The following is a 144179-nucleotide window of genomic DNA, read 5'->3' as shown; positions in this document are numbered from 1 at the left end:
CAAAGCACCATGGGAAAAAGAAGCTCTACCATGGACTTCCTATCATCTGCCACTTTTTAGCCCTATCAATATAACAGTTCTCCTTTCTTTCTCCCAGGCATGGTGAGCTAAGAAATAATAATAAAATAGAGCAATTGAAATGATGTACTGAAAAATAAAAAGTCACTTAATAAGTTGTTTGTTTCTGGACATTTTCATTTGTGTTTTCAGATGGTGGTTGACCCATGGGTCACTATCAGAAAGTGGAAGCTTAGATAAAGGGGAGAATGCTTGATTCATGATATTAAAAGAAACATACCTGTTCATTCTAGCAAGCTCAGTGAAAAAGCTGGCACGTGAATCTTGGTGCTGTGGTAACTAATTGGGGAGGAGATTGAAAACAACTCCTGGGGGATCTCCAAGTTGAGAGCCAATGGAATTTAGCTATTTGTGTACAAGTGTGTGACCACATGAATGTTACAGGGGTTGTGCTTGGGCTACAGTGACCAAAAGACAAGCAGCCCTTCTTCCTTTATTGGTGGATGGGGATCCACAGAGCAGGCAGCCCTTTTGTGTTGACTTACTGCCTTACTGACCCTCCCAACTCTATACCTGTCATTTCACTCCACTATACCACCACTACACCTGTTGTTTCCAAGGTCTCCCTGGAAAAGCCCTGTGTTAGTGGCTTTGGCTTCTAGCACAGATTACCTTCACATTAGGTTGCTTACTCAATATCTAAAAGTCCCATTTAACATTTAGACCAAACTTTTCTATCACCAAATCTAATTACAGTTACAATGTAAATTCATTACAACTCCCCTAAACCTAAAAGTAACATCGCTATTTTTATGTATCATAGATTCCTAGAGTTGCTACCATAAAGTACCACAAACTGGGAAGCTTCAAAAGAATAGCTGTGATCTTCTCACAGTTTTGGAGGCTAGCAGTCGGAAGTTAAATGTGTCAGTACCATGGTCCCTCTGAATGCTATCTGGAAAAACTCTTATTTGGGGGGAGGGGAGGGTAGGAGGGAATCCAGTAATCAATTCTTGGCTTGCTACAATAGCACTCCAATCCTTGCCTCTACCTTCCCATGGCATTCCGTCCTATATATCTCTGTGTCTTATAATACAGGGAACCAGGACTCTGTGTAAATCCCTCTCTCCTTTCTCTTATAAAAACATGACTCACAGTCCAACAAAAAGAAACCACGGAAACCAGCACGTGAAAAGTTTGGTGAGGGATTTCCAGGGGAGGAAGGTAGGTGAATGCAGAGAGGAAAGGGGGAGAATACTGTCTTATTATTCAATACATATCCTATAAAACTAGGAAAATTGAGGGCAGGGGATTTGGGTTTTGGAGGAATGGGAATAATGACAAAAGGGGTGCTATCAATCTAGATGTATTTATAGACTGACTTATTGAATAATAAGTCCTTTGTACAACTCTTAAAATAACGGAAATACAAATCTTTTTTAAAAATGCCATTCAGTGGATAAATGCAGGGTCCATTTAAGATCCTTAATTAATCACATCTGTGAAAATCTTATTTCCAAAAAAAGCTCACTTTCAGAAGTTCCAGGTGAGCATGCATATTTGAAGATGGCTAAGGGACAGAAGAAGAGACACATCTACCCAACACATGGCTCTTATTCATAGACGAAATACAGCACCAAAGGTGATTACACATCAGCTTTGCTTTCTTCTCATTTTGATTTCTGCTGTCTATGGAGTGCCCACTATGGAAGGCATTTGCTAATCATGATTTCTAGATTTCACCACAGCTTAAAGACACACATCTTTATCCAAATGGAAAGAAACCCATAAATTGAGGTTTGGTCCATTTGATGGATTTTCCAAGCCAAGAATTACTCAAGAAGCACAGAGGCCAGAGCTCAGTGTGGCTATGATGGCTGGCCCTCTTCCTATCTATCATATCACGTCTGCCAAACCCTTTTGTCTCCTTCATGATGTCTCAAACAAATCAACTTTTACTCTAGTTCCTCAAGGTCAAAATATTTTCCCGTTGAACCTTTTGAGATAACTTGTATAGGGTACAGACGCAGGGAAAATAATACCATTGTGAAAATATCCTCTTCCCTAAACCCTGCCAACTTTAACAGAAAGTGGGTTAGGATTGGGGATAGAGCTCAATGGTAAAGAGAAACTTAGCAATGGTGAGACACTGAATTTAATTCCCAGCACTGGAAGAAAAAAAATTGTTTTAATGGTTAAATGGACATTGAAAGGAACCTGGAAGAGAACAAGGTAATACAAATTCTAAGGGGATGCTATGATGTGTCCCAGCTGTTCTTGTGTTAAAAACTTAATCCTCAGGCCTGGGATGTAGCTCAGTGGCAAAGCGCTTGCCTAGCAAGTGCAATGTCCTGGGTTCGATCCCCAGTACCAAAAAAGAAAAGACAAAAAAAAAAAACTTAATCCTCAAATTAATGGATGAGTGACTTTTCTTTGGGAGGTACTAAGGGTTAGATGAGAGCATGAGGCTAAGGCCCTCGTAGAACCCTTAATGAGTTTCTAAAAAGAGGAGAGCCAGCCAGGCTAGCATGCATGGTCTATCGCACCTTTGCAAGTCCTCCACTTGCTGTCAGGTAGTGCAGGTTTTCACCAGAAGCTGAGCAGATACTAAGACTTCCCAGCCTCTCTAGGCCTATGAGCCAAACAAACATGACCCAGACTATTTTTCTGTTGTAGCAATAGACAACCGACAAACACAGGGGCGTAGGGGAAAGCTGCTCAGTCTTCCCTGTATAACTGGAGTCGCTCAGGATCTTATAAAAAATATTCTTGTCCAGATATCCTCCAGAGCTTCTGAATTTGATTGACCCTCGGACTGGGCAATTGAGAGTTGCAAAAATCTCTTCCAAATCCTTCCAATATGCAAACCAGGTTGGAATCCACCTTGTTTCTTGATGCATGAGAATTCTCCTTTGATTTCTTTTTCCTTCAGTGACCTGGGAGAACTATTGCCCATCCATGCCAGCTCGTGCTCAGCAAGTACAGCGGCATGCCCATCAGCCTGATGTCTTTGGACTCAATAGCAGAGGTGCCATAAAGGTGTGGCAGAGTCTGGAGCCCAGCTCTGGGAGTGGTCCAAAACTCCTGCAGCCCTTCCTTGTGAGGCCTTCTTTTTCATGCCTATCCACAGATGTCAATATGCTCCCTTAGCTAGAAGAGCCCAGAATGGAATAGTAGCCATGGTTGTTCCCTTTGGGGATTCTGCTGGAAGCTTACCTTAGCACTTAAACTGTGGCTTAGGCTCCAGTCTTCAGATACTGGATGGCCTGACTCCATTATCAGGGGAACCAATTCCTTTCATGAAATCTCTTCCTGCGTATATACACACCCCATTGGTCCTGTGTCTCTGCAGAGTCCTAATACTCTACTCCAGCTTTCCTCCCCCACCTTGCCTCCGTTCTCTCAGTCTGCCTGCCGCCTGTTCTGCACCCACCCGCGCTCCCTCACCCCATTCCACATCCTTTGCCTGCTGTCCCTATGACTCACAGGCCTATAATAATCCTTCAGCTTCCGCTTGCCAAACTCTCTCCTCTCTTCATTCAAGAGTCTCCCCAAATCCCACATCATCTAATCAAGGAAACAACAGCCTGTCCTCCCTCAGATGAACCCGTTCCATGGAACAGTTCTCACAGAGAATGCTAATGTAGAAGCGTTACTTAGAAAATTAAGTTCTGAGGCTGTTCCAACACATCAGTTAAATGCTTTGCCTTAGGGACAGTTGTGCAAAAGGCTCTTGTCTGTGTCACATAGGTTTGTGTTTGGCCTCTCCTCCCATGTGGCTAGTGATATCACACACCAGTCTTGGGTGTGAGTTTCTGAGTGCCAAAGCCACTGCCATGAATGGCTGTAGATTTCCCAGCCAACCTCATGTCACCATTCTGCTCAGAGGATGTTACTTACCAGGCAAGAAGGTGTGGAAGAGTCAGGGAAAGCTCATCATAAACATATCCTCTTGATCATGGACCACTGTGTCTTCCTCCTAGAAACAAGGTTTATGATTACATAAGCTCAGTGTTAGTGACCAATACTTAGTCACCAGAAGGACCAAATATCATGGCCACAGTGCTTCCCAGTTCAGAGCCCATTAATAGCTGGCGTGGAAAGAGTAGCTATAGCCAAACCATGGCAGTTATTGAAAAAAATCTGCAAAGGCCTCTTCACTGCCCCCACCCCACCACTGTGGATGATACTGGGAGGGAAGACACTACCCTCTTCTTCCTACCCCATATGGAGAAATGCCTTCGTGGTGTTACTGTAGCTACCATTAAGCCATATTCCCAGGGGACTCTGTGGTGCTATACAGTAGGTGGCCTTAAAGCTCCATCAGCAAGTGACTACCCCCCAAAGACTCTAAATGGTTTAAGGAGCGGGTAGAATGCAAAGAAGGAAGCAATCCCAAAGGGTAAGTCCACATTGCTGGGGTTACTAAGATGTCAGGGTGAAAGAATACAAGCTTTACAGGCACTTGAAATTCACTTAGTCCTCACTCCAAGCACTCAGAATCATGGCTGATTCATTCAGCCTTTTAGAGCTTGGTTTCCTCCGATGCAAATTAGAAGTACAATACTTTCTTTCTGCTGGAGTTACTATGAAGATCTATAGTAATAATAATGGATTTAGAACTCTGAGCCCAGTGTTATCAACTCAATAAACATTCATTTCCTTCTGTGCTCTCTTAACTTAAAAGATCTATTAATCCAATGAGGGATTTTATAGGTTATAATTTTCAAGTCTGGTAGATGTAGTGTTAAATCACAGAGCACAAAGCTACCAGTGGTGACACCAGGAGTCAGGACATGTGAATGTAAATAAAACTCATGCACTCTCTGCATGAATTCCCAAAATCAACATGAAGGTCTCAAATCATACCACATCTATTTGGTAAACTGAAGTGTAAAATAGAATTAAAATCAGGGAAGAAAGCAATATCTATCTATGCGATAAAATCAGCAGTCTTGGATTTTAAAACCTTTAAGTCACTCATAAAGCAGGACAATTTTGACAAGAAACAATTTCAGTAGGGTTACCTAAAGTAAAGCTGCAATATTCTCCCTCTTTCCATCCCACGTACAGGGAAAGCTTCCAGACAGTCCTTGCATCGCATAGCAGTAGAGATAAATTCAAATTGCAATTAACAAAGACAGGGATGCCACCTCAACATTTGGAGACGGAGTGCTTAAAGCACATTCACTTAGCTTCAGATCCTTCATCCTGCAGTACGATGATGGCTTGGCAGAATGTTCTTACAATGGTAGCATAAATTTCACAGGGGAGTACTTGAAACACACACACATACACACACATTCTCTCTCTCTCTCTTTCTCTCTCTCTCTGTCTCTCTGTCTCTCTCTCTCTCCCTTCTCATCGTTAACTGTCTTATTTTTTTTCTTTATGTCATATTTGGTTCTAAATTCATAAAGGGGGAAGCTGAGAGCCCTCTGGTGGCTAAGTTGCCTCTTTCCTTTGTGAATTCCTCTGTCTTGTTCCAATGAGCTTCATTTCTTCTCCAATTGTCTCCCTTTACCCTTTCAGTAAAGTGCTGATGAAATATTGTATTTTTAACCTTTTATATGTCTAACCTGCATTGAGAGAAATATTTAATCTATCTTCTGAAGAGATAATACATGGGATATTTTTTAGAAATTTAATTTTTTTTGGTAGGTCGTGGGGCTTGAACTCTGGGCCTGGGCGCTGTCCCTCAGCTCTTCAGCTCAAGGCTAGAGCTCTACCACTTGAGCCATGGTGTCACTTCCAGTTTTCTGAGTGGTTTATGGGAGATAAAAATCTCATGGATTTTCCTGCCCAGGCTGGCTTTGAACCACAATCCTCAGATCTCAGCCTTCTGAGTAGCTAGGGTTACAGGCGTGAGCCACTGGTGCCCAGCTTAGAAATTTAATTTTTGAATATTTATTTTGACAAATATTTGTTGGGCAACTATAACAAGTCCAACACTATATTAGGTACTGTGAGAGACGAAAAGAAAATTTAAATATAATTGTGTACTGCAAGAAAAGAAAACCCTTGAGTTTTTAAAAGACATGTTCTTCTCTATAAGATGTAACCTTTTAATTAAATGTGTAAGTGTTCTTAGCAGAGATATGCTCCCAGGTTCCCAGGCCCCCAGCATCTTCACGCTCTCCTGTCTACTTACCTGTCACCTTCCTTCCATTCCTGTAATTTCTGGACTGATTATTTCAGATTATTACAATGTATATTTTAGTTTTGAGCAGTTGCTGTGGTTTGATTCCTAATACTCATGCATTGGAAGTGTGTTACTGAAAGATGGTGTGAGTCCTTTAAGGGGAAGGCCTAGGGGGTGGTGAATAGGTAATGAGGACCCTGCCTCATGAATGAATTAATGTCATTCTCAAGGGAAATCAGATTCGTTTTCTGGGAGTTATTTAGGTTTCTTGGGTCTGGGTAAGTTACTGTAAGAGTGGGTTGCTAGAAAGCAGATCAGCTCTCCATCTCTCTCCCTCTCTTCCTCCCTCCCTCTCTTCCTCCCTCTCTGTCTCTGTCTGTCTCTGTCTGTCTGTCTGTCTCCCTCTCCCTCTCCCACTCTCTCTCTCTTCCCTACCCTCTCACTCCCCTCATACAATCATAGCTGTTCTTTATATTCACTTGTTTTTCCTTCCATGTGACACAACATAAGGGCCTTAACAAAAGCTGATCAAATTTTGGTGCCACACTCCTCAACCTCCAGATTTATGAGCCAAAATAAACTTTTTATTAAAACATTAATTACCTAGTCTTAGTTATGCTGTTACAGCTACAAAAAAAAAAAAAAACAGACAGTGGTAGTGGGCCATACTTGAGCATAATAGAAAATTCAAAATATAATATATATTTAAAATTTATGTGTGTGTGTGTGTGTGTGTGTGTGTGTGAAGACATATAAAGGAACTCTCTTTTACCTCCCTATGGGTTAAGCCACCCAGTTCTCCTCTACAAAAACAACTACAAGCCCAATCTCTTGCTCCTGCTTCTAAAGATAGTCCATTGGGATATAAGCATAGATAGATTAATTTATAGATAGACATATTATCACAAATGATAAAGTGCTATTGGGTGTCTTACTTTGGTATCTTCAGTATACATTGCTGAAAATTCCAAATCGGGAAGGGTCTGCTTCATTCTTTTTAAAGAAATACATGAAATTCTATTGTGCGTGTATTACCATAATTTATTTAGTATGAAAAGGGATGCTTCATTCTTTTAAAAGAATTGCAATAAATTCTATCATGTGTATATGTATATTGCCATAATTTACTTAATCAGTTGTCTAGATGGAAATTCAGATGGTTTCCAGTCTTTCACTATTGCAAGTTGGCACTGCAATAAGTGACTGCAAACAGACATAATTTTGTGCATGTGCCAGAATATACTTAGAATAAATTCCTAGAAGAGGAATTACTGGATCAAAGGATATGTATAGTTTTACTTTTGATAGTTATTGCCAAATTACTCTTCATAGAGGCTATAGTAATGTCTACTCTCACTGACAAATGAGATTCTCTTTTCCAAAGTCCTCATCAATACAGTGAGTTGTAACTTTCATTTATACTTATCAGTCTTATACATAGAAATGGAATCTCATATAGTTTTGATTTAAAATACTCTTATCTTGAATTATATTAAACATCTTCTAAAGTATATCATTTTAAGTAATAGGCTATAATTTACTTATTATATGTATTTTGGGCAGTGGTAGGAATACAAATCATGGCCCTTTATATAAAATGCAAATTCCAGTGCTGAGCGAAACCCTCAGATCCTATATGAATTTTCTATAAGGAGAATTTTTATATCCTTGGCCCATCTTTCCATTTGGATTTTGATGGTAGCCCCAATTGATCTCCACCTTCCAGTATTCATACCCTTACATGGCTCCTTCCAATATCATACCACCATTAGTCTGAGTGGCCAATAAAACATGGCAGAAATGATCATCTATTATTTTGAAGTTTAGCATGTATGTTCATATTCAACATCTATCTTAGTGGTTGTCTCTGAATGATGGTGCAGGGAGATGACAGCTGCCATGTCAGATACAGAGAGCCACATGATGAGGAGCTGAAACCTCTAGAAAAGAACCAGTGAGAATCAGAGGCCTCCAGCCATGAGTCCCATGAATGATCTTAGCAATGTTCTTCCAGCCTTGGCCAAGAACCAGGATGACTGCAACCCTGATTGACAGCTCCACTGCAGTCTCCTCAGCCATCTTGAGCCAGAACCACTCAGTGAAGCTGCTCCCAGATCCCTAATGCACTGAAACCGGTGTGCTTTTATTCTAAGCCACTACATTTTGTAGTAATCGTCACACATAATTAACAATATTCGTTTCAATAGACTAAGAAAACTAGTCCTTTCTCTAGTGTTGGAGTTTCAAATACCTCATCCTGTTTGTTGAATGTCTTTTGGTCTCCTTTGTGATTTTTTTCTCCTTTTTCTCTTTCTCTGCAGGTACTTATTTCTTCATTTTTGTGAAATGAAACATCAGTTTTGAGGATTGCTTTTATATTATATTATATAGAAATAATTTTAAAATATGAAATTATATATGCTAAATTACTTTATTTCCAATAATATAGGACCAGGTCAACTGGACCAACCATCCTACTAAATTCATATAAAATTTTTTCAATAGATAATATAATTTTTTAATTTCCTTAAAAGCATTAAAGAATGACAAGATAGTAAGGGATTACCAGAAAAAGGTCTAAGAGAGTCCAAAAAGATAAGAAAAATAGCCAAAGCCTTTCTCCCAGAGGACACATGTTTAGAAGTGTGTTGGCTTCCAGAGTACAAAGAACAAAAACTAAGGCTCATTTCCACCTAGATTAGAAGGCTGATGTTACACTTGATCTTACATTAATCTGGAATCCCAAATAGAGAACCTTCAGAAAGTAAAAGCTGACTGTTCCCCAGAAAAAATACAGGGATTTTAAAAAGACAGGCATTTTAAACATTCTGTGAAGAGGAAGAAAATATACAAGCATAGTCTTTCCCTGAGTGCTTCTACCTAGATATCAGCACTCCTGAAAATTTATAAGCAAAATTCAAAACCTCGGGGAAGTCCAAAAACCTTTAAACCATGTACTTAATTTAAATCATTTACAGAGAGCTAATGCTCCTAAATACTGCATAGGGGCAAATTCAACTTGTCGAAAAGAGGGTGCCTTCATCCAAGTGTAAGAATCACCTGAAATTCACCCAAATCACCAACATTCATGTAGGACTAAGCAATTCATGGTTGATGGCAAACAAATCACAAGACAAGAAGTTATAATGACAGAATATGGCAGCACCCGTATTCTACAAACAGTCCCTGAAAGATAGATGTCAGTGTAGGAATAATCAGTCCAAGTAATTATAAAATAACCATGTCTAAAGAAATTAAAGTTGAAAATAACTACAGCAAATGTAAATTTTTTTTAAAGAAGGACCTTGCTGATAGGAAAAAGAATGAGAATGGAGAACTTCTAGAATTAGATAAATGAAAATAGAATAAAAAGACTAATAGATGGGCTTGATAGCAGATTGGATAAAACCAGAGAGAATTAAAATATGGACCAAAAGAAATTCCATTCCAGCTGTAGAACAGAGGAAGAAAGGATGGGAAATGTAAGGTAATAGTTTTGAAATGCATCTATCATATGTAAATCTACAGAAAGTTATGTTTATAAAACAACTTTAGAACTCATTAATGTAATGTATTGATGTTACAAGATATAATATCAGTACATAAAATCAAATGAGTAACAATCTGCTTATTATAAACACCTGGAAATGGAAGCTTCCCCAAGATACCATTTATAATATATATATTATTACACAAACACAAAACACAGAGAACATTTTTACTAAGGTAGAATTTATTTACACTTATTTAAAATGTTCAGATAATACATGTGATGTCTGATGAGTTGTTACAAATGTGTACACCTGTGCGTGTCCTATCCCAAAGACTGTTCATCCAATTAAGATAGAAACCATTTTAATCACGCCAGAAATCTTTGTGTTCCTTCCCAGTTCAACTTCCAACCCCAGGCAACCCCTGTTTAGATTTCTGTTCATCTATTGCAGGATTTCAAATAAATAATAGGAGATATACATGGATTATCTGGCTTTATTCTCTTGGCAGAGGCATGGTGCTTTTGAGAGCATAGTTCTTCATTTTATTGATTTTAAAATGTAGGAATATACTCAAACCTTTCACTCATTTTCTTGTTAGATGTTTTGGTTACTTTCACTCTGAGCTATTATAAAGTTGTTTTGGACTTTCATGTACAAGGTACTTGATAGATTGACATTTGCTTTCCTTGAAGAAATGATTACAGGTGGAACAGCTAGGCAAAAGCATGCTCACCACACTATTAAAGTTCCCTAAATGATTGCCCTAAGGACTTCGGGAATAGGAAACAGATTTGGTTCATTGTCTTATCTTCAATACCTTGTACTCTAAAGTACACAGAGAAAACATTCACTAGGTATTTCTTTAATGTATTTATTTTCTATTTTTTATTAATGAGCCTTGCACTGGCTGGACAAGGACTCTATATGAGTCACATCTCCAGCCTCTTTTGTTTTGGGTATGTTTTGAGATAGCATCTCATATTTATGGCCAGGCCATACTAGTCTTCTATCCCTCCCTCCCCCCTGCTATTTATTGTTCCCATGTAGCTGATCTGACAGGCCCACTTCAATGCCCCTAATCTCTGCCTCTTGAGTAGCTAAGATTAGAGATGTAAGCAAACACATCTGGTTTTTCTACTCGATTTACTGAGGAAAACCCAGAAATGAACCTAAAGACCTATAGCCATCTAATCTTCGATAAGGGAGCTAAAAAAATAGAATGGAAGAAAGACAGCCTTTTCAGTAAATGGTGCTGGCAAAATTGGTTAACTACTTGTAGAAAACTAAAGCTAGATCCTTATATATCACCTTGCACCGGAATCAACTCCAAATGGATCAAAGACCTCGGAGTCAAAGCAGACACTCTGAAAACATTACAGGATGAAATAGGAGAAACTCTAGGTCTCCTTGGCACAGGCCGAAATTTTTTTAATAGAGACCCAGAAACACAACAAATCAAAGAAAGGTTGGACAAATGGGATTGCATGAAACTGCAGAGCTTCTGCATGGCAAAGGACATAGCTAGCAAGATCAATAGAAAGCCCACAGATTGGGAGAAGATCTTCACTAGCCATACAACAGACAAGGGTCTCATATCTAAATTATACCTGGAACTTAAAAAATTAAATCCCCCAACAACAAATCTTCAAAGAAACAACTGCCCAATAAATAAGTAGGCTAAAGACTTAAAGAGAAACTTCTCTGAAGGGGAAAGAAGGATGGCCAATAGACACATGAAGAAATGCTCAACCTCTCTAGACATAAAAGAAATGCAAATCAAAACAACATTGAGATACCACCTCACCCCAGTTAGAATGGCTATAATCAAGAACACTAATAACAACAGATGCTGGAGGGGATGTGGACAGAAGGGAACCTTACTGCATTGTTGGTGGGAGTGTAAACTTGTTCAACCACTTTGGAAAGCAGTATGGAGTTTCCCCTATGACCCAGCAATCCCCAAATGATCACAAGCAAAACCACACTAAAGCTACCAGCACAACTATATTTATTGCAGCATTATTTACCATAGCTAAGATACGGAACCAACCCAGATGCCCCTCAGTAGATGAATGGATCAAGAAAATGTGGTATATAAACCCAATGGAATTCTATGCCTCCATCAGAAAGAATGACATTGCCCCATTTGTTAGGAAATGGAAAGGTTTAGAAAAAATTATATTAAGTGAAGTAAGCCAGGCCCAAAGAAACATAGGTCCCATGGTTTCCCTTATTTGCAATAACGAGTGTATGTCTGAGTCAAGCAGAAATGGTCAGTTAAGTTGATGTTAGTGAAATGAACCACAAGATAAGTATTCAAATGTTTTTTTTTCTTTCATGCAATTGTTTCTAACATATTTATAAGATGATTTCTTTGTTGCTTTGTATGTCTGTCCCCCAAGGTATAACCCCTGCTTTCACTGTATTTGGTGTTGGTATAATTTATGGAGGGGAAGGGAAAAAAACAAATCATTTAAATAGGGATACAGGTGGACCCATTGCAACAATGAGATGTACAAATCCTTATGTTGAAAAACGAAATTTACAACTTTGGTGGGGGTGAAAATTGCGGGGGGGGGGGGGAATGAGAAGGGAAGGGAAGGGGAAACAAAGGAAGAGGTATCAATGCTTGATAAGAAATGTACTCGTTATCTTGCCCATGTAATTGTAACCCCTCTGTATGGTATTTTCATAGTGAAAAAAAAATATTCTTTTTTAAAAAGGACACCAGGCACTAGTGGCTCACACCTAAGATCCTAGTTTGGAGACTGAGGTCAGGAAGACCATGATTCCAAATCAGAAAATTTTACCAGACTTCATCTTCAGGGAAGAAGCAGAGTGTGGCAGCACTTGGCTGCCATTCAAACTACAGTGGGAAACAAAATGTAGGAGGATCACAGTCCAAGCCAAAGCCTGGTCAGAAAAGTGATATTCTATCTCAAAAATAACCAGAACAAAAATGGGCAGTAGGTATGGCTCAGCAGTAGCGTGCTTGAAAAAATATATAAAACCACAACAACAAAATCAACACCGCAAATAATGCATCTTCATTCCAGCTTGTCCTTGGTTATATAGTACTACTTCAAAGATATAATCAACTTATTAAAAATCTTTCTCCTATTTGTAATATATATATATATATATATCCATATATATGGGGAAAAGCTCAAGAAAATAAACTTTAATAGTAATATTAAAGTGATTATTATTATTTATTAAGCCCTAAAAATTTAGCAATTCAAGATTATCACACTCATTCCTTGTACTCTGAGAGGTCACTACAAGGAAACAATATCTTGAATATTATAACCTATCTAGAAGTCAGTGCACCCACAATGGATATGAAGAAGGGATTTAGACTTGCTATTTAAGTATTATTCTTTAAAACAGCTTTCAGATCAAATTTTGCCACATAGTATGAAAATGGTGGTAGTGATATTTCATCACTTATTTATTATAGGGATCAAATGCAATCAGTTAGTTTCATGTATTATTTCCACAGTAAAGCATGATGTTAGGTGCAATCTCATCTTCATCATCACCATCATCATCATCATCGTCAATCATCATATCATTTGACCACCTACCCTGTGGAAGGCTACTATAAACTTATAAAACGATAATAATAATCCTACCATCATGTTCTGAAGATGAAAAGATATATGTATATGTATATATATAAATCCTAACATATATATATATATATATATATATATATACATATATATCCCAACACTGTAGTTAATATTGGATAAATACTCAATATGGAGCTGCCATCGCTCTTGCTCTTCATCCGTTTGAGTCCCTTTGGTGGTTGATGATTTCATTCCTGGCAAACTCCTCACTACCTGGTAGGTAAGGGGACTTCTAATCAGGCTCTCTGAAGTGCTTTCTCTCAGCTTCTTTAAAGCAATTAGAATGTTCATTAGCAAAATTTCCGCAGCATCAACCATATTAGATTCTAGCAATAGATGAAGTAGTTGCAAACATCCTTTTCCTGCTGGACCTTATGACTTTAATTTAAAAGGCATATCTCTGACTTCCCAGTGATGGGAATAAAATTAACCATATGTGTAAATTGACCAATTTTTCTAAAACTAAACTGTCTCACTTTACAGTTCTATTCATTCTTACATAAACTAGGAAGTAGGGTTTAAACTTGATTTAACTACTGCGGATATCTTTTTGAGCCTTGAAAGACTGAAATTATTTGAACTTTTGGCAGAAGCATCACTTCTATAGAATGTTTTAAAGTGCCACAGTCGCACTAAATCACAGACCATGTTCATAAATGCGAACCTAAAGAAAGCATACAGGCACAACTAACTGGGCTTCATTATCAACCAAGTGTCAGGTTGACTCTGCTGCATCCAATGCTACCTGACCCTGATTTCCTGACAACCCTGTGTCTCTGGGGCAAAAGGTTCAAGGACCATATGGATATGTTAGGATTCCACCACCACCACAATGTCCCTTGGCCATTCCCTGCCTGCTCCTGTGTCAATGCTGAGGAATCACCAGGCATGAGGTTCATTCAGGACAGATGGGCTTGGCCCACAGTCGGGCATTGGGAAACACCTCAGACTGGTCTTCTCTAGGTGCCCCACCCTCCGATTGGGGCTGGGGCTGGTAAACTCCGTGGACAGCTTTCCTGCTAATGCTCAGACTCCTCCGTGGCCCCTGTTTACTGCTAAGACAATGCATCATGCCTCTCCTTCCATCATTTGGCAGTGATTTTTCTGCTCAATTCATTCTTTCTGTTCCAAGATTTAGGGTCACCCAAGGTAGCAAAACAGTCATATGTCACTTAACAACAAAGCACAATTAGACAAGTTCTGTGGCTGTGTGAATAGCATAGAGTAGAGCATTACACGCTCCTAGAGGGGGTAGGCTACCACTCAATGTGGCCGTATGATGCCATCGAAGAGACGTGGTAAACAAGACATTGAAGGATACTGCTGATGTCACATGCAGATTGTTTCATAGTACATTTCATGTATTAGCACCATCAAGTTTTATGCGCTGTCCACAGTGGAATAGTCTCGTCTTTCATGTAGCCAATAGCACAATAGGGATGTTTGCACCAGCACCATCAAACACATGAGGAATGCATTGCGCTAGAGTCATGACAGCTGTGACTGGGCATGACAGCTGTGACTGGGCATTGGGCCCTTTTCAGTTCTATTATAATCTGATGGAACTACCACTGCATGCAGCCTTTCATTGAAAGAACTCAGTTCTACAGCACGTGACTACCTAACTTGTTCACCTTCTTAGCTTTTCAAACTAAGGTCATGTGGTCAGTTCTTCTCTATTTAGGAACCTAAAGCAAGTCCCCATGTCATTATGTGAGGAAAGCGATGCAGTAATGCGCCACACAAAACCTAACTCTACTTTTCTGAATGTTCCTCCTTGCTTAGGAAAACACGAATCCTCTGATTGTACTCAACTTCCTGCCTCATGAGAGCTCTTTTCTCAAGAATCTGAGGCAAAAACCTCATTTTCACTGGAAAAGAGAGAAATCATTGTTACTAGCTCTTTTCTTTAAACCCAGAGATCTTCCTGCATAAATGGTCCCTCAACTTCTTTATATGGTAATTAAATTAACCAGTTATCTCCATATTTAGATAACCAAACAGTTATCAAATTTTATGATCATAAAACTTCAACAAAGAAACCTGGGAGCATAGAGGCAGTGACTGAGTGTGGCCAGTTGCCCAAAGTTCAGTCCCTCTTTCCCACTTATAACCCCTGTGATAGCTTTGATGACCAGAGAAAGGTTTTCTTTAAATAGTGCCTTAAATTGAGTTCCATTCTGCTCCATTCAGATGATGCATACACACCTCTGTTCTGCTTCATTGAAAAAAAAAGGTGAGGACCTGGGACATAAAAAAAATGTTTTTGAGACTCCAGCTGATTCCAAAGCATTCTCAAAAACATGCCTTCTCTAGAGATACTACAGCCGTAGATACTTGGGTTTTTTAAGTGATATAAGGCAGAAACAGAGGTTTCTCTATTTGACCTTTGAGCTCAACTAAAAGCAAGTAGTTTAAACAATCCTTTCAGACTCCCAGGAAATGGTTCCTCTGCTGAGTCTCTGAATGTTCTACCTCATCTAATCTGCTAATGACCTTTTCATTTTTGCACACATTCATGATTTCCATTTAGGTATTTATTGAAATAGAAGTCTATTTATTAATCATAATAGAAGCATGCAGAATGATACCAATTATTATAATAGCCTAAGAAAGGCTCAAGAGCATGAACAGGAATATGAAGGAGAGCAAAAGAAGATAAACAATAAAAACAGCCTATTTCACTTATCATATTTGTTGCAGTTTGAAAATCACTTTTATATATCTAATCCATAGTAATCTAAGCTCCTGGTAACAAAGAATAGAGCTATTTCTGGATAATAGCAACAAAAACAAAGGCATTAAAAGGATAGTAGAGAGTTCATAGTATCTAGTGCATGGAAAACATCCGGGAGCTAAGGGAGCCTGGTTCTATGTGGCATATGACATATGACTTGAAAACTATTTCAGCACCTGCTCCCACTGGGCAGATATTATGTTCTGGAGTTCACCTCTTACAGTCCCTGAGACTTAATGTCCTTCCCTCCAGATTCAAAGTTCAGATGGGCACATCTGATTGGACAAGTGTGTGTTCTGAGAGTGGACTGACTGAAAAGAGGGAATATACTTTCCTTACTCCTCTCCTCATAGGGTGACTGTACTAGTTTTATATTGCTACATAGTAAATTATTACACTAAGAAGCTGAAAACATCATAAATTCACTATCTCCCCATTTCTGTGGGTAGAATTCATTTATCACCATCCAAAAAAATTTCCCACAGATGCTTTTGAAAGGCAGGTTACAGAAAGATAAAGGGGAAATGAGGTAATCAAGGTTATAGTTTGATATTATACAAATAAATACTTCGTCTAAGAATATATGAGTAAATAATTATTAGGTCATTAAACCCATGTGTTTCCATGAAAAAGTGTGAAATAGAAAGATCTAGATTTTTTAAATACTATATCCAAATGTGTCTGAACACATACATAGTATGCTATACAATGAGTTTATGTCACATTATCGCTATTGATTAACTTCAGTTAGGATAAGAGAACCCTCATCACAGGGTCCATTTGGCCTGCTCCTGTTTCTGTACTATCTTAAACCTCCTAGCATTCTGAATGACACAAGTTCATTTCAGTATGGCCAAGAAGGCAGCCAGCTCTCCTCTTTTTCCCAGCCTCTCACTCTCCTCTTCCATTGCAGAACAAACATGAGTGACAGCTGTCGAGCTGATGTATTATTTCCTTCAACCACATTCTGAAAAGTTCACAGGGTGCTCTTGGAAGGCCAAGTTCTATCTTAGGCTGTTCCTCATTCCGTGCTTAGTGAGATGCAAATAAACTTAGGTAGAGCAGAAGAATGACTTCAAAGCAGTGAGCTGGATTCCATAGATGTGTGATGAAATTCATCTCCTCTTACATAATCATCACCCAAAGAGAGAGATCCAAACTTTCTTCTCTCTCCCTAGACCCCTGGGTGATTGTGAAGGTAGCCTAAGTAGGGAGGAATGATACATGTTTTTAACTTTACGCTTTCTCTGTGCCTCTCCCCGATCTCTGTAACACAGACTTCTCTTGATAAATATGGGCCATGGCTTAAAAAAAAATTCTTGCCGGGAACCCTGAATGCCTTCAGATACGTTTTCTATCAGCACAGTAGAAAACTAAACTTAACTTTAAATGAGTTCTCTTTCCCATCTACAGAATCCTCAGGCAGCAGACGGTATGGCAGTTGTTAAACAAATGCATGAGCTAATAAATAATGGTCATAGTAGAAAGTAACCTATCCCAGCTACCTTAGAAAGAAGTGTTTTCCTAAGAAAACCAATCCTATTTCTTTCCCTAGGGAAAAAATGTCATTGCCTGCATTCTTAATTACGGCTCTGACTCCAACCATATCTTAGAAATTGACTATGTGAAAGAGTGGCTTAGAACTTTCCACAGGACACTTGGTTCATGAGCCAGGGGCTAAGCTGTTCTCAAAGCTTCAAACTCATGAGTCTACGCTTGGCTTTGTTCAACTGCAGCTGAGGCTGCAATCCCCAACAGGGCTTTGCTAGCCTCTCTCTAAGCTTGCCTCTTCGGTAGGGGGAGATACAGGAAGACTGAAAACTGGAGAATGATAAGCGATAAATCTCTTCTTTTTTTCTTGCCATTGTTGTCAGCATCAACCAGCTCAATTCTTCTCTTTGGCTGTGACAGCAAAGGTAGATTCCACTGTCATTTTTCCATCCTTCATTCCCCCCACAGAAACACCAGCAGGCTGGTGCTCTTTTCTTAGTGTTCAGGGCCCAGATGAATGGGATGCTTCCTCTAAGCTCAAAGACAATAACAATAAGCTAAAGGAGACCCCCTCCTCAGAGGTCTGAGTTTTAGATCTATGGGGATCCTTCTCTAAGCATATAAACCTTAAAACTTTCCATCTCTTTGTTTTCTCCATTCTAACAGAGGTAATTGCTTCCCACAGTTTTTACTTCTGGGGTTGCACAGTATTCTCTAGTTAATTATTATATATAGATTGAATTATCTCTATTAAAAGATGAGATTGTTTGTGTTCTCTTCACAGGACCACAATTTATTCAAAACTTTATACCAGGAATAGTCCCGGGAAACAGACCATTTGGTTACATTAAAGATGAAATTTGGAGATTGATTTGATTGTCTCCTGGGTCTTGAGTGGAGCGCTGGAGCTCCCTGCCTGTAGTGAATAGAATTCTAGTAACCATTGGCATGTGGTGGCATCATAGTTAATTAAATTTGTGCCTGCGGTTGGCTGTGAAATGCTTACTAAAGCAAGAGACTTGGGAGAACCAAGTGGTTACATCATCAGTAATAATGACTACATGGACTGCGCATAAGATAGCTTCTAAATTCCCCACAGCACTTTAGAAGACAAGGTCACTTCTCTAAATTCTCAGCTCCAGTTATGGATACAAAATCAGAAAGCTTTGGGGACTCTCATTTCTTTCTCTTATTTGCAATCTAAAAAGAAGTCGGCAAAGTTAATTATGCAAGCTGCAGAATTAAAATCGGAGTTTTAATTCCCCGATTCTCAAGTTTTGTGAGGGATGGTTAAAAGTATCACCTGGGAAAGACTTGGGATCTCCGAATTGGCATGGAGATCTCTGTTGGGTTCAGATGATGCTCTGAGTTCTAAACCCTTGAGTTACTGGATTTTACCTGGCCAGAAGACACTTCATATTTCCAGAGTCTAGCTTTCTCTTCTTAAATAAACTTTAGTCATGAGTAATTTCCTTGCCATAGGATGCCTGTTCCTTTTGCCAATATACCCCAAGTTAGGAAGAGATCTCAGTGTATTGCCTAAAGCAAGTGCAAAATCAACCCGGTGAGGAATTATGTATACTTCAAAATAATTGCAAGATTATGTAAATTTATAACAGACTACTAAAAGATAGACATGAGACTTTCTTCCAGCTATGCTAAACCAAGGATAATGAAATAGAACAGAGGACTGGATTTCATCAAACTTATTTTTTTTTCAGTCGTGGGGCTTGAACTCTGGGCCTGGGTACTGTCCCTCAGCTCTTCAGCTCAAGGCTAGTGCTCTACCACTTGAGCTACAGCGCCACTTTCAGTTTCTGGTGGTTTATTGGAGATAAGAGTCTCATGGACTTTCCTGCCCGAGCTGGCTTTGAACCGTGATCCTCAGATCTCCACCTCCTCAATAGATAGGATAACAAGCATGAGCCACCAGCGCCCAGCTCATCAGACATTGATATGAGTACACTTAGCAGAGAGTCTGAATATAAAGTTTCATTCCATGCATGTAGACATGGCTTTTATAATGTTGTTGGTTGGTAAATTGACTCTGTCGTAGCTTATGTTAATGCTTGAACTGCGATGATGTAATGTGAGCCTCAAAAGACTTAGGGAAGGAAGTGGTGCTGTAGCTCAAGTGGTAGAGTGCTAGCCTTGAGCTGAAGAGCTGAGGGACAACGCTCCGGCCCAGAGTTCAAGGCCCACAACCGACCCAAAAAAAAGACTTAGGGAAGCAAGAATGTTTGATGCATATTTATTATGTGCTACCCAACACTGTGCCCCAGCACCCCCCATCCCCAAGTGGCCCAAAGCAACTTTCTTCATGGCATGAAAGCTCTGAGAAACTCTTTGGTGGAGGAGGAACCACCATGTCCTTGAATATGTACGTGGTGGCTGCCCTCTTTACTCTGAGGTCACCACACTGAGATATCAGTGGGAAAATAAGATCCTTGAATAATATAAGTAGTGGTAGTGGTGATTTTCAAAGACAAGATGAGAAACGTTTACAGAAAAACACAGTACAAAGAAAACGCCAATTAGTGTTTTAGACTTGCAGTGATCTGTGGTGATCACAATGTCCTTGTGAATGAAACTCTGGGCCAGAGTTTGCCAAATGTTGCAGGCCAAATGGCAAATATAAAGATACTACAAAGGTATTTGATATTAAAAAGATAAAACAAATTCACACAACTTTATTGATGAAATTTAAAATATAATGAGGGAAAATCTGACAATGGATGAATGAATGAGACTGTCCACAAAGAAATGTACTCATTACCTGACTTATGTAACTACTGTGTACATCACCTTTACAATATAAAGTTCTTAAAAAGGAACTAAAAATATAATATAATATTATGAGCTGAGTAAGTTTTTTTTTATAATATATAGCCTATAATGAGGACTCTGGAAGTCAGGGGCATAATATTTCTCTCAACTCAGACTCAAAGTTTGTGTTTTCTAAGTCATTCTATGTTAGCATTTCCAAACCACTTTATTAGCCAAAGATATCTGTTAATTCTGATCTTTAAGAAACTTTATATAGGGGCTGAGAAGGTGGCTCAGTGGTAGAGCACTTGTCTTGCATGCATGAGGCCCTGGGTTCGATTCCTCAGCCCCACATAAGCAAAAAGAAAAAAGCCGAAAGTGGTGCTGTGGCTCAAGTGGTAGAGCACTAGCCTTGAGCTGAAGAGCTGAGGGACAGCGCCCAGGCCCAGAGTTCAGGCCCCACGACCGGACCCAAAAAAAAAAAAAAAGAAACTTTATATATTTAATCTCATCTTTGAAGCTATGTTTTATATAGTTATTGCTGAATATTGACATCTGTTCAGAAACATGTAATTTTGAACATCCCTATTATGTAGAAGTAAATTATAGAATCCTACAAGATTCTTTTTATACTATATTTTTATTTATTGATCATTTTATTTTTTGTACTGGAATTGGGACTTTATCTTAGGGTCTGGCAGGCAATATCCCTTAGGTTATTTTCTATTATTATTTTTGCTCAAGTCTGGTGCCCTTCCACTTGAGCCATAGTTCCACTTTTAGCTTTTTGCTGGTTAGTTGGATACAAGAGTCTCATGGACTGTCCTGCCTAGGCTGACTTTGAACACAACCCATTAGAGCATACTGTGCTCATAATCAGTTTATTGAATTCTTGTTGTTGCATAGGAGTCAAATATTTTAAAAACAAGCAGAATTTTAATAATTGCCTAGCCGTAGTCGTGAAATTTTTTTCTTTTGTCGTTGCCCTTGAACTCAGGGTTTGGGCCTGTCCCTGAGCTCTTTTGCTCAAGGATAGCACTAGTGCTCTACCACTCTGAGTCACAGTGCCCAATTCCAGTTTTTGAGGGGTTAATCACAGATAAGAGTCTCATGGACTTTCCTGCCCAGCTGGATTCAAACTGTGACCCTCAGATCTCACCTTCCTGAGTAGCTAGGATTCTAGGAGTGAGCCACCATTGCCTGGCTTAGCGGTTTTGCTCTTACATAGTCATGTGTGACATGTTCTGAGAAATGTACTCTTGGGCAATTTTGGGGTTGTGCACACACCATACAGCTAACTTACACAAACCTAGAGGGCATTGGTCAATCACTGACGTAGCTTCTTGGTGTAATCAAGAGACTTTGTAAGCACAATCAAACGATTTGGTAAACATGAGATCAGCCAGCATGACACAGCATCATTTATTTTTACAAGTAGGAAGAATACTCTCTAAAATTCTAACAAAAGGTTATTTGGTAACAACATAAACCAGTAACATAGTCATTCATTGTCACAATCAAGTACCCTGTACATGGTTTTTGTGTGCTACACCCAAAACAACTGTCAGCCCAGTATCATCCAACATATCACACCAAATATGAGAGTGCATTTTGCTATGGAGAAGAGAATTTCAAAGACTTTTCTACCCAGACAGGTTTTCAAACCACAATTCTCAGATATCAGCCTCCTGATCAGCAAGGATTCCAGCCATGAGCCACTGCATCCAGCAAAACTTTACTTCTGCTGATTGCTGAGGAATTGCACAAAGCAGCTTGACACTAAATTGCAATTCAAATATCAGTGGTCAAAATAATTGTTGCATGTTAAGTTTCACATATATGTGTCATTTACCTTATAATTTTAGATTAAATTTATCAATAAACACCATTAAGTCTGTAGCAAATGCTAATTTCATGCACTTAAAGGGACTTAAAGTTAATTTCGTGCACTTAAAATGACTTAAAGTTAATTCTTTTCATTCAGAAAAAACAATTGATCTCAGCCCTCAGATCATTGACCACTGTCAAATCATAAAGTCATATGACAGAAAAATACATAACATTTAGAAATATTTCTATTTCAACCAAAATTCATTAAATTGGTAATAGTTAATTCTGCAGTGGAAAGTTCATCTTTGATTCCACTGGTTTAATAGTAGATTCATATATTCTCAAAATATGTACTTACCGATAGTTTCATATATTCTTAGAGTTTGTAGTTAAGGGTATTTATAGTTAACTTAACAAACGTAAGTTCTATAACTCATATTTTCACAAGCTTGGTAATATGTCTAAGCTGTGTGTGTACGTGTGTGTGTGTGTGTGAATGCTATATATATATATATATATATATATATATATATATATATACACATACATACATATATATATATATATATATATATTTCTACCCTCAATTGTAACAAAGCACAGCACATTCTACTTCTGGTTATTGTGAATCTGTATCTTCTCAACGTATTTGAGCATCTGTAAACCTGCTTTTGTTCAGCAATGACTTACATAGACTCTTCTAGAAGGCTGTTTCTTTAGTTATTTCAAACCAGTCAAGCATTTATTCCATGAATAGGCAATTCAGCAGTATCACAAACACATGTCAACTCATTCGGAGCCAAAGAAAATCATTCCGAATCATGTGCCTTGTTTTTTAATTTACTATTGATGTTGCATTCAATGTTCGGAACTATTCAAGCAACTTTTCTTGCTGAAATGCTAATAATCTTAAGTAAGTTTATTTTCTTGGGATACATTTCTTTGGCTGCTTAGATCAAGTATGATTTAATTAACTCACCATCAGTAAATGGCTTTTTTTGCTTGCTGGGCTAACAAATGAGCCACTTAGAGACTATAGTGGCATTACTGAATATACATAATGTGTTTCCATTTTACTTGAGGATAAATAATTGACCTTTCACTGTGCCATAAAGGCACAAATGTAAAATCTACTTTTCCATTACTTCTGATCATTGTATGATTGTATTGACTGGTAATTAAGAAACAATATAGTGATTTTATGGCATTCAAAATATTGTTGAGTAATGCCCTAATTGCATCCCATAATTTGGAGTGCGTCGAGTGTCACTTTATAAATGATCAAAGCACCATATGTGGACTTAGCTGCACACACTCAACTTCCACAGTAGCATGAACACATCTATTGACCACAAATAACCAAATGAGCATAATTATGCTCCAAGAAAACTTTATTTCCAAACATTCATCATATAATTTTTATTTTCCACCATATATTGCTTTTAGTTCTTTTTTTTCTGACATATAAAACACCCATTCAGAGTTCACAGACTATACAAAGTTGGCAGGTCAGAAATGGGCATAAAATGATGCCTCATTCATTTTATACAGTCTTAAAACTGTAAGTTCAGTAAATACTTATATCTCTGAAAAAAAAGTAAAGAAAAGAAATGGGCATAGACTATGTGATGCTCTGCCAATTTCTGATAATAAATAAATTTTATCTGACAAGAAGTTGACCTGAGTCATTAGAAGATAATCATGGCTCTTGACAACTTTCTAGATCCACAGCAGTTCACAGATCCAGGTCCTTCTGACTGAAAGGGGACTATGGTTTCCTTCAATATAGGACATTCTACAATATAGGATGTTCTGTCAACTCCCTCCAACCCTGTCTCAGTAGGACCCTTGCCATTTATTAGGATGATGCACCTTGAGAAACAGCTAATATTTGGATTTCTCAGAGACTAGATGAAATGACAGGCAATAACCAAAGCCCTAGCTAGTGAACTACTAGGTAATGCCAAGAGTCTTTCTAGTACAGCATTTCAAAGGCCCTCATTTCCATTGTCCCCATAAATGATGCAGCCCAGCACAAGGAGGACTTTTCCTGTTCCCACTGCTGCTGACAATATCCAAGGCTGGCTGACTTTGCCCTTCTCCTCACGTCATGGCTCAGGCTGGTCTCTGCATTCTCTTCTCTCTCTTTCCAGCACTGTCCATTTATAGGACAAATGCTAAAATAGCAGCTGAGGTGAGACAGAACACTAGCAGCCAAGAAATAAATGTTGATGCTCTCATGCTTAAAAATAACCGATCTGGAATGACATCATAGGAAAAATCCCAGATAAGACAGCACTCACCCTGATACGAAATCACAAGGGGCATTACTCCTAGATGCACCTTTTCCTTCTGCAGAAAAAAAGTTTAAAAGCAAAATGAATCTCCCGCATCCCCCCCCTCCTCCACTTTTTTATTCTGGTCCTGGGACTTGAACTCAGGGCTGAGAGCTTGCCCCAAGCTTCTTTTTGCTCTAGGCTAGCACTCTACTGCTTGAGCAAAACTCCATTTAAAGATTTTTTTTTGGTAGTTTATTGAAAATAAGAGTCTCATGAACTTCCCTTCCCAGGGTTAGCCTTGAACTGCGATCCTCAACTCTCTACCTACTGAGTAGCCAGAATTACAAGTGTGAGGCCCCTGTGCCCGGCTCTCCTGAATTTCTTTTTTTGGGTCCTGGGGTTTGAACTTAGGGCCTGGACGCTGTCCCTCAGCTCTTCAGCTCAAGGATAGCACCCTACCACTTAAGCCACAGTGCCACTTCCAGTTTTCTGGTGGTTTATTGTAGATAAGAGTCTCACGGACTTTCCTTCCCGGGCTGGCTTTGAACCACGATCCTCAGATCTCAGCCTCCTGAGTAGCTAGGATTACAGGTGTGAGCCACCAGCACCCGGCTTTTTCCTGAATTTCTTAAGCTTCCTTTTCTCCAAAATTATACCAAAGAACATGAATTTTTTTCATTTAGTGACCAAAATTTACCTTTTCCATTTGCAAGAGGATTACATGGAGGTAATAAGTAGTTTAAGTAAGATTGTGTTCTTTTCAACCAACTCTACTTTTGAGAAAAAGCTAAAGGACAACACAGGTTCTGAGTTTAAGCCCCCAAATGCCAATTAATAAATAAATACATAAGTAATACATGATTTTAATTTATATTTATTTTGTTAGTAATATAGTTGAACATATTTCCTTGGCTCTATTTGTTGTCTGTAATTGTTTCCTGTGTGAAATATCAGTTCATGTCTTTGCCCATGAGATTTTTTTGTTGGCTTTTCTAGTTGATTTGACAATTTTTTTCTAGATTTAGCTATTGATCCTTTGTTATTTGTTTATTGAAATATCTTCTACTTTGTGTTTGTCTTCATGTCACAAGGATTTCTAAATAAACTTAATGTATGATTTTAAAAAGAAAAAAAGGAGCTGAGCTCCAATGGCTCATACCTGTAATCCTAGCTACTCAGAAGCCTGAGATCTGAGGATCACAGTTCTAAGCCAGCCCAGGCAGGAAAGTCTGTGAGACTCTTACCTCCAATTAATGACAGAAAAAGCCAGAAGTGGTGCTGTAGTTGCAGTGGTAGAGTGCTAGCCTTGAGTAAAAACTGCTTAGGAATAGTGCCCAGGCCCAGAATTCAGCACCCAGGACTGGCAAAAAAAAAAAGTGGGGGTGAGGGGGATAACAAAGAACAAATCACTACTACAGCTTCTGCCACTTCACCCCTACCCTGACTGCCTGAGTCACTTCTCAGGACTTAGAATCTTGATCCACCTTTCTCCTCCTCTACCTCCCATTTGTGTTTTGGGAACAGATAAGAACAGAAAATCTTCAGAATGCTTGTAAGTGCCTGGTTGCTTACCAGAGTAGTCTGCAACATGGGCTATAGGAGTTTCATCAATTTGGAAGAGGTCAATGGCTTGAGTGATAGCTGAGTGAAGTGCTAAGCAAACTTTGAGTGGAATGATAGTAAAATGCCAGTTAAAAACTTGTCATGGGAAAATCAGTGTCCATAAGGATTCCAACAAGTGCATTGCCGATTTTTAAGTAGGCTGTCTTTGCGGGAGCTACTGTATAAGGTTGTAAGCTACAGGGAAGGATGGCTCGTGTGATGAAGACTAGGCATTTTTTGAAGTTACATGAGATAGTATAGTAATTATTTTAAATGTTTTCTGAAATAACCAAATTTCCCAAAGTGGATTAGATAAAATTCACATGAGATTTCTTCCTAATTCTGTGTATGCTCTTTGACAAAGCAGCTATAATGTGTATTATAAAAGCACAGTATTACCTGAGCACTGGTAGCTCATACCTATGATTCTAACTACTCAAGAGGTTGAGTTCTAAGGATCATGATTTAAAGTTATCCCTGGGAAGGAAAGTCTGTGAGACTCTTATCCACAATAAACCATCCAAAACCAAAACAAAACCAAAAAAAAAAACTGGAAGTGGGGCTGTGGCTTGCATGGTATCAGTGCTAGGTTTAAGCAAAATGCTCAGGGATATTGCCTATGCTCTGAGCTCAAGTTCCAGAACTAGCACAAAAGAAAGAAGGAAAGAAAGAAAGAAAGAAAGAAAGAAAGAAAGAAAGAAAGAAAGAAAGAAAGAAAGAAAGAAAGAAAGAAAGAAAGAAAGAAAGAAAGGAAGGAAGGAAGGAAGGAAGGAAGGAAGGAAGGAAGGAAAGAAGAAAGGAAGGAAGGAAGGATACTATTAAAGATACAGTCTAATAGAAATGGGTCTTTATCTAATTTTATGCTTAATGCTTTCTGCTCCTGTGAATAAATAAATAAAATCACCTGTTTGTATTCACACTGCTAAGTTTTAGAATAAGATGACTTTCTCTTTCCTTAAATATGAGGACAGTTTTATGCTGAGGTTTAGAAATTATGGCATTATTTATGATATTTATACTTAGTTCTAACTTAGTTCTCCACCAAAGCAGATTGCAATCATATATGTACATATTTACTAAAAAATGTATTTTACCTTATATATCACTTCAAATACAACCGACAATGAACTAAACAGAGCTATTTTTATAAAGTAATGAAAACAGCATCATGATTTATTTCTTGGCTTTATAGCATATTAAACACTGAATAAATTACTTTCACCATATCAACATCAATTAAATCTCTTTAGAATATACATTCTGAAATTTATTTTGCAATAGTTTTAGGAATATTTAATATTTACTTAATATTAAATGCAAATTAAATTTTAAAAATCTTTGATGACACTAACTCTTGTACTAACATGTTTACTTGAATTATAAATGAAGTTAGACTATTTTTGTCAGGAAAAATGTCTCATTTTGCTGGAGGCTTGACAAAGGGCATTTGCTTCCTCTATAGAGGAAGACCATTTTTGTAAATTAAATGAGATTTATCTGCAGCTTCAAGGTTTTAATGAAAATTATTTCACAATATATTATAGGATAAAAATTTTTACCAAAATAAAATTAGCAAGTGGTTTATTTTCCCAGCTGGGATAGATATGAACAATCGACTGCTTTGTCTTTTATAAAGTCATCTCATTGCTCATTATACTTGTAGTCTGAGGAACACAAATCTTTTTGTTTTCAAGGAAGAACTCACTCTTGCTCTCTCCAGCTCTTCCTGCAGAGAAAAAAAATGACAGTGCCAGAGCAAGTAATGAAAGGTGGGAATCCATGCATACAACCCTCACTTCCCTGTCCTTGGGTGCGCAGTACTGAGATATACCCAACAGGATACTTAGGAAGTAGGACCGGATAACCAGGAAGTGGGATGGGCTACCCAATCACAAGGAAAACAGGACAACCTGGAAGTGGGAAAGATAACCAGGAAGTGAGGTAGGATACCCAATCAGGAAGTGGAACAGAATACCCAAGACGGGAGATTAGGCTCATGGCCTGCAGGAAGAACCCTCCAGCTAACCCACCTTTTGATTTGTTTTGCTTCCTTTTCTGTCTCACTTTTCTCATTGTCTCAGTTGCACTCTATAGGATCACCTCTCAGATAAACTTTTTGAATCCAAGACTTTATTTTACAACCTTCTTTGGAGGGAAATAAAACTGAAACATCGGCTCATCTTCAATCAGGTGTTTTTAAGTGACAAACAGATGCAATGAAGAGCTAAGTCTTAGTAGAGCTACAAAGCCACCTTCTTCTTCTTCTTTGCTTCTTCTTCTTCTCCTTCTTCTTCTCCTTCTTCTCCTCATCCTTCTTCTTCTTCCTCTTCTTCCTCCTCTTCTTCCTCTTCTCCCTCTCCCTCTCCCTCTTCTTCTTCTTCTTCTTCTTCTTCTTCTTCTTCTTCTTCTTCTTCTTCTTCTTCTTCTTCTTCTTCTTCTTCTTCTTCTTCTTCTTCTTCTTCTTCTTCTTCTTCTTCTTCTTCTTCCTCCTCCTCCTCCTCCTCCTCCTTCTCTTCCTCCTCCTCCTCTTCCTCCTCCCCCTCCTCGTCCTTCTCTTCTTCTTCCTCTTCCTCCTCCTCCTCCTCCTCCTCCCCCCCCCTCCTCCTCCTCCCCCTCCTCCCCCTCCTCCCCCCCCCTCCTCCTCCTCCTCCTCCTCCTCCTCCTCCTTCTTCCTTTTCTTGAAGTAAGCCAGACCCAAATAAATATAGGTCCCATGGTTTCCCTTATTTGCAATAATTAGTATATGTCTAAGGATAATGTTAATAGATGAACAGAAAAGCTCAAAAGCTATGTACATATGACCATATAAGATGATGCTAAGCAAAATAATCCCCAAGATATGGATACAAGAGGTTTTGCTTTGTTGGTGTTGTTTATAATGTGTTATGTAATTTTCTTTAATTTCTTTTGTTTGTTTCTTCCCCCTATTGTATATCCCCTATTGTCACTGTATTTGATTTTGGTACCCTGCATTTTGTATATAAATTTATCTAATTGGGGGAGGGGAAGAGGAATAACAAAATGCTAAAACAAGGACACAGGATGACCCATTGCAACAATGAGATCACAAGACACAATTTTGGGGTGAGGGAGGAGATGGGGAGGTGGTGAAGCAAAGGGATGGTAGTAGAAAAACAAAGGAGAAGGTAACAATGCTCAACAAGAAATGTACTCATTACCTTACTGATGTAACTGTAACCCCTATGTACAGCATCTTTAGAATAAAATAAAATTTAAAAAAATCTCATTGAATAAGGTAGTAGAACTTCTGAGTGTCAAGTAACATTCAATACTTCCATAAATTTTAAGAAGCAATTAATAGAATTTTTAGCAGAGAAAGAATTTTAAATATTTTGATGGCAAATTACTAAGAGATATTTCATAAATAATTCGAATAAAATTCAACTCAATGAATTGATTTAATTAATTCCTTTGTTCTCATTTGTTTCTTACCATGAATAATTTTTTGGCAGTTATTTCTCTTCAATAATGATGAAGACATCTTTAGTTCAAGCATCAAGCCAATCACTAATGAAAGAACAAACTAATAAAGGGGTAAGAGAAGCATTTGAAGTAAAAATTTTCTTGTTTAACAAAGTGTAATGTATTTATTATTTTGTGTATAGTTTTGTTACTCTGATCAATAGTGTAACAGTAACTGCAATCAAACCAGAAAAAAGGTTGTATTTATTTTTTGTTTGTTTGTTTATGTGGTACTGAGAAATCAAACCCAGGGCTTCATGCATGCTAGGCAAGCACTCTACCACTAAACCACATTCCCCACCCCCAGAAAAAAAGTTTTTAACACAATCTCATGCCTTCACTTGTTTATTTATTGGTGGTTGTCCTGAGGCTTTCAGGGAATGGAAATTGTCTCTGAGTTTTTGCTCAAGGCTAAAACTCTACCACTTGAGCCATAGTTCCACTTTAGGATTTTTCTTGGTAGTTTATTAAATATAAGAGTCCTAAAAACTTTCTTGCCCTGGCTGGCTTTGAACTTCTATCTTTAGATCTCAGCCCCCTAAGTTGCTAGGAGTGTAGGCGTGAGCCATCAGCTCCTGGCCCTATGGCCTTATTTTAAGTTTGATTTCTATCTACAGTTTTGCCAAAGAGACATGTAAGTTGCTCAAAAAAAGAGATTTCTTCAAATGAAGATATACTACATTAATATAAAATTGTAAGAATTGGAATAACATTTTAAGAGTTGGAATGAAAAGAAGAAAAAGAAAGATACAAAATTTTCATGGAAGGTATGAGTGCATTTTTACAATGGATTATGATTACTGAATAAAGTTGTTATGGTATTTAGGTTTCTCTGGGTATACTTAAAAAGTGAAACAGCCTTTTTATTTTAAAGCAATTTTTACAAAATGTCAAAATTTTTATCCCTTGGAAATGTTTAAACCTATGAATTAAGCAAACAAATATCAGTATTTAAGTGAGCAGCAAATACATAATTATTCTAAATTATTTTTAGAAGATACACAAGAAATAAAGTTGAAGAGTTTTATGAATTGAATTGTGACCCCCTTCTATCACCCCTACATTTCATGCATATAAAATATTATAAAAGGCTGAAAATCAGGACCTTGGAGTATGTCCTGAAATTCTCATAGTGAAATACTGGAAAATCAATGAAAAAGTAAAGAGTAAAATAGAGGTGATGGATGGGGTCAGAAGGGATAAGGGAAGAAAAATGATAGGGGTAATACTGACCAAGTTGCACTTTACTCAAATTGGCATATCAAATGGTAAATCCTTTGTCATACTACCTAAAGATAATAAAATTATAATTTAAAAATATAAATGGAGCCAACTCAGGTGGCTGAGATTCAAGGATCCTGGTTCAAAACCAGCCTACGCAGGAAAGTTGATGAGTCTCTGATCTTAATTAACCAGCAGAAAACTGGAAGTGGAGCAGAGGCTCAGAATGATAGCGTGTTAACCTTGAGCACAAAAGCTCAGGAACAGACCCATGCCCATGACCAACAAAAGAAAAAAGTATATATATATGCTTTATGTATATGTAATGTTTTTATATAATGTTATGTATATGTTTTCCCCTATATAATTTTATATATTGATATATGACTATATATTTACTTCTTATAATATTACAATATATAATACATGCTATTACTTTATATATATATATATATATATATATATATATTAGATTAACTAGAGCAGCATGAAAAAAACTTACATTACTTACATCATCTTACTCAGGTGACCAAGTGCATCATAGACAATACTGGACATGTTAATAACACGCATCCATGATAAATACTCTACTTCTGTAGTCTTCCTTCCAAAAGCCCATAGCATCAGTGTAACTATCAGAATCAATTCCAGCGGATGGACTGACTATCTGCAAAACATCCAATCTGTAAATCTTCACATCATCAAAACTAAGGGTAGTCTATAAAAAATTATCGTAGCTCAGAGGAGTCTAAGGAAACATGATGTGGTATGCTATCCTCATTGTGATGCTAGAACAAGGTGATCTAGTTACAAACTAAGGATATTGAAGTAAGGCACAGACTTGGATTAGTGGTGATGTAGCAACACTACCTTACCACTTCTAAGAGAAGTATCATACAACATAATACACTCATAGTGGAGAAACTGGGGGTGGAATACATGGAAACTATCTTCTCATTTTGTTTCTCAGATTGTAAAACTCATTTAGTTTGCTTAAAACACAGAAAATAAATACTTGTTATGCTATTACAAAATATTGTTCAATTGTGGTCTTCTTATTGCGAGTGTTGGGTCTTCATCTGAATGTCCTGATGATTCAAATGCTTTTAATATTGTCAGCGACTGCCACTGTATAAACTGCAAGTGAATCCAGGAGACAAGCTATGCATGTATTCTAAGTATCTAGTCAGTTCTATTAGAATAATCAAATTTCACGGTTTTTGTAATATGCGACAGCAAGATAATGCAGTCAGATGATGTCGAACACACGATTACATTAGAATGGATTCAGATTATTTGTCATAGGCATTCATTATATACAAAGTATACAAATGTATTAACTGCAATGCTTTTGCTAAGTCGCCAGTAATTACTTACTGTGTTCTCTCTTTTTTTGTAGTACTGAGATTTGAACTCAGGCCTTCACACATGCTAGAGAGCCAATCTTCCTCCTGAGTCATGCTCCATGCTATTTTTTTAATAGGGCCTCCGTTCTTTCTAGGAGCTGTCTACACTGTAATCCTCCTATTTATACTTTCTACTTTGCTGGGATGATAGGCTGACATCGGGTCTCATAAACATTTTTCCCTAGTTAGTCTTGAATCCCAATCCTCCTGATCTCCTCCTGAGAAGCTAATATTACAAGTATGAGCCATGTCCCCAACCCCTTAATATATTTTAAAGTTACAGAAATAGCTAAATAGAATGTCCTTAGCGAGAAGTTGAACCATCTTTTCTCTTCTTTTATACCTCTAACTGTTCATTCACACCACAGGGTACTTAGACCTTCGTCTTTCTGCTAGGCTCTCCTACCACTGGTCATCTGGACATTCTTTCTTAGTTGTTTAATTCTTGTTTATGCTACCAAGGCTTTAGTTCGTCTAAAGAGGCAGTTCAGTTCCAAATTTAATAACATTTTTTATTTATATTGAAAAGAGCAATATATATAGAAATAGATACAAGTGAGTATATCTATGAATATTGAATGTGTGTGTGTGTGTGTGTGTGTGTGTGTGTGTGTGTGTGTGTGTCTGGATTGACTGCTACTAAAATGAAGTAGTATGAAATATCACAATACCTTCTCTCTGCTAAGGAAACTCTGACATGAGTTAGCTAGGGGATGTTTCTGATTGTTCACATCTGTTATTTTTCTTAGTCACTCAAAGCATGGGGACACATCTGTCATTCAAGGCAAACATGCACTTTTCCAGCCTCTAGTTCAGATCATACACGGCATGGGACCTGCCTATGAAGACTCGGTCTCGTCTCCAGAATCAGCACTCACAGAAAATGAGCAAGATTCATTCTGGACATGAACAGGGGCATCTAACTTCAAGAAGCAGTAAGCACCACTATGCCATGAAAAGCATCTTTAACACAACTAGATATCTTTGTTATTTTAGCATTTAGTGTATGTATTTACTACTCATATAGAGAGAAAGAAGAGAGATGTAGATATATAGCTATCTGGATAGATCAGTATCTACTATATATCTTCTTTATAGTCATGCTGTACCCTTCACAGACATTTTAAGAACTTATCACATTATAGTTTTACATTATTTCTCCCAGCCTTTCTACTCTTTGTCACACATTTTACTTTCAGATATGTAATAAGTCCTATATTATATTCTTTATATTTTAGAGATGTAACAAGTAAAAAATACTAATTATTATCAATGTAAGTGCTATTTCTGGAGATCTTCACTACCCATATTTATTGAGTTTTTCTCTGCTAACACTTTTCTCCTAACTGAAGAACTTCAGTAATTATGTATGCTTTTTTTTCTTTCAACTTTTCTTTTTTTTAATTTTATTTTCTTGTAAAGGTGCTATACAGAGGGGTTACAGTTACATGAGTAAGGTAATGAGACATTTCTTGTCAAGCACTGTTACCCCCTTCCTTTATTTTTCTCCTACTATACCATCCCTTCCCCGACTCCCCCACTCCTCCCCCAGCTCCAAAGTTGTAAAGTTCATTTCCAGCATAGTGTCTCATGAGTATCATTGTTGCAATGGGTCATCCTGTGTCCTGTTTCAGCATTTTGTTACTCTCCTTCCCCTCCTCAAATTAGATAGATAGATGTATATACAAGATGCAAGGTACCAAAATCAAATTCAGTGACAACAGGGATATACCATAGGAGGAACATACAAAAGAAACAAAATAATCACATGATACATTAAAAATAACAACAACAAAGAAAAACCTCTTGTGTCCATATCTTGGAGTTCATTTCATTTAGCATCATCTTATATGGTCATATGTACACAGCTTTTACGCTTTTCTGCTCATCTGATATCTTAGACATATACTAATTATTGCAAATCAGGGAAACCATGGGACCTGTATTTCTTTGGATCTGGTTTACTTCACTTAATATAATTTTTTCCAAGTCTTTCCATTTCCTAATAAATGGGGCAGTGTGATTCTTTCTGATGGAAGCATAGAATTACATTGTGTGTGTGTGTGTGTGTGTGTGTGTGTGTGTGTGTGTGTGTGTGTGTGTGTGTATTTAACACATTTTTTTGATCCATTCATCTACTGAGGAGCATCTGTGTTGGTTCCATATCTTAGCTATGGTGAATAATGCTGCAATAAACATAGTTGTGCTGATAGCTTTGGTGTGGCCTTGTTTGTGATCATTCAGGTAAATGCCCAAAAGTGTGATTGCTGGGTCATAGGGGAGCTCTGTGTGGAGTCTTTTGAGGAACCTTCATACTGCTTCCAAAGTGGTTGAACAAGTTTACACTCCCACCAACAGTGCAGTAGAGTTCCCTTTTGGCCACATCCTCTCCAGCATCTGTTGGCATTAGATTTCTTAATTATAGCTATTCTAACTAAGGTGAGGTAGAATCTCAATGTTATTTTGATTTGCACTTCTTTTATGGTCAGAGAAGTTGAACATTTCTTCATGCGTCTATTGGCCATTCTTATTTTTATTTCAGAAAAGTCTCTCTTTAAGTCTTCAGCCACTTTTTAATCAGGCAGTTGTTTATTTGATGATTTGTTTTTGAGGGATTACATTTTTTATATACTTAGAACTCAAAAAATTTAATTTTAGATATGAGACCCTTGTCTGTTGCATGGCTAGTGAAGATCTTCTCCCAGTCTGTGGGCTTTCCATTGATCTTGCTAGCTATGTCCTTTGCCATGCAGAAGCTCTGCAGTTTAATACAATTCCATTTGTCCAATCTTTCTTTGATTTGTTGTGTTTCTGCGTCTTTATTAAGACCAAGGAGCCCTAGAGTTTCTCCTATTCCTTCCTGTAATGTTTTCAGGGTGTCTCTTTGTACTTTGAGGTCTTTGATCCATTTGGAGTTGATTCTGGTGCAAGGTGATATATATAAGAATCTAACTTTAGTTTTCTACAGGTGTTTAACCAATTTTGCCAGCATCATTTATTGAAGAGGCTGTCTTTCTTCCATTCTATTTTTTTTGCTCCCTTATCAAAGATTGGGGTGCCTATAGGCCTAAGGGTTCGTTTCTGGATCTTCAGTTCTAATCCACTGGTCCTCAGGTCTGTTCTTGTGCCAGCACCATGTATTTTGATTACTATGACTTTGTAGTAGAGTTTGAAGCTTGGTATTGGTATTCCTCCAGCACTGTTCTTTCTGCTAAGGATTGTTTTTGCTATTTGGGGTCTTTTTCTTTCAGCTTTTCTGTATCTATAACCAAATCTTTTTTTCACCTTTTTTTGACAAGCTTTCTTTCATTTGTTTATTTCTGATAGAAAATTTACTAACACTGGCAATCTGTGGCTCATGCTTGTAAACCTAGAAACTTAGGAGGCTGAGATCTGAAGATCTCAGCAGAAAAGATTGTGAGATTCCATCTCCAATTAACTAGCAAAATGATGAAGTGGAGACATGGTTTAGGAACATTAGCCAAACAAGCATTATGTCCTAAGAATAAACTCAGTGGTATCAAAAAGAAATTTTCTGTCATCCCTCTTTGTTCCTTTGTACATGCAGTAATTTTTCTCTGTGCTTCAAATTTTTCTCTTTGCTATGAATTTTGTTTAATTTGGTTATGACATGATTTTGTGTTTCTTTTGCTTGGGTTTGTTGTGCTTCCTTGAAATAATATACAACATTTTCATCACATTTGGGAAATTTTCAGCCATGCTTTATTGAATTTTTTTTCTGAGCAACTTCTTATTGCCTTCAGGGACTGCTTTATGTTGTATGAAATTGCCCCAGAGATCACAATGGCCTTTCATTTTCTTTTCAGTGTTTTATTATCTCTGTGTGTCATTTGGATACTTTCTATTGATATGTATTGAAATTCACTCATCTTTTCTATGTGTGCTCTGCTGTTATTCCCATACAATACTTTTTGGCACTTCTGTTTTCTCCTCTACCAGTTCAATTTGGGTCATTTTTCAAAACATGTTCTATAATTTTACTTAACATGTTAAATCTTTATCCTGGATTTTTCAACAAATATGGTAAAGTAATAATGTCTCTGTCCTGTAATTTTGACATCGTCTCAGCTTTGATTTGATTATCGGTTTGGGCTGGCTGCTTGATTTCTATCCTCAATATTATTATTATTTTCCTTATTATCTTTTATGCCCAATAATTTCAAGCTCATTTTAACTTGTTAGATACTAGATTTTTTTAGAAAAATCATATATACATGTGTGTAAGAGAGAACTTAGTGAGAGAAGATAAATTGCTTTAAAACTAGTCAGTTTTAAGCCGGTACCAGTGGCTCAAGTCTGTAATCCTAGCTGCTCAAGAGGCTGAGATCTGAGGATCACGGTTCAAAACCAGCCTGGGCAGGAAAGTCCATGAGACTCTTATCACCAATGAACCAACAGAAAACTGGAACTAGCACTGTGGCGTAATTGGTAGAGTGCTAGCCTTGAGCTGAAGAGCTCAGAGACAGCACCCAGGCCCAGAGTTCAAACCCCATGACTGACAAAACAACAACAACAACAACAAAAACAAACTTAGTTTAGGGTAAAGACTATTTTAAGCAGCACCAGAACAGCTTTCACTCGAAGGATAATTTCTCCCCAAATGTTTTATTCATTGAACAATTTTTTAGACTGGCTGGATGCAGACACAAGATACTGTGATTGCTAATAATTCTCTCTCTTTCCAATAGTTCTTCTCAAGACTCAGGTAGTTTCTGATGCTTGACTGTTGCTTACACTCAGCTGAATGCTCAAATGGATCTCTCACATGTCTTAATAACCCTCATTATGTAGCTCTCTCCTCTAATTCTGCATTCTGAAAACTCCAGCTTCTACAGTGAATTGCACAGAGATACCAGATTCAGAATTCAGGGTATCTAAAAAGTGTATCTTTCCCTATATTGAAGCCTAGAAACTCCTCCATGGTATCAAGCTGGGGGCATTTAGAAGGCTCACTTCATTTTCTCTGTCTCTTAGGGATAGCCGAACTGCATTGCTTAGTGCGCGATGTCTTGAAATCTGTTCCTTCTTATATTTTTGTCTACTCTTTCAGTTGTTTCAGACAGAAAGGGATATCTGGTTTGTATCACAGTACGTTGGCAGGAAATGTAAGTAGTGTCTGCCAATACTTTCCTTATCAATTCCTTTCAAGTTAAAATTGAGTCCATATCTACTGCTGGCAAATGAGAGTGTGCCATATACATATCTACTTCTTTATCTCACTCAATTTATCTCCAAGTCCTGTCAGCCTTATCACCTTAATACTGTCTGAATTGTAATCATGGAACTGCATAGGAATGCATGTGTTTTCATATATACATGTTTGTATTGTCTATGTCGTGTTTAAGGTGTATGGAATATGTATGGTGATTATATATTACAGATACTTTTTTCAGTTTTTTTAAATTTTTTTATTGAAAAGGTGATGAGCGGGGGGGGGGGGGTGGGGGGTAAGAGTTACATAAATAAGATAATGAGGGAGTTTATAAAATCAAATGCAGGATCCTGATTTATTCACCTGAAGACTTATAGGACTTTTCATTACTAGACTGACAAACCTACGGAAATGGGTGATGAAAGCAATACTGAGAACATTATAATGATCAAGAACAAAGAAGCCAGGCACCAGTGTGTCACATCTGTAATCCTAGCTTCTCAGGAGGCTGAGATCTCAGCATTGCAGTTCACAGCTAGCCTAGGCAGAAAAGTCTATGAAACTCTTATCTCCAATAAACTACTTGGAAAAAGCTGAAAATGGCACTGTGGCTCAAGTAGTACAGTGCTATCTCTGAGCATACATTATATATATACGTATCTAGATATATCTATTATCTCGTATATGTATATATCTATATACACACACACACATAGATGTATATGTATATATGATAAGTTTATTTTTAACTAAGGAAACAGAGTGACCTAACAGCTCACTCCCTTTTCCATCAACCTGAAACAGCTGATGGAAGAGTTTGTGGGCTGAGCAATGAGGTTTTAATTAGGCCGCAACACTCAAATATAGCTTTATTTCCAGTCTTTTATTTCATTGATAATTTCCTCTTAACAGACTTCAAAGAAATAACTCGCCTCAAATTGCCATCATGCATTGCCAAAGAGCTACCAAACATGAAAGGCACGTGCTCCCTGAATATTGGATGAATGAACCAGTGATATTGTGAAAGGTGGATTTTTACTAGAAGAAAGAAACCGCATGTGTCTTTCCTTCACGAATATTGTTTCTCTAATGAAAACATTTGGTGCCATCTGCTGGCCAAACACACACTAGGCGTAAAAGTAAGCATTCTGTAAATGTCTCTTCACAGAGCTTGAATATGAGAATCTCTGAAGCAACTAACTGGGTAAATTTCTAAGATGACAGGGAATTTTAACTCCCTGTAGCATATTGGGGAAAAAAATTATCCTGTGATATCCTATTACTCCACTTAAAGATGATTTGTTTTCCTTAACAGTTGTCTCATATATTTTATGTAGTGGTTGTTGGGTTTGAATTCAGGGCTTCATGCTTGCTAAGGTAGGCATGGTACCACTTCACGCACATCCCTAGCCCTTTCTGCATTGATTATCATAAAAACCAGGTTTTCACTTTATGGTGGGCTAGCTTGGGGCAGCCTGGGCTACAGCCCTCCCACTTTGTCGCTGGGATGAACGGTGCACGCCACTGCATCCAGCCTTGTGCACCTCTGTGCCTAGTGATGAGTTGAGATGGAATCTCCAGAACTTCTGCCGGGTCTGGCCTTGAACCACACAGTACTCTGATCTCGGCCTTCCAAGTAGCCAGGATTGTAGGTTTGAGGCACGGTACCTGACTACAAATATTCTTTCTATATAAGAAAAGTAGATGCAATTTTCCCAGAAAGCTTCTAGGTCCTTCCAACCCTAAGACACAAGGCTTCAAGAAAAGGTGAGGGTGTTCATCAAACTAATGTTCTGCAAACCAGGCACACTAAGCCAGTCGGCGAGCCTTTACTTTGAGAAGTCTCACATTCCACATCCTTGAGTAAAACATAAACAGGCTCCAGTTTGTCTCTCAGACATGTTTATGAACTGGAATTGGACTTCCTAACCTTCCATTCCTGAGTATGGGAAATACAAGAGGAATAATATTTAACATTTAAACAAGTCCATGCTAGGATCCTAATTTTAACAGGCTGATATAATCAACACAAATTATGCTTTAGAGAAATTCACTCCCCTATAAACCAGTTGGCTATGAAAATCTCTGTATACGTACACATATACATATGTGCGTATGGGCAGGAGCAAGAGGCAAAAGCAATTCTCCTGGTAGTGTGTAGGTCTGTGAGTGTTTAGTAAGTCCTGTCTCCCTCATCCTCTAGGGGGAAACCAGTAAGAATGGCACTATTTAGTGCACTGGTCCCCTTGGCTGAGCTCAGAAATGTGCTCCTATCAACCATTGCAGAAACACATCTGCAAAACTTAGAGTGGAATAGTGGGTGGTGTGTGTTGTATTTCATGACTTCAGCACTTGAAGTAAAAGTAAGATTGTAGGGCTCAAAGATTGCTTCCTTGAACACCTCCTCTTTGCAGGCAAATGAACTGAGCCCTCTAGGCATTTAGGTGACATCACCTGGGCCCGTATGAAGTTGGAGCAGAACTAGAGAGAAATGGGAGTTGGGTTCTGCTTTTCCCTCTCTACCTCGCTTCAGGCTTGCTTCAGTTAATGTAAGGTGAGGTAAAACTGCAAAGGTGATGGGAGAGGAAGACAGCATGTCTTCTTGCTTTAAGAAAATTCAGTCCTTTATGTCCAACAAAGAAAATGATGTGGAGAAATAATAACTCAGCTAAGCAGAGAATTTCACCACAGGCAATACTAGCATACAGGCTGCTATGCATCTATTCTGGGCCAGGTTTCACCAAGTTATTTTCAAGTGTTATACAAACCTCAGTCTAGTTGGCCCCCTTTACAGGTAAGAAGAGCAATGCCCTCATGTGGTGATAAAGAAGAGAAATAGGAGACCCTGTTCAAAATCCTGCCATTGTGTTCCTCTGTTTCTTCTTAGCACCCACAGCTTCACCAATGCAAAAGAACAAATTCTTACGAGCTCCAAAGGGATCAAAGGATGGAAAATCACCCTGAGTGCATTCTGCTTCAAGTACTGAGCAGGCGTTATTTCTATGAAGCCAAATTAAGACACTTCACTTCACCAGGCAATGGAGCCTCTGTAGATGTTAAACCCAGTCAGCATTTGCCTTTAAAATGAGAGTTATTGTCTCAGGGCAAAGATAGTTCAAGCATGAGTCATGCAGCCTAGAAAACCTAATTTGTTTTTAGCTGTGTGTGTGTGTGTGTGTGTGTGTGTGTGTGTGTAGGGGGTACTCATCAGCAAAGTATGTCCTGGAGGATGTAGACGACACAAACATACACACATCTGTTCATTACAGCTGGCCTGACAGAATTGTCTGTTTCCAGCTTCCCCCATCCCAACACTCACACAAACACACATCTTTAAGGAATGTGCACTTTGTAGAATCATTGGCAGGAAAGCCACTTGATATCATTCCTTGAATAGTCTGCTGTCATCTCCCCAAACTGTGAGACATGAGGTCAAGAGTGTCTCCTTTAGCTGCACAAACAGAGGCCACCAAAGGATGTCAGCGGAGAAAAAGCTGGTAATCAGAGGAATTCACTTGTGGACCAAATATGGTAGCACCCCTGGCAGGCACTTGGTGCAATGACTCACAAAAACCCAAGTTTTCCATACCACTGCAGTGTTCCAGGGCTGGGTCACTGAACCTACAGCTAATATCTCAATTTCTCCCTCTTCTAAATGGGCCTCAGAGTGACACCCATCATGTGAGCACTTCATAAACAATGCTCCTCATTCTTCCTCCTCCCTCTCGGTGCTGTGGAAAGTCTGGCACATTATAGAATCAAGAACTGTGGTTTATAGGAAGGCTTGAACAGCCGGCGTCCCTGTCTTCAATGTCACACTGCTACTAATGAAGCAACTTTGTAAGCATGAAATTCCATGAGAACCCCTAGCATCAAAGTTTACCCGATCCCTTAAGAATCACTGCTAGCACGTCTTGCTCACAGTTGGCAGAATTGTGTCTTTCTCTCAATGGTAACTGTCTTCTTATAATGGATTCCCTGCCTTCCACCTACTCCCTCACTATACCCCGCTTTGCCATGGTTGCTGTGGTATCTCCAATTCACCATTCTAAAGCAATTCATATCATCAGTTGTTGCCCAACAGCAACATATGAATAGAACCAACATATAGTCCAGGGACCTAGGACCCAGGGACTCTTCTTCACTTTCCTAGTACTATCTTCTTGGGCAGGTCTTATTGGCCTAAGAGTTAGACCATACCTCTTGTCAGTGACTGGGTTAACATTGATCCGCATCTCAGTCTGGCAAATGACAGACAATGAAAGGTTTGTGGCTGTTTTCTGGGAATATTTTCTTCATTCTATCTGAAAACCATGAATCTATGTCTAATCCTGACATGAATATAAACCTATTGCTTTATTCCTGCCTCTGTTTTGGTCCCTAGAGAGTCTGTAACCTCATAGATTGGACTTTTTCTTTTCTTTTTTTCCCTTTTTCGTGGCATTGGGATTCGAACGCATAAATTAGCTCTTCTTAGGCAAGCATTCCACTGCTTGACCTACATTTCTAGTCCTTATTGCTATGGTTATTTTGAGATACAGTCCCACTTTTGGCCTAGACCTTAAATCCCCTATTTATACTTCCCACCATAGCCGAGATGAAAAATTGAGATGCACAATTTTTCCTGTTAAGATGTAATCTTGCAGACTTTTTGCCCAGACTATCCAGGAACCATGATTCTTCCAATAGTCTCCATCGAAGCTTTAATGACAACCATGTGCCACCTTGCCCACTTGAGAGTAAGTCTCATGAACTTTTTGACCCATCTGGCCTCAAACCAAAATCCTTCCAATCTCTGCCTTCCAGGTAGGATTACAGGTGTGAGCCACTGGCACCTGACAGACTTATTCTTATACTCCTTTTCATCCTTCTCCTGACATAAAGTAGGCCTTCAAATAATATTCATTGGATGGATGGATGGATGGATGGATCAGTGATGGTTTAGCTTAGATTGCTTAGTTTAGAATGGTAAATCTTCCTATTGTGCTTTATAACAAAACAAAGGTCAAAGTTCCTAGTATATTGTAAAAGAATATACATTTGAAGGTGATGTTGGGCTGTCTTTTTCAGAACAAGATGACAGGCCAGATGTTAACCTTCTTTCCTAATTAGGAAAGGCTCCTCACTTCTACACATAAAGAAATCCTCTACAGGATATTATGATCCCCATAGAAAAGCAACAACAAACAAGGTTTTAGGACACCAAAAGCCCACAGCCTTCTGAACACTCTGTCTTCTCAGCAGAGGAAACCACACTGTCTGGCTTGATTCACTGAAATCCATGAGATAAGTAGTAGAGGAAGGCATGAACCTGAAGCAGAAAGGAACCTGGTCTCACCAACAGCGTATTACTTGAAGTGAATGTAAGGTAAAAGGTCTTCTACACTTACTCTTACGTCAAAAGTCCTGCCTGTCCCTATAAAGCCCAGAGGACAAATCAGGAGAGTTGCATGTGGACCATTATGGAATCACTTGCAATTAAGAGCAGTAATTTAGCTTCTGTTCCTGTAATTATAACTTCTCCTGTGTGGACAGACAGATCCCTCATTGTGTCTGGAACAATCACAGCATTCCACACATAAAGTAAGCCAAAACAGCACACCCCAGGGCCAGCTCTTTCAACAATCCATCGCTCAACAGCTCCGTGCTCCCGCCAACTCTGGCCAGCTCCGAGGACCCCGTTTCCTGCCATTGTTAGCATGTTGAGCCTGGAATTCCATCCAAATGGATTTGACCCCTTTACTAACAGCAGTACATATTTCCCTGATTAGTATATTCCTGTGTTTAGATGGGAAATGGTAGGACTGGAGGAGGTGAAGGAAAATAATAAGGAAAAACAACTTCGTTGTATTCGTGTGATTATGACAACTTAAAACTCTGGCTTCTGGCATAACTGTGATGTGTGTACTCACTTATGCTTCAATACATAGACTTACACAACATTCTTTATTATATATCTGCAGTTAAAATAGCCAGCTAGGGAACAAGGAATGCATGGCTTGGTTACGATTATTGCTATGGAACTCTGTTAATTCTAAACAAATGCATGGCAGAAGGTTACCAACTGTAATCTTGTCATCATCTGTACTGATCATTTCCTTTTCACCATGATACTGCATGTAGATCTTGTGATGTTACACAATCAGGGTGATTCCTAGATTACACAGGAATAGAAAGTCCCATTGCTAGCCTTCTGCCATACCCTACATTTTTTTTTACTGCTTCCACCAATACTTATCACTTCTGCCCACATTTTTCTCTTCATATCTAACTGAAACCACTTCATTTGGATCAATTCACCATATATTCTGTAGCAAGTATTTTCATTGATACATGTATATTAATGTCCATTTGTCAATGACCAAAAATCAGAGCAGTAAAATCCTTTAAATAGTACTACCACTATTTAAGTTCTGTTTACCAGACAATGGCAATTTCTATTAACCTCATAGTTAAAATTCTATAAGCTTACCAAATCTTAAAACTTAACTGCTTTAAGAGATAACTCAGTTGGGAGGAGGGAAAGTAGGGGAAAAACAAGGGAGGGAGTAATAATGTTCAACAAGAAATGTACTCGTTACCTTACTTACACAACTGTAATTCCTCTGAACATCTTTGACAATAAAATTAAATTAAAAAAATAAACATGCCTAGTCAAAACAAAGAGGGCCAAGCGCGGTGGCACACATCTGTAACACAAGCTACTTAGTAGGGGGAGGTAGAAGCATTTCCATAGAAGCTGTCACAAGCAAAAGTGTGATATCCTTTCTGTGAAACAAACTGGAGCTGTGATCAAGAAGTACAGTGCTTGGCTCACAAACACAAGGCCTTTAGTTTGATTCTGCAGCACCACCACCTGAAAAAAATGAAAATATATCCTGTAAAACTAGAGAAAATGTTTTGCAATTCATATATCTTGTAAGAGACTTAATCTAGAATACATAGGACACTATTACAACTGAAAACTAGCACAACTGAAAGGAGAAAGAATCTGAATTAACATTTCTCTATAAAAGGTAAATACATGGCCACAAGGCACATGAAAAGATGTCATCACACATAAAAAGATATATATCACTTGCAAGAAGAAGAAGAAGAAGAAGAAGAAGAAGAAGAAGAAGAAGAAGAAGAAGAAGAAGAAGAAGAGGAAGAGGAAGGAAGGAAGAAGAAGAAGGAAGAAGAAGAGAAGGAGGAGGAGGAGGAGGAGGAGGGGGAGGGGGAGGAGGAGGAGGGGGAGGAGGAGGAAGGCAATAACTAATGTTAGTGAGAGCACATAGAAATCAGAGTTTCAATACACTGCTGAACAGGTTGTCAAATGCTACCGGTGTTTGGGACATTAGAGTGACAGATCCTGAGCCCACTAGACATAGGTTAACCATATGATCTGATCATTCTACTTCTAATTATATATCTAAGAGAAATGAAAACATGTCCACATAAAATTTAATACACAAATGTGAATGGCAGTAGTATTTATAATAGCCAAGAAGCTGTAAGAACTCAGTGTCTATCAACTGCAATAGGTAAATCGGATAATACTTAGAGTTGGATACATTCATCAGCACCAAAAACAAACGATGCCTTCTACAATAAACATAAAGCTTGAAAATAGACTCTATATAAAAGAAGCCTGTCACAAAGGACCTGTTTACACATGATGTGATTTCATCCTATAAAATGTCCAGACTGGTAAATTAGAAAAAGAAGAGAGAAAAGCTATAGAGTTTCATTCTAGGGTAATACATGACTTTGTGATTGCATAAAAGATCATTGGTCTATCCTCTTTAAACGGGTAAATTGTATGTCATATGAATAGATCATAATTTTAAAACAATTCAATACTCATGGAATAATCGATATTAAAATTAACTCTGAGGCTAATTGAATTTGCCATTTTGCTGGCAAATATGATGGAAATAATGGGTATTAAAACCCAAAATCCTTGTAGGCTTTGTCCTAACCTTGACCCTACTGAAAATAACTCAGTAACCAAGGCAAGTCCCTTCAGTGTTGGGCCACTGTGTCCCCACCTGTACACCGAGGAGGGTGGACAGATGTTCCCTGAGGACTTGCCCACCCTTAATACTTTCAGACAAAAGTGACCTCCAAAAACAATTGTGCTGATAAAAATGGCCTGACTGTTCTTTGAACTCTCTGAAAGTTATCATATTCTTTTCCTTGGTTAAAAAGTTCCACCACAGACTCCACTGGGTAGTTAAAATAATAACATAATTGTGTTTGATTTCAATGAACATGAAGTGTTCTAAATTAGTAGGAATTGTTTATGTGCTGATAACAGCCTTTTCCACAAAAGGAGCTGGGTGGTAAGAAGGTTGAGTCTGCCCACTCTGACACAGGCTCTATGGGGTCTGGGCTGCGGCCTGGGCTGGGGCCTGGGAAATCCCTTCCTACTCAGTCTAAACAGAATTTACCATTTCCCATTGGCCCTCCTTTGTTCTCTCCCACCCTCCATGCTAATTCTTTATTCTTATTTCACTTCCTGTGTGGCTGTGATTCCATTAAGTCCTTGGATTAGCACCTCATAGACCTACAGATTAATGCTGGTCTATGAACAAATCGTATTACAGTCCTGGGATGTGCATTTTATTGTTGACCCCTTTTGATTTGATGGTAGCAGATACAAGGTACTATGACTGCTAAACTACTGTACAAACACAGGGAAGAGACCTATAACTCAGTCAACATTAACCATGGAGTAGTAAACAGAGCTTCTTGTTTCCTGTAAAAGATTTGCTCACTGCGGACTCAGCAACATTTCAATCTACAATATCTTATCTCTTAAACCACCGGCTATACATAAAACTAACAGACTCAGCTAAAAAGTACTTCTAAATGGAGCAGGTCCATGGTTAAGTGGGTTCTTAGGTCCTATCACTCAAGGACAAGGAACATCTAAACTCTAGTCTATGCATCTTGAGTACCTTTAATGACACTGACGAAAGATAATGAATAAGATGCAAGTTACATCCGTAAAAATCCATGGTCTACAGATACTTTCCTTAATGTAATAATTGGCAAGTCAATGATCATTAAATAATGAGGGCTTGTTAATACTGTGTCTATCCTTTAATCCTGTCCGGCCAACACCTGACCAGGCACCCTTGATATATCTATAGTGAACCCAAGATAAAATAACACAGAGTATTACACTATGTGTATACAGATATTTCTAAGTTACAGCCACATCTAACCAGTATAGTAACAGTTTATTTTCTTTTCTTGGAGTTGTTGTTTGGCTCTTTATTTTCCAGGGATTATATATTTATAAGAATATACTTCTCTGTTATAGTTTGCAAATGTACATAATTTAAAATCACTTGATACACGAAGATAGAAATTATTCATTTGTAAACAAAGAAATTATTCATTTATAAAGTATATATAATCTCTAAATGTATTTTCTTTTTAAAAATACATATTTTATTAATAAAAAATACATATTTTATTGTTATTGTAAAGGTGATGTACTGAGGGGTTACCATTACATAAGTCACATAATGAGTACATTTCTCTTTAAACAATGTCTCTCTGTCCCTCTATCTCTCCTAGTTGTTTCCTCAATCCTCAGCACAAGTTGTACAGTTCATTTTCAACGTTGTTGCTCGTGAGTATCACTGTTGTATCTGTTCACCTTTGGCTCACCATTTCTTTGTCCTTCTCCTGCCTTCCCAAAGACAGAAAAACTTACAAACAAGCGAAAGGTAAAATAGGAAGTAAGAGTATGGCCCAAAGTGGAAGGAAGAGCGCTAGCCTTGAGCAAAAAGAAAAAATCTCAGGGACAGTGCCCCGGACCTGAGCTCAAGCCTCACGACTCACACGCACACACACACAAACACACACACACACACACACACACACACACACAGCAACAAAGAAAAAAAAAACCTCTTGTTTCCATTTCTTGGAGTTCATTTCAATAAATATTTTATATGATCATTTGAAAATAGCTATTGAGCCTTTGTGATTCTCTCCTAAGAATTTCTTCCTTTGGTCACACTGTGTGGATGTCTAGAGTACCATATAATTTATCATGTTCCGATGTGTTTTCTGTCTTTTACCATCCAGTATGCTTACAGGCATATTCTAGTTACTACAAATGAGGGAAACCATGCAACCTATGTCTCTTTGGTTCTGGCTTACTTCACTTCATATCATTTTTTCCAAGCCTTTCCATTTCCTTAAAAATGGTACAATATCCTTCTTTCTGATGGAAGAGCAGAATTCCATTGAGTAACACTTAATTCACAGAATAGCTTTAAGATATACTTTGCTTCATTTTGCAAAGAATTACCTTTCAAAAGATTTATATTTAATTCTGATTTTCTTGACCTGGCAGTCAAGTGAGTACCTGGAGATTTCCCAGAGGAAAGAAAACACAGATAACACATTGTATCCCATAGAGTATGTGATAAAGATGGAAGGTTGCTGTCCACTACCGACCCTTGGTGGCAGGGCAAAGACACTTCAAGCAAAAGTGGGAGAGGAGGTGTTGTAATTCCCAGCCTGGACTCCCCACTTCAATTCTGAAGTCTACTCTCTCCTCAAAATAGTGCTTGGTGAATTTCTTCCATATCTCTTCAAATACACACTGAAAAGTCTGAAAGTCTTAAATGTCTCTTGTTTGAGGGCCACTTTGAGAACATAGTGAATATCTATTCAATAAATATACAGGCAAAAATAAGTCTGCTTTAAATACCATCTCACAGACCATCTGGATCCTCAATCTCACTCTACCACTCCTAGCTTCACCCTTCAATCTCCTAGAACTCATTGAGGTGGCCAGGGATCTGTGGCATTATGAATGACATCAGGAAAGCCAGCTAACTTCCCTGAGCCCCCAAGTGTTATATTCGTAAAATCTGCTTTTGTCATGACCCTCTGTCCTCCACCCCCAAAGCCATTGGGTGGGGCATGTGAACCATCAGTTATGGAAACACCCTGGAAATTGTAGGCTACTGTGTGAATACACAATGAGTTTGCTTAATTTAAATATAACCACCAGTGGCACATAAGACTTTGAGTCTGAGGTTATTCATGTCCTTCTGTGTTTTATACAGCTAGAGTATTGACACTGCCTCACAGAACTGCCTTTGGCATGATGGGAAGTCAATAAAGTTGTCTTAAGCATCTTTCTCCTCTCAAGTGTTATACCCCTTGTTTGTAGCCTCTTGGTTTTCTGAATGCTCACTGGGAGTTGTCCTGCTACCTTGAGTCCCCAGATTAATGAATTAATTCACACTGAAGTTGAATTAATTCACACTGGCGTGATAGGGATTGAATGTGTGATGTATTCCCCAGCAGCATTTTACATCGTAAAAGAAAGCTGTTGCTCTGGGCAGCAGCTGGCATTCCAGTAACAGGTGCACCGGTCTGAGGAAGCTGGTTTTAGCTTCCTTAAGTAAGTCATATAGGTCATCAACTTGAGGACTAAATCTACTATTCACTCTAAGGGACATGAAATGACCCTCCATTAGTTAGGCAACAACATACCAGAAGGGTTGTTGAATAAATCTGCCTCTCTTTCTACAAAGATGATATAGCTTTTTCCTAAATAGAAAAGGAAACTCAAGTCTATTTCAATGCCCAGAGGATCAGAAGCCTCTGAAAGATAAAAGAGAGTCACATGACAATGGTTGTTCCAAATGCTCTAATTCCCATCAAGCTTGGAGACACTCAGAACTCCTCCTGGCATTCTGAGCTCATAGCACATTTTGAGGAGCAAAGAATAAGGATTCTGAAATGGAAGATGTTCCCTTACTGAGAAGTGCTTGAAGACCCGGAGCCAAGATCCAAATTTACCTGCCCTAATATGACTCTTCTCCAATCACTTCTGATGACTCCACACCAGTAACACACCCATAGACCCAGGTTCCACTGTTACAGATCTGCCCCCCCCCCATCTTTGTATGATGTCACATCAATAGCCCGGCTCATACTGTTTGTTCTCCCATACTGTCATTTTCCCATCCATGACCTCTCCCTGATCAAGCTTGCTTACTCAAGTCCTGGTTCAAAACAATGTTAGAGTACTCAGGTTCAGCTTGTGCCCTTTGACAATTCTGAGTCCACTTCAGCATTTCAGAGAAGAAGTAAACTTCTGCTGCTTTGGGATTGTCCAATCTTCTACGCATATGATCTGCTCTGCAAATTCTTCTACCACCAACCAACATTCCAAAGGAGAAACTTACAGAATTATATGCTTTCCTGGAAGCCAATGTCCAGAAGATGCTAGTGAAATGTCTCCATGTCTTTTCTAAAGACCTGAGTCTGCTTCAACTTCATTTTTCAAATAATCCACATAAGATCTCTGGAGCCTTGGATTTCCTATCCATTTTCTATTTCCATTTTCTTTGGCTTCTCTGTCCAAGTTTTAATGGCTCAGCTGGAGTGGAGACCATATTTGCTACTTATGTTTGTTTGAATACTTAGATTTTGTGAAAATATTTGCCTCCCAAATTCCCAATGACAGACAGATGTCCTAACTTGTTGCTCTTATTTTTTTTTTAAGTTTCTTAGCAGAGAATTCACTTCACATTTCAAAGAATTCCTTTTCTATTAAAGAAGTTCTGGGGTCCCCAAACAAAAGCAGTTAAAATATGCACTCATGAAATGAAGTCATCTAACTTAAAAAGAGAAGGTAAGTCTTCATTTTCTCTAGAGGCCCACTAATTAGCTCAATGACCCTGAATTTAACCATTCTAAGCTTAGTTTCTTCTTCTTCCGTCCCCTTCTCTCCGCCCCCCACCCACCCACCCCAGTTGTGGGACTTGAACTCTGGGTTTGGCTGCTGTCCCTCAGCTCTTCAGTTCAAGGCTAGTGCTCCACCACTTGAGCCACAGAGCCACTTCTGGCTTTTTCTGCTTATGTAGTGCTGAGGAATCGAACCCAGGGCCTCATGCATGCAAGACTAGCACTCTACCACTGATCCACCATCCCAGCCCCCTCATTTTTAAATAAAGGAGTTGTTGGATTCCAAAGGCTTCTTCTAGCCAAGACCTTCTACAATTCTATCAAGAAGGTCATAGCAAACGAAACCATAATTTTTCTTCAAGTACAAGAATTTTCAGAGAACTATTATAAATCTGCAAGTTGAGTTTGAGATGTCATCTATCTCCCTTTGCTAACACAAGACCTTGCCATTTGTTCCTTTTGTGCCTAGCGCTGAGTAATGGGAAATAGCCCTGAGGGCTAAGATTTGGTAGTCTTTCTGATGTTGCCTGCCTGCCTGTGAATTCCAAAGTCAAGAAAACTGGTGAAACTGCTTCCTCGTTGCAGCAAGATGTAGCTGCAATTGGTCTACCTCCATATGGAAGGGGAAGAAAATGAACACAGACTTTCATAAATGCATGAAGCACAATTCAAGAATGATGCTGCCTCATCTCTTTCGATCCTTGTCTGTTTCACTGGCAATGTAAGGTAAAGCAGTAGAGAAAAGCCATGATACCTTAAGCTACCTTTAGCAGGCCTTCACCTAATGATGAGTTCAGTAAGTCAGGGCTCTACTTCTTGCTTTGCTCTGGGTTTGAGCGAGTCTCAAGACTGTCAATCATCTGGTGACAGCTTGTTATCAGGTTGTTGGCTAGTGAAGAAAGCTATATTGTCACATTGCTCTCATGGCCCCTAAAATACAAGCTCCATTCTGAAACATCTCTTCTGGAAAAGGGCAAAATTCACACATCCCTGATCATTCTAACAGACATGAGTCCAAGAAAACACAAAGGGCTGTGATGAAGTAGTTACACAGAGAAAGCTGGCCTCCATCCTGGTGGTTGTTTAGCATTTTCTCTTCTGTTCTCTGAGTGTTAAGTCTCTGACTCTACCATTCCTTTGAGTACTATTCAAATCCGTAGACTGTGTATGTAAAAACAAGTACTAAGTGGAGGCCCACAGTGTCATTTTTACAAATCATCCAGAAGACATGGCTAATCCTAGTTGTGTCCTCCTCCAGAGTCACACATGAGTCTGCAAAATTGTTTTTAACCCTTAACTCAGTTAGTTTTCTACCTCCACTCCATTCTCTAGGGAAAAATAATCTGAAACATAATTAAAATAGCTACAGCATCCTTTTGTTTATTGTTTCCCATAAACAAAACTACTGCTTTTCATCCATACCTATAAAGTGAATGGTTGTGCAAAAACTGAGGGGTTTAAGAGACTTAAGATTCCATATTGTAAAAATCTATTGCTATGGGGATTCAGAATTCCCCCTACACCAAGTTCAAAGGGTTAGGAAAAGGTGACTGCCAAAGATCTACTTTATAAAGTCTTAGAGAAACATTTCATATGGGGGAAATAATTCCAAGCAAAGAAGTAAATGGCAGCTTCCTATACTAGAAATACATAAGGAAAAAGCCCAGGAGGAGACTAAGTGAAAACATCAAAAGCATGCATATGCATATACATGTACACAGGTTTACACACATGCACATGCATTGCATGTGTCCATATACATGTGTACATGTCACATGGACACATGCATAAGAACACATATATCTACATCATGGATGTTACAACCATGTTAAGCTCCTTTTGTCTTTTGACCATGATAAGCTGGTAATTGCTAAATGCTTCAGCAGAAGCAAAGTTTGGTAAGGTAAAACATGTTTGTACAGGTTTAAAATAACATCAAAACACCAAGCTATATCTCTGTATATCTCTGTTGGTTTCATATCAAAGAAAAATCATTTATTCAACAAATATATTTTATTAAGATTTTTATTAGCATACATTCAGTGCAAACGAGAGTTTATTAAGATATTTCCATGTGTGCATAAAATGTAACTCATCAAACTCACCCCCACAATCAGTCTCCATTACACCACTTCCTCCGTTTCAACAGGTTTTATTGTTCTACTTTCATATATACATGCAAAGTCTGTCAACCATATTCAGCCTCGCTCACCCTCTCCATTTCTCTTCCTTCTCCTGCTGATAGCTGCTCCCAACAGAGCCTGGTTTACTTTCCTGTCATTCATTTTTTTCTAGTACATACCAATTATTCTACAGGTTTCACCACGGTGTTTTTACACATGCATTAATATATTTTAATCAGATGAAGTCCTATTGTTTTCTCTTTCCCTGTGCCCTCATTTCTCCCAATTGTACAGTAGCTTTCGATACGCTGTTTTATGCCATAATCATACATGGACACATCATATTGTGATTCTCATTCTCTTCCCCTCCTCCCCTCTGTCCCTCCCCCTTGTCCTCTCGAGTTTTTCCCATAGTTATAATCATGTTCTTTGTATGTCTGTATATAAATGGGCACTTTTATATGTCTATGAATGTATGTACCTTTGGGGTCCAGAGTCAAACAAATGAGGAAAAACATGTAGTATTTGGCTTCTCTCATTGAATATGATGATCTTTATTTTTCTTCAAATGACAGTATTTCATTTTTACTCATGTCGGAGTAATATTTAGTGTACTATGTTTTATTTGTCATTTTTATTTTATTTATCTATTTAATGGTTGTCGAGCACTGGACTAAATGACAAAAATATAGGAGAAAATAAATCGCACTAGATGAGTAAATAAAAAAGTGAAAAATAGTAAAAACTCAAACACCAAAACAACAAATGGCAAGAATTACTACAAATCTTTCAACATTAGCACTCAATGGTAATGCTCTCAATTCTCCAATCAGAAGACTTAAAGACTTAAAAAGACATCTGCTGTCTCGGAGGAACACATCTGAATATCTGACTAAAACAAACATTAGCTTATGACAAAAGGTTGGAAAAACATCTTCCAAGCAAATTGGACATACACAGAACAGGCAAGAGTAGCTATATTCATATCTGATAAAGTAGATTCCAAACCAAAATTAGTCCGAAGAAACAAAGAGGTCACTTCCTATCAATCAAGAGAACAATCCATCAAAAAGACATAATAATTGTTAACTATATGTGCCAAATGTTGAAGCATCCAACTTCATTAAACACTACTGGACTTTAAAACACAGATAGACTCCAACACAATGATAAAAGAAAGCTTAATACTCCACTCTCCCCATTAGATTGGTCATGTAGACAAAACATCAACAAAGAAACCCAGAATTAAAATGATGTTAGAGCACAAATGGAATTAACAGACATCTATAGAGTATTTTATCTAGCAACTACACAATACACATTCTTCTCAATCGCCATAGTTTATCAAAAACAGATAATATTTTAAGATACAAAGCAACTCTTAGAAAGTGTAAGAAATTGAAATAACTTCCTGCATCCTGTCAGCCCAAAAAGGAATAAAAGTAGCTCTCAAACGTAAAAGAAACTACAAAAAATACTCAAACACTTGGAAGAGTGAATGACACATCATTGGCCAACCAGTGGATCACAGAATAAACAAGGGGGAAAAACAGAAAAAGTTACTTGACTATAATGAAAATGAAAACACAATCTACCAGAACCTTTGAGATAAAACAAAAGCAAAGAAAGCTTATGGCTAGAATGCCCACATCAAAAACCGAAGAGATCTCAATCTCTCAATGATGCACTTCAAGTTTCTAGAGAAACAAAAACGAGTTAATACCCAAATTAGCAGATGGGAAGAAACAATAAAGATTAAGGCAGAAATTAATTAAATTGAGACCATGAAAAACTATGCAAACAATCAATGAAACAAAAAGTTGATTCTTTGAAAAGAGAAATAAGATTAATAAAGCCTTAGCCAATCTGACTAAAAGGAATTAAAAGACCTTACTTAAGTAAATGAGATATGACAGCTAATACAAATGAAATCCAGAGGATCATGAGGACATGTCTTGAAAGCTTATATTGAAGTAAACAGGAAAGCTTGGAAGAAATAGACCAAGTTCTAGATGCAACTGGCCTACCAACATAAAACCAAGGGATTACAAACTACTTCAATAGAGCTATAACAAATAACAAGATTGAAGTGGTAAAACAAAGTTTCCCAACGAAGAAACTCCCAGGACCTGATAGATTCACTGCAGAATTCTACATCATTTAAACAAGAATTGGGTAGTGGTATTAGCCAATCTTCCTCAAACTATCCCATTAAGTAAAAGGAAAGATAATGCTACCAAATTCATTTTACCAAGTCAGTATTGCATTCATTCCCAAACTAGAAAATAACACAGCTAAAAAGAGAATTATACACCAATCTCTCTGATGAAGATCAAACACAAAAATCCTCAATAAAATACTTCCAATAAAATTTAACAACTTATTAAAATATTATACACCATGATGCAAAATGGGTTTTATATACAAAAGTCACATGATCATTGCAATTGAAGCCGAAAAACTCTTTGACACAATTCAACAGCCTTGTGAAGATCTTCTCCCAATCCATGGGCTTTCTATTGATCTTGCTAGCTATGTCCTTTGCCATGCAGAAGCTCTGCAATTTCATGCAATCCCATTTGTCCAACCTTTCTCTAATTTGATGTGTTTCTGGGTCTCTATTAAGAAAATTCCAGCCTGTGCCAAGGAGACCTAGGGTTTCTCTTATTCCTTCCTGTAATGTTTTCAGGGTGTCTGCTTTGACTCCAAGGTCTTTGATCCATTTGGAGTTGATTCTGGTGCAGGATGATATATAAGGATCTAGCTTTAGTTTTCTACAGGTGAATAACCAATTTTGCCAGCACCATTTACTGAAGAGGCTGTCTTTCTTCCATTCTATTAGCTCCCTTATTGAAGACCAGGTGGCTATAGGTCTGTGGGTTCATTTCTGGGTTTTCAGTTCTGTTCCATTGGTCCTCAGGTTTGTTCTTGTGCCAGTACCAAGCTGTTTTGATTACTCTGGCTTTGTAGTAGAGTTTGAAATTTGGTATTGATATTCCTCCAACACTGTTCTTTCTGATAAGGATCATTTTTCCTATTCGAGATCTTTTACTGTTCCATATGAATTTTTGGATTGCTTCTTCTATTTCATTGAAGAATGAGGTTGCAATATTGATAGGTATCGCATTGAATTTGTAGATAGCCTTTGGAAGTATTGCCATTTTCACGATGTTGATCCTTCCAATCCAGGAGCATAGGAGATTTTTCCACTTCTTAAGTTCTGCTTTGATTTCCTTTTAAAGGTTTTTAAAGTTTTCATCATAGAGGTCCATCACTTCTTTAGTTAAGTCTCATATATAAGATATACTTGGAACTCAAAAAATTAAATCCTCCAAGAGCAAATCCTCAAAGAAACAACTGCCCAATAAATAAGTGGGCTAAAGATTTAAGGAGAAAATTCTCTGAAGAGGGAATAAGAATGGCCAATAGACACATGAAGAAATGCTCAACCTCTCTAGCCACAAAAGAAATGCAAATCAAAACAACATTGAGATACCACCTCACCCCAGTTAGAATGGCTATAATCAAGAACTCTAATAACAATAGGTGCTGGAGGGGATGTGTACAGAAGGGAACCTTACTGCATTGTTGGTGGGAGTGTAAACTTGTTCAACCACTTTGGAAAGTAGTACGGAGGTTCCTCAAAAGACTCCACATAGAGCTCCCCTATGACCCAGCAATCCCACTTTTGGGCATTTACCCTAATGATCACAAACAAGGCCATACTAAAGCTACCAGCAGAACTATGTTTATCACAACATTATTTACCACAGCAAAGATATAGAACCAACCCAGATGCCCCTCAGTAGATGAATGGATCAAGAAAATGTGTTTTATATATATATATATATATATATATATATATATATATATATATTACAATGCTATGCCTCCATCAGAAGAATGACATTGCCCCATTTGTTAGGAAATGGAAAGACTTGGAAAAAATTATATTAAGTGAATTAAGCCAGGTCCAAAGAAACATAGGTCTCATGGTTTCCCTTATTTGCAATAACTAGTATATGTGTAGAACATGTACAGAAAAGGCCAAAAGCTATGTACATATGACCATATAAAATGATGTTAAGGGGCTGGGAAGGTGGCTCAGTGGTAGATCACTTGCCTTGCATGCATGAGGCCCTGGGTTCGGTTCCTTAGCACCACATACAGAAAAAAAATTAAAAAGCCAGAAGTGGCATTGTGGCTCAAGTGGTAGAATGCTAGCCTTGAGCTAAAGAGCTGAGACCCAGGCCCAGTTCAGGCCCCACAACTGGACCCCCCCAAAAGATGATGTTAAGCAAAATGAACCCCAAGATAGGGACACAAATGTCTTTTTTTCCAATTGTTTCTAACATATTTATAATGTACCATATGATATTTTTGCTGCTTTATATGTTCCTCCCCCATGGTATAACCCTGATTTCACAGTATTTGATGTGGTGTCCTGCATCTTGTATATACACTTCTCTAATTCGGGGAGGGGAAGGGAAAAAACAAAATGCTTACATAAGGATATAGGTTTACCTATTGTAACAATGAGATGTACAAAAACACTATGTTTAAAACGACCTTTACAACTTTGGCTGGCAGAGGTGTCGGGGGTGGGTAGTTGTAGAGGCGGGAGGGAAGGGATGATAGGGAGAAAATAAAGGAGGAGGCAACCATGCTCAATAGGAAATGTACTCATTACCTTGCTCATGTAACTGTAACCCCTCTGTACAGCATTTTTACAATAAAAAAATGTACAAAAAAATTCAACAGCCTTGTGATATAAACAACAACAACAACACTTAAGAAACTATGAATAGAAGGAATGTTCTTCAACATGATAGAGGCTGTATATGAGAATCCCATAGTCAACATTATGCTAAAGGGGAAAGTCTGAAATCATTTCTTATAATGAGAGGTTAGACATTTTGTGGCTAGAGAGGAGTGTTGGCAACAGAGGAAAGGAGGCTTAAGGTGGCTAAAGTTTAGAGCCTTAAAAACTCAGTTACCCTTCATAAAATTGGCCTTCCCAGTGGCTCCTCAAGAGGGTGAAGAAACCGATTCAATTTGGCTTTCAGATCAGTATGACATCCAGAGTAGGAAATCCCCAAGTTGTCAGAAGTAGCTTAGAATTGGGAATCAGATGTGAACTTTATTCTGGATCTTTCCACATCAGGATCTCTCTCAGCTTGGGTACTTTTTGCTTATTCATGATTTCCCACAAGGAGACTTATTTCAGATCAGAAAGAAACGTATCTCGGCAGGTCACCCAGCAATAGAAATGGGAGGATGATAGTGTGCACCGAGCAGGCAGAATGAGCACAAGGGTGGCTGATATTCAAGTCTCTGAAGGCAGAAAGCATGAGGCTAATTCAACAAAGGGCCGTGAGAGATACCAGTCATTGCCGCAAAGCCACCTTCCTCAACAACTGGCCTCCTATGTGTACTTTTTTTTTTTTGCATCTCCTAGACATGGCAGATTATTGGTGCTCAATAAATGCTTCTGAGTGACCGAGAGGATTGAACTACACAAGTGGTTTTTAAAATCAAGCTATATCAAGGCCAAATTATTCTCTGGGAGCCATTGGCCCTATTGTTGGGCTTACATTGCTGCTCTGTTCCTGTGATTGTATGTATCTTATTTCATTTTAAGAAAAGTTTCAGGTGGGCGCCAGTGGCTTTTGCTTATAATCCTAGCTACTCAGGAGGCTGAAATCTGAGGATCGCGGTTCAAAGCCAGCTGGGTTGGAAAGTTTGTGAGACTCTTATCTGCAATTAACCACTCAAAAACCAGAAATGGTGCTGTGACTCAAAGTGGTAGAGCACTAGCACTAGCCTTGAGCACTCAGAGATAGGCCCAAGCCCTGAGTTCAAGCCCCATGACTGACCAAAAATAAAAATAAAAAAACAAGTTTCCACAACTAAGACTAGGTAGTTATTAAAATCTGCTTGTTTGTAAAATATTTCTTGAATCCTATGTAACAATAAGACTTAAATGAACTGATTATGAGCACATGTTTAATAGATTTTAATTCATTTATGACTGATATAAACACTTCCTGTCCCCATACATAAGGAAATGGGGATTCTAGAAGCTGCTACAGCGTATGAGGAATGAGGCTGCCATTCGGGGCTTTGCCCAGCTGGCTTTATAAATATTTTTCTACCCTGGTCCTCAGTTCTCTAAACAGATGATTAAACCGCCATGGCTTAAAATGGAAACCTCTTGGCTGCTGTCTGAGCCCTTCATTCCCTAGTCACCTCCCAATCTCTCAAGGGAACATAGATTGCTAGGCCAGAATCCCTTCCTTGCCCACCAAGCAATGGGGGCCAGATTTTTCTCCTCTTAGGAGACCTTTCTAACTTGTTATTTCCATAATTAGCTTTAATTACTCTCCCCCTCCTCCGCCTCTCTTTCTTTCTCAACAACACCCTATTTTCATTCTTTGTGGGGGCAGCAGACCTCCAAGTTTTTGCCAGAGATCTGAAGAAGAATTTCCATGGGTCAACTGAGGGCACCTGAGGAATTGGGCTTAGAGAGTTAGCAAGGGCTGAAGAAGGAGAAGAGTAGGGCAGAGAAGTTTCCGGCAGAAATGCTAAAGCCTTCTCTAAATTTTTTGGAAGTGCCATTGAATTACCAGTTTGAGTTCAATATCTAATAAAATGTTATTTTTAATGTGATGGGTTAAAACAGTTACAGATGAGTTGAATAACAAATGAGTTTCATACGTGTTTCACTCACTCATTCAACAAAGTGGCTTTCACTTCATTTCTTGATAGTGCATTGAGTGCTCAGGTTAAGGAAAAGATTCGTAAATCATTTTCTGTCTCTATCACATATCAAGGAAGGAAATGTAAATCCGATCTTGATATCAAAATATAACTTCTATAAAAAAAGCATATGAGACAAGGTTGCTGAGCACCAGCTAAGGATCAGCAGGTGACAGATTGAAACATTATTCTACAAAAGAAGTCTCTACTTCAACCATCTGGGCATGCAATGGGATGAGACATGACCAGCGCAGGTAATGAGGCTCAGCTTTCATTGTGCTTCTTTGTAAACATTCCACAACTCCTATCTCCGCGCACATTGTGTCCTTCCAAGACGTGACTGTGGAAGACCCTGAGCTCATTCAAGCCATATTGTCATTGCTCAGATTATTTTTGGAATTGTTCTTGTAGACATTTTCCTCCTGCTCCTGCTCCTCCTCCTCCTCCTTCTCCTTCTTCTTTGTGGTACTGTCTGAACTCAGGGACTCACATTTGCTAGGCAGACACTCTACCACTTTAAGCCACTGCACCAGAGCACTTTTAGCATTGATTATTTTTCTTACAGGATTTTGCTTTATGTCTAGGCCTGCCTGGATTCTGATCCTTCTATTTGTGCTTCCCCTTGTAACTAGACATGACAGGAACACTGCCATGTATTCCTAACCATTGTTTGAGACAGAATTTGGTAAACTTTTATGCCTGGGCTAGGCTAGAATCTTGATTCCCCCAGTCTCTCTCTGACTGACTGGGAGAAATTTCTTTATAGCTAGTTTATCAGCTATGTGGGGGAAAGATTCAATTATTTCATAGTCCACTGCAGAATTAATATTTTAGAAAGGAATCCTAGGTGCTGAGAGTATCATCCAAATACAAGGGTAAGGGAGACAGTGGCTCTCTGCCACAGTGACCTAGCTTCACATTCCTTGGGGCCTAGCTTCATGTCTGGCACAGTGTTGGCAAAGAATAAAAGATAAAACATTATGGCCAAATCAGTAACTCCAGTTTCCTGTACTCACTTGTACAGACCTCTGGAGTTTGCCACAGCTGAGACTAAAAAAAAAAATTAAAAATAAGAGATTTAGGGCCAGGAACAGTGCCTCATATCTATAATCCCAGCTTCCCATGGGCTAGAGATGGAAGATTCTTGGTTTGAAGCCAGCCTGTACAAAAAAGTTAATGAGACCGCCCCCATCTGAAAAACAAACTTGGCATGGTGATTCATGCTTGTGGTCCCAGATATTCAAAAGGGTAGGAGGATTGAGGTCAGAGGCTAATCCTAGGAAAAATCTCAAGAACTTAATCAGAAAAATAACTGCAACAAAAATTTGAAAGTCAGGGAGTTAGCTCAAGTTAATAGAGCACCTGCCTAGTACACATGAAGTCCTGAATTCAAACCCCACTATACCCAAAAACATGAGGTTTTAATGGCCCTTTAATACCTTTTCATATTCCTGTCCAATAACACAAGGTAAGGCCTGGATTACTGCACTGTTGTATAGTTGTGTAGTTCAAATGTTGTCAGTTTTAATGTTTATAACTAGCTATGATTGTGTCTCAGTACTCACAGTGTCTTAGTTCCAAGACCCCTCCCCCACACGTGCCCAAATCCCTGGATGCTAAACTCCTTTTTATAAAATAACATATAATCTATCCTTAACTTCCCATATACTTTAAACCATCCTTAGATTACTTACTATAACACAATCCAAATATTATGTAAATACTTACCATACTGTATTGTTTAGGGAATGATGACAATTAAAAAGTCTCTGTATTTTTGCTGGGCACTAGAGGATCATGCATGTAATGCTAGCTACTCAGGAAGCTAAGAATTGAGGATTTCAGTTTAAAGCCAGCCCAGACAGGAAAGTCTATGAACTCTTATTTCTAGTTAACCACCTAAAACCTGGAAGTAGAGCTGTGTGGCTCAAAGTGGTAGGGCACTAGCCTTGAGCAAAGAACAACAACAAAAAAAAAAAAAAACTTATATACTTAGTACAGATGCAACTTCTTTCAAACATATTTTGATCCATGGTTGGTTGAGTTTTCAGGTCAGAACCAAGTTAAGCTGGAAAGGCTGCCCATATGTTTCCTGAAGACTCCAACAAAACAGAATCCATAGCTAAAAGCAGATGAGTTCAAACTTTCCCACTCAGCCAAGGCCTGTCTTCAAGATGCAAAAGGCTGTGGGGCAGCAGATCTTGCTAGTACACCATCTCCCCACCTGCTTGCTCAGGATCAAGCTTCATTAGAGTAGGCAGGTGAGAGACAGGTTAGCACAGGCTGCTCCTGCCCAAGGACTAGGCAGACCCTTGCCTGTGTGGACAGGTCTCCCTCTTTTTTGCCCCTGGCTGAGCTTGACCTGGGATTCCTTTCATTTGGCCAGGACTTTGGATGCTCCCTTGATAACCCAGCTGCATTGAGTTCTGCAATTCCTGGCTTAACCAGGCCAGGGCTAGCAGGAGGAGGCTGTCTTTGACTTTTGTTGTTGTTGTTTTTCCTGAAAGAAAAGAGATTTCAGGAACCAGGTGCTGCTGGACTCACACCTGTAATACTAGCTACTCAGGAAGCTAAAATCTGAGGATCATGGTTCAAAGCCAGCCTCAGCAGGAAAATTCATGAGACTCTTATCTCCAAATAACCACCAGAATACCAGAAGTGGTATTGTGACACAAAGTGGTAGATTGCTAGCCTACAGCAAAAGAGCTCAGGGACAGTGCCCAGGCCCTGAGTTCAAGCCCTATGACCAACAAAAGAAAAAAAAAAAAGAGATTTCAGATAATATCCCTCCCTGCATAGTGTCTAAGTACGGAGAACTGAGATTGAGTTTTGTCCCAGAAATCAAGAGCAGCTGCTATAGTTCAGTTTACTCCAAATATAAGAAAAGTGTTTGCTCCTTGCATTCACACTGCAGCACATTAAAAAAAAGTATCTCATTCCACAGTTGACTGATTTTTGTGCCTCAGAAATCTCCAAAATGCAAAGACACCCTTATGGACTGTGTCAAATTTTACTTCATTTCAGAAATCTCCCAGATGTCCTTTTCCTTTGTTCTGCCCTCCATGGGTATATTATAATTTTTATTAATAATTACATGAAGCAGTATCATTAACGATATCATTGATGGTGGTGTAGCAAAGGCTAACAATGTGCTGAGCCTGGCACTTAGAGTCAATTATTTCATTTAACACTTATGAAAATCCCACAAGGAGAGTTGATTCCAATTCTACAGCAACAAAAATAAGCTGAATAGGTCCCCAAAATAGACCAACAAATCCACTATCTGAAGGAGTTCCTGGTGTAATGAAGGTACACTGAGGGATACAGGTTATTTTTTTGGAGTTCTCTATGGCTAAATTTTCTGTTTTGATTGTTGAAAGACAATGTTATGATTGAGCAGAAAGCCAGGCCCACCATGCAGGTGAGCATGGGGCGTTATGATCAACTAAAATTCAGGAACAGATTAACACTCCTGAAGCCAGCCACAGCAAGCGATTTGCCGCAGTCACTTGACTTCATGGAGTCCTTATAGGAAGTAAGCAAACCATATTTAAATTTCCTCAGCTTAAACTGTTAATTGTAACTTTTTTGTTTTCCAACTCAAGTTCTCAGGATGTTTGGCCTATCTCAGGCACCCAGGTGAAGGACTAAGAAGGTGAAGATCTAGAGAATTCCATCTTACTCACAAGGATCCATCATCTCTCTGGCAGGTCATATATATTAAGCAAATATGTGCCGTGACATTCTAATTTTTTATAGAACCTCTCCTGAGCAAGGGAGAGAGACTCTTCCACCCTGCTGGTCTCTGCCATTGGGCCATGAATTGACCTCCACTGAATTTTCCCAGCCCCAGGCTAGCTCTCAGGTGGTACTAAAAAACAACTAGTAGGGTTGGATCTTGACACCCCCCCCCCCCCCCCCCGCAACACACATACACTTACAGGTCAGAAGTTACCAAGGACCCTGTCTGACATTCATGTAGCCTCCTTTCCCTCCCTCTCTCCTCCCTCCCCTTCTCTTCCCCTCTCTTTTCTCTCCTCCTCCTCACTCCTCACTCCTCCAGTTTTCCTCATGTGTGCCAGTACTGGAGATTAAACTCAGAATCTCTTCTTCTTGGTACCAGTCTTCTCCCAAGACTAGTACTGTGACCCTTGAGCCACACCTCCACTTCCAGTTCTTTTGGTGGTTAATTGGCCGTAAGAGTCTCATGAGCCTTCCTGCCTGGGCTAGTTTTGAACACCCATCCTCAGATATCAGCCTCCTGAGTTGCTAGAATTACAAACATGAAATACTGGTACCCAGCTAACCTCTTTTAAAAATTCTTCTAAGGTATGAATTGAAGAGTAAGAATATTTTAAAAGCAGAAGTCAGATCTGGAAAATGCTCACATCCACAGGAAGGTCCATGTGGAGCTTGTAGGAGGTCACAGACAGCAGGAATCCCTGCCTGATTTCCCTAAAAAAAAAAAACCATACTTGGTCAGTCATATGAGGAACAGCTACTAGAAAGCTAGTGCTGTCTCTCCTTCCAGACATGTCTGCCCACATACGTGCCCACCACAGTAGCCTTCCCAGGGAGATACCAGGCTGCCATACTTTTTTCCTAAATTGCCTATTGGAAAGCAAATACTTTTAAGTCTGACAGCATACCAGCCACTCTGAGGAGTTCCAGCTGGGCTCTGGGAAGATAACAGATGACTGCTTTCAAGGAACTCTTGGGCTAGCGCAGGAGTTTGAGCACTCCCTTTGGCAACTCTGCAAATCCCAAGTCCACACTGTGAGTGTGAATATATTGACACAAGTAGAAGATTCCTTATCAGGAAATGCTGTTATACAATCAAAATTATTCCTAAAGACATTGTATAAGAACACACATAAATTTGATGTTTTGATTTGGGTCCCACCCCCAAGTACTCTCTCTCTCTCTCTCTCTCTCGCATTTTATATATATATATATGTGTGTGTGTATAATATATGTGTGTGTATGTGTATATGTGTATATATTATTTATGTATATAATATAACAATATGTGATATAATATATAATAACATAATAATATATGTATAATATATAATGTATTGTGTATAGTTATAATAATATATTATACATAATGATATTATATATTATTATATATGATGTACATATATGTGGGGAGAGGTGTATGTGTGTATTTAACTATTCCTAAATCCAGAAGAATTTAAAATCTGAAGCATGCCTGGTTTAAAGAAGTTCAGATAAGGGATATGTAATCTGTTTTCATCCTGACGAACCAGATTTGATGTCAGGATGTTTGAGACCATAGGAACAAGATAACCCACCCCCAAGCCTGAGATTTCAACATTTTCCAATGAGACTTCACTTAAGTTCCTAGATAAATACTTAGCCTGTTTTCTGATCCTTCGGTACAAAGATTTCCCCCACCTGGAGCTCTTCTATCAACACTCTCCTTACAGTGGCTGTCAGTGCAAGCCCAGACCTCTCTATCATGAAAATGCCCGAATTTTCCATGGAGGAAAACATATGCTATGCCTCAGGGACAGGGACCAAAGGTGTAAGGGGCAGAAAGGCAAATATTTGCTGCATCTCAGGAAATATTTGCCAACCTTATTTCGAGTAGACCCCTGGAGTTAAATAAGGTGGGGAACCCGCTTGAAGAAAAAGAATTCAAATGATTCCTCTCATAAAGTGTCAGAAACATAGGACTTATGAATTATAGAGAATTGGATTTCTTTTTTTGTGTGTGTGGGGGGGGGGGGGGTCCGGTCATGGGGCCTGAACTCTGGGCCTGGGTGCTGTCCCTCAGCTCTTCAGCTCAAGGCTAGCGCTCTACCACTTGAGCCATAGCTCCACTTCCGGCTTTTTTCGTTTTGCTTATGTGGTGCTGGGGAATCGAACCCAGGGCCTCAGGCATGCAAGGCAAGCGCTCTATCACTGAGCCACCTTCCCAGCCCTAAGAGAATTGGATTTCTTAATTACAGAGAGTTGGACAATTCTTTGCAGAAAGCAGACTCTTGCAAGTGAAGGGCTCATGGTAAACATATCTGAGTTTAGAGACCAAGAAATGGTCCTTCCCTTCACAAGGAACAACTGGGACTCACTCCCATCACATAATCATCTGTGACAAAGACAATGTAGGTTGTCACCAACAGCAACAGTTACATGTGCCCTCTTTGCATGCTCCTAACTGTTTCATAACTGTATTTCCCAATAATGGAACAAGTGAGATAGCTCTACTGCTCCAAGCTTCCATTTTCTCCTGGGCAAAATGAGTTACTGCTTGGGACCTGCATCCTTACTGAGTTGCTCTGAGAACAAAGTATTTGTGAGACTAGGTGGAAACCTGTAAATCATACATAATTACCTGAAGCTGGTAGCATTCTAGAATACCCTAAGTGATCTTCTCTCTTAGGATATAGGATCAGCCATTATTTTCATGAGTCTTCTTAGAGCTACAACAGAGGAAGAAGAAAGTCAACCAGCACAGAAATTCAGAATAAATATTACTTGCTGGTCACAGTGTCCTTCATTGGTAGGGACTAAGGAAACAACACAACTTATGATCCTGAATTTTCAGGCTGCAAACTTGCATTCATTTCTTGGGGGCTACTGCAACCAATCGCAAATAGCATACCTTGAAACAATAGAAGTTTATTTCTCTCAGTCCTGGGGATAGTCTCTGAAGTCAGGACATTGGTACTTTGCTTGCTTCTGAAAGCACTGAAGTAGGATCTGTTACCTGCCTCTTTCTTAGTTCCTGGTGACAATCTGACTCACAGCCATGTCCTGTCTCAGTTCATTCTTACATGCCTTCACCTCTCACCATTTCTGTCTTTCCCTTTCCTATCTCTTTAACGATACTTCATCCTGGATTCAATGTACCCTAAGTAGTTGCGGTGACCTCAATTTGAAATCCTTACCTTAATTACATCTGTAAAGGTGCTTATTCCAAATAAGGTCATCTTCTGATCTTCAGAGCTGGGGATGGGGCAAAAACTAACCCCTGAAATGTCACTCTGTGGATTTTGTCCCCGTTCTGGGGTATGCATTCCATATCTGTGTGGAAAGGGAAAGGTGAGTTTTCCTTGGGTTTCCAAAGGATCTGTGGCTCCTGATAGATCTTCATGACCCTGTGAGTCAGAGCTGCAAGAGAACATTCCAGTAGTGGAGAAGGCCATGAGACATGCAGGAAAAGACACGGCCACTTCTCTTGAAGCACTTCATCTCCTGCTCAACTTGCCATCTGCCTTGCCTCAAAGTCTAGAACAATCTTAAGAGGATGTACCAAGTTCACTTGGTTCATCTCCTCTCTCTCTCTCTCTCTGCCTCCCAACCCTCATGTGGCTGAGCTTCAAATCACCTTTTGTAGTCTGATATGGAAAACAAGGTCCTAGGGTTTCCTCCAACACAGATCATCTTAGCCACAGACCCTTTTGGGTTCCACAACTTCTTCATCCCAAGGCCACTAGGCACTCAAGTAACTGAGTTGCTATCTCATCTTCTATTTCTGAGCCCTGCCTTGAGAGCTGCTGAAGCTCCTCAAAATATCCTGCTGGATTCCCCCATCTTGTTATTTCTAGGCTTCTTGAATCCTATCCTTACTCCACCATCTGCTCTTGCTGAGAGATGATGGGCGTACCGTAGACAGTGCTAGGAGAAATGGAGCACAGAAAAGACCCAGGGCTGTAGATACTGACCTATCAAGCTTCAAGGTCTCAGGTAACCGCAGAGCTGGCCTACGGTAGAGGGAAAGGAATCTATCATTACACTAGGAAGTCTATAGAAAAATAGAGGAGGGTGGGGTAGATAGGAAAGCCTTAGAGAACATTATGAGAACAGAGAGACCATGATGAGAGTGAAATTTGGTTTAATGAAAATGTGTTCTGACTGTTCTTGTCCATCTTCTCATACTTCTAATATCTTACCCAATCATAGGCTGGAAACTTTTCCATCTCCAGCCCAGAACTTTCTTCTCAGTCTCAGACCTGTATCCATCTGCACTTGCAGGTCTGACAAGACCTCATTTCCAACATGGCTGGACTTGAGCTCCTCCCCCTCCTCCTCCCTTGGGTACCACCACATCACTGACTTCCTGAAGCAGCATCAAGGAATCATCTTCAAACAAGCACAGAATAAACTTGCTTAAAGGAAGGGAAAAGGAGGAAAGGAGGTTCCGATGTTAAGGTTGAATCACTAAATTCTTAATTCAGAAGCCTTCATCTGCACTGGGGAACACAGAGCTGACTCTGCTCCTTGCCTGCCTGAGGCTCACATGTCTTCTTTCCTTAGTCATGATTCTGCTGAGGAAACAAAGAACCCGGATAAAAAGCACTAGGCTTGAACTCCTTCTTAGCTGTGCGTGGCCATGTGACCTAACACTGGCCAATGAGATGCGAATCCCCAAAGAAGGATGTCTTTTCTCCAAATGGACAGAGCAAAGCCCAGAAAGCAGAAGCCTCTTGTCATTTTGCCTTCTCTCTCCCTTGCTCCTGCTCAGGAGGAGGCAGCTCCAAAGGAGCCAGAAGATGGTGACATGGAAATGGACAGAGCTCATATCCCTCATGCTATGGAGGCCCCACTAGACCAAACCTGTATCCCTACAGGCTTTTTTAAAAAATATAATATGGAATAAGCCACTCCCTGATGAAATCTTTGTTCCTTAATGTTCATATTCCTGATTTCAACCATTACAGTTAGCTGTAGGCTATGTGTGTATCTCTGAATTCAGTGAAATATGGTTTGAAATATTTGGAGGGAAAAAGTTGTCAGTACCATACATATGCATACTTATTTCTTATCGTTATTGCTTAAGGGAATGTAAGATTATAACAACTGCTTATATAACATTTGCATTACTAGGTAAGTGATTCTGAGCTATTTTAAAGTGTACAGGAGTAGGTACAAATATTAGATATAAATGCAATGCCATTTTATTTATTTTTTAAATAAGGTTTTTATTTTTAAAATACTGTACAAAGGGGTTACAATCACATGAGCAAGGTAATGAGTACATTTGTTATCAAGCATTGTTGTCTCCTCCTTTGTTTTTCGCCTACCAGCCCTTCCCTCCCATCTCCACAACTACACTCTCCCCCCACCTAAATTGTAAAGTTCATTTTTCGACATAGCGTCTTGTACATCTCATTGTTGCAATGGGTCAATCTGTATCCCTATTTAAACAATTTGTTTTTTTCCTTCTACTCCCCAAATTATACCAACATCAAATACAGTGAAAACAGGGGTTATACTGTGGGGGAGGGACATACAAAGTAACAAAAAAAAATCATGTGGTACCTTATAAATATGTTAGAAATGCCATTTTATACGAGGGACTTGAGCATCCTTGGATTTTGCAGATCCCAGGTATCTACAAGGATGCTAGAGCCAATTTTCCATATGCAGCAAAAGATGACTATATTTTTATTATTTGTATTCAAATGTCTACAAACATCAATTGTCCTCCACAAAACATAAATAAATGCCATAAATTCTGTCCTCCTAGCCTAAGTCCCGTTGCACCAGTAGAGGATGTATGGCCCAATGCTCCCATATCCTTTCACACTTAGGTTCACTAATGAGAGAAACTCACTCCAGGTCACTTTCCCTGCAGGGCAACGTATGCCCAACAGCTAGCTGGCCAACTCTGTGTACATATATGTCTGGTTCTTTTCCTTTTCAGATGTCTCTAGAAGACCACCCTCTTGAAGTCAATGGAGAGCTCACAGTGTCTGTATTGCATCCAACCTTCTCTCTCAGTCTCCACAGGGTCTTTAGAGAGTTTCTTAGTCAAACTCCATGGCAAATTTCCAGAGTCCACAGAGCCCAGGGTCACACACGCAGGCTGCCAACCTGCAAAACCTTGTCCTGATTACAAATGGAAGAAAGCAAAACCTCAGCCTGTACTTAAAGAATGCTCACACGAAGACCTTCTCAATTTTACAAAGAACTGACCTTTTTCTCTTAAGTAATCAAGTTATAAAATAGCTTTATAAAAATAGCATCAACACCAACTCTGAGTTTAGACAGCATCTCATTTTGGCTTCACAACAAGAGATCAAAGTGATGTGTAATCCTACCATCGCCTCTTTCAACAGTTTACCTCTTGGCTAAAATGTTAACAACCCATTGTCTGATTTTTTTAAACAGTGTGAGACACTGTTGCCAGCCCTCCTGCAAAACATCTGGTTTTGTCAGCACTTTAGGCATGAATATTGGAATTTGACAACAAAGAAGCAAATAAGCTCATGGAATTTATCCTTCTACAGGAAAAAATTTCCTATGTCTCCTTGATCTCCCACCCTGTGTCATCCATCCTTCCATAACCAGATGTGTACTGGTTAGGACTGGTGTAATCATCCATAATTAGGCTTTAGATAAAATGACTTTGCACCAACATTTGTCCGAGTCATGGATCCAAGAATTGGAATTTCACACCATACCCACTCAAGCGGGAGCTCTGCTTAGTTGTAGCAAAGAGGTGTAAAGAGATTTAAGACTGTTACCAAGGATTTTGAATTCTGAAAAAAAATTACTTGATGGTGAGAGATTTGAGCCCAGAAAATATGATCAGAGTGGAGGTGAGTTTGGCTCAAGAAAATTCTGAGCTGAGTCCTAAGAAGTCCCTGAGTTTCAGGACTGGTAGCTTTGACACAAGGAAGATATTCTCAAAGAGGGATCGTGGTCTTGAAATGGAGTCTAGAAACACTCTGAAAGTGTGGCTTTGAGGTGTGCTAAAGAGAACTGGAAATTACTATGTAAATTTCATCTATCAGTCAATCTTGAGATTGTTTTTGTGTTGCACTAGGTAGCAGAGAGTTTGGGCTGAAGAAGATAAAATGATCAAGCACTTGTCATCATCTGAGTCCCCATGTGTCCCAAACACTGGGGATGGCAAAGGGTCATTGTCTGACTTTCTTGAAGTCCAGTGACTCCTCCCTTCCTTACACATACACTCCCTGCCAATTATTTCATTTGTGTGAGCCAAAGCCTCAAAGTAGTTCTGATTCTGTCCCCAGATCTCAAGAGAAAGAGACTAAGAACCATAGGCAGATAGACAGGCTCATCTTTGCCACAAATAGCTTCTGCACATCATCAGGACATCTTTATAACTAGGTCAGGCATGTACACATTCTTTGTCCACACTGTGGCCTTCCTTGGGATTGGGAGGTAGAATAGGATAAGATAACTTTTTACAGCTGATTATCCAGAAAATACTCACTGGCATGGTGAAGAGTTGGGGAACAGCCAATGGATTGGGTAAGTGATGAACCCCTTGAATCTACACATTCAAGTCCTCACCCCTCAGTCCCTTTAGATGTGACTAGATTGGGAGACAGGGTTGTTAAGGATGAAGCTGGGTTGTTAAGATAATGCTCATGTGGATGAAGGTAAAATTTGGATCATATGGATGGGTAGGTCCTAATCCAACGGAACAAATGTCCTTAACAGAAGAGAAAATTTGGACCAAGGCATGTACATATACAAAAGGTATATCATGTGAAGACATAGAAAAGATGAGCATCTCTAAGCCTAAAGAGAGAGCTCAGAAGAGACCAATCCCAGTCCATACCTTGATCATGCACCATCAACCTTCAAATTTTTTTAACTCAGTTTTTTTTTTATTAAACCCTTTATTCTGTGGTATTAATGTTATAGTAGCCCAAAGTGGCTAGATCAGCCTTTTGCTTGATGTTGGAGGATCTTCCGTGTCTGTCTCCTCAGGACTTTGTTCAGTGCCTGGCCCCAGGATGCTCTGAGTGTTTGTGGAATAAGAAGTTGACTCAGGAAATGCCCATCTGGGTTGATGTGTCCCACATGGTGTCACTTACTACTTACTGGTTAGCGGTTATTCTTGCTCTGTCCCAAGAGGTTGTAAATACATATTGTTGCGACCTGTCCATGAATACAAGCCTCTGTAAAGAGGGAAGGGTGAGGAAAAACCCTTTCAGTCTGTCCTCTTCAGCCTGAACCAGGTCAATGCGCCATTATTTCCCTTTAGAAAGTCACAGTGGGAGTGTCTCATGGACTAGAACCATCAAAAATCCTTCAAGAACCTTCCTCTGCGTCCTCATTGCTCTAGCATGAATCTTATTTTGTGTCTCCATACTTTTGCCAATGGTGCTTTGTATTAGTTAGCATTCCCCGGAGGAACAGCACAGATAGAACAGGAGAATGACTGACCCAGCCTTGGTGAAAGGCTCAAAGCCAGAAGGTCCTGAAGGGATACTAGTGTGAGTACACCTTGAAAGGCTAAAACAGCTCATGTCTGATGTCCATAGTAATGGCAGCAGCAAAATTAAAGCAACTGCTCAAGAAAAGCAAGTCATGGTGATGATCGCGCCCCCCTTCCCTTCCTCCCTCCCCCGCCCCGCTGTTTGTTCAGTGTAGACCTCAGCCTACTGCATAGAGCTTCCCATGTTAGGGTGGGTCTTCCTCAGTCAATTTGTTAAGCCACATGCCAATCATCTTTGGAAACACCTGCACAGACATACCCAGAAGGTGCCTTCTAAAATTTTACACATCTCTCAATCAAGCCAAATCGACAACCGAGATTAACCACCACAGACCTGATACTCAGAAAATGTTCACTGCCTGACCCACATTGAAGCCAGTATTAATGAAACCAATTTGTGGAAAGACAAAGGTAATCAATAGACAGAAGACATGCTCAAATCTGTCTCCCTCACAAGCAAGCAGCAAAGTTTTTTCTTCCTTTCTTTTTGGTGCTAGTATTGGAGATTAAACTCATGGCCTGGGTACTTTCCCTGAGCTTTTGCACTCAAGGCTAGCTCTCTACCACTTGAGCCACAGTTCCACTTCCAGCTTTTTTGTGACTAATTACAAATAAGGAGTCTCAGGGATGTTTCTGCCTGGGCTGGCTTTGAACTGCCATTCTCAGCTCTCAGCCTCCTGAGTAGCTAGGATCACAGGTGTGAGCCACTGGTGCCCAGCAGCAAAAGCATTTAAGAGGATGTGTAAGAGGATCTCATCTGATTGGTTATAACTGGGGTATTTTCAGTCTCTTCTTCATCCTGGTCCACCATGTGGTTCACTAAGTCTGCAAAGCCCTATTCTCAGTATTCAGGATCTGTTCCCTAGAGACTTTGGGGTTCACTGGCCTCTCAATTTGAGTGGTAGATCTCTGTCTCTGAGCTCTGAATACAGTGTGATCCCCACATATCAGTGACCTCAGTTTTCCATGGATGAGGCTCCAACCCTTGGAGTCATACTTAGCTCTTCTTCGTTCTTGAATCTCTAGAGCAGACACAATCAGTAACAAATTCATTTTTGTTCTTCCTTTCATAAGCCTCTCTCTTTCTTCTCTTCTGTTTCTCTCTCTCTCTCTTCTCTCTCCATCCCATTGGTTCTGTCACCATCCTACCCCAGCCTCAGGAAGTGGGATCCTCACTGGCTCCCAGCCTCTTATCTTCTTACTCCAATGCTTTGTATTTTGCTGCGAAACTTGCCTTTGTCACACACCAGAAGCTCTTCTGGCTCAGGAATAAAGGAGGCTTATCTTTGTCATCCTATGTCTGAAAGGCACTGGCTATAGAAGGAGGGAGAGTACAAGTGAAAATGATTTTTAAAAAGATGAAAAATGTTAGAAATATCTACTACATCCATCTACAGGCATTGCTATGGAGCCTGCTAAATTTAGAAATCCCATTTGTCTCTACTATTATACAATATAGAGTCAGATCTTGGTGTCATGGAGTTCTACATTGCAAATCCAATCAGCTACAAAATATCCAAATGTTCAAAATAAACAATTGCACCTGTGCTAAACATGTACAGATTTCATGTTTTTTCCTAAACAATACAGTGTAACAATGATTGGCCGATCATTTATATTTTGTTAATTATTATGAGTAATCTAGAGATAAAGTGCTAAATATGAGAGAATTGTACAGGTTACATACAAATGTACATGTGTTTTCTTTAAGGGGCTTTTTAATTCATGGATTTGGGTAACCACAGGGGTTTTGAAACCAGTGCACACTGCAGATACCAAGGGGCAATAGTACACGTAACCAGCTTCACCTGAGAATGCCAGAAATGAGAATTCCAATTCTAGAACATGCCAGAGTTCATATGCACATTTGCCAATGGCATGCTCTTTTCCATTGGCTTATTTTTGCAATGATGGTTGTTGGAAGTGCTGAGAGCTGGTAAGTGGCATGTTCAAGCCCGAGGGTATAGAGAAAGATTGTTCCCAGGATCACAAGAGGAACAGTCAAGAACTATAATTCTAACCTTTGCCCTACATGGTTCAGTGACTTGTGGGCTGGACGTAGGAAAGTGACATCTGTGATTTAGTCCATATGAGACGCTTGACCTCCCCAGCTTCATGCTTCAACAGGCTCAGTGTGGGGCTGAGGCCAGCGGAGCAGAGCAGGAAGTGCAGAGTTGGGGAATGTTGACAGAAGAAACAATCTGCCTGTTTTCTCTGGGTGCTAATTACAAAAAAAAAAAAAAATGCTTACCCTCCTACAGGCTGTTTTGTGGTTGGTTTTCTGCTTATATTAATTTTTAAAAACAAATTAATCTGTTTGATTTGGTTAGTTCCAGAAGGATGCTTTCCTGAACAACAAGTGACACAATAAAACTACGCTCATCTGCCCTGGATTTGTTAAGAGACACCGTATCCACGCCTGTAGCCTGGGATTTCTGCAGCAGAGAGACTGAAGATGGCCAGCAGCTGACCCCATCACAGGCCTGGGATCTTGCCATCATAGGCCATGCTTGACAAGAAAAGGTGGCTGGGAATGAAGAAAGAACTTGTGAAATACAGGAGCTGTTTTCCTTGTCAATGGTTCCAGGTCCAAGCAAGCTATCTCTGGCATGTCTACCAACCCTTGCCTCCTGAGTCTAGTGTCTTCCTCTGATTCCCTGACTTCCATGGAGTTCCAAAACCTGAGACATTGAGAAAAACACTGAAAGACATCTCCAAATTGGATCATCCAAGGACAAAGATGTGGTATTCTTCTGATCATTCAGCATCCATGTCAATCAAAGGAATACACATTGATGGCTAGTGTCCCTTCAATACACAGATCCATGATTCTAACATTGCCATTTTAACCATTACTTGACTATGAATGCTAATAAAGTGTTTTATCTAATAAACTGATTATTAACTAAATCATTAACAATTTATTTCACAAAATTTGTGTGTTGGAGACAATGGCATTCTGATAAACTAACTCTTTGAAGGAAACATCTTAACTTGTAGCATTTGCAGATTTTCATGATATCAACAATTCCATGGCCAATTTCTGACCTTGATGGTGTTGAAGACGGGATTGGGAAAACTAATATATAATTGACTCTTGAGGTCATCTCAAGCTGGTGCACACATACCACTGGTTGGGTACAGTTTGAAAGTCTTGTCAACACTGGATAAAATTGACGGCAATTCCTGTATCATGGTTTTAGTTGTTATTTTCAGCTTTATTTGTGACCAAAGGATCTAGCCTGACAATGGCTCTATGCATATTTCGAAAGTGAATTTCCGTGAGCACAAAAAGAAATAGATCCAATGACTGAAAACCAGATGAGATTCAATCATTTCGCTTATGGATCCCATAAGTTAAGAGTATTGGAAGTAGTCAGACATTCAGGGTTTTTTCCACATCACTGTAAGCACTCAACCACCTTACTACTGGAGGAGCATTGCTGACAGCAGCCCCATTTCCACCAAACATTTATTGAGCTATCTGCCAGGAAAGCAGCTCAGCCCACAGCACATGACAAGTATTCAATAAATGTTAATGAAATATGAATGTATTCTCTAATAGATTTCTGAATGCCAACCACTAAGACACTCGTTTCTCTTGTGATCAAAGTCAAGCACATCCAACAGACCACTGGCCAGTGAAGTGGGGTAATCCATGAGAAAGTAGGTAAGCACCATCCTTACCAATAATGGCTTAACTCCTCCTGCTGATCCTCTAGGGCAAGGGCAAGCTTATCAACAGCAGAAGAGTTCCAGGAAGGCTGCACATACCTTTTTCTAGGAAAGCAACTTGAGTTATTAAAAAAACCACATTCAGAGAATATCATCATCTCTACTGACAAGCAGTAGTCTCTGAGCTCTTACATAGACTAAAATGTGTACAGTGAGCTCATCATAGTTAAATAATTCACTTCTTCATTTTCAAAACAAGCCTGGCTTCCTGCCTTGTGGCATATAAACTGAAATTATGTATGGGGACTATCTCTGTGCCTAAAATATGAAATTTCCATAATTATTAAATACTGTGATGGTTGTTATTTGCTTAAGCCTCCACACCCCTTTTTAGTACCTTCTCAGTCCTTCCTATTGAATCCATGCAACTCAAAACACATCTATAAACATTTAACAAAAGTACTACTCTAAGAACTATGAAAAGTCCCATTCTGCCTTTCCCTCTGTATGGTGCCTGGGAAATGTTTTGTGGTAGGAATCCAAGATCCCCAACCTGTTGGCAGTAAGTACAATGTCCCTTAGCTGTTGGAATGTACAGAATGCTCACATCATCCATATTTTTAACCTTGTAGGCTGTGGTAGATAAGATGCCCACAATCCTAATCTCCATAGTCTATGACCATGTTATCTTCCATAGCAAAAGAGACTTGGTAAATGTAATTAAAACTCTTTAAGCTTTTTCATCTTCCAGCTTGGAGGAGGCAAACGTGCAACTTTCTTTATTCATCCCAAATCTGGGTTCATCTGATACTAATCACTTCTACCATGTTGCTTAAGTTCAATCTCAATGAAAGCGAAGTATCTACCTGAGGTGCACCGGTGGCAAGGTCGGTGCCACTTCTTCCCTGACCCCCAAGATCAGCACTCTGGGTCTGTCTCCAAAATGGTTAGTGATGATATTACCAAGGTGCCAGGTGACAGGACCAGATAGAGATGGTACTTTCTGCCTCTGCCCTGATCATCAAAGCCCAAAAGGAGCCACCAAGAGACAGAAAGAAACAGAAAAAACACTAAACACAATCTTCTGATGAGATTGTCAGCATTGCCTGGAACATGCAGCGCTGATCTTTAGCCAGAGGACTTTCTGAACCATTAAGGAGATCCTTGGTACTGCCCAGTCTGTGGGGTATAATGTTGATAGCCACCACCCTCATGACATTGACAGTGGTACAGTGAAATGCCAGGCTAGTTAAGAAGCACAAGAGAAGCTATTTCAATAAAAGATCTGACCACCAAAAAAAATATCTTTACATAAAATGATTAAGATTATCCTGGATTATCTGTGAGTCCAGTGTCACCATTGGAGTCTTCACAAGTGGGAAGAGGAGAGCCAGGACCAGAGAAAGAGATGTGATAGAATTAGAGGTTGGAGTAGTGCAACCATGAGCCAAGGAATGGTGACCGCCCCTGGAAATTGAAGAGGACAAAAATGGATCTAATCCAGAACTCCCAGAACCAGTCCTGCTAGTACCAGGACTCTAGTCCAATGAACAGATTTTGAACTTCTGACCTCCAAAACTACAATTTAACTAATGGTTTAAAGTCATTACATGCTTGGATATCAATAGGAAATGAACACAAAGGTAAACAAACCCTGGAGAGGGGAAGAAAGGAGATATAGTCTCCTTATCATATGACTGTGATAACTCTGCAGATGAGAAATTTTTCAGAGCCAGATAGAACTGGTTATTAACAGGGCCTCAAATCTAAGATTATAAAGAAAAATCAGATGAACGTAAAAGGAAGAAGGCAGGCAAGTGGATGTTAAGTGTAAGCCAAAAAATAGTAAGCCTTGTGTATTGTTGAACTCAGACTGTGTGTGTGTGTGTGTGTGTGTGTGTGTGTGCCTGCGTGCGTGCACACGCACGTGCATACACGCACACATTTTGTGTTCAAAAAAGCTCAGAGCAATCCTAAGTGAGCCCAAGAAGCTATGCGAAGGAATTAAAGAATTAGGAAACAATGATCTCAACTGAATTATGGCCTGATCTTCCAAGAAGGAACAATAAAAATGGCCAATTAGAATGCATGAGAGATTTTCTAAAGACACTGAAGGTCATTTGGTAAGACATAACTCCTCCTGGCCAAGACACTGGAGCTCCCTTATGACCTCGTGGGAGTCCCCTGAGGTTCTCTGAGCTGCCAGCCCCACTATACAATGTTTGCGCTACATTTGTAAACTACAGCAGGACAAGGGTCATTGGCAAGTATCTGGTGTGTCCTAGTGTACTTGAATTGGCAAAGAGAACCAAAGAGAGCAAAGAGAGGCAAGCAGAGGGAGCTGCCATCTGGCTGACACCATGCGCTTCCATTTGGTTCATGTTGTTTCTGCACAAAGCCTTGCTTCAAGCAAAATCCTTTTCAAGCAGAACTGTCAGTAGCTTTTCAGAGGAATTAGCCTAATCCCTAGCTTAGAAATCACATGGAATTAGCAACTACTAAGGACAATTTTTCAATAGATAGAGGTATAAATACAGAGATCCACACATTTGAGCATAAGGTACTTTGGGTATGAAACTGCTTAACAGTAAGTAGTAACTTCGCGAGTGGGATCTGAAAACTGACTTGGAGAGTTTATACCTACTTCTTTGTTTTCAAGTGTTGGTTATTAAGGGCGTTTTTTGTGTGTGTGAATTGCTTCTGCTTTTCTTTTTTGAAATGAAAGAAATCTTTCCTTTTGTCAGATAGTAACAACACAGAGCAGAAAAGAGCAGTTTTGAACACATTCCTCGGACTTTTTATACTAAGTCTTTTCTTCTGTAGTCAATTCATGCTGGATTGATGGAATGGCTAATGTATGGTTCTGGTTCAATGCTCCACTATAGGGTTTCTCAAAAAAAAAAAATGTGCAAATGGATTACCCACAAACTTAGAAGATTGTTCCATATCTTAGCTATGGTAAATAAGGCTGCAATAAACATAGTTGTGCTGGTAGCTTTAGTGTGGCCTTGTTTGTGAACATTTGGGTAAATGTCCAAAAGTGGATTGCTGGGTCATAGGGGTGGAGGGGAAGGGAAAAAACAAATCGTTTAAATAGGGATACAGGTGGACTCATTGCAACAATGAGACGTACAAGTCGTTATGTCGAAAACGAACTTAACAACTTTGGTGGGAGGGGGAGGAGGGTTGGGTAGGGGCCGGGGGGAGGATGGGATGGGAAGGGGAAACAAAGGAGGAGGCTACAATGCTTGATAAGAAATGTACTCATTATCTGGCCCACGTAATTGTAACCCCTCTGTACAGTATTTTCACAATAAAAATAAATAAATAAATAAATAAATAGAAGATTGTAGGTGCTGATTTGGTAAGTCTAGGTTGGACTCTTTTTAATTTTTCTTAAGGGATTTTTTCTTGATAAGAAATGTACTCATTACCTTGGTCATGTGATTGTAAACCCTCTGTACAGTATTTTCACAATAAAAAAAACTTATTTAAAAAAAGAGCCCAGATCACATGGAATAAGCAACTTCTAAGGACAATTTTTCAATAGATAGAGGTATAAATACAGAGATCCACACATTTGAGCATAAGGTGCTTCGGGTATGTGCTATCTTTTTTTTATGTTGAGGGAGCAGGAGATCGCACTGAGATTTGAACTCCAAACTTTGCGCTCACCAGGCTATTCTACCATTTGAGCCACACTTTCAGTTCTACTTTTTTGCTTACTATTTTGGAAATGGAATCTAGCAAATGCTTCTGCTTTATGTTGGCTTCAAGCTATGATCCTTTGGATCTCAGACTCCTAAGTAGCTAGGGTTATGGCATATTCAACCTGACCTAGCTTCAAGTCATGCTTTCTGTATGAGTCAGCATTCCACAAGTGTAAGAATCTACCTGAGATAATCACCTTAAAAGGAATCGGTGACTGAGGTTCCACTCAGCCATCAGTTGGCTTGTTGCTTTGGGCCTGGGGTAAAGCAGTTCATGATGGCGGGAAGGCATGTGGCAGAGCAAAGCTTCTCAGCCCACCATGGCTAGGAAGCAAAGGGAGAGAAAGAAAGGAGCTATGATCCCCATTCCCCTTCAGTATAACCTAACTTCCTACTGATAGGTCCCACGTCCTAAAGTCTCTCCTTCCCCAAAACAGCACAGACTGGTAACTCAGCCTTCCACCTACAGACCTATTGAGGACCTTTAAGATCCAAACTATACTATTGTCTTTTGTACAGTCCTAACATAGACCGCCACAGGTTTATGAACTTCAGATCAGTAAATCAGAAGCTCCCCAAAGATAGGCCCTGGGTCAGCCCAAGACCACACAGGGTACACCAAACCAGATCAGATCATGACCCCAGGGCCACAAGGCTCTCTGGAGTCATTTCTACCTGAGGTCCACTAATCTCAACAGTAGACTATGCTGGAAAGGGTTACTAGGAACACAAACTCTCACCACTGAATCACCGCTTCTTAACCATCGTTTACCCTTAAATGGAAAGGCTTGCCTCGGGAAATCCCCAGGGAACTTCTTCCTCTGGCTCTTGCTGTGGTCACTGCTGTTACCACCAATGTTACAGTAAGGGCTGTGATGCCAGGCATCCGGAATGCTTCCCAATACCAGGATGTTCAATTCTTCACAGTTAACCTTCAACGAGAATCTCTAGTATTTTGAAAGCAACATGCTTATTTTTTTTTAAAAATCAAATACTAGGTTATCAGCCAACATCCAAGGGCATTTTTTTCACCCTGAATTGTACATGCCAACACTAACCAAACCACTTGGTTATGTTTTCCTGTTTTATTACTGGCATGCAAACAATACAAGCATCTGAGTTTTTGCCATAGATAGAGTTTCACCCTTAACCAAGACAAAGGATCAAAACAGGCTTTGTTCTAGGACTCTCTGTTCTATGGCCAGGGAGTTCTTGTAGGATTTGTACTTGCCGATCCTGGAAGTACAAATTGGGTTCCTTAAGTCCCCAGTAGACTTGTTCCTGTAACAAAGCCTTGAATACGAACTTGCTGTCCACAGTGTTATCTGTGCCATTGCTTCACTATAAGTCCTGACATAAAAACATACCATCCTTGGTGTGGGGCAGGACTGCAGAGGTCAAGTCTCTGTCTCCATGTGTCACTGGGATTCTTATTAGTTGTTTCAGGGGATATCAGAAGTCCATTTCACAGAAGCTTTTTGTGGTTTTGGTCATGGGGCTTGAATTCAGGGCCTGAGCACTGTCCCTGAGCTCTTTTTTGCTCAAGGCTAGCACTCTGTGACTTCAAGCCACAGCTCCACTTCTGTTTTGTAAGCGGGTAATTGGAGATAAAAAGTCTCACAGGGACTTTCTTTGGCAGGGCTGGCTTTGTACCGCCATCTTCACATCACAGCCTTCTGAGCAGCTAGGATTACCAGTGTGAGCCACCCACACCCAACACAGAAGCAAGTTTTCACAGACTTTGGAAATCACTGGATACCAGCTTTTCAGTTCCCAGGTGAGAAACGCATAACCAAGAGAAGTGAGGTGTCTGAGTTCATCTGGACAGTTTGTAACTGAGCCAGAGCCAAACTCCTAGTCTTCAGGCCCCCAGCTCACGCTAGACCACTGGCCTCAGATCAGATCACAGCTGGCAACAACAGGTGACCCATCCCATACAGACCTAGTGGCATTTCAACTATCCCTCAAGGTCAGAGCTATCCCTGGACCCTTACTGGGAATATTTTGAAATAGCATCTATCTAAAAATAAACACTATCTGACTCTCTATTGCCATTTTAACAGCCAAGGAAAACCTCACTGGATTGAATAACCGACTGTATCTAGCACTGTATCTAACATCTTCTGATGCAGTATTTCCCGAGTCTTCTTTGCCTCGTATATAAAATAGTATCAGTAATGGGTCCTTGAAAGACTATTAAGGAGGTGATTTTAGAAAATAGTTTGTTCTGACAGTCATTGAATAAGCATGATATCTACATAATCAGACTTGGTTTATGCTCCATAACTTACTGGACAAAACCTTTGGAAATATGCTTTAACTACTCTAGCCTTAAATTTCATTCCTTCATAAATTAGTGAAGACTTTGTACCTTAAAACTTAGTAGAGAATTACAATGAACTGGACACTACATCAAGCACATAACACATACCAGGTCCACAGGAAACCCTTAACATTACAGCTTTAACTTCTACCATGTTCTTTTCCTTGTGTATCTGATTTTCCCTAACTAGATTTCAACTTCATCACAGAACATTCCTTAAAGTATAAAGTCAGCATTCAACATGTGCTTCTAGCTTATTTCAAAGGCAGAAGAAAACACACGCTGCCTCAGAGGATAACATTGTACACTTCAGAGTGAAGCACTACCCGTGGGTCATCTCATTCAGTCCTGATGACCTCTCTGTCATTTATCCAAGCTGTAAGGGGCAGGGCTGGCCTTTGGAATTCTTCCTAGCTTGGAGCCAGGCTCACAGACATGCTTCCTCATTAGGGCCTAGCAATCCTCATTTCTTCAGAATACATTCAGGAGCATTTTCTAACTATGTGCATTGTTTGATGGGAGTGCCAATAAAAATCACTATACTGAGTGGTTGTGTGTGTTTGTGCCACAGCTCACTTGTGTTTCCGTTCATCTTTGTGACCCTTTCCTTGACTGTTTTCTTTCAGAGAGTGTTCTGTTGAGCAGTCTATAAGTTCCTGAGTATATTCCTTCACCAGGTCTAATCTGCCATCCAGTGTCATTTTATCTCAGACATTGTATTTTTCATATCTTAATTGTTGATTTGGATTCTTTGAATATATAAATTTCCCATTTCTCCTTAGTATTATTGTGCTTTCTTCTCTACAATACATATTTTAATATCTCTGGCATTTCTTGCTTGGTGTTATCAATCTTACAAGGCTCTGCTGGTTTTTTACCCAGATAAGCTTTTGTTTATATGTGTACCTAGGAACTTTGAGCAATGAAGAAGCATTTCTCCATGAGTCCTGAATAAGTGCTGTCAGGCAGTGACTTCTCCAAACTCAGTGCTCCTCAGCCGCAATGAAAATCTACCAGTGAGTGGTATCCATGGGGCCATAGCATGTTGCTCAGTCGGAGGTATTGCGCTTCATGTTGTGTGATGATTCATAGAGGACTTTTATCTGACCCAGGAGTCGCATGACTTCTGGAAACATCCAGGAACAAAAACAGCAGAGTAATTTTTAGTTTATGTACATGGTAAGACCAAATCTCATATTCAGCAGGATGGAAACTACCTAAACAGAAAAATGGACTGATCTGCTTTATTATAAAAAAGATCTCAGAGAAGACATGCACATACATAATCACATTTTGGTTACTTAATACAACCTTTCAAAAATTAACAAAATCAGAGTCATATCCTCTGAATAACATAGTAAGAACCAATATCATTTTACAAGCATATATCATCAGTGTATGCTCATTTACAAACAGCAGAGTATGCAGATGTGCCACAAACTTGTCTATATATAATTCTGTGTTATATGTGTCTACTTGAGTTGATACATGTTCAACCAAATTTCCACTTACTTATGTCTAGTATTTCATGTGTGGAATAAGACTTTGACCTCAGGTGGAAAAATAAATGCAAGTGGAATCAAATGTATGCTGAGCCATAGTCATTTATTCAATGAGCCGGAGTGGGATTTTACCAGGGACTGGACAGTGTATTTCTAAATACCTGGAAGATTAGGAACTCAACATCTAGATTAGACTTACTCAGGAGTCTGAAGATACCCGTGAGCACACTACCCTGGCACAAAATTCTCTTTCCAGTCCTCCTGGTAGATTCTAGGGAGTCTTAGTGATCCTGTGTTGTCTGTAAACAGTTGTGTGTATCCTTTGTGTTTCTCAACAGTCCTGGAAGTTTCATCTTTCTTCTATTTCCCAGAGCGAATCTAACACCATCATTCAAGACCCACCTATGACAGGTCTTACGATTATGTCTCTCTGAAATCCCATCCACACAGAGAAAGAGATTTGTCTTTCTTGTATGCCTGTTTTGTGTTCTGGCATCCCACCAATCATGTAAAAAGATACCTGACACCTGTTCAGAATCTTTCAATCCTTGGCTAATGCAAGAAGTATTGGTTGCTATTCTGTTCATACCTGTGACTGTCTTCCTTGGGGCTATTTCTTTTTCTTTGTCATTGTACACAGGAGCAGAGAAAGTCAGAAATGATGAAGAATGCCTCTAGGAATAACTCTCTACCAGCTTCCTGTTCTTCATCTAGGGTAAATCTGGGCTAACACTGCCTCCCAGGGCTCAGAGAAGGAATAAGCACCAGGTCCACACTGTGGTGACCAATTTCCAGGTCTCACTGATAAATGGCTCCCTTTACTTCCTGGCCTATCTGTTCCTCTCTTCAATTGATGTCTTAAGGGCTTGTCTCCCAAATATGAATCCTGATCCCATCTTAGGATGTGCTTCTGGGAAACCCGTAGACAATCAGGAGCATGAAAGTTTAAGCGTATGTGAGAACACTACTAGACATGTGCTATGCAAATCTACCATCCAGTTCAACCCCAACAGCCATGTCATTATGTGTTTCCACAGAAAATTGTATTTATTACCAATTATATACTTTGTGGAACCCAATGCAAAATAAAAATTGCTTAAAAGCAAGGGAAGAAATTATGGTTAAGAGCTGCTATAGTATGAAGCACCTTTCTTCTACAACTTGCCAGAGTAGTTTGTAAATTTGTGATTTAATGGTGTTCCATTAAATTAAAATTTTAAATAATTAGAATGACTTATCACTCATCTTTCTGTTGTATAAGGTCCACTTTTAAAATACAAATGTATCAAGTTGGATACCATGTGGTGGCTTAGGCCTGAAATTCTAGCTACTTGGGAGACCTAGGGATCACAATTTTTTTTCATTTTATTTTCTTGTAAAGATGCTGTACATAGGGGTTACAGTTACACCAGTAAGGTAATGAGTACATTTCTTGTTGAGCATTGTTACCCCCTCCTTCGTTTTTCTCCTACTATCCCACGATTTGAAGCCAGCATAAGCAGGAAAGTCTGTGAGTCTCTTTCTTCCAATTAACCACCAAAAACCAGAAGTAGAGCTGTCACTCAAGTTGTGGAGTGCCAGCCTTGAACACAAAAGCTCAGGGACAGCACCTAAGCCCTGACTTCAAGCCCTAGAACTGGAACTAAAAAAAAAAAAAAAAAAGCAAATGTAATGACATTTAACTTGTGCAGAATCACTGAAATTATGTAATTCACAACCTATATGTTGTGCCTCATACATTCATACATATTTTTGTTCTTTCTAGAATACAAAAAAATAGTAGACCAAACAAACTCAATTTCTTTTCATTTCACTTCTCAATACATGTACACTTACCAGCAGTGACTTTTTTTTTTTTTTGGCTTACTGATGAATACGGAAGAAGGGAGAAGAAAAAGAACTCTCAGTGGTCCTTTATCCCTGTAGTCCATGTATTCATTTTCAGACTACATGTTTGGGTAAGGCAGGGAAGAAACATGAGTCAGAAACAACGTAGTAGGGTTCCTTGGTTATTTGTGTTCTATAGAATACCACTGCCTTTGTTCTTTGTCCAAGGTAAGTTGTAGCTCAAATAGCCAGGTCCCTCTTGGGGATGTCAGGCTGATCTCGCATTTGCTTTGAATCAAACTCTATGAGAGAGAAGCATCACAAACATCAAATGTGACGGGCAGCAAGAACCCATGGATGTGTGAATCACATGCAACCATTCATCTTGAATACGTACTTCATGGTTTTATCAGATTTTGCTTACAAAACCCATGGCAAACATTAAGCTATCAATGATTTCTATGTGACAACATTAGAGTGTTAAACCAGGTAGGGACACTTCTGAACAAAGGCACAGGGCCCTATTAAGATCACACATCCACCATGCTGGCTTTGATCACAGAGAGGGAGATTGTGGCACATAGAACAACCTTCAGGGGGCATTATAATTCTCCAACACAGCATGGGTAGGGTATGAGCTCCCTGGTCACCAAAATTAGGATCAAATGAATGTCTGTATATGACAGTCAACAAGGTATCATGTCTAAAAATTGTACGCTTATATTTCTCTGTGTGTGTGTGTATGTATGTGTGTGTTCAAGTGTTTAGGCTTGGACTCAGGACTCCACACTCTTCCTTAGCTTTTCTGTTTAAGACTGGCACTCTACCACCACTTCTGGCTTTTTGCTAGTTAATTGAAGATAAGAATCCCATTAGTTTTTTTGGCCCAGGCTGGCTTCAAACCTTGATCCTCAGATCTCAGCCTCTTGTATAACTAAGATTATAAGCATGAACCACTGACACCTGGCTTTCCTTATAGTTCTTTATTATGTTCCAAGAGGTCTTAAGTTTGAGAACAGATTTACAGGACCTGCTTACGCCTTACTCCAGAGTTTCTCTGAGTGCTGAGGTTCGACTTAGACATGTAAATTTAAAAAAAAAAAATCCTACAGATATAGAACGTGGTGTCAGCAAAATCATTTTAGAGAAAGTCATTTCAATTATTTTCTTCTTAAATACTATATGCTTTGCCAACATCCATGAACACACACACACACACACACACACACACACACACACACGCATGCATGCATGCATGCATGCATGCACATGTCCTTAGTTTCCCATCAGTCCCACAGGAAATCTCAGCCCCATTTCAGCTGTCTGTGACCCTGCTGGCTGCAGCTGTGTCATTTGCTGGATCACACCTGTAAGCCCTGCACCTGCCTTTGCTTCTGTTTTGTACATGGCTGGCAGGTCGAGTGGTTTTCTTGATCAAGGAAGTTCCTCTGGGGGAAACACTTTTGCCTTTTCCAAACAAGCTTTCCAGTGTGTGTGCATGTGTGTGTGTGTGTGTGTGTGTGTGTGCGCACGCGCGCGCGACTTCCTAGAAACCAGGGCTGTTTTCTCTTGCCAGGCGCCACAGCAGGCCTTCCTGTACAGAAGGTCATTTCAATAAGGAATTGCAGAGCTTAGTGACTGCAGAAAAGAAGGTCATTCCCAGACAGGATGCTGGGAAGACGCCCTGAGTGAGCCTTGCTGGGCAAGAGACGCCAACCGGGCTAAGAATGTGGGCCAGGACCTCAGGAAGTTATTCAAGAGCCTGTGCTTTATGATAAACAGGCAACCAAAGCCGTCTCTAAACAAGTAAAACAACAATGCTCCAAATTCCAGAAAATCCTCTAACAATGACTGGACATGCCTAAGCCCTCATTTGCTTATTTGCGCACCAAGGACTTTCAAAGAAAGCAGAAGCCAGGGCTCAGACTCGGGCTTCAGAGCAGAACTGAAGTGAGCAGGAAGACGTCCGGGCGGTGGTCCTACACTCTGTACCCTTCCTCGCCCTGTCAGGAACTTGCATCTTCCCCAGCTCTGTCAGCCTAGTCCCTAGAGCCCTCGCTGCTCCGCTAGTCACCGGGGGGTGAAGGGAGTAGCAGGAGTGGAGGTCTGATGGACATAACAGGTGAAAATCAGGGGGAAGCCTCTATGGTCCATGTCACCAAGAGATGTCAATATTCCCCTGAATAAGTAACAAGTCTGTTCGGGGGAACTGGAAATTTCCTACATAGCTGCCAGACATGAAAGAGACATCAAAATACCTGAGGACACGGTTTAACAATTCTAGTGAAATTACAATATATGACTTCTAAGTGTCATATAGACACACACATATATACTATATATAATTATTTGTGAGTGTACATGTATATACAGCTATAGAATTAGGACAGAAGTATCTACAGAATATAATTCTGCAAATAGTGAGACTGATGATGATGTGTGTGTGTGTGTGTGTGTATGGAGATGCATATGTGTGTCCTAGTGTTTGCTTATTATTATTATCCATTCTCCATAAGAGGGAACAGCCAGGCACCAGTGGCTCACACCTGTAATCGTAGCTACTCAGGAGGTTGGATCTGAGGATCGTGGTTCAAAGCCAGCATGGGCAGGAAAATACGTGAGACTCTTATCTCTAACTAGCCAGCAGAAAATCGGAAGTGGAGCTGCAGCTCAACGTGGTAGAGCACTAGCCTTGAGCAAAAAAGCCCAGGGACAAGGCCCAGGCCCTAAGTTCAAGTCCAATGACCAAAAAAATAATAAAAATAAAAGGGGAAACAGAAACTCTCACTTGTCACTTGCTGGGTCAGGAAATAGCACTTGGGAGCTGACTGCGGTCCTTTCTCCACCATCTCCATTGCACCCTCCATTCTTCCTTTGCTTTTACCAGCAGCACTTAGCAGTTTTCATGGACTGTGCAATGTATCTAGTGTTGACTTTTGGTAATCTGTCTCCCTTGCTCCTCCCTCTCTTTCCCTTTCTCTCTTTCTTTTTCTCCCTTGCTCCTCTCTCTCTCCCTTGGTCCTCTCTTTCTCTCTCTCTCTCTCTCTCCCCCCCCCTCTCTCTCTGGATATAAGTTTGCAGGGCAATTGAGGTTTTTATTGTTACCTTCTGTAACAGCACACAGGAGGGTAACTAGCACATACTAGATGCTCAGACTTAATTTTTCAATGAATGAACCCATCTGCTTTCACTTACAAAATGGAAGAGCATCACATGTGGGGGATGGGAAGGCAGCTCTGTGACACTGGGAAGATACTTCCTGGAGGGAGGATGACTCAAACTCATACACACACTTAAGATGCAAAGAAGGCTGCAGGGGTATTGGACAACAGGATGGATTTTAATAGAACAAATGGAAGAACATGGACACCCCCAGGAATGAAACTCAGAGGTGAGCCCTTATGCAAGCTCATGGGGTCTTCACCTTTAGACATCTTAAAGCCAGCTCTTTGAAGGGCTTGTCTCCAAAATGACCTGGGAAAGGATAGGCTGCCCTAAGAGCTCTTTAGAACCTTCCAGTGCTTTCTTTTCCAGAAGTTTGGCACATCCAAACAGAACAGAAATCCAAACCATATCCAATCTCTTAGATACGGAGCTAGCCAGAGGCTGGCATCAAAGAGGATTGGATTGGATGGAGTGGAGGAGAGAATGGTTAACGACAAAGGATAGCCTTGGGGAAGAACCAGAGCAGAACATCTTCATTCTTCACACTTACATATGTTTCTACTAGACAAACACTAGCTCCACAGAGCTTTGCAGTAATGCAAATGCCCCTGTGTTTTCTCAAGTGAGTTTTACTCCTCCTGCAGCTCCCTCTATACACTGGAACATAGACAAAGGCATCTCAGAGAACCAGAGCTGGGATTGAGGGCAGCTCTAGGAAAAGCAAGACAGAAAAATGAGTTCCTCCTTCATCCTTCCTCTTGTAATCAGGCAAGTTGCCTACCCAGTCTCATTTCCTCTCCATTCTATAGGTTGTTTCAAGAAGATCAGGGGCCACTCTTGAGTTTTGTATGCAAGCTGTACCTCTGTGGTCACTGGTCTAGGACTTTGAGTGTGTCAGACACATTGAGTATGTGAGAACCATTGTTGACACTGTTTGTGGGGAAGGATAGGGTTCTCTACAGATCTGTAAGACAGTAAGCATGTCCAGAAGCAGAACCACTCACAATTAAATCATAAATCATCTTCATCACCTTCAACAAGAGAAGTCAGTACAAACCTAGTGACAGTCAGTTATAGTCAGAGATAGCTTGTGATTCAATCTGGAAGAGAATCTGGCTTTTGAAGGCAAATGCAAAAGGAAGCAGGCCTACTTCCTATTGGGGGATCCTTCCTACTTTGACAGTGAATGTCAATCAGAGGCAGGTGGATGACAGGTGTTTAAAATTTAAGCCATTTTGTCTGTGGCAGATGCCAGTCCTGGCAGGCCAACCTTTACTCGGATGAGGCAGTCCTAGGCTAGAGTCTGTAGCAAAGGGCTTTTGTTTGGAAAAGTTAGCAGGCTCGTCCAAAGATCTTCCCAGCAGACATCCTGACTTAATTATTGCTTTAATCAGAAGTCAGGGCTTCATAAAGAGCAACTTCCTTCTCTAAGTTTTATTTTCCTGCCCCTGGCTTCTTCCACAGCTGACCTGCTGTTCACACAGTTCAGTAGGATCTCTCAGTTACAAGAGGGCAAATGGCCACCGGTACCTTTAGCCAGCTTTGTGGCCTGTAAACAAGAAGTACTCTAATTAAAGGAGAGTGGACCGGACCAGGGAGCTGAGGGGAGGAAGCTGTTGTGGAGTCGGCTGACTCAAAGGTTAACTACCCATTGAAATGGAGTCGAAAAGGAGAAATAACCTTTCTCCAGTGCAGCATTCATTGGATACTTCCATCCACAGGGCAACAGATACTGTAAAAGATAAAGTTGCTCATGGCTAGCCAACAAGCTTTGACTTGGTTCATTGGATGTTTCGAAGCCTGCCAGTAAATCTGAAGGAGACAGGGGAGAGAATCTGCTTTTTAAGAAGCAATTAAATGTACAATGAATGTAGCAGATCTTGTTTTAGAACATGCATCTCATATCAACCATCCTGTCATCTTTCTATTTAAAAAGTCAGGCTGGGTCATTTTCAAACAGGGTCCTCACCTCTCCCTGACCCCCGCCTGCCCCAAACTCCCATCCTGCCCCAGTTCTATGATTTTCAGTCAAGAGCAGCTCTTTAGAAAAAACAGTGCCATAACTGCACACCGGTGGCTCTTGCCTGTAATCCTAGCTACTCAAGAGGCTGAGATCTGAGGTTGGCAATTCAAAGCCAGGCTGGGCAGGAAAGTCCATGTTACTCTTATCTCCAATAAACTACCAGAAAACCAGAAATGGTGCTATGGCTCATGTGGTAGAGCTCTTGCCTTAAGCTGAAGAGCTCAGGGACAGCACCCAGGCCCAGGGTTCAAGACTCGTGACCGACAAAAGAAAGAAAGAAAGAAAAACATTGCCACAGTTTGGTGCTTTGCTAGCATTTGGGGGATTTGTAGTCATAAAAACAAAAACAGTTTTAATGTCATGAAAATTCTAAGTTTTGCAAATTTGTCTAAATAGGGTGTCTTGAGAAAAACTTGTTAGTAGTGGCTCCCTTCCTGTGTCCAATGAGACCATTTCATGAAGGGATTTTATAAGCTTGGTTTACCCTGGCTCTCCCCAGAGGTCGTTTTCCTGGGAGGCTCAGGTTTTCTTTGCAGACTGCTCTCTTGGGAGATCTCTGCTGTTTCCCCAGTGCTGAGAGCTTCCAGTTCCACTTCCAGCCTCTGCACATGATAACTTTTGTTCTCCTAGGAGCCCTCATGCTGACACGGCGTCCTTCCTCCTTTATAATGCCTGCCTTTCTGTATATTTATCTCTGCAGGAATGTAGCTCCAAAGAAAGAGTCATCATCTCCAGCATTCTGTGCCTGTAGCTGAGTGGGCTGTTTGTGTCTATCTACACCTAGCATATTCACCCCCAGAAAAGAACACGTAGGTCTCAAAGTGTCTCCGCAAACAAAGCAGCCCCGCATCAGGCACCTGAGTCAGACACACAGGAAACTCATAACTGCTATATTTTTTCCTTTGTTTTAGAACAGCGGGTGCCTGTTCTAAGTGCCCATACTTGAGAGGGGAAAGGAGAGTGTCAGAGGAAACAAAACAAGTCATGGTACAATCCTGAGTTCTCCCTTTCCCTGAGTGCACCGGGCTCCCCTGGTACCCTGGATCCAGGACAGCCTGGCCAGTGGCAGGGCTCCAAATGACTCCCGGTGCTTTGTTCTGTTCTAAGGGTCTGAAGGCTGGCAGACCATAGGGACCCACAATCCCATCTGTGGGGTTCTGAGGCAGTCTTTGTAGGCTGTCGCTCATTCTGAGCCTCAGGAGATGGCTTTCTTCACTGAGTATTCACAATGGAAGGCTCTGAAAACTGCTTTTCAAGCTCAGAAGTAGAATTGGATTTTATATTATCTGATTCTCCCTTGGAGCCTTTTGTAGAAGATGAAAAGAACTTGAAAACAAGACAAGATCAGAAGCGTATGTAGTGGCTAGAGGCCTGGACTTCCTACCTCTGACTGGGACAAAATCAAATGAAGTACCTAAGCACAGTCCTAACCTACCTACCCCCTCTCCAACCCTGATCACCATGCCCATCCACTGGAACAGGCCAAAAGAATCCCTCGATACACTGTGGTATCCCTTAACCCCTTGGATACTGGGGAATTTAGGACATAAGACAAAAGAAATAGAGATAAGAGGATGACAAAAAAGTGGTAGAAGGGAAACAACACCAAACCCAACCTTGTCCACCCCATACAATTATTGAAAGTTGACTTGATTCAGGGGACAGTAGTGTACTTATTTTGTATAAGAACCAGTTATCAGTGGATTTTTCAGAACACATGTTGGGATTAGCCCTGAGTTTATTCTGGTGAAGCAATCTACTCAGGTATAACAGAATAAGGTTAAACAGGACTAGGAGGAAAAAGGATGGAGAAAAGGGAAGACTAGATGGGAAAGAGGGGAAGAAGAACAGAAGTATGAAGGGAAGGATCTCTGTGGAAGAATTATGAGGGTTCCAAAAGCCTTCCAATAGGTGCATTCCAGCTGACAGGATGTGGTTACAGAAGAGCAAAGTTCCCAAGCAAACTCCTGGGCACCTAGGCCCCAAAATTTACAACACAAGCTTGTATATTCTGACCTCCCTTCCAACCATTAGTAACCTAGCATTCTTTGGAGATATATATATGTTACTTTTAAAGGAGATACTACTCTTATTAAAAGGTCAACTCAACTAAAAATATTTTGCCAGATTTTCCATGTCCTTTTCTGCATGACTTTGTTTCTGGTCTTGCCTCAGAGAAATGACTGAAGCAATTTCCACCCACAAGAAAGCATTTTCCACACACTGGTGCCAATGTGTGTCTCTCAACCTTCTCTCTCTGCTTCGACCCCTTAGGTCTTATCGGTCACTTTCAGAAGAACCAAAAGAACGATTTTATTTATAAAACAGGAATCAAATATTTCTCTCAGTGAACATTCCTTTTTTGGTAAATCCCTTCATGCAAAAACACGTGGCATAATTAAAACAAGTTTTCTTTGGGGCCTGACCCACAGATACAGTTGTCTACCTACACCTACTTTGCCTAAAGGTAGGCCCCAACCATGCAGAGCAATTTGAGGGGTATCTCACCTGGAATTTCCTATTTACAAAATCACTTGTTGTTTGAGCCATGGCATAGATAGTCCCAGTTCAATGTTACCTTTTTAGAATGCCCAGCCTATTCTCCATTTCTTTCACAGGCAAAAGTGTATTCATTCTTTAATATTTAACGTGTGCTAGCCAGCTTTTCATTGCTGTAACAAATACCTGAGATAAATCAACTTAATGAGAGGAAAAGGTGCTGGGGGCCAGTGGCTCACGCCTATCCTAGCTACTCAGAAGGCTGAGATCTGAGATCTGAGGATCACAGTTTGAAGCCAGCCTGGGCAGGAAAATCCTGGAGACTCTTATCTCCAACACCAGAAAATTGGAAGTGGAGCTGTAGCTTAAAGGGGTAGACTCTAGTCTTAAACAAAAAAAAAAAAAAAAAAAAAAAAAGAAAAGCAAAAGAAAAAAGCTACAACCAACAAAACACAAAAAGAGGAAAGGGTTATTTGGTCTCATAGCCACAGTCCATGGTCACTTGGCCCTTTGGGCCAGTGACAGCACAATGTATCAGAATGGGTAGAGTAATGCAAGTCACCCTATGGGAGCCAGGAAGCAAAGAGAGAGAAAAAGGAAGAGCTAGAGTCCCAATATCCAATTCAGCAGCACAGCCCAATGACAACTTCCTCCCACAAGGCCTTCCCTCCAAAGATCCCACAACCTCCTAGTAGTGCAGCAGGCTGGGGAGGAAAACTTTTTTTTAATGTTATGTTTATATATATATATATATATATATAGAGAGAGAGAGAGAGAGAGAGAGAGAGAGAGTAAAGATACTGTATAGAGGGGTTACAGTTACATGAGCAAGGTAATGAGTACATTTCTTATAGAGCATTGTTACCTCCTCCTTTGTTTTTCCCCTACTATCCCTTTCCTCCCACCTCCCCAACTCTTCCCTCCCCCACCCCACAAGTTGTAAAGTTCTTTTTCAACATTGTGTCTGGTACATCTCATTGTTACAATGGGTCATCCTGTATCCTTATTTCAGCATTTTGTTACTTTCCTTTCCTTCCCCAAATTAGATAAATGTATATTCAAGATGCAGGGCACTGACAAATACAGTGAAAACAGGGGTTATACCATGGGGGAAGAACATACAAAAGAAACAAAAAAATCACATAGTGCATTATAATTACATTAAAAACAATAGCAACAAAGATAAAACCTCTTGAGTCCCCATCTTGGCGTTCATTTTGCTTAGCATCATCTTATATAGCTATATGTACATAGCTTTTAACCTTTTCTGCTTATCCTAGACATATACTAGTTATTGCAGATAAGGGAAACCATGAGACCTATGTTTCTTTGGGCCTGGCTTACTTCACTTAATATAATTTTTTCCAAGTCTTTCCATTTCCTAACAAATGTGGTGGTGTCATTCTTTCTGATGGAAGCATAGAATTCCATTATATATATATATATATATATATATATATATATATATATATATATATATACGTATATATATATATATATATATATATATATCACATTTTCTTGATCCATTCATCTACTGAGGGGCATCTGGGTTGGTTCTACATCTTAGCTATGGTGAATAATGCTACGATAAACATAGTTGTGCTGGTAGTGTTAGTATGGCCTTGTTATGATCATTTGGGTAAATGCCTAAAAGTGGGATTGGTGGGTCATAGGGGAGCTCTATGTGGAATCTTTTAAGGAACCTCCATACTGCTTTCCTGGGTGGTTAAACAAGTTTTCCTTCCCACCAACAATGCAGTAAGGTTCCCTTTTGGCCACATCCCCTCCAGCATCTGTTGTTATTAGAGTTCTTGATTATAGCCATTCTAACTGGGGTGAGGTGGTATCTCAATGTTGTTTTGCATTTCTTTTATGGCTAGAGAGATTGAGTATTTCTTCATGTGTCAATTGGCCATCCTCCTTTCCTCTTCAGAGAAGTTTCTCTGTAAGTCTTTAGCCCACTTATTTATGGGGCAGTTGTTTCTTTGAGGATTTGTTGTTGGGGGATTTAATTTTTTTTTATTGTGAAAATACTGTACAGAGGGGTTACAATTACATGGCCAAGATAATGAGTACATTTCTTATCAAGCATTGTAGCCTCCTCCTTTGTTTCCCCTTCCCATCCCTTCCCATCCTCCCCCCCCCCCCACGCCCCTCCACCCAATCCTCCCCACTTTCCCCGCCCCCCCTGCACCAAAGTTGTAAAGTTCGTTTTCGACATAACGACTTGTACATCTCATTGTTGCAATGGGTCCACCTGGGGATTTAATTTTTTGAGTTCTAAGTATATTTTAGATACGAGACCCTTGACCATGTGGCTAGTGTAGATCTTCTCCCAATCCATGGGCTTTCTTTTGATGTTGTTTGCTATGTTGGGGAAGAAATCTTTAGCATAGGGGCCTTTAGGAGGCATTCTGATCACAGTATCACACAGCCCAAAGCTTACCTACTGTTCTGTCTTCTAGATTCTCATCAGGGCCAATTCCAGTCACTGTTTCAGAACTTAACATGTCATTTATTTGAACATATATATATATATTCCAGAGCATTGCAGGAAGAAAACCAAAAGTTCATAGTCAACTAGAAGAGGGAAGGACCATGAACGGGAGATGACTGAGAAAGAAAACATCAGGGTAGGAAATTCTTGCTAAACTGTCTTAGCAGGATCTTTTGCTAAGATTGGGCTAGGTAGGTCAAGGATAGGGACAATGTTGAAGACTATTAAAGGAGGGCTTAGAGGAGCCAGAGTAAAGTTGGGTTGAATTTGGTATGTCAGTACAAGTGTTATGAATACGTCATGAAAACAGTCCATACAAAAAGCTAGCAAGACCTCATCTCAAGTGACAGGCCAAATGTGGTAGCATGTATCTGTCATTCCAGGGGGCCAAAGAAAGGTAGGAGGATCATGATCCGAGACCAACCATAGCAAAAACACCAGACCCCATTTGGAAGAAATGAAACAAAGCAAAAAAGAGCAGAGGGCTTGTCTCCAGTGGTAGCCACCCTCCTAGGAAGAAGGTACGTCCCCAAGTCTAAACTCCAGTACTGCCAAAGAAAAAGTATGTCTAGTGACAATCTGAGTGATCTCTGACAGACAAATGCATACAATGTGGTAGCTGTATGTAATGAAATACTATGCTGCCTTAAAAAGGAAAGAAACCCTGTTGTGTGCAACAACAGGATTGAACTTGGAGGATGTCCTGTGAAGTGAAATAAACCAGGTACAGATGTGAATTCCTCTGTGATCTCATTCCTATGAAGTTTAGGAAATAATGAACAGAAGGAAAGAATGGTGATCACCAACGCCTCAAGGGTTAAAGCAAGGGGAGATTGGGAAGGCACTGGTCAAAATCCATAAAGCCTCAGTCCTACAGAAGGAGTAAGTTAATGCTCTACCAAGCCATGTGGTGGCTATGCTTCATATCCATGGCTCATGTACTGGAAGCGTCATTTTTTTTGGGGGGGAGGGGGGGCAGTCCAGTCATGGGGCCTGAACTCTGGGCCTGGGCACTGTCCCTCAGCTCTTCAGCTCAAGACTAGCACTCTACCACTTGAGCCACAGCACCACTTCTGGCTTTTTTTTCTGCTTATGTGATGCTGAGGAATCGAACCCAGGGCCTCATGCATGCAAGGCAAGCGCTCTACCATTGAGCCACCTTCCCAGCCCAAGGGAAGAGTCATTTGTAAGTGTTCTCATCACAATATTGGTTGTCCTGATCCAGTTACAGCACAGTGCATGCACACGCCAGCATTAGAGACACAGCCCAGCTGTGGATGGATGGATAAAGTATTCTGACAGAATATGTCGTCTTCAGGAAAAATGGATGGAACCAAAATCATCACGCTCAGTGAAATAAGCCAGACTCAGAAAGAAAAATATCACAGGCAGCATGTGCTCTTTTTCAAAATGAATGGCAGGAAGGTAAAACAGGTTTTGTGTGAGGGTGGGTATCAGTGGGAGGGTGTCCTGTCCACATGGCAGGTGGACACACACGTAGACAAGTAGAACAGAACTGTTGAAGTTGTTCTGAGAAGGAGGAAGAGGGAAGGGGGGATGGAGGAGATGGAGGAGATGGATGGGCTTGGTCAGGTTCTATTGTGTACAAGCATGGAAACAGCACAATGAGAGCTGTACAACTAATATACATGCTGCTAAAATTGGAAACTATGTTAACAAGCATGCTAGACAGTGTTAATATGTAAACATTATTTCCATTTGAAATGAGTGATTGATTTGTTTAAATTAAAATCCCCATGTAGTAAGCTGGCCCTCTACCGAGCATTCTGACTTCCCAGGAGACTTACCATTTTTGTATAGATACATGGACATCAGATAGATAGACAGATGGACAGAGAGACAGATGGATGAATTATAGACCAACAACAGACACAGATACATAGATTATAGATAGACATAGATAAATGATACATTAGATAGACAGACAGATAGATATACAGATAACAGACACACACAGAGACAGATACCTTGATAGCCAGATGGATTGCAGAAAGATAATAGATGTGGATAGATACATAGACAAAAATAGATAGATAGATAGATAGATAGATGATAGAGCTTTTTATCTTCCTAGACTATGGAGAGCAAGTTACATACATGATTCCTTTGTGTGCTGAACCGGGCCTGTGAATAAGGACACCCTCATATACAACTATATTGCCATCTCCAGGAATTTACCCTTGATCCAACCCTATGACCGAATCTGCACTACCTAACTGAGGGCTAGCACGTATCCCCTCAAATCTAGTGTAGCTCCCAGCTGTTTAATGTTTCTAATCAAACAAAAAATTATATTTTATTTGCTAGAAATAATTCGTGGAGAACCTTCTCACCAATGTAAACTAAGAACACATTATTTCTCCATTAACCATTCACTGACGTAGAAATTGGTAGTTGATTGCTTAGCGCTTAAAGCCTGTCCAGGCTTTGGTGAATCCAGGAGACATTCTGATGGCCCTGTCTCAGCCACTTGGTGAGGAAGAGCTGAGCCAGGGAAACTGTGGCTCTTCAGGAGGGCAGCACCAGCGGTAACCACGGCCTTCGAAGATGTCCGCAGGGGCTGAGCTTCTGACAGCACCGGAGTGAAAATGTGTCTCTGGATGTATATGGGAATGCACACTCACCAGGCTTGTGGAAGCCAATAGCTTCTTCAACCAAACATTCACAGCTCTTGTTTGGGCCAGGGCAGGGAAAACGGCACTCTTTGCACAGCCATGTTCTAGGAATGCCATGCAGCTAGGCAGGTAGATGTCACCCGCTGTCCTCAGCCACCCTGGGCCAGCCTCCTTTTGATCCATGACATTGGAAGAGATATCCTATCAGAGTGACACTTCCCCTTCTTTTCTCCTTTCCTCTGAGACTTTACCCCAACATTCTGTCTCCCCTCCAATGGGTTCTGTCCCCCCCCCTTCCCTGCCTCAACTTCTCCCAGGTGCAGGCCCCTCTCTTCATCCAGGTGGTGGCAGGCATGTGAGTGTTGACAGTTCAGAGGTCAGAAACCCAAGGTGACACAGGATAAAGAAACAGTCACACGAGAAGGGGCCCCGTGGCACCTGCCTTCCATCCAGAGTGAGCAAGACTTTATTCCATAAGGGATGGGATAAGGAAAAAACTATAGAACCAGGCACATAAACACATTTTTGACTTGTAATTATTACTTGTGTCTGACAGTTCCAAGAAGCTGTCAGGTTTTATGAATTTACTTTTACTGATTTGTAACACCTTTGGCCCCACGTAATGTCCAAATGAAAGACATGGTAGAGAATTCCCATCAGGGATTCCCTCCCCCCATTAACTAACTTTAAAAAGGAGAAAAAAAAGAAAAAGGCTACAAAGGGGGATTTTCATGTCAGAGCTCTAGGCCAGAAATAACAGGCAGAAGTCAATCGGTTTCACCTCCTTCTGACCTGCTTTTTTGTAGAGTTAGTAAATGGGCAGATTGAGTTTCAGTGTCATAAATCCAGGGCCAGCCCAGGTGGCTGCTTCTGCCCAGGGAGGGTTTGGTCTCCATAGCAACCAAAGCAACGGGGCAACAGAAGTTACAATCCTGTAAGAACATCCCTCTCCACACTCCCAGCTCCATTAAGAACAGCAGTGCCGCTGTTGAGTTCCTTTCCAAGCTTGTGATTGGTTAGCTCAGGACAACTGGCTGAGGTAGCTTTTGAGACCATCTCATCCTGAGGAAGCCTGGTGCAAAGAGTGCAAGTACTGTGATCAAGAGGTGCTAACTTACGCCTGTATCCCAGCTGCTCTAGAGGGAGAGGGCGGAGGAGGCCAGTTTGAATGAAAGGCAGCAAGACCCTGCCTCAAACACAAAATGGAAAGAAAAGGCTGGAATTGTAGTTTCACAGGTAGAGTGTGCGTAGCATTCACAAGGCCCTGGGTTTAGTTCCAAGAAACACACACACACACACACACACACACACACACACACAAGTCATCTATAGTAAGCAGCAAAGGGTAAAGGTGCACTTAGATTAAGGATTCTTCATCTTGCCTGGTGATGCCTACAAAGCAGATATTAAAATAATGTTAAACGCCTGCTAGACTTGCAATGTGTACCCCAAAAGCTCATGTGTTGGAATCTCAGTCGCCATAAATTCATATATGATTCTTTGGGAAGCAGGGCCTGTGGGGTGCATCAGGACTGGGTGAGAGGCCGTGGGGCACTGTGGCCTAGGAGAAGAGGAAGGAAGTTGGGCTGACAAGTCCCTTGGGCTGGTTCTCACCCTGTGACACCCAACACCATGTAGATATGGGGTCCTCACTAGACATCAGCCACACGCTGATGACTTCCAGCTGCCAGAGCCAAATAAACTTCTGTTCTTTCTAAACGACTTAGACTCGGATAATTTGTGATAGCCACAGAACACAGACTAAGACAGCCCCCCTTCCTTACCTCCTCTCGTATGTCCAATGGGGATACACTTTTCTTCTATTTGCAAGAGAAAATTCAAATTCATTCTCCTGGCACTCTGGGCTCTTGCTATACAGTGCCTGTTCACCTCTGCGACCCACCCTCCTCCATTTCTCCAGCCATGCCTTCCTCGTCTGCAGCTCAATCCACACATGCACACCCACGCTCGGTGTCTGTGGCTCTCCCTGTGTGCTGTTTTCGCCATTGGCTGTCGCTTCTGCCTTAGGAAACTCATCCCTGTCTTAACTATGTTGTCATGAATGAAGATGTGGCATCTTCTCTGCACCTCACATTTGCAGGGGCCACTTTGGGTCTTGTGAGGGTGCTTTATTCACAGGCAATTAAGCCCCTGCATGAATAGAGTACCAGCCACAGGATTTGGCTCGGACACATGCAAGTGAGCAAAGTCCAGCAGAGGTTTGCCACAAACAACATCCTGAAAGGTCCTGGAGTCTGGGGGGTGGGAATGATAATGCAGAAACTGAAGGGCCAGAAAACACAGGCTGGGCAGAAGGGGCTAGAAACACTGTTTAGGACCGCTGTTTAGGACCTCAAAGTCCTGGGTTAGCTTTAGGATTTTGATTTAGGTTTAGGGCTGTGGGCTGGGGACATCAGCTGAACTTTAAACACACACTTGCAAGAGCTTAGTGATAGAGTTTTTGCCTAGCATACATGAAGCCCCGTGTCCGACTCCTCAGTACCACATACACAGAAAAAGCCAAAAATGGCACTATGACTCAAGTGGCAGAGTGCTAGCCTTGAGCAGAAGAAGCTCAGAGATAAGAGCCCAAGCCCTGAGTTCAAGCCCCAGGATGGGCAAAAAAAAAAATACACTTGCAAATGACATTGTGCCATCCATAAGGAAATGGAAAGACCTGGAAAAATTATATTAAGCAAAGCAAGCCAGGCCCATAGAAAAGTAGTTTGCATGATTTCCCTCATTTGTAAGAACTAGAATATGTCTATGATATTCTTAACTATAGCCCAAATGCTAGGGGCATAGGACCATATATAATGAAGTGTATCAAAATGAATTCCAAGAATTAGAAACAAGAGGTTCTTATATCCTGTGTGCAGTTACTTTTTTCTGTTTTAAGTTTTCTGTAGCCTTTGTCTTGTATGTAAGTTTATCTGATCCATGGTAGGGAAAGGGACTCACAGAAAGAGCAGGACAAAGGATGAACGAATGCATTAATGACACTCATTAGACACTATGTTGGAAATGAACTTTACAACTTGCAGGGGAGGGGTAAGCAGGACAGAATGGGGAGGGGTGATAGTGTTTAAAAATAAATGTACTCATTACCTTACTTATGTCACTGTGCCCTTGTTCATCACCTTTACAATAAAGATACATATATATATGCATATATATATATACATACTTGCAAATGCTTTCCCATATAATTACAGAATGAACTAGCGGAAATTCTTATGGCTGTTGAGATTTTTTTCAGAGATTTCATAGAAATTTAAACAAAACCACATCAGTACTTAACTCAGAGCTTTCCAAAGCTTTAATATGTATGTTCTTAGTGAGACTAAGACAGGAATACAGAGGCCAGTTTTATCAAAGTGTGGTGGTTGGAGAATACTTTCCTTCAAGAGCCTTTTCCTAGAAAGCCTGCAGAACGCCCTTGGCAAGTGTTATTTACTCTGACCCGTGTCTCCTGTGGCTTACAAATTGGGAGGGTTGGGGAATAGTAGCAAGAAAAAGAAATAGTCCCTTACCTCACCAAATTATAAGTGTTGAAAGCAAGAGTATTTTGGATTAAAATAATCAAAATATTCCTTGAAGTATATATGATAGACCTGCAGTCCTATCAAAATGATTTGATACTTTCCTCAAATTAATATTTGGTACTTTCAGAATTAAAGATATTGAACAGATATATCCTAGGAAGCCAATTCTTACTGGCTTTCAGCTTAGGAAAGAGCCCTAATTTCACAACAGAACTGATTTCAGGCATTTCTTGTGTTCACTTTGGGGACAGTTCCTTTAAAAAGGGAACTTTTCATCTTGCTTTTCCATGTATATTACAAATAAAGAAGTCTCTGACCACCTCTGTCCCCTTCTAGAAATACAGATTGTAGTCAAAGTTTATGGACACATACTTGAGACAAACATTTCAAAACAGAAGGCAATATAATTAAAGTGCTAGCAATTTCAAAGTCAAGCAAGAATTCCTAGGGATGATAGTTACCTCAACCTGTTGTATCTTTGCTGTGGGCCTGACATGCTATTCAGCTGGTCTTGACCCATGGACACCATTGTCATCTAAAGTTCAATTCAGCCTTTTAATCATTTTTCAGTAAAGTCTGGATACCACAAAGACATGCCCAACATCATGTGTAGATGTGTTTTCACTTGGTCCTGATTCTGGAGTTGGACAGTGTCATGTTCACTTTTTCTATCACAGCCATCAAACCTGTGGCCCCCATCCCTCAAACCCCTCATTCTTCTTGTGAGGTGACAGAAAGATGCCTTTACTTTCACACACACACACACAAAAGACCCTTTTCTTCCCGCACCCATTTTGGACTCCAAATCTCCAGGAAGACTTTAAGGTCTAGCTTTGACATGGCAACGTTTTCCCGCCCGATGTTTGTTAGTGTGCACAGAACAGATGATGAGCCAGGAGTCTGAAAATCATACTGTTTTTATTTAGGAAAGAAACAATCTGCTTAGCTCATCTTGACCACTTTAATTCAACATGGAGCATGGTTATCAATAGGAGCAGTTAGTCACTGGCATATCATTCTTATGATGGAGAAGGCAGGTGAGCCCACCCCAACTGTGTCCTGTAGATAAACATTGGGATCCTCTGGCCTGAAGCCAATGCCTTTGTGGCATGTCCCCAATTATTCTGGAAGTGATCTGTGTTCAGAGGGAGGAGCCCACTAGGCTGCCAGGGGTCACCTGAGCTCAGGCTGTGGTGGCCATGGAAGATCTGCTCTCAGAATTGACATTGGTTCAAACAACCGACCAGCTCTTGTGAAAGACCTTTGTTTAAATAAGTAAGTGACTTGCAGACAGAAAAAGGGGTGGGGGAAAACATTTGAGCTGGAGATGAAGCTCAGTGGTATACTGCTTTTGCCTAAACATGTATAAGACCCTGGGTTCCCTCCTCACCACCCCCAAAAAGCAAATGTGTTCCTTTCTCTCCAAACAAGAAGACAATAAAATAAGATGGCAGATGTGAAAGTGGCTTCAGAGTAAAAACTGGGTGTGAACATCCAAACAATGGTACTCTACTGATTGAACAGATTTTATATTTCCTACACACACACACACACACACACACACAATTGCTTACATCTGAAATTTTCATCCTTCTTCATTCTCTTTGCCAACTCCCTCTGCCCCCCTCCATCCCTGCCAGGTTTAACAAGTTCAACTGAGAAACAGATGGGTCTAAAGTTTAAGGCACGAAGGAGGTGGTATCAAACTCCTGTTACCAGACTGGTCCCCGCCTTGGGAAGTCCAAGAGTAACAGACCCATTGCAGATACTGGCCCTTGGGAAGTGCCAAAGTGTACTCTGGAGAAGATGTGAGGAACTAATCTACTTCCATGTTTATTAGAGAAGAAATTGGCTGAGATACTAAGTGAAACCTGGGCCTGACCCCTTGGCACACCTCCCCATGCAGGTGGTAGACATTGGGCCTTCAAAATACGAGTGTCAAAATTATACTTGTCTCCACCCCGCTATCTATCTCTACATCAAAGGTGACCCTAACACTTTTTGTCTTGCATTCTGGGCTCACTCACAGACCCCAATTCCCACCAACAGTAATCAACAGAATCAGGGTAGTTTGATGAAGATGTAGTTGGTCCTCCACTCTCAAGTTCAGTCCCTCAATTGAAGGCCATGAGAGATTGGCTGCTATGGAGCACACTGTGGAACATCACTGGTGTGTCTGACATCAGCTCTGGACCTGAAAAGACCAGCCCTTCTTCTCTAAGTGGGAGCTGCAGCTTTCTTCTGGGAAACAATAAAGCAAGCAGAGTGTTCATGTTTAACAGGATGCAAGCAGGCTGAGGACAGTAGGGTGAGTCCTAGCACCCCTCAGGAAGAGCTCCCTATGGCAGCCGCTTTGACTTCATTGGGATATATTTGGTGGTTTAGAGAATGCAAGGAATTTGCTAGCTGTGCAAGTTTATGCATTGCGCTTTCGAACCAGGTTCCTTCCTGCTGATGTAGGCTTCTAAAATAAACCTGAGCAGCCTGTGTTGCACAAGCAGCACCACACACAATGAGATAGTTTCAATTTGAAACAGATCCTCTCCCAGAATGCACCATGTCTACTTGGACCCACAAACTGGCTCTGACTTTGAAACAGATAGTTGTGCTTGCTATTCACACTTGTAGCAAATTCTAGCACCCCATCACCCCCTTCATTTCATGCAGACAATACATGGGACAGGCCGATAAGCCACATAAAATTTCTGATCATTCACTACCTGCAACACAAGGTGCTTTTCCCATTTTACTGAGAGTCCTAGAAAGTAAACAACTTGATCGTGTTGAGTTACACCATGACAGAGCAGAAATTTAAAACTAGTTCTTCTAATACAACAAAGCTAATTGTGTTATATCTGATATAATCCCCTTTAGCCTGAAGGGTGACCTCTACGTAGCTGTCAAAAAAATTGTATAGTGGGCTGGGAAGGTGGCTCAGTGGTTAAAGCGCTTGCCTTGCATGCCTGGGGCCCTGGGTTCGATTCCTCAGCACCACATAAGCAAAAAACAAAAAAGCCGGGAAGTGGCGCTGTGGCTCAAGTGGTAGAGCGCTTGCCTTGAGCTGAAGAGCTGAGGGACAGTGCCCAGGCCCAGAGTTCAGGCCCCATGACCGGACAAAAAAAAAAAATTGTATAGTATTCAATGAGATAAAACTTCATTTTGCATCATGAGTTGCAATGTAAGGAAAATACGCAATACCAAAATCATACAATTGTTTCTGACATGCAAACAATCCTTTAGTAAAATAAGTGAGAGAAATCTTTGCTTATGTTAAATCATATATCTTTTGGGGGAAAAATAACTTTAAGTGTAATGTATGGGAGGGAATTATCGTCAAAGTACAGACAGTTCTCAATAAGAACTAATGGCCAGAGAAAACCAAGTGGAAAAATGGAACAATTCCACCATCTAGTGGCCAAACTAAGGCATTGCTGGTAGACCACTGCCACAAGTCCCCAGAACTTGATCCTGGAGACTATAAAATTAACAACTCATGACCTAAGCCTGTAATTTTAGCTCCTTAGGAGGCTACGATCTCATGATCAGGATTCATAAACAGCCCAAGCAGGAAATTTCATGAGGTTCTTATCTCCAATTAACAGTAAAAGATTGAAGTGGCACTGTGGCTCAAGGGGAAAACTGCCAGCCGAGAGAGAGAGAGAGAGAGAGAGAGAGAGAGAGAGAGAGAGAGAGAGAGAGAGAGAGAGAGAGAGTGGGGGGGGACAGAGAGACAGAGACAGAGAGAGAGACAGCGAGAGACAGAGAGAGAAACAGAGGTTCTGAGTACTAGTCCAAGAAATAGCAATAAATAAAATAATAAACAAGCAAATAAGTAAATGTTGGAGACTGACATGATTTCTTGCCTGAATAACATGCTGAGTACTGCCAACATCAGGGTTTGTCTTTTAAACTTAAAATAAGGGCTCCTATTAAGACTCTGATGGAATGAACCGTCAATCTTTAGTGCTTTGAAAGCCAGAAGCTCTGGACCTGAATATAGCAGCCCCTCTTGTCTGCAAAGTAACTTTCTCTCTCCATGCCTGCACAAGTCTAGCCAGGCCTTGTTCATCACCCTAAGGCTTAGTCTTCTTTTCACATTACCTTTCCCTCAGGTCCTCTAAGGGGTAGGAGGCAATGAATCTGAAGATTAATGCCTTGTCATAATTCTCCACAAGGATGAAAATACCTGGATAGTTTTCCCATTACAAAACTATTACTTTACAAGCCAACTATAACAAATCCAACTAGAACACTCTCTTGCATTGTGTCCAAGAATTTTAAACATTTATGGTTGGGAAGGAAATGCATTTAGTAATTTTATAATTCTTATGTTGAAATAGAGAAGTTATTTAGAGAACAAGAAAATACGCTTCAGTTTGGCAATGGACAAAAATATGTGGCTGTGAGAACTGCCACTTGCACGGCAGCATGATGCTGCTAGGCGTATTCCCACAGGCGGGGGACACTGGCAGTGCCGGCCAGCTGTTCCTCATCTCCAGAGGCAGGGTGCTGCTGAGCCCGAGAGGGTGCCCAACTCTTCCATCAGAACTCCCTATCAAAAAATCTAAGTTATGCTTACATTTGATCGTTCAAATCAACACAACCTAGTTGGGGAGGGGAGGATACAAGTAACAGAGCAGGAACCCCCCAACTAAGCAGGTCACTGTGTAACCTGGAGAAGTTTTGTACTTTCTCTGCACCTTCATCATACAGAAGTAGCTGCCACACCCTAACCACTCCAGAACGGGGAAGAGGCATTGCCTCTCGTGACCGCACACCACCTCTTAAAACAGCAAGTCTCGTAAGTAAACGTGCTGCTTACCTTTTCCACACTACCTCCAAAATCCACAGGCAAAAGTGGCTAGAAAAAGTGATTCCGTGGTGAATGAGCTGAGAAGTCACTGAGAGTCAAATACTCCAGAAAGCTTTTGAAGACAGGTTTATTTATATCTAAGTGCATGAAATTGAATACAGAAACTTTATTAAAATACTGTATGTTACAAACTTTTAATCCAATAAATTCTGTAATGATACTTCAGGGCTGGATTCACGTGGAGTTGATGTTTTGTGGGGGGAGTAGAGTTCACCCTGTATATTACAAAGAGGAGAGAGCCACTTGCGGACCCAGAAATGGTCCTGTGTGCAGATGCTGTAGAAGTTGTGCATCTTTCCTTAATTTAAAGCAATGAACTGGAATCTAGGTTTTGTCTTTGTAGATGAATTTTCTACAGTCAAAAAAAAAATAACTTGCATATGTTTATTGCTGCCCTTTGAAGAAAATGAGTGGTGAAAAATAATTTAAGGGAAAGGAACAACATCTCTAAGGGCTAACCTGATACTTACTGCAATTAAAATACTTAAAATTCACTGCAAAAATCTGTGATCTCCAGGAAATTATTCTATATACACAATGAGATTTGTACATGAATTGGGAAATAAAAAATTGCTTATATAAAATTAAAAATCAATCATTTACAATATATACAGTTTGTTAGGCGTTTTATATAAACATAGTCTTTTTAAATAATCCTTCAAAATTAAGCTGTATTATGTAAACATGCAGTACAGGTAACTCATACAGTGTAATTTATAGTCTTAACAGAAGGGGAAATGTCACATAATGCAGGTTACTTCACAAAATTCGCTTCCAGTGTTTCCTCTTCCTGTCATTAAGCTTCACAGTACATTTAGTAATTCTAGAGTAAAAATAAATCCCTGATGGTAAACATATTCCTAAGGGTTACATAAAGTGTCTACCTCTATATTACAATATAAAACACAGTTCACGCCAGAGTCAAGTTCACAAGAAAACTAAACTTTAAAACCCACAGTGAATTTGATTGACTACTTTTCTCCCCTATTTCATACTTACTTCAAAAACAAAACATAGGAGAATGTCACAGCGGGGAAAGGTGATGGAAGTCGTCAACCAGTCAGTCACAGGCAGGGGCAAAGGAACTGATTTCCAGTGAACGTAACAAGTCAGGAGCTAAGACCTGTTTGAAGGACACCTTCCCAGCCTCTGGATTCCTAATCGCAGGGGAGGTACACAGAGCCAGCTGATCAGTACCATGTCTGAATCTCACTAAATCCACTCTGCAAAAGTATCTCACCTTTCAAAGCAGTAAGGCATCATTTAGCTTGGTAAAAGGGTACTGAGAGTTAACAGATTTGAAAGTGAGCCTTTTAATACCTTTCAGGTAAATAATACAAATAGACAGTTTAACTAGTTGTTGACTAAGATAAAGTTGACCTCTCATCAGAGAAAAACTATATCCAGGGACTGTTAGGGCAGAATCACAGACATGTTTTGCCAAGGGATGCTTCTGAAATGAAAAATGCCGTGGGGATTCCTATCTGCTCATCTAAATGTGTAGAGCCCACGCGTGAAAGCATGTGTGTTCTGGGGAGAGGCCCATCATGTCTTTAAATTCCTCCAGGATAAACCATTCAATAGCACAAACTCCAAGCGAGTATCAACAAGTAAGCCCATCAACTCATCCAGTACTGAAAGTAAATCATCTTCACTACTATTCAAACAAGTGCTTCCAATGTTGCCTCTTAAGGAGAAAAACTTCAAAATATTCTACCCCAAAGATACTTAACGATTAAATGCAAATACTTTAATTTTACAAAGGACTATGGTCGGCACAATGGCTCATGCCTATAATCCCAGCTACTTAGGAAAGATATCAAGACCGCAGTTAGAAGCCAGCCTAGGGGGAACAAATTAGTGAGATGCCATCTTAATTATTAAGCATGCCTGTGATCCACTGCTGTGGAAGGCCACAGGTGGAGGATCATGGAATGAGACTGACCCATGCAAAATCTTGAGATCCTACCTGAAAAATAATGAATGCTAAAAAAAGGGAGTAGGGGGCAGGAGGTATGGCTCAAGTGGTAGAGTGACTGCTTACCAAGCGCAAAGCCCTGAGTTCAAACCCCATTACCACATACACACAGAGACAAAAAGAAAGTAGTTCAGGTGGTGTTGCACTATATAATCCCAGCACTCATCAAGCTGAAGCAAGAGGATCACAAATTTGAGGTCAACCTGGGCTACCCAGGCTAAAAAATATAACAACAATAAAAGAACACTAAAAAAATTTTTAAGAAGGAAAATGTTCTTCATCAATGGTACACTGAAGCTAGTATTCATTTAAACAGGGTTCTTAAAAAGTGATGATTTCTGACAAATCCTAGCAGGTATTTAGGAAAAAGAAGTGCATGGTTATGGATTTAGCTGATCATGTGTTTTAGTTCCTCTTTTCATGTATATTTACAAACATACTGCTTTCCAATTTCCATTATAGAGCTAAACGGGACATCTACCAAGGGTAGACATATTACATCCAGGTACAGCAGAGCATGAAGCCAGAGCTTCAAGCCATTCATTCCAACGTGTCTGCACTTATTTTCCAATAATGGCTTCATAGCCAAAGGTACTGGAACCAGAACTTCAGCTTCTACCAACCAATTGTACATACATCTAGAGTATACTGTATTACCTCTGTTTGGGAAGATTTTAAAGCAACTGATAAACTAGTTCCCCAAACCAAGGAAGGGATATACAAGCTCAATAGATGTGTAATTGAATGAAAAGACGGTGAACCTGGATCCCTAGCCTCCAACATATGGGTACAGTTTATAGCTCAGTTCACTTAGAAATCTAAAAGAGAATGAACCAGTATATCTACACATACCAAATACATTCATAACTGTGTTTCAAGACAATTAAACTCAGCAAACTCTTAATATCTACATGGAACAGAAATTCTCGGGTTAGTAAAGCAAACCCACCATACACACACATGCGCACAAGCATGAGCACATGTGCACACCAAAGAAATCTGATTTCAAATGGGCTGTGGTCAGAAGATCCCACATCTAAAGGGGCAGAGCATTAGGTAATCATGCAGAGCTCAGCCTTCTTCAGAGTAGTGTGCAGGCTTAACAGGAGGGTGGAGTTGTGTGCTAAACCAATGGGCTTCGTCAATGCATCCTTTGTATGTTACCCCCGCCATTTCTTCCTCTCTGTAAACTGCTGTCTGCTACAAAACGGGACCACACATTTGAAAAAATATTAATATATTAACCAGTGGTATACTTTCTATGCTGTTACTTCCTGAAATATAAAAGTGGACACACGTTTAAAGTATTGGTATTTCTTTTTTGGTTTAAACAAAAGCAGTCCATATGCAAAACCACCACCATCAGGAGCCAACAAGAACCTCGATCCACAGAAAGAGGGGCTTAGGGCACAGGGCTGTGCTCCTGTGGAATTGCATCTACATTGCCAGCCTGTACCCTGAGTGACAGATGGATGCAGAGAAATGAAAAGGCTGTATCTTCCCTCTAAGACAAGAATAATAGTGTGCATGCACAAAGTAGAATGTCAGGGATATACTTAGTGAATCAGAGAAGCAGATAGGGTGCAGTCAAGAAGAAAGTGTTGGCCTTCTTGACTGTTTCCATAGTTTAATCAGTGGTAACCAGAGTCTGTAAATAGATCCTCTTTGTCCTGGCCTCTCCCATCACCCACAGCTCTCTACCATTCTTAAAGGTCTGGTGATTTTTAAAATAAAGGGGTAGAGACAAGGTGATGGAAGTTAGATTGTAAGAGGTAAGTTTTTCAGTTTTAAAATTTTAAATTCAGTCTTAAAATTTATGGAGGAAAGGTAATAAGGAAATGGAAGAAAATGGTTAGATCCTACAAAACAAAATATTCCATTGGGATTGTAAAATGTAATTTTAAAATTCTGAGTATTCAGTGTCTATATCAGGTATGCATTGCCATTTCAAAGTAGTCTCCTAGAATCCTCACAAAGCCACAGGAGGTATCAGGTAGTGAACTGAAGCTTCAAGAGACTAACTGTTTGCTTGGACCAAGCAGCAAGTGGCCCAGTGAAGCCCAGTGTTCACAAATCACAGCAGTGACATTTCAGCCATTTCGAGTGGATAAACTGGAAAAATCACAGAAGTGGAGAGCAGAAAGAAGATGTAGATGCCCACCTAGAATGGTTTTGATGTTCTTCTGGCTGGGGGCAGCGGAAGGGCTGAACCCTGTCATGATCAACTTTGTACTCAGAAGAGACAATACTCTGCACAGAGTGCCTTATAAAACCCAGTTCCTTGCATGTGGATGCCAGCCGAGGTTACCCTAGCATGGTGGGCCTACTTACCCCATCTTAATTACAGCTTCCCTGAATCCTTTTATCAACAATAATCTTTGCTTTTACATTATCCCCTCTCCTTCCCTCACAGAGGGAACATATACAAGCTAATCCATGTCTTTATTTCTCTAACTTAAAATACAAACAAAATCCTTGAGGGCTGGAAATGTTGCAGTGGAAACTTGTGCTGTAATGCTAGCAAGGTCTACTAGGTGAGGAGCTCTGATGCTGTGTGGTGCCCCGGTAACAACGAAGACACAAGCTCTGAGTGCAGGACCCGGGCACGCTGGGAACCCCCTCACCAGGCACCAGGGGACTGACCGGGCCTCCAGCAGAGCTGGTTTGTTGAACTGCCTTCTTCTGAAAGTTTTCAGCTTTCTTTGCAGCTTTTCTGAAGTCTCGGGATATAAATCTATGGACCTTTCTAAGCGGGGTGCTGTATAACTTTGAGTACACAGGCATTCCCTCTCTGGGGAAATGAGTGCACTCTCGGTGATATTTTACTAAACATTTCTGAAATAAAGAAGGGTCAACTGTACAGCATTTTCCCCTTTCCTTCTACCACTTGTCACAGAGGAAATTTACTGCTAGAAATTTTATAGAATCACATAGAAATTTTAAGAACCTGTAATCCAACTATGCCAAATAATGGCTTTTGTCATGCGTCACACAAGGGTCTCCAAGAAAAAAAAATCAAGAAAATCAAGAAAAAAATCTCCCAGATTCACAAATCTCAAACAGCCTCAAATCTACTTAAATGATCATTCAATTGAACAAATATAGCAAATTCTCCACTAGACTATGAAGCAAAGGTTCATTAAGCAAAGGTTTTCCAATTATATTGTATCATATATAGTTCTCTATATATGTTTACAATATGTATGTATGTGAGTATATATATTTATCATTAAACACGTCTTATCTCTAAGAAACGTCCTTTTTAAAATCTGAATATAAATAAGACAATTTCATAAATTCACACTACTCAACTACACTTAAAAATATCATAGTGACTGTTGCACAAAATCCCAACAGAAATAACTGAGAACAAAAAAGAAACTAAAATATCCTGCCCCTTCATATACTGGTCACACACATGCATACACACGCACGCGCACACACACACACACACACACACACACACACACACACAAACACAATGTAAATCAACTTGACAATAAGCTACTTGCAGGACACTTACAAACCATTAATCACTCAATTATTCTTTCACTCTACAATAAAAGTAGGAATTTAAAATCTCTTTGGTCCATTCATTCATATATTTCATGTATCCAAGTTATTTTCTAGTTAATTTTGGACTATAAAACATGTGCTCCATGTTCTTACATGAAGACTCTCTTAAAATAACCATGTTAAAATAAATACTCATTCTGTAATTATGAAACAATTTCAATATCTTATTGGTCATTCTTCTGAAAGAATGTAATGCTTTAATAGCCAAAAGACAAATAACAATTCAAGTCTAACAGAAAAGATGAAATCAAAATGATGTAGAAAAAGTTCTGCCTAAATTTAATTGGAGAAAACATCAGAAATATAGAGAATATATGAAATGATAGCATGTATATAAGAATCAACTTCAAGATTTACTTCTAGGATCTTTAAGAATGCATAGTTGGCTTATTGTTCCATTCTTTGTTGTTGTTGTTAAACACTCAATGCCAGTGTTAGTAAGTCCCTAAACTTGTCTTCTTATACTGCCTTTACCCTCAATTCCTCAGTAAGTTCATACATGTTTATTGTTGCTGCTGTTGCTTTGGGTAGGAAAAAAAAAGTGTATGTTTGTCACAAGAGACTCAAATTTGAATGAGATCTAACAGAAACTTATTTTTTAAATTCAATTAAGCAAAGAGACTAGTGTGTAAAATTATGTTTTTAGATTGGCCCTACCTTCTTATTCTCTGCAATGGTGCTTCCTTTGAGTCAGCACATTAATCAAACAAATCTCAATTCAATGGGGTCTACGTTTTCCCTACTTCTTAAAATGTTTTATACAAAGGTCATTTCCATTTTAAATGTAATTCCCGACACTAGTAAACTTAACATAACATTAAATAAACTTAAATCATACAGCATCAATCAAGAACTAAACAACTGAAATGAATCTCTCAGGGACACGCTCTGAACTGTATCGCTATGCTGAAACTAACTGCCAAATTTCACAATTATTCACTAATTTCCCCAATTTTTACTTAGCACAATGACGACACTGCCACACATCCAAAATAAGACAGTTTATTATTCTTCCTATATAACTTACTTCTTATCTATAAATGAGGCTTTTTATTTCCAGAGCCTAATTTAGGCCATTCTTTAAACAATTGATACTCCAGAATAAAAGATTGTTTGCTTTGTTAAAAAAAAAAAATCAAAGTACCTGCAAGAAGTAATTCAATGCCACGGCAGCACTAGCTCTCCAGGTGTTTTCTCCATGAGTTACAAGGTAAAACCTTAGTGTAGGAGGTCACAGAATGCAACATGCATTTCAGACTTTTTTCTTACAAAATATATAAGAATATTTTCAAATTATGTTTTTATGACACACAAATGACAATGTATGTGACCCAAAAAGGTTTCGAGTTCATATAAATAGTATGTTATATATGAGGGAAACTATTAAAAGTGTGTTAAGTTAGTCAAAAGTACGCACCCTACACATCTACTTCAAGTCCTTAAAACAGTTTAGCCAGTCTTCCATTTAAAAGACTGCTATTTTCCATATAAATTAAATAAGAATAACACTAAACATCACAACCCTAAATTCCAGAACTGCTCAGCATTAAAACCAGTTTCTCTTATATTCAACACTTGGTTATTTTGCATTCCTATGGGACTTAGCCTTATAAAAGAGAGATCTTGCTAGGTTACCTCAATCACGTCAAGCATGTTCACAGCACTCATCCTTATCTACTCTTACAAATGGTCACATGATCGATGTTAACAGAAAAAAAAAAAAGTTTGGCACATATGTCGACTTCTCCAAATGTTCCTGTAACTTAACACTGTTGAGAACGATGATTTCCACACCAAGGTTAACCTGATTGGCAGCTGCACAAGGTGCTTTTCTTGTGGCTTCACAAAGTGTCCTGGTGCACCTTGCCTGGGAGGGAGGCACGTAAGGTGCAGTGCAGTAGTGCAATCACTGGAACGCCAGAGGGCAGGCTTCCACACGGCTCAAGGTCTTCCTTGTGGTCTGACTTGCTGGGCCCACACTTGTACCATTTCATTTCCTCTTATTAATGCCATTTTTCAGGGAATCTGTACATGTTTCCTTACGTGAAATGAGACATTCCTCAGAAACCTCAAAGTGTAGCGAGGATCCTTGAAAAGGAGATGATTAATGTCAACACAGTCTGCCCAACGCCCCACACCAATGCTTCCAGAGGGGCCATGTTCTTCCCTGCGACTCTGTAAATGCCGGCCACTGCAGCACCTGCGTGAGAAACAAGCACTTGTTCATCATTCCACAACCGTTGCACTGCACCTTATCCCAGAAGAATACCTCCCACTTATTGGCTGAGTGCTCAAAATCATTCTACCACACCACATTTAACCACTGTGTTCAACCAAAAGATACATTTATTTATTTTTATTTTTATTTTTTGGGCGGTCATGGGGCCTGAACTCTGGGCCTGGGCGCTGTCCCTCAGCTCTTCAGCTCAAGGCTAGCGCTTTATCACTTGAGCCACAGCGCCATTTCCGGCTTTTTTCTTTTTGCTTATGTGGTGCTGAGGAATTGAACCCAGGGCCTCAGGCATGCAAGGCAAGCACTCTACCACTGAGCCACCTTCCCAGCCCCCAAAAAGATACGTTTATATAGTCAATGCTGCACATACAATATCAAATAGGCTCATAAAGATTAATAATTCACTACTGTAATATTTCCTCTGAGCATTCGATTGGACAGATCTCATCAGCTTATTAAACATACCCATATAATCTACTGATAATTATACTTGATAAAGCAGAAAAGCTACATAATTTAATGCAATTCCTAGAGAAATATTAATCTTAAGGTATTTTTACTTGACTCGATGACTTAATTATAATAAGATATAGAAATATGTGTCTAATCTAACAAGGTACCATATAAAATAGTTTATTGGACTTGTTAATGTAAGTTACTTGGAGACTAGTGCTTTTGACAACAATGAAAATGAAAGATGAACTTGATCCCTATTCTAGAGGTCAACAGAGATCAATTTAGACAATAACCACTTCCCAGAAGAGTGAATGCCAGAGTTATAAAGGTTCCTGGAGCCTCTTTGCTTCAACACTTCCTCTTAACACAGTATATATAATGGTAGAATATCTCAGTGACTAATTTTAAAAGTACATTCTTAAGAAACACTTAAATTGTGAAATGATTCTCACAGATTGAGATGGCCTTAAAATTATTTCTCTAAGGAAAAAAATTTGTTTGCTAGCTATCCTAGAATGCTTAAGCAAAAGAACTCAAGAAGAGAAATAAATTATTGAATGACATTGAATTGACAATTACTTGAGACAGAAACCTATTCAGCAAAAATTAACAAAAGGTGTACTTTTAAATTCTTGATTTCAAAAAAGATAACTAAGGATTTATCCTTTTACCTCATCTAAAATCTCCCAAATAAAAGTTATCTCAGTCCGGTGCTTAGTTTTTCATCTCTATAGTACTAGCAACTCAGGAGCCTGAGACCCAGAATATTGCCATTCAAAGTTAGCTGGGAAGAAAAGTCTGTGAGACTCTGGTCTCTCGAGTAACCAGCAAAATGTAGGGCTGGAGGCATGGCTCAAGTGGTAGAGCAACAGCTAAGCAAGCTAGCCAAGTGAACAAGCTTGAGGTCCTGAGTTCAAACCCTAGTACTTAAAAGAAAAAAGTCACTTCATTGTGTTTTTTCTAGTATTACTCAGTAAGATATAAATGTGAACAAAGCAAATGCCAATCTATACCAAGTGTCATAAACATGCTGTGAGATATAAGGAAATTAAGATAGTGCTACTTATTATGTATCTTGCTAGGAGCTTGACAAATATGATACCATTTGAAATCAGACCCACCCTTAGATATACCCACCTCATTGAAAAAGTTCAATTACTAGCCTATTGAAATAGATCAAGTAAAAGGCTGGGAAATCATTAGAGATTTGTCTGGCTATAAATCCCAGGTCATAGTATCATTTCATGTTTATACTAAGTGAAAAAAGAATAAGGATTTCATAAGATTATCAAGCCAACAATAATCACCTTAACAACAAATAAAACTCCTCTTGTCAGCATTTACTTAAGTAAGAAAACCATTTACACAACTGGTTATATACTGAAATTTCAAAACAAGATGGCATCCTTTATGCTTTTAAAGAACTTTTTTCCCAGTTAAACTCTGTTAAAATAAACCTGAGAAATGGTACTTTTGTTTTTCCTTGGCTTTACATAACATTGCCATCACTGCATTCAATTTGAGAAAAAAACAAATTTGCCTCTGACACTAAGCATTTTATTGTGACCCAAGTAAAGGAAAATAAAAGCAATTTTAGCCAGTTACTGGTAGCTCACACCTGTAATCCCAGATAGTCAGGAGGCTGAGATCTGAGGACTGCAGTTAAAAGCCAGACCAGGCAAGAAAGTCTGTGAGACTTTTATTTCCCATTAGAGCTCTACCTAGCTCAAGTGATACAGCCCTAGCCTTAAACAAAAACAAAAAACAAACAAAAGAAACAACAATAGCAACAATTAAGGGACAGCTTCCAGGCCCTGAGTTCAAGCCCTAGCACCAGCACACACACAAAATCATGTCAGGCTGGGATATAACAAACCACTTGTTGGCTCAAATTCCCCATGTGTACATAAGGCTAGGAGCCTCGGTTTTAAACTTAGACTATATGGACAAAATCCAAGTTTTACCACTTAGCAAGTTGTTATACTGAGCCATCATTTTATCTCTAGATATGATTTTCTTTTGGGGGGGGGGGCTTGAACTCTGGGCCTGGGCTCTGTCCCTCAGCTCTTCAGCTCAAGGCGAGCGCTCTACCACTTGCTCTGGGCCTGGGCTCTGTCCCTCAGCTCTTCAGCTTAAGGCAAGCGCTCTACCACTTGAGCTACAGCGCCACTTCTGGTTTCCTGGTGGTTTACTGGAGATAGGAGTCTCATAGTCTTTCCTGCCCGGGCTGGCTTTGAACTGCGATCCTCAGATCTCAGCCTCCTGAGTAGCTATGATTCCAGGCATGAGCCACCAGCACCCGGGCTTGGATATGATTTTTTTTTTTTTTGTCAGTATTGAACTGAACTCTGGGCCTGGGCGCTGTCCCTCAGCTCTTCAGCTCAAGGCTAGAGATCTACCACTTGAGCCATAGCACCACTTCCAGGTTTTTCTGCTTATGTGGTGCTGAGGATTCAAACCCAGGGCCTCAGACATGCAAGGCAAGCACTCTACCACTGAGCCACCTTCCCCAGCCACCTCTAGGTATGATTAAGAGATGACACTTTAAAGCACTGAAAACAGAAGCTAGTCTTAGCATGTCTGATTTCATAAATTTTGCCTAATTGTCCTAGTGGTAATCAGTGGCTCACTATTCAACAAATGATATTGGACAAATTATTATATAGAAGAAATAAATGTAGGTTCCTACTTTACACCATTCCCCAAAATAAATTTCAGATTAATAAATGCTAAAAATAAAACAACAAATGTAAACTTAAAAATGTATGTTTAAGGTGGGTCCTGGTAGCTTACACCTGTAATCCTAGCTACTCAGGAGGCAGAGGTTTGAGGATTGAGGTTCAAAGCCAGCCCAGGTAGGAAAGTCCAGGAGATTCTTATTTCCTGTTAATCACTAGGAAACCGAAGTAGAGCTGTGGCTCGGCTCCACGAGGCAGAGAGCTAGCCTTGATGGAAAGAGCTCAAGGACAATGCCCAGGCTCTGACTTCAAGCCCGTAAGTATATTTAAGATCCTATGAAAACAGCTGTTAAGATCATAAAAAAGCAGAAACTATAAGCCCTGGACATCAACAGTTATATTCACCTGATTTATATTTCACTATTTCCACATTCTCAAGTATTTACTTTTTTTTTCTTTTATCAATCTGGTGGGTAAGTGTTACACTGGTAACAAACATGATCAAGCTTTACTTCAAGTACTATTAGGCATTAAGGTTCCTACTTCTTTGAGATGCTTTACAAACCTATTTTTCTACTGTCTTGTCTTTTTCCTAATTGACTCAGAAATTTTAGCAATATAGTTTGGGTATTAATCTTTCTGAATTCATATGTTAATAAGTATCTTTCTCCAATGTGCATTTCAGTTCTCACATTCTCTAAGACATGCTTTGCTCAACCGTTGTCAGTGAAAGGGTTACTTATGGTCTTTACTTTCGTGAGGTGGGCTAACCTGATGCATTGAACAAAGCAGACAGAATCAGGCAGTGAACTTGAAATAAACAAAACATGTCTAGACCATCACCATAAACAATGGCAACATGAACAATTGGAAGCCAGAAAAAAATCCAAAAGTACTAAGACTAGTGGCATGACTATAAAGTAGAGAAAGCGATGCTGCTGAGCTGCTGGGGGGTGATGAGAGCGGGTGAGGAGTACTCATTGGGTAAGAAGTGTCACAGCCAGCCCCACACAGCACCTGCAGGGAAGTCAGCACGGGCCAGTCATATGACTTTTCCTAACGACACTGAATAATAAAGGCAAGGGCAGAATCCATTTGGATATTGTGTCATTTTGTTTCTGAAGTTAGATCAGAACTGCACAAACCATAATCCATAGGCCAAATCTGGCCTACCTCTCGCTTTTGCACAGCATGCAAGGTAGGAATGGCTCTTACATCTTTAAAACAGTTGAAAGCTCATCTAAAGACAAATATTATGAGAATTACATATGAAATCCCAAATTTAGTGTCCATTTGTAATGCTTTATTAGAGTATAACTACGCTCCTATCTCATAGTGAACAATCTTCTGCATTTCAGGGATGTTTACAAGGTACACAAGCCTATACTTTCTTGTTCTGGGGTACTTTTAACTTGTCCAGTAACAGGCTTACCCCAGCCTCAGCAAATAAGTTGTGTACAGCTCTTGCTCTATTAATAACAGAAGGAAGGAAGGAAGGAAGGAAGGAAGGAAGGAAGGAAGGAAGGAAGGAAGGAAGGAAGGAAGGAAGGAAGGAAGGAAGGGGAAGAAAGGAAGGGAGGAAAGGAGGGAGAGAGGGAGGGAGAGAGGGAGGGAGGGAGGGAGGGAGGGAGGAAGGGAGGGAGGGAAGGAGGAAGGGAGGGAGGGAAAGGAAAGGAGGGAGGGGTATAGCTACCTGTCCCTTGGAAAGCTGATGGAACTGACCTGTAAACCCTATTTATTCCTGAAGGTTTGGGAAAAAGGGTCTTTTAACACTTCAGCTGTTTAAAAATAACTATTGTTCTATTTATATTTTCCATTTCTCCTTATATAAATTTAGGTGTTTTAAATTTAGTAGCATATAGTTATAAAATTCTAAGTCTTACAATTATTTTTTAATTACTGAAAATTAGTTATTTCTTTAGATCAGATTACAGTGACCTTTTTTCTTAGTTTACCATTAGTCTATTCATCTCATCTTTCCAAAGAATCAGGTTTTTGTTAATGTTTTATAAGCAGGACTCACAGAACTTCACACCAGTAAGACTAAACAATGTTATCAAAAAGGATACCACACACAACAGCTGTAAGATAAAACATGCCCCAAAATTCATTTAATCAAAAATATATACTATTAAAAAAAATTCAGCCTGGCACTGGTGGCTCACACTGTAACCCTACCTTCTCAAGAAGCTGAGATCTGAGGATTGTGGTTTGAAGTAAGCCCAGGCAGAAAAATCCCTGTGAGACACTTACCTCCAATTAACCACTCAAAAACTGGAAGTGGCGGGGCTGGGAAGGTGGCCCAGTGGTAGAGCGCTTGCCTTGCATGCCTGAGGCCCTGGGTTCGATTCCCCAGCACCACATAAGCAAAAAGAAAAAAGCTGGAAGTGGCGCTGTGGCTCAAGTGGTAGAGCGCTAGCTTGAGCTGAAGAGCTGAGAGACAGCGCCCAGGCCCAGAGTTCAGGCCCCATGACCGGACCCCCCCCAAAAAAAAAACAAAAAAAACTCGAAGTGGTGCTGTGGCTCAAGTGGTAGAAAGCTAGTCTGAGCACAAAGAGGCTCAGGGACAGTGCCCAGGCCCTGAGTTCAAGCACCACAACCAACATTTTTTTTTTAATTTAAAGAAATAAACATTTTAAACTCTAATAAAAGACAAAGAAGATTATTATCTCAGTAACATGTTCCTGGGTGGCATAATGTAATATGACAATGCTTCCCTAATGAACATATACATCCAATTAAGATCTAATAAAAACCATATTCATACTTTTTGAAGAAATCTAAGAAATACGTTGTAAAATTTACATGAAAAAATAAAGTTCCATGAGTAGTAAGAGTAATTGTGAGAAAGAGTTACAAGGGGGGTGGAGGGGGTGGGATGGGAAGGGATGGGAAGGGGAAACAAAGGAAGAGGCTACAATGCTTGATAAGAAATGTACTCCTTATCTTGCCCATGTAATTGTAACCCCTCTGTACAGTATTTTCACAATAATAAAAAAAAGAGTTACAAGTAAGCAGAAGGACCTGCCTATAACAGATATTATGATATATAACAAAACCAGAGGACCTGCTGAGAACAGATAAAAAGACCAACAAATCAGCAGATCTCAGAGACAGATTCCTGTACCTTGAGACTACAATACACAAAACCTGGCACTGCAAACAGATGAGGAAATGAAGGAGTTTTTAGTTGCTGGTGCAGGAAAAAGTGACTTATGATAAGGGAGAGGAAACCTACCTAAAATCCTATCTCACACCACAAACAAGGCAAATACCTGGGGAGGCCTCAGCAGACCAGGAGGGCAAATTATAATATAAATGCCAGAAGCTTGTTTTCATTGGGACAAATAGACTCCATTCATCCCATATGTCTGTTCGGCTTTTGTACTACAATAGCAGCATTAAGTTACTGTGACATAGACCACTGGCCTGCAAAATCTAAAATGTCTTCCATCTGGCTCTTTGACAAAGCATATGCTTACTCCTGCTTTAGATGCACCAAAGACCTTAATATAAAAGTTAGGAAAAAAAAAGTCAGAACAATAAAACTAACAGAATACATGTACCAGAATATACTTTGATGTAGGCAAGACAGAACTTGAATAAATTTTATCAAAAGGTAAAAGGAAATCTGTAAGCTAATTGCATGAAAATTAAGCATTTCTACTTTATAAATGATACCATGAAGATAACTGATAAAAGACAAAGCAAAGGTATTTGCAAAGTCCACAACCAACAAAAGCCCATTATGTCTAACATATGAGAAACCCATGAAATTATATAGAAGAGTATCCAAAGGAAAGCACAGATTTTGAAGCATACAAGAGATGCTGAACCTCATAGAGAAATTAAAACCAACAAAGAGATGTCACTTCATACCATTAGACTAAAATTAAACAGCTAAAACTAAGATGAAAGAAACCCATTTTACACCAATTCTGGCATTTACTATTAATATAAACCAAAAAGAAAAAGAAATTACCTTTTAGAAAAAAAATCTAAGAAATAACAGTGGGCCAACCAAACATGAACTTAAACCTTTAAAGGTGTGAGTGAAAATAAATATTTTCTGTTTATAGAGAAAAGTTCAGCAGCACATAGTAGAAACTTGGAGACTGTAAGAGTACACTTGAAAGTGGGTAATTGCTAGGAATCCAGAGATTTCCATCATATAATTTGAATAAAAGAAGAAATTCAGACTGGGTATTAGAGGCTCATGCCTGTTATCTTAGTTGTAGTTCAAAGCCAGCCCAGGCAGAAAAGCCCATGAGACCCTTATCCCCAATTAACCACCAGAAGTAGCACTGTGGCTCAACGTGGTAGAGAGCTGGCCTTGAGCAGAAAAAGCTCAGGGACAGCACCCAGGCCCTGAGTTCAAACCCCGTGACCAACAAAAAAAAAAGAGAGAGAGAAAGAAAGAAAGGAGGAAATCAATTGCATTTTGTAGCCATAAGCATTTTAAAATGGAAACCACTGTTATCATATTTTCTGCCTATCTTTTTTCTTTTACTAGAAGTACCTTTGAAACAGACTGTTAAGAAATGTTACTACCAGGGCTGGGAAGGTGGCTCAGTGGTAGAGTGCTTGCCTTGCATGCATGAGGCCCTGGGTTCAATTCCTCAGTACCACATAAGCAGAAAAAGCTGGAAGTGGTGCTATGGCTCAAGTGGTAGAGCACTAGCCTTGAGCTAAAGAGCTGAGGGACAGCACCTAGGCCCAGAGTTCAAGCCCATGACCGACCGGAAAAAAAAAAAGAAATGTTACCACCAACATGCTTATGCCCCTTGCCAATTTTTACAAATATTTCTATTTCCTCAGAAACCTTGCATTACGAGTCTTCACATGCTGAAGTAAAACTATCTGTTCAATGAGTAAAGAAACTCACCTTCACTTTTGAGGGGCAATGAATAGATCACTAGAAAATATTTTTATGAAAGATTACACAAATGTTGAATTAACAACAAGAATGGTTACCGAAATGGTCAATGCACATAAAATTATGTCCTTACAGAACAAAGTCCACTTACTAGTGATCATTGCTCCAGTTACAGAAGCCAGAAATCCGATGCTGACTGCAACGACAGAGATCACTCTCCCCTGCCTATGCCTCTGCAGCATCACAAACATCAGGACGCCCGCAGCACCGTGGACAAACAGAGAGGAGAAGAGAGCCCAGAGGAAAATCCAGTACCACATCTCTGAAAGGAAAGGCAAAGTGTCATCAGTCTTCTGAAACCCACCTTATAAAATTCAGTCAACAATTGCTCAGTAAGATAATGTGCCTGACATATAGTAGTGCTAAATAAATCACTCATCACCCATGGTTGATGGGGAAAGAATTCCCTCCACGACTGCAGAAGGCTAAGGCCTTACTTTAACTTCTTCTAGCTTGACCCCATTATCTAGTTGCAAACCTCTTAGATTAAATTCAGTTTCTTTTGCTTCATATTTTTCTATTTTTACACTAAATAGCATTGCTATGTTTTTTTAAACTATTTCTTAATCCCAATCATTCCAAACATCATTCTATAATTTTACCTTTTATAACTTAGCCCTCAACTTTATATACTAAATACTAAATATTAAACCAGAGGTTTTTTTAACTTCTTTGTCTCTAGTCTTCCTAATACTTCTAGCTAGAACTTTCTGAACTCCGTTATTCTATTATTTTTTCTTTAACATGTCCTCAATCAGCTGTTTATTGACCTCTCAATTAATAAACAGTAAATGAGTATACCTTTGTCTTTCCAGCATTCAAGCCCTTTCAGTACACCTCTCAATTAATCCACAGATTTCCCACAGATATCGATGCCATGTTATTGCACAGACTCCATTGCTGACCATAGCTACTAGGCACAATATGCCAGCAGTTGATCACAGTGTGCCAATCATTTCTTTCCACTGAATTCTGTATTGGGAGCAACTAAGTCTCCTTTGTCTTTGGGTATCTGAAGCTGAATCCTTTTCCTTATCACACTATGAAAGCCACAATAGAGGAAAATAGAAAATAGAAAAACCAATGACAAAAGACAACTAAGTCACTTATTCAAGTGATTTCAAGCCCTGTTACATTGCTATATACGAAACACCCCAGTTTGTCTGCAATAAGATTCATTTTTATTTAAACTAATCAGGTAAAGCTTGTTACTTATAATTGAGAGAGCTGAGCCCAAAATATCTAGCTGTGATCTTAAGGATCGTCCTTGATATGTATATATTCTATATATAAGACAAAGAATCTCACCTGCTATTTGAATTAAGTATTTACTCACCATCATGTGAAAAAAAATCAATAGTCATTAAAGAGCACAAAAACAAATTTAAAACCTCTTATCCAAACATGTTGGCAGAAAATTAAAATAGTGCAGACATTATAAAAACTTAAAAACAACCATATAATCCATCTGGATGTATGTATACCAAAAGGATTAAGAGTAGAGTTACCACCAAGAGATATTGGTGTAACATGATCATAATGATGAGTCGAAGCTAGCCATGAGTGATGGGGAAATGCAAAGGGTATTAAAATAAAGGGCAAGATTACCAGGTCTCTGAGAAAATATTGCAATTAAAGGTAACCTCAGCCCTGTATACTATACATACCTGAGAACAGGAATTTCTCACTGGAATCTCATTAAATACTCAAACCTCAAAGGCTAAAGCTGCAACTCTTACCCTAGGGACAAACCACTTTCAATCTTTAAGAGGCATTTAACACTGTTTTGCTGCCACAAATTAAAAGTGGGAGAAAAGAAAAGCCTGGCATCTCTGTGTCTGTTTTGTGTTGTTGGTATTTTAGGCCATTTTGTCCCTAATCACTTTGTAATCACCTTGAAGCCAGGAAAGACAGATGATTCTGAACATCTCTGACAAAGAACCAAAAGTACCCCAAATTTAGTAGAAAGGCAGGCAGGTAGGGAACTGTGGCCTACAAAACTTGCAAAAGACAGAATAAGCTGGCAAAAACCACAACTTGTTGCCTAACAACAGAATAGGGACAGGGGATACAAGAATGAGGAAGTAAGAAGGACAGAAGAATGAGGAAATGGGATGCTGCACTGAACCTTTGGCACCACGACCTTATGCCAATCAGAAGGCCAAGGACTCCGTTTCTCCCTGCTTAACCTTAGGCCAAGCTATGAGGACAAGGACACAAAGCAGCTGAGATGTCTTCCCATGGCATGTCTATGCCATGTGCTCTCTTTCTCTGCCATATTTCTTTTCTAATAAACTTTCCTATCACTTTTACTATGTTCATATCTTGCCTGAATTCTTCTTCTGCAAATGCAAGGACCACAGTCAACTTAACTGCCCTAAATTTCTGCTAACATTTGGTGTACTGCTCGAGAAGTTAGGGATTAAATCGTTTTTTGTTTTTGTGTGTGTGTGTGTTTTCCTATGTCAACTGTTTTTTATTGTATATATTTTTATTGTAAAAATACTATACAGAGGGGTTACAGTTACATCAGTAAGGTAATGAGTACATTTCCTATCGAGCATTGTTATTTCCTCCTTTGTTTTTTCCCTACCATCCATTCCCTCCTCCTCCCCAACTACTCCTTCTCCCTGCCCCAAGTTATTAAGTTTGTTTTCAACATAGTGTCTTGTATATCTCATTGTTACAATGGGTCAACCTATATCCTTATTTCACCATTTTGTTATTTCCCTTCCCCTTCCCAAATTAGAAATACACACACACACACACACACACACACACACACAGACACACACACACACACACACACACACACACAAGATTCAGGTCACCGGAATACAATACAATGAAAACAGGGGTTATACCATGGGGGAAGAACATACAAAAACACAAACAAATCACATGGTACATTTTAAGTACATTAAAAACAACAGCAAGAAAGATAAAACCACTAAGCTACCAGAACAACTATGTTTATCACAGCATAGCTAAGATATAGAACCAACCCAGATGCCCTCAGTAGATGAATGGATCAAGAAAATGTGGTATGCCTCCATCAGAAAGAATGACACTGGCAAAAGCTATGTACATACGACCATATAAGATGATGCTAAGTGAAATGAACCCCAAGATAGAGACACAAGTGGTTTTATCTTTCTTGCTGTTGTCAACTGTGTTAATCATTGGGTTTTTTTGTTTTTTTTTTTAATTTAATTTTATTTTATTTGAGAACATACTGTACAGAGGGGTTACAATTACATGGGCAGGATAATGCATACATTTCTTACCAAGCATTGCAGCCTCCTCCTTTGTTTACCCTTCACTTCCCTTCCCAGCCTCCCCCCTCCCCCCCACCAAATCCTTCCCCCCTCCCCCCCACACCGACATTGTAAAGCTGGTTTTGACATGACATTTTGTACTTCTCATTGTTGCAACAGGTCCACCTGAATCCTTAAACGAAATCGTTTTTATGTTGTTGTTGTGTATGTGTGTGTGTGTTTTCTTTTTTTGTCGGTCGTGAACTCTGGACCTGAGTGCTGTCCCTCAACTCTTCAGCTCAAGGCAAGTGCTCTACCACTTGAGCTACAGCACTACTCCCAATTATTGGAGATAAGAGTCTCAAAGACTCTCCTGCCTGGGCTGGCTGTGAACTGCAATCCTCAGATCTCAGACTCCTGAGTAGCTTGGATTACAAGCATGAGGCACCAGCACTTGGCTTAAATAGATCTTTTTCTGACTTGGACTCACTGAAAGGTAACATAAGGAACAGTAGAGCCTCATAGATAGATCATCTCTAAATGAGGACAGTTACCTAGAATGCTCACACTGCACCCTGGAGCAGGAAGAATCACCTCATATGAACCAGACTGCTACCTTCATTGATAGCAGTGGTAACTTCTCTGGAACCCAGGAAAACCAGCACCGAAATAAAGTCCAGCCAGACTGTAACCAGCTGTAACCAGGACTCAAACTATACAAGCCTTTGCCCCTGCCCCTCATTTTTCCTGTATTTAAACCTAATGGTCATAACTAGACTTTGAAGATGGCTAAAGCCAATCTGAAATATCATCTTCCTATATCAACATGCCCTGTGAAAATCTTTCTTTGTCATATTTCTTTTCTAATAAGATCAATATATTCTTCTAGAATTCAACAATTTTCCTTGGATCCCAAGCCCATTTAGAAAAGCTTAACAAATCTAATCCCTGCATCCCCACCCCCAAAAGGCCTTTTCTTTGTTATCCTTCTAATATAATCCAAAGGAATAATTTCTGGACGATATCTAAGCTTATGAATGAGGGAACAGAAAATAAGAAATAGTATCGTTTGTCTTCTAAATACATAATTTACCTCAACAAAAAATATAACTGACAATAATGAATATGAATTCTAAGTTTAATACTTTATGAAGACTCACTAGGATCTTTATAAAAAATATTTTAACTTACAATAGGTATCAATAGGACCATACACCTAAAATCAAACCTCAGAGTATTCTCTGATGACCTGCCCAGTTGCTCATCAAGCAAACGCTCTTAAACAAACTGACCCAAAATCAAGTTGAATTTCATGTTTCTCTTATTTAAAAAAATATACTACTTATCATGAACAAAAACTGAAGTCTGTTGAGAGTTTTAAAGTTAGGCTGCGAGTTACTTCTATTATTCTGAATTATAGGATAGATGAGTACAACTGAGTGGTAATCTCCTTCAGATGCCTCAGCCACTGCCAGTAAGAAAGAATGCCTTGAGGACGTATGTACCAGGGTATTTACATGGATCCTATGATTGGCTTAGATGAAAAGAAGTTCAGGATCCCAAGGGTAGAGCAAGAACAGGTGACCACGGCCTCACCGAAAAAGAAAGCTACTAAGAGGACAGAAGGGATATCAGAGCCTTTTCTTCATCTGTTGGACCTACTCAATAATTCATCTCTGAGATATATTTGTCCCGATTTGCACTCTAAATGTTAAAAAGTCATATTAGTTAACAGAAAATTGTTAAAATACATGAAAAAGTTTTTTAAAATATTATTTCCAAATTGACTGTACCACAAAAATCTGGACAAATACATATAACATATCACTCTTTTCACAGTCTTGCTCTTTGCTTTACTATGTGTTCCAGTAGGACTTGATGTTTTAAGTGGGCATACCAAGGGCATAGAACAGGTTGAGAGTACCCTGAATGTACTGGAAACCAGAGAGATACTGACTGCTATTATGTTATGCATGAACTTAAGTCAATGATACAAGTAGACAAAACTATGCATTACAAAACCCCAGCAAACCCTCTGTACAGCATCTTTACAATAAAATAATTAAAAAAAAAAAAACAGCAAAGACTAATCAGAATGATCCACAACAATTTCAAAGCCCATATTTTTCTAAGCATAGCCAGATTGGTACTTGATTTTGTGGACAAAACATGACTCAATAATTTACAAGTAATGACTTGGAACACCAAACCATATTGAATGCAGCTCCAAGTAATGCCTGCTTACTTGAGAGACAAGAAATTGGAGTCAGTCATGGCTCACGCCTGTAATCCTAGCTATTGAGGAGGCTGAGATCTGAGGACTGTGGTTCAGAACCAGCCGGGGCAGGAAAGTCTGTGAAACTCTTATCTCCAATGAACCACCAGAAAACCGAAGTGGCACTGTGGCTCAAGTGGTAGAGAACTAGCCTTGAGCTGAAGAGCTGAGGGACAGCGCCCAGGCCCAGAGTTCAAGCCCCAAGACCAATGGAAAAATAAGTAAATAAAAGAAGAAGAAATTGGAGTCAATGGGAGAATTGGGAAAATTTGACTCAAGTTATAGCACACCTAGTACAAGTTTCCTGAATATAGACAACAATAAAAGGAGGCCAGAAGATGGCATTGCTACCAGTCACAAAATATAAAGCAATTTAAAAAATAGCACAAAAACAGACACTCTGAAGCACAATCACCATAAGACACTAAAATGGAAGATGCCTTCTTCCTGGGCATAAAGTCCTCTGGGTCATTTTACCCATGCAAAGTTGTTTATAGTCTTCATCTTTAACTAATTTTGCCAGGATTAGTACAGTGTATTTTTTTTACCTTTTGGTAAGATATAAATCAGCAGAGTTATAATTTATTCTAGTCTACAAACAATAGTAGAAATAGTACTGCTGTTAATCTGCAATTCTCATCAGCAATAGTTATGACACCACTCACAAACTATCTTTTGTGTTTTTTGTTCTTAATCTCTGAACAAATACACTGATGAGAATGAATTTCACAACTACCTTCTATGCTTTTGTTCTTAATATCTAAATAAATATACTGATGAGAAATGAACTTAGATGATAAGAAAAATACTGAATAAAAAGTAGCCCAAGAGTAGTAGGCATGGAATGTTCCTAATTTATAGGAATAGAAGACTTAACAATGGTTATCTGATAGATGAAACTATTTTACATATCCTTTACTATGTATAACAACCATTCTACAATACTTATCCCAATTTCCACTGCAAATATGTTATTTTTTAACAATTCAGCAAAGAAGAACAAAAGATGTTTTATTAGGCCAATGGCTACAACTGAGATTACAACTGAGACAATCTCTGAAGTTTTTAAAACCTAAACCACTATTTTTTTAATCAAATCTCTTACACAGTCTTAGCTTACAGTATAGATGAAAATCACTGTTCTGGGCTAAAGTTACATATGAGTTGTGTATTTAAATGTCCCAATCTCATAAACACCAAATCTATCATTAGACAAACATAAATATATTTCTAATCTTTAAAAATAGTTAAAAGTGTTAACTAACTTGGTTGTCTAACCTTCTAATAATGTCAATTGTTAGCTGATACTGAAAATTCTATTTATGTTATGCCTCAAGATAAAAATACCACACCTATAAGGCTACAATTATATAGCTATTAATGATTTTCTACCATTTTGTAGAAATAGTTCATATTATACTTTTAAATAATTTGTGTTCAAATTAAGTGATCTCTACTTGACCTCAGGCTTTTTCATCCCAGCAAGTCCAAGGGATAGAACGTGCTCCCATTATGTTTCTAAGAGCAGAGAACTCTGAAACTGGGGACATGGCCCACATAATTTACTATGCTCTCTGGGAAGTAATTTGTTTATAATATGAAAACTTCTCCAGTCTAAGACTAAGTAAGTCTGACCCAGGAACCATATCCAGCTATCTCTGAACAGTCTGTGAACTAAGAATGACTTTAACACTTAGAAATGTCAAACTATCAAAAGAGCAATATGTCATAATGCATAAAGATTATACAAAATTTAAATTTCAGAATCAAAAAAACTTCACTGGCATATAGACATGCTTGTTCATGTTGTCTGTGACTACTTTTATGCTACAGTGGCAGAGTTCAGTTGTTGTGACAGGGCCCATATGGCTCACAAAGTCAAGAATTTTAACTGTAATTGCTGTTTAATTTTTTAGTGCTAGTAACTGAACCCAGAACATCATATATACTAAGCAGGCATTGGACATTAGAATTTTTAAATACTTCCCAGGTGATTTTCACATACAGCCAAGATAAGAAACCTCTGTTGCAAGACATAATGCTCAAATCATGCAACTGTGTATGACTGCAAAATCTCTGGCTTGGCCAGAGATTTGGCCAAAGAAATATGGTGTAAATTACCAGTGTGCTGGGCTAGGAAGATGGCTCAGTGGTACAGCGCTTGCCTTGCATGCCTGAGGCTCTGGGTTCGATTCCTCAGTACCACATAAGCAAAAAGAAAAAAGCCGGAAATGGCGCTGTGGCTCAAGTGGTAGAGCGCTAGCCTTGAGCTGAAGAGCTGAGGGCAGTGACCAGGCCCAGAGTTCAGGCCCACGACCAGACCCAAAAATAAAAAAAATAAATTACCAGTGTGCTAGAGACAAATAACTATAGGAAAGGTGTTCTGGGCCCTAAAAAAAGGTGGATATTATTGTAAGGGTGGAACCCAACTAAAGATTTTAAATAAGAAAGCCATACAATCAAATTTGCCTTTTAGAAATACTACTGAAAGAGCTATAGTAAAGTGAGACTTGAAGGGATGAGAGAGAGTCCTAGGAGCAATGAAGGCCTAAAATTAGGCATGACCTTAGGTGGAAGTAAATCTAAGCAACATCTAGGAAAACTGCTTCTACAGCCTGAATGACAGGGGTAAAGGAGAAATGACATCAGGCCTCACAGAGTTCTGGCTAGGACATCTGGATGATCTACTATAACATACTATTTATAAGCACAGAAAAGGAAGTTTGGTCCAACATTATCCAAATATTAGTGAGAAGCAAGTAATAAGGAAATTAAAAACAAGAAATTGTCAAGAATAAAAATGTGGATACATTTACCAGCAAATTCCTTGCATTCCTATATATATATATATATATATATATATATATATATGCATGTATGTATCTATGCTATTTCCCATGTTTTAAAACTGAGTTAATCTCAAATTTCTAGTGTCTGCAATTTTTATCCTTAGCACATCATGACTCGAGAAGTATATGACAACAAATTCCAGAGAAAAATACCACTCTTGCTCAGGAGCTGCAGAAGGCACCACAAATAGGTAAGGGGAAATTAACTCTGCTTTTTATAACTGTTCAAAGGTCAACAGTGGGCTAGCATGTCAGCCTTGTAAGCGACACAAGTGGGACACAAGCAATGTGCACACTTGCTCGTTAGCTCTTTGCCACTGGTCTCTCTTGGGTAGTGGAAAGAGCCACCTGGCAATGCAGGCTGAGGGGAGGGCACCATAGACTGCTAGAGGAAACACAGGACACCTTGCCTGTTCCTAGGAATCTTTCTTGTATGCAAAATGAACTCCTTCAGCCATTGGAGAGGACAGAAAATCCCTTTAGAGGACAAGAACACATCTCCACTTTAGAGAAAGGAAAAACAAAAATCTCTATGCATAGTGAAGCACAAAATTAACTAAAGCCTGAGATTTTGTTCCAGATGTCAAGTACTGCCAAGGGGAGGACAGGAAACTCAAGAGCAATCACAGACACAGGAGGGAATATGGCCAGTATAGTTCAGAAAGGCAGGAATGCTGAGGAAGCTTACTCCCAAAGACCCCAACAAACATCTCACACCTAAGACTAAAACAGAACCAGGACAACTCCCACCAAAAGCATAGCACTACGTAACAAAAAACAATGATCCAACAGTGAGACAGGTGGGCAGAAATGACTAAAAGTGACAGTGGAGCACCAACACTGAGACTGCTTCCATCAGAAGCACAAGACAACAACCATGACCTCCAGAGACTTTGAATTATACTGCACACTGAAAGTAAGCATAATAAAAGCAAAACTCAAAACTAAATCAAGTCTTCACACTACTGGTCTAACAAAAGCAGCCCATTTCCAAAAATAAATGTTATGTACCTCAGCCTCTACAATTCTACACGCTATGTTCTATGCACTGTGTTCAACAACAAAAAATGAGACACACTCAGGAGATAAGGCATATAAGAGGATCTAACTCAAATAAACCCAATATATAGAGTCGATAGATAGGGACTGTAAAATAACTGTTACACACATGTTAAAGGTTCTAGTGGAAAGTGGGGGACACATAACAAATGGGGAATTTTGGCAGAGATATGGAAACTACCAAAATCACCAAAATCAAAAAGAAATCTTAGAAAATTAAAGAAATGAACTAGGCAGGGATGCCCAAGGCTATAAAGCTACCAACATATGAGGCAATGATCAGAGGACTTTGGTTCAAGACCACATGCAATAAGAAGTTCTCAAGATTGCACCTCTCTCAATGGCTGAGTGCAGTTGCATGCACCTCTTATGCCATGCCTGGCACAGTGGTACAAACTTGTCACCTCTAGGGACACTCAAGTAAGAGAACTGCAGCCCAGGCTAGCCTGGGCATTAAAGTAAGACCCTACCTCAAAAAGTCTACCAAGTCAAAATGGGGCTGGAGGCATGGCTCAAATTAAAGAGTACCTACCCTGCGACCACAAGACTCTGAGCTCAATATCCAATACCAGAAAAATTTTTTAAAGTATCAGACATGAAGAATTTCATTAACAGTTTCAAATACATTTGAGACAGTTAACTGAAGTATCTATACTTAAAGATACACTATAAAGAAATGAATAAAACTGAAACAGAACATGAGAGCTTGGGAACTATTTGACGTTTTAAATAGTTTTAACAAGTATGTAATTGGAATCCCAGAAGAAAGAGAGAAGGTGGTAGGCAAGATATTTGAAGAGATGGTAACTGAAAATTTTCCAGAAATGAAAAACATTGAGCCACAAATCTAAGATGCTCAGAGAATCCAGAGCAAGACCAATAGCCCCTCTCTAAAACAAAAACTTAAAACCAGTAATAGATGAAAACTGGACACCCACATTAGCATACAACTAGCTACATCACAGTGAAATGAGTAAAAAACAAAGATGAAAACACTCAAGGCAATAGGAGAAGACAACACCCTGTACAGAGAAATAAAGATTAAGACTGGAAAGTTTCTCTTCAGAAGGAGTCCAATCAAAACATCTTTAACCATATTGGAAAAGGAAGTGACTATAAAAAAGAAATCTATACACAGTACAAATACCTTTGAAAACTGAAGGCAAAAGCAACTTCTGTTTCTCCAGAAAGAAAAAAAACTGGCAGAATCAACTGCCAGCATACCTATGCTACAAAGCACATTAAAGGAAACTCTATGTAGAAGCCTGACTGTACGTAGAGCCTCACTCTACATAAAGAAGTGAGAAACACAGAAAGCTAACTGAAGGCAACTATTTCCTTTTAAAAACAAAACAAAACATTTTTCTTACCTTTTCATCACTCAAATTCCTGCATTTTCTCACTTAGACCTCACATACCACAAGTTGAAGCTATTATAAATATTTAATAATTGTTTCTTTTAAGAGAGCAAAAACACTAGTTTTCACAATCAACTGTAGCTCCTTCAAGAACTACTTTAACATACTGCCTTTTAAAACATATGGCAAGGGTACTGATTACCCACTTAAACAAAATTATCCTCTTGCTTGCTAATTATATAATTTCAAATAGTAAATTACAATACCCATCACTGAACAGTAAAAGGGAATTACTAGAAAAACAGGTTTAGCCTGGAGTCAGTAATCCTAGTAACTCAGAGAAGGCTGAGATCTGGGATCATGGTTCAAAGCCAGCCTGGGCTTTCCCTGTGAGACTCCTATCTCCAATTAACTACCCAAAAAGCCAGAAATGGAGCTATGCTTCAGGTGGTAGAGTGCTAGCCTTGAGTAAAAGTGCTTGAGTTCAAGCCCTAGGACTAACGCAAAAAGAAAAAAGAAAAAAAGAAATCCAGGTTTATAATTTACAACAACCACAATATCCCTTCCTTTAAAGAAATCAGGTTAAAATTGTTTTAAAAAAATTTTAAACATTGCTCTATATTTAAGCCATCACAATCCTCCTCGAAGATGCCATTTAATTTTCTCTCACAACTGATTAATCAATTATAAAAGTATATCGTTTAAATGTAAAAATCTGAATCTACTATGAATTAAAGCAGCAATTATACAGCACTTTCAATATTAATACCTGTATGCCTTTGAGCTAAATTATAAGTGTGACATTAAAAAAAATAGTAAGCAACAATGTGTTTCTTTAAATCAAACACCATCCTAAAAATAATCCCAGGTAAAATGTTTTACGATCTCATTATGTGTCCTATATGTTCAGTGCTGAAAATGAACTGCTATGTCAACAAAATTCTCAATAAAACACCATCCTGAACTTGTATCTGAATAAGGGACAGATCAGGAAATAAAAGCATAACCAGGAAAATTTAGTAAGGAATGCAAAGCCAGGTCAGACTGGAACATCACATCTTCAATGCTATTTATTCTGATAGCAATCCTGAGGAAGCAGCTGGGCCACAATGGATTTAAAAAGAGAAGAAAAAAAATTGTTGCTTGAGAACTAGAAGGGACCTTCAGATACTAAATCCAGAGATTTCAAGCCAATTTAAAAGAAATACTAATTAAATTCTAAAAGAACAAAGATTTTGTTGATTCTAAACCTCACCCTACAAATTGGCATACTCAAGGTCTGAAGAAACCCCACTTCAAAAATGGCGTAATTCCAAAGATTACGTGAAACAAGTTTATATAAAAATGAGTAAATTATTCCCTTAACTCCTAATGACATCTCTAAACTTTACTTAACTCATTAAAACTTCTAGACTAGCCTTTCCTCAACATCAGCATGAAAACTGTTGACAGTGTATGACGAAAGGGAGGTCACGGAAGTCTCTTCCCAAGTATCCTAATCCCATGCAGAGGACTAGGGCCTTGAATCTATATAACAGCCCCAGGTGACTCTCTTATGTGCTAGGCTTAGAACCCACAGCAGACTAAAGTACTTCATGGAATGAATAAGAAAAGAGAGTTTGATAATGAAAATCTAGTTTCATATCACTGATGGAAACATCTTTGTTAGACAGACATCCAAGGGTAGCATACTACCTTTAGACTTGATGAGCCCTAAAAGTGTGGTACTCCTGGACCACCCCAAAGCAGTCCACCTCTCTGCCATCCCATACACAAGTTCTTTCTCATTCTTTAGCTCCTCTTCTGTTGCCTGAATACCACAGCTTGGGTCTTCCTGAACACAACAAGCCACAGAACGACTTAAAATTGGCTAACTTTTCTAAGACCAGGAGCTCCTAATGGCATTGACTTGAGGTTCACTTCTCTTCATCAGTGTGTACAACTAGCACAGAACTCACCCAAAAAATGCCAAGATTAACCTTTGAAAGAAAGCCACCACTATTTTATATAATGCTACTATATAACAAACAGCATTTCTCCGAAGCACCATTTACAGAAATTTCATCCCCTTCATCCTGTCTTCTGTGTTATCTCTAGCCTTCCTTTAAAGGCTTTGCTTCATTCTTACCATCTCTAGTGTTAATGACTGTCGCAGCCAGCTTCCTGCAGCCCCCAAGGGTCCTCTACAAGCCTTGTATAGTTCCCTCCCACAATGTCTGTTTGACCACAGAAAAGAGCAAAAGTGTATGGCAACATTTCCAAGATTAGGTTATAAAACATTTTATGGCTTCTATTTTGGTTTCTCCACTCCACTTCCCCATCTTTTACTCTGAGGAAAATTATACTGCAAGCAATCCACAGAAGGGCCCTCCACCTCCTGCCACCTGCCATTTGGGTGTGCTTAGACGCTGGCCTTCTAGTTTCCAGGGCAGTCACCAGAGAATGTAGCCCTGGCTGACAGCTAGACTGGAGCACCCTAAGATCCTGAACCAGATCCAGCAGTCTTCAACATCAGAAATGGAGACATATTTCTCATTCTAAATGGCTAAATTAGAGAAAAATTGTTATTATTAGACCATGAATATAAAAACTTGTAAGTCAATACTCAGTAAAATCTAAGCTTTTGAGAATAGTAAACCATGTGTTATTTACCTTTGCATCTACAACAGCACCAAGTCCATGGCAATTATTCAATGTTTGCTCAATTGGGTTGACAGTGATAAATTTTCAAGTCCTGGCTTGCATGCTCTGTAAGCAGGGGCAAGATATTATATTCTCTGTTCCTGTTTTCTCATTTATATAAATGGAGTTCAAATGGATTGCATTATTATGAGGATCATATTAAATAATATGTATAATATTCTGGGAACAATGTCCAGTATCTTGAGAAGTATTAAATGTTAACTACTGAAAAGCAGAATTTCTTAAAAGGAAATACATCACACTCCTTCCTTGCAACGAAAAGCCTGCATATAAACTGTTGTATGTCAGATTTACAAGCCTTGGTGAATTAGGAAAAAAATTAGAAAATCAATGTACTTCAAACACATGAACATACACCATGATCTCAAGTGAAGGGCAATAATAAGCTAGCACTAATTAATCAGCTGTTGTTAATTGCCTTACCAATCTATACTCCCCAAAGCTATTTGCATTTTTTTCCAAATCCTACCATAGTCAGTGCCTATGTGCTCCTAGATCTCATTCCAAAATTTATACGCTAGCACCAGCATTTGGCTAAGGTAAAAATTCTGATTCTTCTTTCTTAAACTTTGATAAAAAGCCTATTTTTCCCAAGGCTTAATCTATGTAACTCAAGGTCACTGGATGAAATCTGATAGCCTAATGAGACCTCTATTAAGTGTGTTGTACTGCCACTGTGCAGTCTATGATGTTTCTACTGCTAAAATCTGAATCATTAAAATATGCAATTAGCATTCCATACCTTTTATAATCTCATATTTAAATAAGATAATAAATTGTGTGATGTTTAATGATAGTGAGATACCTGTAAAATGTCAGACATAATACCTGACCCATAATAAATAATGAATAAATATAGCCATAATAAGAATTGTTTCTCCAATATTATGTAAGTTCAATGGTTTCACTGTCATGACAGTCCTCTTACATTTGACCATTTTAATCCCAATTCCTCCTCTTCCTCCTCCTCCTTCTCCTCCTCCTCCTCCTCCTTCCCCCCCCCTCCTCCTCTTCTTCTTCTGCTGCTGCTGCTGCTGCTGACCTTTAGTAACTCTGACTCCAAGATTATCTTATTTTCCTGAACCTTCCTTTCAGTCACCAATGAATGAAAAGAAAGATAAATGAGCTTTATTCTAATACTTATCTACAAAAATTCAACCTGAGAAGCCCTAACACTAACCAGTTCAGAAACTGCTATAGGCTTAAGAAAAGTAATGTAGCCCTTGGATTTCATATTGCAGAGAGTATGGAGATATACTCATCAGATGGGAATTAAATGCTTTCCTTCAGATATACAGGTATGTTTCCTAAAAGTTAGGAAGTACAAATCCTACCAACATTCACTAGTTAGCTCTATACCACAAAAGAGAATGGAATTTTTCACGTATATTTCAGGAAAAAAAATGGAGGGGTTCAGCAAAAACATTGAAAAGTAAAATATGTAAGTAAGCCTATATGTATCAATTATATTTACACAATTCTACATGAACTCACTTCATCTACATAAACTCACTAACGGTGGAGCAAATCCTACTGGCATGGCAATAGTGAGGGAAGCACACCTGCCTGGAACTCTTCTGAAGGAAGGTGCTGGTTGTACCATTAAGTGTGAGCTGATCCAGACAGGGAAATACTAAGCACTAGCTTTTTCTCAATTTCTTTTATTTTAATGACACTGAAAAGTAACACTAAAATGGCTTAGCACTTTAAAGTATAAAAGGGAACTAAAATAATATGCTTATGAACATCTTAAGTACATACTTCTATAAACCATTACCAACTGTTCAACTTACAATTTTCACCTTTATATTTTGATGGTATAAAAATACATGCATACTATTATCATGGTTGTTGGAATTAAAGCAAATGAAAGGTTTTAAGAAGACTGGCATAACGACTTGTCAAAAAATGAACTTTACAACTTTGGCCGGAGGGGGGGGGGGTGGGGGGGGTGAGGTGGGAGGGTGGGAGATGGGAAGGGATGGGAAGGGGAAACAAAGGAGGAGGCTACAATGCTTGATGAGAAATGTACTCATTATCTTGCCCATGTAATTGTAACCCCTCTGTACAGTATTTTCACAATAAAAAATAAAAAAATAAAATTAAAAGTATATGCATACAACCATTCTAGTATTTTACTTTATATATAATAAAGTTACATGAGCTATTCAGCACATTCTTTCTGTTAGATGATTTTTGCCCAAGTATGGGCTAATGTCAGTGCTCTGAGCACATTTAAAGTAGGCTAGACTAAGTACTAAGCGCACTTTCAACTATAATGGATTTATCAAGATATAAAGCTGTAAGAAGCATCTGTATACTCACACATATGTATATAAGTATAATAGAAATACACACACATAACTTTTGCACGTTGAACCTGAATTCCAAGCCTCTCAATGCTTGCCATGAGTAGAGAAAAGGAGCACCTCTCCCCCACTTGCTGTTGATGAGAGAGATGAATCTAACTCAGCCTCTACTCTTTCTTAGAGCCTACTATCCCTCTTTCTAGCACCAACCTGGTTCTGTGTTTATCCCAAAGTTTAAGGACCATGTCTTTTTCTAAGTAAAAATTCTTTTCTAAATCCTTAGCAACCAAATTTGAGTCAGAACACAAAGGTGGAAAATAAATCATTTGAAGAAAATAAAACTAAATAAAGGATACACTTTATTACAGGTTTTCTTTTATTCAAGTTATCCTAAAAATTGAAAACATGGACATAATACTGACTATTTTTAGATTGAGATGTGGGAATTTAGAACACATTCAGAAAAAGAAAATGATATTTGAGGAAGAAAGAAAGCCATTTATTTCTCTACTTCAGTAAGCTGAAGAAAGAATATAAACTATTGTTAGGAATCCTGAAATTACAAGACCTGGGGAAGGTACAGATCTACAGATCACTGGAGATTAATCTACTTTACATGGAATCCTCATACTAGTGTCCCCAAAGGGGAAAGAAAATAAACTGAAGACTAAATTTGTAAGATTTCTACATTGGATATATTTATATGGGTTCCTAACTTTTACAAAGACAATGGCAACAAATTAGTGTATTGCTCCCTTACTTGAGTTTTCTAAGTTAACTTACTTAACTTAAGTTACTTACTTAAGTTATCTAAGTTATCTAAGTCATCTGACATTCAAAAATATTAAAACAAAAAATTAAACACAGAATCTCAGAAACAAATAATTCCTAAGATTTTAATTGCTTAAAACTTTGCATAACACATCTTGTCTGTTAAGATATGAATTGCCCCTCGGTTCAGAGTATCCACCCTGAGTACCTTACCCACCTGTTAGTTACTAAGGAACCATCTGTTTTCAGCTCAACAATTGCAGAATCATAAGGATTATGTTCAGATACTTGTTCCCTTTTCATCTCTCTCTCTCCTTAGTGCCAGTTTCCAACTCTGGCTTTTTTGGCCATTAACTGGAGGTAGAATCTCACAGACTTTACAGACTTTTTTACCTGGGTGAGCTTTGAGCCGCAATCCTTAGATCTCAGCCTCCTCTGAGTGGCTAGGATTTTAAGTGTAAGATCTACTTAGTGTAGATCTTACAATCTGAACCAAAGAGAATCACTTTTCTACTCATTGGGTATGGGATAGAAGTTACTCTGCCTCAATGTCTGAATTTATAAACTGAAGAAAAAGATCTCTCTGAAGATAATTAAGATTAAATAAACATGATAGTGTGGTACTTTGCACAGAATATAACTGTGCTAATTTTTCTTAATCTTAGCCCCAAAGCACAAGAGTAGTGATGCTGACAATTTTGTCACAGTGTATTGTTATAAGTGTTTGGTTGTAGTTTTTACTGTTAATCTCTTACTGCATCTAGAGTAAACTAAATGTGATCCTTAAGATACATGTGTAGGAAAAGAAGTACATAATAGGATTCAGTACGATCTGTGGTCTCCGGCAACCACTGAGGGAATGTATTCCTCAGGGATACGTGAGGATTACTGCAGTTCCACTCACATTCTCAGCCTCACTGGAGACAGAAAGAAAAGGCAAAGAATCAGGAGACATTGGCTCTAGTAGTCCTGCCTCTGCCATTAAACTGACACTTAACTGGTAACAATGGTAATTCAGGACTTCCAAAATGTAATTCTAACTCTACAGTGTTGTTTCTAAACATCATTATCATTGAAATAGTTATTTCCTGGGCTGGGAAGGTGGCTCAGTGGTAGGATGCTTGCTTTACATGCATGAGGCCCTGGGTTGGATTCCTCAGAACCACATAAGCAAAAAAAAGCTGGAAGTAGTGCTATGGCTCAAGTGGTAGAGTGCTAGCCTTGAGCTGAAGGACAGCACCCAGGCCTAGAGTTCAGGACCCACAACTGACATATATATACATATATATATATATATATATGACATATATATATGACATAATATGACATATATCTGTATATATATATGTGTGTGTATATATATATATATATGTGTCAGGAAGTAATTCTTATACAGACCACTTTTTAATGGTCAGTTTCAGATAAAATAGTCCAATATATTTTCCCACTTTGCCTATGACATAACATACAAAGAGAATAACATTACACTTGTTCAGTTTGTATAAAGAAAAACACAGAAACAAGAGCACATTTTCCCTTTATTATTTAAGTAAGCAGATTCCTGCAATAGTTTCATAGTCATTTCTTAAATCCAAGTCAGTCTGGTTTTACCTTATGCTCCTTTATTGTAAAATAAAATGCCTTCTGACTTAGTGTAGATCTTACAATCTGAACCAAAGAGAATCACTTTTCTACTCATTGGGTATGGGATAGAAGTTACTCTGCCTCAATGTCTGAATTTATAAACTGAAGAAAAAGATCTCTCTGAAGATAATTAAGATTAAATAAACATGATAGTGTGGTACTTTGCACAGAATATAACTGTGCTAAATAGGTTTGTGTATGTTTTAAAGTTATGTAAGGCAATTATCAAAAAAGTTGTTCAAACATATTATTCCTCATTAATAAGCATATTCATTCCAAGAAGACATAGCTGAAAAATGCAACGTGGAAAGCTTTTAAAATTCAATCCAATAAGCATGTATTTCACACTTACTGTGTGCCAAGTACTTAACTCCAGCTACTAAGGAGGTAAAATCAGGAAAGTTAAGATTTATAGCCAGCTAGGGCAAAAAGTTAGTAACACCCATCTCAATCAACAAGCAAAGCCTTTGGGGCATGTGCCAATAACCCCAGCTACATGGAAAGCATAGGTCAAGCCAGGTTTAAAAAAAAAAAAAACCCACCAGATCTAATCTAAAAATAAACTAATTACATCAAAATATGGCCTGAGTGTGACCCAAGTAGTAGAGTACCAACCTCACAAGCATGAGGTCCTGAATTCTAACCTCATTCCTGACATCAGACAAAAAGCATGGTATAGAAGAAAAAGGAGTACTATTGGCAAAGATTTGAGTCTTGCAGTGGTGGGCAACCTTTACTAGGCCAAGGCTCATTTGCATATTTATAACATCTTTGTAAGAGAATACAACCCAAGCAGCTAGAAGGATGGCAGTTAAGAGCCAAAGAGAAGCATCTGAGAAACACGACTGTCCCAAATGATTTCAAAGGCCTTCTGCAGACCAAGGACCACATGTAAGCCTACCTAGAAGTCCAGCTGGCTAGTTGCTATGTATTGGTTTAGGGCAGTTTAATTTTTCTGAGTTTTCTCATAAATATACTTTTTAGAGTTACTCTGAAGATTAGAAATAACATATAAAGTGTATTCAATAAATGATAGGCTTATGAAACATACCTTTGCCTTCTGGCACTTTTACCCACTTGCATAGAATTCTTCATATTCAAACCTTAGTTATTTCCCAATGGTTTCTACATTCCCATCCCTCCTCAGTTCTACCTTTGAATATTCAGTATATTCTTTATGAAACAGCAAGCCTATGTTAAGCCATCCATTGTTAAGATCACATTGAGCTGTAACTGATGCTAACTCTGGGTTGGTAATTGCTATTGTCAATCTAACAGTTGGCTTATGAAACTGGAAGCCACAATAACAGTATTTTTAAATATTGTTAACTTTGGCCAAGAAATATTTATATTTTCACTTACTCTCTGGCTCCCAAAATGAACTTTCTCTAAAAACTCTCTGATGAACTAAGCTAGTCATTAACACATATAAATACATGTTTTTATTACATCCTTACCATTTAACTCTAATAAACATAAATGATAATCTTGAAATATGAAAAAAGTAGGTAAATACAAAGCAGAATTGAATGAAAACATGGACAAAGTAGGTAAATAGTTAAGTACAAAGGATAAGGCAATCAATCTCTAAATCATGAAATGGCCTCTATGTCAATTTAGTTTTTCAGATCTATAAAAACTATATAAAGTCAAACCAGGTTCCTCTGGTCCCTGGCCTATAATCTTGACTACTCAGGCAGCTGAGATCTGAGGATCTACATCCCGAAGCTAGTCAAGGTACATAAATTCAAAGGATTCATCTCCAATTAACCATCAAAATGCCAGAAATGGCTCATGGTGGCTGTGTGTCCAAAAGCCAAGCAAGGGCTCACGGCCCTTCCTGAGGTCAAGCATCAGTACCAGAACAACAACAACAACAAAGTAAAATAAAAATAAGGTGTAAATAATTACATCTAAAAAGTGAGGTTACCATGAATCAATCTGGAATCTACCTTAATTTTCCTACTTCAAGAAAATAGGTGCCATTAAACTTATCCTTGTGGCATATAAATTCTAGGAAGAACTTTTCTGTGAACTCTATCATTTTATATATATATATCTATGCATGTGTTATATTTATATATGCATGCACTTGTTATATACACATTATTAGTCAATTAAACATCACAGATTTTGAAATATTAATGTTGAATTAAAATGAATACTTTATTCGAAGAGCTACATCCTGAGCATGATTTTAGGATCGTTTTTCTGAGAAAAAGCCCGGAAACCTCACCAAATTGTAATTGCATCTTCTTCTGGTGAATACGACTCTCAAAGGCTGTATGTAGATTAAAATTCAGAACCTAGAGTGCATTTTCACATTAACACCACCATAACTCTGTCCACAAAGCAAACCTACAGATTAGACTCCCAAGTAACTGCTCACTCTAGCAAGGAGAAAGTGATGTTAGAATATAGTTCCACAAGTCCAACTCCTGACAGCCTCCATGAATGAAGGGAATTACACAAAAATGATTTAATGTCTCAGAAGCAGCCACTTGAGGCTGGAGACAGACTGACCCCAGGAAACGAGAGGGAGAGAGAAGACCGATGCAGCTAACAAGCTTCCAATGAACTAGACCTTGGCCCAGCACCTGACCCGTTATAATCTACTTAGTCATCTCCTCCACAAAAACAAATGAACGGTCAAAGCAGAGATCACAGGCAATGTGGATCCTGTCTTTGGGTTGAGATTTATCAGAAAAGAGAAAATGAGAGTAAAACCAGAAAAGGAGGGGTGGGGGTGGGGGGAAGATCTCAAAAGAAAGGAGCGGTGTGCGTGTGCGTGTGCGTGCCAGGGGGAGGGGACGGTAATGACACAGATGCTAACGGTGCTTAAGTCTCCCGCTCCGGGTGTGGAAGCAGGGTCACCCTCGGCCCTCCCCGCGCCGGGCGGGACGCAGGGGTGGAGGGAGATCGTGCACGTTCCCGGGGACCGTCCGCGCCGAGGGACGGCGGATGCCGCCGTGGATCGGATGAACCCCCCTCCCCGTGCCCAGACGCGGGGTGCACGGGAGGTGGGGCGGCAGGAGCGCTCCCCACCCTCCGCGAGGAAGGACGGACCGCGGCGAGGGGGCGGTCCGCAGCCCCAGCCCCAGCCCCCTCCCGGGCGCAGCAAATTACCGGTGAGGTTCCTCAGCACCGTCCCGTGGGCCCAGAGGCTCAGGACCTGCTGCACCGACAGGTTGATCATGGAGTGGTCGCCCCCCTCCGCCTTCATCTTCCCCGGTGGGCGCCCGCCGCCCTCTCCGGGGACGCCGGGCGGCGGCGGCTGCGAGGCGCGGGGAGCAGCGGCGGGTGCGCGGCTCCTCCAGGCCGCCGCCGCCGGGGGTGGCTGCGGGGCGCCGGGCTGGACGCAGCTGCCTCGGCCGACGGGCCTCGAGGGGGGGCCGCTCAGCGTGTCTCCCAGGCAGCCCCCTCCCCGCCGGGGAGACATTGAGGACCGTGGGGCCGGGGAGGGGAGGGGGCCGGGCGCTGTCCCCCGCGCGGCCCCCGAGCGAGGACTCAGTCGGGCGGAGGAGGCCGCGGCTCCCGGTCAGCGGCCGCGCCGCGTCGCGGGGGCCCGACGCGAGCCGAGGCCGAGGTCACGCCGGGAGGCGCGGGGTGATGATGGGCAACCGGCAGGTGCAGCCCCGGACGGGGCCCGGCTCATCGCCGCTGGTAGACGAGGAGGAGATGCGGGGCCCGGAGGACGCTGCGGAGCCGGCCGCGGCGGCACCTGCCGCCCGCCTGCCCGCCTTCGGGTCGCCGACACTCGAGGAACCGCCCCCTCCACCCGCGGCCGCCGGCGGGCCTCTCGTGCGCGCGCGTGCGTCGCCTCATCCCAGTCCCTCCTCGCCCGAGCGGCTGCGCATGCGCACTCCGCCCCGCTCCCTCGACCTGCCCGCCCTCCGACAGCCGGCGGGCCCCTAAGCCCTCCTCCTCCCTCTCCTTTCACGCTAGAGCTTTGCGTGGCTTGACAGCGACAGGCGTCCGCCCGCAGTGGGGCGGAGGGAAGTGCAATCACGTCACTGGCGCCACCGCCGAGCCTCGCTGCTGATTGGCTGCTCCAAGGGAACGGTCTCCACGGTCTCCACGCCCCCTCTCGCCCCCAGCTCGCGGGCACGCGCCCCGGGAAGATCGGGAGCTTTTGCTTGTAGCCTGGCGGCGTGCGCCGGAGGGAGGGGCGCTCCTACACGCTGCGTGCGGTGCACGCGGTGACAGTTCTGCTCTGTGCCTGCTGGGGAAACGCGTGCCTTAATGGTGTTTGCGAGCAACTTTTTGGACAGGCGTCAACATCTCTATTTAGATTCATTTGCAGTTTGTTTTTAAATTCCAGTGACCTGGATAAGTCCATAACTTGCAGAATATAAGTTAAAGCTAGTGAAGCAGATATATCCTCTTTGTCGTTGAAATCAGTTTTTCTACCTGCAGCAAGAACTTGGCCGGGATCCGAAGTCACCCACTGATGCAAGGTTCTGCAGGTGCTCTAATCCCCAGTGCTCTGTCTTTCCTGGTACTATTCTTTTCAATCTAAATGGCAAATGTCCATTATTTTCTTTCCTAGTGCTCAAACTACAGCTCATTCTCCAATAGATAGATAGATAGATAGATAGATAGATAGATAGATAGATAGATAGATAGATAGATAGATAGATAGATAGAACATATCTAGATATATCTCCAAAACATAATTATGTATGCATGTATAGAGAAAGAGATGTAGAACCAAAGCATA

At 39.8% G+C, this 144179-nt stretch overlaps 1 protein-coding gene, 1 long non-coding RNA gene and 1 pseudogene across 2 annotated transcripts; 2 read left to right on the top strand and 1 right to left on the bottom strand.

Annotated features, from left to right (window-relative positions):
• The first annotated feature begins 70089 nt into the window (after positions 1-70089).
• Positions 70090-76027, top strand: LOC122106987 (annotated as a pseudogene).
• Positions 76028-98245: 22218 nt separating this feature from the next.
• LOC122106981 lies at positions 98246-109496 on the top strand. The gene is made up of 3 exons (XR_006147274.1): positions 98246-98280; positions 103022-103024; positions 108351-109496. It is a non-coding gene; the product is annotated as an uncharacterized LOC122106981 (long non-coding RNA).
• A 2421-nt stretch (positions 109497-111917) lies between these two features.
• Tmem170b (transmembrane protein 170B) lies at positions 111918-142728 on the bottom strand. The gene is made up of 3 exons (XM_042678519.1): positions 142586-142728; positions 121326-121496; positions 111918-113131 (listed from the first exon to the last, which is right to left on the bottom strand). The coding sequence occupies exons 1-3, from the start codon at positions 142680-142682 to the stop codon at positions 113001-113003; spliced, it is 399 nt and encodes a 132-aa protein (XP_042534453.1). The 5' UTR covers positions 142683-142728; the 3' UTR covers positions 111918-113000.
• Between the last annotated feature and the right edge of the window lie 1451 nt (positions 142729-144179).

The sequence above is a fragment of the Dipodomys spectabilis genome, unplaced genomic scaffold, assembly GCF_019054845.1.
Source record: "Dipodomys spectabilis isolate Male_0828 unplaced genomic scaffold, ASM1905484v1 ptg000045l, whole genome shotgun sequence".
Classification (NCBI taxonomy): domain Eukaryota; kingdom Metazoa; phylum Chordata; class Mammalia; order Rodentia; family Heteromyidae; genus Dipodomys; species Dipodomys spectabilis.
The sequence above is the reverse complement of the archived record's forward strand: the minus strand, read 5'-3'. Positions and strand labels throughout refer to the sequence as shown.

Bases quoted from the DNA above. Each gene is read 5' to 3' on its own strand.
- Tmem170b (XM_042678519.1), bottom strand. From the start codon at position 142,682: ATGAAGGCGGAGGGGGGCGACCACTCCATGATCAACCTGTCGGTGCAG. The intron at 121,497-142,585 runs GTAATTTGCTGC...CTTTCCTTTCAG, and splicing joins GGTGCTGAGGAACCTCACCG to AGATGTGGTACTGGATTTTC. The intron at 113,132-121,325 runs GTAAGTGGACTT...TTTCTCACGCAG, and splicing joins AACTGGAGCAATGATCACTA to GTGCTGCAGTGGCCGGCATT.